Source organism: Oncorhynchus mykiss, chromosome 27, assembly GCF_057628025.1.
Source record: "Oncorhynchus mykiss isolate SJ-2025 chromosome 27, ASM5762802v1, whole genome shotgun sequence".
NCBI classification, from domain to species: domain Eukaryota; kingdom Metazoa; phylum Chordata; class Actinopteri; order Salmoniformes; family Salmonidae; genus Oncorhynchus; species Oncorhynchus mykiss.
The window spans coordinates 22,022,012-22,129,785 of NC_143048.1; the positions used below are offsets into that span (position 1 = coordinate 22,022,012).

General features: G+C 42.9%; 5 protein-coding genes, 1 long non-coding RNA gene and 1 pseudogene across 16 annotated transcripts; 3 read left to right on the forward strand and 4 right to left on the reverse strand.

Annotated features, from left to right (window-relative positions):
- Positions 1 to 7,092: 7,092 nt before the first annotated feature.
- zgc:174895 lies at positions 7,093 to 10,359 on the forward strand. The gene is given in 7 exon segments (XM_090223462.1): positions 7,093 to 7,113; positions 7,403 to 7,542; positions 7,978 to 8,032; positions 9,128 to 9,212; positions 9,797 to 9,895; positions 10,053 to 10,113; positions 10,115 to 10,359. Coding segments are annotated over 7 exon segments (579 nt in total). The 3' UTR covers positions 10,233 to 10,359.
- Positions 10,360 to 11,173: 814 nt separating this feature from the next.
- rab34a (ras-related protein Rab-34) lies at positions 11,174 to 19,712 on the reverse strand. Of its 9 annotated transcripts, none has more exons than XM_090223587.1 (13): positions 19,341 to 19,395; positions 19,199 to 19,246; positions 15,861 to 15,937; positions 14,482 to 14,585; positions 14,246 to 14,337; positions 14,034 to 14,102; positions 13,751 to 13,852; positions 13,596 to 13,660; positions 13,411 to 13,462; positions 13,220 to 13,301; positions 12,929 to 13,019; positions 12,657 to 12,764; positions 11,174 to 12,487 (listed from the first exon to the last, which is right to left on the reverse strand). In XM_090223587.1, exons 4-13 carry the CDS (start codon positions 14,554 to 14,556, stop codon positions 12,420 to 12,422), a joined length of 804 nt encoding a protein of 267 aa, XP_090079713.1. In that variant the 5' UTR covers positions 14,557 to 14,585; positions 15,861 to 15,937; positions 19,199 to 19,246; positions 19,341 to 19,395; the 3' UTR covers positions 11,174 to 12,419. The 9 variants fall into 9 exon arrangements, with proteins under 9 accessions (XP_090079713.1, XP_090079712.1, XP_036821302.2 ...); XM_090223586.1 differs by lacking the exon at positions 15,861 to 15,937 and adding an exon at positions 16,088 to 16,194; XM_036965407.2 differs by lacking the exon at positions 15,861 to 15,937 and having other exon boundaries at positions 14,034 to 14,099; positions 19,341 to 19,450.
- A 5,298-nt stretch (positions 19,713 to 25,010) lies between these two features.
- On the reverse strand, positions 25,011 to 33,978 carry LOC110507754 (TLC domain-containing protein 1). Its single transcript, XM_021587966.3, has 5 exons — positions 33,883 to 33,978; positions 32,250 to 32,854; positions 29,469 to 29,551; positions 28,114 to 28,196; positions 25,011 to 26,028 (listed from the first exon to the last, which is right to left on the reverse strand). The coding sequence occupies exons 2-5, from the start codon at positions 32,453 to 32,455 to the stop codon at positions 25,627 to 25,629; spliced, it is 774 nt and encodes a 257-aa protein (XP_021443641.1). The 5' UTR covers positions 32,456 to 32,854; positions 33,883 to 33,978; the 3' UTR covers positions 25,011 to 25,626.
- Positions 33,979 to 35,067: 1,089 nt separating this feature from the next.
- Positions 35,068 to 60,005, forward strand: nek8 (NIMA-related kinase 8). Of its 3 annotated transcripts, none has more exons than XM_090223582.1 (15): positions 35,068 to 36,351; positions 40,813 to 41,018; positions 41,274 to 41,506; positions 41,645 to 41,776; positions 42,074 to 42,282; positions 44,099 to 44,181; positions 44,266 to 44,444; positions 44,712 to 44,859; positions 47,386 to 47,462; positions 47,560 to 47,677; positions 47,801 to 47,951; positions 55,349 to 55,512; positions 55,766 to 55,918; positions 56,435 to 56,593; positions 58,106 to 60,005. In XM_090223582.1, exons 2-15 carry the CDS (start codon positions 40,883 to 40,885, stop codon positions 58,132 to 58,134), a joined length of 1,971 nt encoding a protein of 656 aa, XP_090079708.1. In that variant the 5' UTR covers positions 35,068 to 36,351; positions 40,813 to 40,882; the 3' UTR covers positions 58,135 to 60,005. The 3 variants fall into 3 exon arrangements, with proteins under 3 accessions (XP_090079708.1, XP_090079707.1, XP_021443643.1); XM_090223581.1 differs by having other exon boundaries at positions 35,354 to 35,537; XM_021587968.3 differs by lacking the exon at positions 35,068 to 36,351 and adding an exon at positions 40,119 to 40,245.
- Positions 44,633 to 47,659, reverse strand: LOC149971274 (uncharacterized). Its single transcript, XR_016492452.1, has 2 exons — positions 47,582 to 47,659; positions 44,633 to 44,848 (listed from the first exon to the last, which is right to left on the reverse strand). It is a non-coding gene; the product is annotated as an uncharacterized LOC149971274 (long non-coding RNA).
- A 2,780-nt stretch (positions 60,006 to 62,785) lies between the features above and the next one.
- Positions 62,786 to 106,463, forward strand: LOC110507756 (TNF receptor-associated factor 4). The gene is made up of 7 exons (XM_021587969.3): positions 62,786 to 63,629; positions 95,474 to 95,525; positions 98,695 to 98,799; positions 99,049 to 99,210; positions 102,042 to 102,203; positions 102,899 to 103,054; positions 103,838 to 106,463. The coding sequence occupies exons 1-7, from the start codon at positions 63,487 to 63,489 to the stop codon at positions 104,468 to 104,470; spliced, it is 1,413 nt and encodes a 470-aa protein (XP_021443644.1). The 5' UTR covers positions 62,786 to 63,486; the 3' UTR covers positions 104,471 to 106,463.
- LOC149971275 (uncharacterized) lies at positions 66,303 to 67,125 on the reverse strand (annotated as a pseudogene).
- Positions 106,464 to 107,774: the final 1,311 nt, after the last annotated feature.

The window sequence follows — 107,774 nt, forward strand, 5'->3', positions numbered from 1 at the left end:
TGAACACCGTGCGCAGATCGTGATATTCCTCCGGCACCCCTGTCAAATCACCAGGCTCCTCCTGTGAAGAAGAGACAGAGGAAACAGGAGGGATAGCAGACATTAAACATTTCACATGACAAGAGACGTTCCAGGAGAGGATAGAATTACTAGACCAATTAATGGAAGGATTATGACAAACTAGCCAGGGATGGCCCAAAACAACAGGTGTAAAAGGTGAACGAAAAATTAAAAAAGAAATGGTTTCACTATGATTACCAGAAACAGTGAGGGTTAAAGGTAGCGTCTCACGCTGAATCCTGGGGAGAGGACTACCATCCAGGGCGAACAAGGCCGTGGGCTCCTTTAACTGTCTGAGAGGAATGTCATGTTCCCGAGCCCAGGTCTCGTCCATAAAACAGCCCTCCGCCCCAGAGTCTATTAAGGCACTGCAGGAAGCTGACGAACCGGTCCAGCGTAGATGGACCGACAAGGTAGTACAGGATCTTGAAGGAGAGACAGGAGTAGTAGCGCTCACCAGTAGCCCTCCGCTTACTGACGAGCTCTGGCCTTTTACTGGACATGAAGTGACAAAATGACCAGCGGAACCGCAATAGAGACAGAGGCGGTTGGTGATTCTCCGTTCCCTCTCCTTAGTCGAGATGCGGATACCTCCCAGCTGCATGGGCTCAGCACCCGAGCCGGCAGAGGAAGATGGTAGTGATGCGGAGAGGGGGGCAACGGAGAACGCGAGCTCCTTTCCACGAGCTCGGTGACGAAGATCAACCCGTCGCTCAATGCGAATAGCGAGTTCAATCAAGGAATCCACGCTGGAAGGAACCTCCCGGGAGAGAATCTCATCCTTTACTTCTGCGCGGAGACCCTCCAGAAAACGAGCGAGCAAAGCCGGCTCGTTCCAGCCACTGGAGGCAGCAAGAGTGCGAAACTCAATAGAGTAGTCTGTTATGGATCGATTATCTTGACATAGGGAAGACAGGGCCCTGGAAGCCTCCTCCCCAAAAACAGATCGATCAAAAACCCGTATCATCTCCTCCTTAAAGTCCTGATACTGGTTAGTACACTCAGCCCTTGCCTCCCAGATTGCCGTGCCCCACTCACGAGCCCGTCCAATAAGGAGAGATATGACGTAGGCGACACGAGCAGTGCTCCTGGAGTAAGTGTTGGGCTGGAGAGTAAACACAATATCACACTGGGTGAGGAACGAGCGGCATTCAGTGGGCTCCCCAGAGTAACACGGCGGGTTATTGATTCTGGGCTCCGGAGATTCGAAAGCCCTGGAAGTGGCCGGTGGATCGAGGCGGAGATGGTGAACCTGTTCTGTGAGGTTGGAGACTTGGGTGGCCAGGGTCTCAACGGCATGTCGAGCAGCAGACACTTCCTGCTCGTGTCTGCCTAGCATCGCTCCCTGGATCCCGACGGCTGAGTGGAGAGGATCCAAAGTCGCTGGGTCCATTCTTGGTCGGATTCTTCTGTTACGGTGCGTGAATGAGGACCCAAAAGCGAATTAACTTAAACAGAGCTTCTTTAATTACCAAACATAGGTAGGCTCAGACGGACCGGCAGATTCCGACAGGACAAGACAAGGTTACAGCAAACATGACGACAGTCTGGTTCAGGCATGAAACACAACAAACAAGAATCCGACAAAGACAGGAGCAGAAACAGAGAGAGATATAGGGACCTAATCAGAGGGAAAAAGGGAACAGGTGGGAAAAGGGGTGACGAGGTGGTTAGGAGGAGACAAGGCACAGCTGGGGGAAAGAGGGGGAGAAAAGGTAACCTAACAACGACCAGCAGAGGGAGACAGGGTGAAGGGAAAGGACAGAGACAAGACACAACATGACAGTACATGACAGAGTAATCTAACCTAACAATTCCAAAACTACTACTTTATACACACAAGTGTAAAGGGATAAAGAATATGTACATAAATATACGAATGAGTGATGGTACAGAACAGCATAGGCAAGATGCAGTAGATAGTGTCGAGTACAGTATATACATATGAGATGAGTAATGTAGGGTATGTAAACAAAGTGGCATAGTTTAAAGTGGCTAGTGATACATATTTTACATAAAGATGCAGTAGATAATAGAGTACAGTATATACATATGAGATGAGTAATGTAGGGTATGTAAACATTATATTAAGTAGCATTGTTTAAAGTGGCTAGTGATATATTTTACATCAATTTCCATCAATTCCTATTATTAAAGTGGCTGGAGTTGAGTCAGTGTGTTGGCAGCAGCCACTCAATGTTAGTGGTGGCTGTTTAACAGTCTGATGGCCTTGAGATAGAAGCTGTTTTTCAGTCTCTCGGTGCCTGCTTTGATGCACCTGTCTGACCTCGCCTTCTGGATGATAGCGGGATGAACACGCAGTGGCTCGGGTGGTTGTTGTCCTTGATGATCTTTATGGCCTTCCTGTGACATCGGGTGGTGTAGGTGTCCTGGAGGGCAGGTAGTTTGCCCCCGGTGATGCGTTGTGCTGACCTCACTACCCTCTGGCGAGCCTTACGGTTGTGGGCGGAGCAGTTGCCGTACCAGGCGGTGATACAGCCCGACAAGAGGCTCTCGATTGTGCATCTGTAGAAGTTTGTGAGTGCTTTTGGTGACCAGCCGAACATCTTCAGCCTCCTGAGGTTGAAGAGGCGCTGCTGGCCTTCTTCACGACGCTGTCTGTGTGGGAGGACCAATTCAGTTTGTCCGTGATGTGTACGCCGAGGAACTTAAAACTTACTACCCTCTCCACTACTGTCCCATCGATGTGGATAGGGGGGTGCTCCCTCTGCTGTTTCCTGAAGTCCACAATCATCTCCTTTGTTTTGTTGACGTTGAGTGTGAGGTTATTTTCCTGACACCACACTCCGAGGGCCCTCACCTCCTCCCTAATAATCAAGCATACCACTGTAGTGTCGTCCGCAAACTTGATGATTGAGTTGGAGGCGTGCGTGGCCACGCAGTCGTGGGTGAACAGGGAGTACAGGAGAGGGCTCAGAACGCACCCTTGTGGGGCCCCAGTGTTGAGGATCAGCGGGGTGGAGATGTTGTTACCTACCCTCACCACCTGGGGGCGGCCCGTCAGGAAGTCCAGTACCCAGTTGCACAGGGCAGGGTCGAGACCCAGGGTCTCGAGCTTAATGACGAGTTTGGAGGTGGACAATGACCCCAAGCATACTTCCAAAGCTTAAGGACAACAAAGGACAACAAAGTCTAGGTATTGGAGTGGCCATCACAAAGCCCTGACCTCAATCCTATAGAAAATTTGTTGGCAGAACTGAAAAAGTGTGTGCAAGCAATGAGGCCTACAAACCTGACTCAGTTACCCCAGCTCTGTCAAGAGGAATGGGACAAAATTCACCCAACTTATTGTGGGAAGCTTGTGGAAGGCTACCCGAAACATTTGACCCAAGTTAAACAATTTAAAGGCAATCTTAACAAATACTAATTGAGTGTATGTAAACTTCTGACCCACTGGGTAGGTGATGAAAGAAATAAATGCTGAAATAAATAATTCTCTCTACTATTATTCAGACATTTCACATTCTTAAAATAAAGTGGTGATCCTAACTGACCTAAAAACAGGGAATTTTGTGAAAAACTGAGTTTAAATGTATTTGGTTAAGGTGTCTGTAAACTTCCGACTTCAACTATGTGTCCGTAAATACTCCAGCCAGCTGGTCTGCACGTGGTTTGAGGACGCGGCTTGAGATGCCACCTGGTGAGGGTTAACACGCTTAGATTACTTACTCATGTCGGCCACGGAGAACGAGTGCTCGTAAGCGTCGGGGGCCGCGTAGGTGGCCTGATGTTTTCTTTGCTCAATTAGTGTCAAATTTGGTTCACAACAATGTAATGGCTTATTTGCAAGGTGTGGCTTATTTGATCGAATAGAGATTTTGTAATGCTTAAGTTGTTACAAGTGTACTGATATGACAACCCGGCAACTTTGAGAAAAAACACTTTATATCGGATATGTGCCTGTTGTTCACATGCATACAGTGCCTTAAAGTATTCACCCCCCTTGGCATTTTTCCTATTTTGCTGCATTACAACCTGTAATTTAAATGGATTTTTATTTGGATTTCATGTAATAGACATACACAAAATAGTCCAAATTTAAAAAAAGGAAAAGTGGTGCGTGCACATGTATTCACCCGCTTTGCCATGAAGACCCTAAATAAGCTCGGGTGCAACCAATTACCTTCAGCAGTCACATAATTAATTAAATAAAGTCCACCTGTGTGCAATCTAAATGTCACATGATCTCAGTATATATACACACCTGTTTTGAAAGGCCCCAGATTCTGCAACACCACTATGCAAGGGGCACTACCAAGCATGCGGCACCATGAAGACCAAGGAGCTCTCCAAACAGGTCAGGGACAAGGTTGTGGAGAAGTAAAGATCAGGGTTGTGTTATAAAAAAATATCAGAAACTTTGAACATTCCATGGAGCACCATTAAATCCAAAAATGGAAAGACTATTGCACCACAACAAACCTGCCAAGAGAGGGCCGCCCACCAAAACTCATGGACCAGGCAAGGAGGGCATTAATCAGAGAGGCAACAAAGTGACCAAAGATAACCCTGAAGGAGCTGAAAAGCTCCACAGTGGAGATTGGAATATCTGTCCATAGGACCACTTTAAGCTGTACACTCCATAAAGCTGGGCTTTACGGAAGAGTGGCCAGAAAAAGCCATTGCTTAAAGAAAAAAATAAGCAAACATGTTTGGTGTTCGCCAAAAGGCATGTGGGAGACTCCCCAAACATATGGAAGAAGGTACTCTGGTCAGATAAGACAACAATTTTGCTTTATGGCCATCAAGGAAAACACTATGTCTGGCACAAACCCAACACCTCTCAGTACCCCAAGAACACCATCCCCACAGTGAAGCATGGTGGTGGCAGCATCATGCTGTGTGGATGTTTTTCATCAGGAGGGACTGGGAAACTGGTCAGAATTGAAGGAATGATGGATGAAATTCTTGAGGGAAACCTGTTTCAGTCTTCCAGAGATTTGAGACTGGGAAGGAGATTCACCTTCCAGCAGGACAATGACCCTAAGCATACTGCTAAAGCAACACACATTTAAATGTCTTGGAATGGCCTAGTCAAAGCTCAGACCTCAATCCAAATTGAGAATCTGTGGTATGACTTAAAGATTGCTGTACACCAGCAGGAACCCATCCAACTTGAAGGAGCTGGAGCAGTTTTGCCTTGAAGAATGAGCAACAATCCCAGTGGCTAGATGTGCCAAGTTTATAGAGACATATCCCAAGAGACTTGCAGCTGTAATTGCTGCAATAGGTATTGACTTTGGGCAATCAAGTTACATTTTTTTGTCTTATTTCTTGTTTGTTTAACAATAAAACATATTTTGCATCTTCAAAGTGGTAGGCATGTTGTATAAATCAAATGATACAAATCCCCCCAAAATGTATTTTAATTCCAGTTTGTAAAGGCAACAAAATAGTAAAAATGCCAAGGGGGGTGAATACTAGCCGCTGTATCTGCCCTCTCATTGGCGAGAATGGTCTCACCTGATTTTGACACCTCCCGACTGCCTTCGATTTTTGAAGACATTTAGTTCCATTGTTAGAGCGGCCACATGAGTATATGGTCAACATAATCGATAATCTGTGTGCAAGGCAAACGCAGCGTTCCATTGGAAATGAATGTATTTCAGGTGTACCAAAACACAATTACGCGGTCGGTCTGATCGAGGCATCACCCTCGGAGTTTCGACAGCAACACTTGACAACGTTGGGCTCTCCGAGCGAGTTGGTAAAGGAAGGGGCCTGGTTTGGGATCATAGCGATAGATAGAGGACTCATCTTTATATCTGTGCCATTGTAGTGTCTGTGTCCGCATCGGCAGCGCCATTGCGTCTAAAGCCCATTGGAATCCCCACCCAGTTGACTACTTTGATTACTTTAAAATGGAGGAAGCATGGTGGAAGCCCTCAATGGTGCTGCCCATGCCAAAACGGACTTTTGGCCTTTAGAGGCCTCTATCATTCTCTACGTTTGGGATTCACCAGTTATTTGTGTGCAGTACATCTTCACAGACTCCACCACACCACAGCATTGTAAGTATATTTCATTTGTAATGGTTAAAGCTTTTTGTTGTAATTGTTAACTTGTAAAAACATAGCATTAGAATTTAATTTATCAGAAAGTCAACTGAAAATCTATGAAATACAACATTGCATAATTTAGATTTTGTTTTATGATTTAAAACAGCAAACGTTCAAATATTTTGGCCCTATTTAGAGTAATCTTCTGTGCTATTTGAATGGAATGCACTTCCTATTATTGCAATAACGATTCGATTTTCATTTTAACCAATGTTATTAACTTTTGCTCCAATTCTGTGTTTAATTTACATGTGACTTTTGATTCTGAGATCTAAAATGTTTCTTGACATTACTAAAATTATTTGAAATATTGCAATAACAATATCAGGGTCTAGCAGAATGAACACTTTGGCTGTTCCAACAGACAGGTGGAAAGGCTGGTATCTTTCCCTATGGCACCAAACACCAAAGGACCAAAGTTTGCCTGGTTGGACCCATCAAGACTTTACTGTAATTCCTAGGAACTAGTGATACACCTTTAGTTACCATCCTGTTTATTTTTATCCTGATCAGTCTTTGTTCATTTCTAGCATACCCATACCATGATGCAGTCACCACCATGCTTGAAAATAAGGAGGCAGTTACTCAGTGATGTGTTGTGTTTGCCACAAACATAGGTTTTGCATTTAGGCCAAAAAGGGTATTCCTTTTTTTTTTTTCAATATTACTTTAGTGCCTTATTGCATATGCACAGGATGTATGTTTTAGAATTGTTTTATTCTGTATATTTGTATTTAGATCTTTATTGTGGAGTCACTACAATGTTGTTTATCTATCCTCATTTTTCTCCCATCACAGACATTGAACTCTATAACTGTTTTTAAATCACCAATAGCCTCATGGTGACACCCTTGAGCATTTTCCCTTCCTGTCCGGCAGCTTCGTTCAGAAGGACAACTGTATATTTGATGTGGTTTAATACATCATCCAAAGCATATTTATTAACTTCACCATGCTTAAAGAGATATTCAATGTCTGATTTATTATTGTTACCCGTCTACCAAGCAGGTAGGGATGGTGTACCTAATAAACTGACCCGTGAGTGGATTTTATTATTCATTTGTAAAGATCAAGATCAAGTATTTTGTGAAGATCAATGACAAATCACAATAAAATATATTTCAATCCCACTTTGTAACAGAAACAAAATGAAGAAATAAAAAGGCGGTGAATACTAACTATAACTAATTTCCCATGCAGTGTGTAAAATTTGTATTTTTCCCAGTGCATATACTGTAAAGATACAGTAAGGAAACCAATAGCAGTCCGGGTGGTCAATCTGGTTCATTCTGTATCTAATCCAGGCACTGTCAGATTGTGTGAAGGACCTTCTCTGTCCATTGCAGAATGAGGCCATTGACCTGGTCGCGGGTATAGATGCAATGGGATTCATCCACGGTAAACAACTACATAGGAAAACATACAATCTCAACCAATATGCTCATGTGTTGTTGCTGAAGTGTGGCTGCATGTGATTTACTGCATACTAATTTTATTTCACATCCAGCAAGCTCCACTGAAAGGGCAGTAAACCTAACCACTCTGAATTATACTTAATTTAGGGGTAGTTCACATTTAGGTCCTGCCACAATGACACGCTTTAAGAGTAAAATATCACACCATGCAACACAAAACAAAAGCCTTGCAAAATCAATCATACTATGTGTGAAAGGGATCTGTATGGCTTGATCTACGTGGAATGCTGCTGTCTCTTCAATCAGGTTTATAAGTCTTCTGAGAGAAAATATTGATTGGTGAAATAAACGCACAATCTCATCAATACAACAACAGTCTATCTGTGCTGTTTCTAAGATGTCATTTTTGTCTTGGTGGTTTTCAGGATCGTCACAACCCTTGGAAAGGGCTTTCTGGCTATCTGCAAAGCAGGACACGTACAGTGCCTTGCGAAAGTATTCGGCCCCCTTGAACTTTGCGACCTTTTGCCACATTTCAGGCTTCAAACATAAAGATATAAAACTGTATTTTTTTGTGAAGAATCAACAAGTGGGACACAATCATGAAGTGGAACGACATTTATTGGATATTTCAAACTTTTTTAACAAATCAAAAACTGAAAAATTGGGCGTGCAAAATTATTCAGCCCCCTTAAGTTAATACTTTGTAGCGCCACCTTTTGCTGCGATTACAGCTGTAAGTCGCTTGGGGTATGTCTCTATCAGTTTTGCACATCGAGAGACTGACATTTTTTCCCATTCCTCCTTGCAAAACAGCTCGAGCTCAGTGAGGTTGGATGGAGAGCATTTGTGAACAGCAGTTTTCAGTTCTTTCCACAGATTCTCGATTGGATTCAGGTCTGGACTTTGACTTGGCCATTCTAACACCTGGATATGTTTATTTTTGAACCATTCCATTGTAGATTTTGCTTTATGTTTTGGATCATTGTCTTGTTGGAAGACAAATCTCCGTCCCAGTCTCAGGTCTTTTGCAGACTCCGTCAGGTTTTCTTCCAGAATGGTCCTGTATTTGGCTCCATCCATCTTCCCATCAATTTTAACCATCTTCCCTGTCCCTGCTGAAGAAAAGCAGGCCCAAACCATGATGCTGCCACCACCATGTTTGACAGTGGGGATGGTGTGTTCAGCTGTGTTGCTTTTACGCCAAACATAGCGTTTTGCATTGTTGCCAAAAAGTTCAATTTTGGTTTCATCTGACCAGAGCACCTTCTTCCACATGTTTGGTGTGTCTCCCAGGTGGCTTGTGGCAAACTTTAAACAACACTTTTTATGGATATCTTTAAGAAATGGCTTTCTTCTTGCCAGGGGCGGAATAATTTTGCACGCCCAATTTTTCAGTTTTTGATTTGTTAAAAAAGTTTGAAATATCCAATAAATGTCGTTCCACTTCATGATTGTGTCCCACTTGTTGTTGATTCTTCACAAAAAAAATACAGTTTTATATCTTTATGTTTGAAGCCTGAAATGTGGCAAAAGGTCGCAAAGTTCAAGGGGGCCAAATACTTTCGCAAGGCACTGTACATACAAATCCAGAGCCAAGAGTACAGGGACTACTCAGGCAGAGAGAAGATGGAGGTTCACCTGTATGTGTTAAGGCCATCACACTGACACAATTGCTTTCCTTGGTGAATAAGTCACCAGAGTCTATGGCCAATGAAGGGACATCACTCATCTAAGGTTTCAAGAGTCCTGCCTTGTTTGTAGAATCCAGAGGTGAAGGATAAAGAGACAGACTCATTAACATGAATGTAGCAAGACAACATACAGTGTGATAGACAAGCTCAATGAACCCACAAGCTAAGAGGCAGTATGGCCTGTTTTGGCTCTCACTGTTTGTATTTGTTTCAATGAATGCAAGCATGGCCTCATTTCCTCTGACATAATCTAGTGTTGGTGCAGGAATCAAGGACCCTAGTCTGTAGCAAAGAACACCTTTTGTATTTAAGTAAACATTTCCCCTTCAAGGAGATTCTCTGAATGTGTTTTGTCCTGTAACTCAGTAGGACTGCTGGTGTGCATCACATTGAGTTAAGAGTTTGAATATAAATACAGTGGACATCCCAAATAGCACCCTATTCTGTTATTTTGACCAGTGCCCATAGAGCAAGTAATGCACTATGTAGGGAATAGGGTACCATTTGAGAAACAACCACAGCCACTAGTTGGTCTCTCTCTGTGCTGCAGGGCTCCAGGTGCTGATAGTGGACCAGTGGATAGAGACCGGAGGAACCATGAAGGCTGCTATCAAACTGGTGGAGCGGCAGGGAGCGACTGTTGTAGGTCACATGCCAGACAATGTCTCATTGTAGGTAGGCTAGATTTGATTTAATCTGTTGTATCACTGAAAAGTGCTAAAAATATATACTTTAATCACAACTGTATACTGTAAAGTTTTCTATCTGAATTATTATCAAGTAAAAGTAATGCATATTTGCAGGTGTTGATGCTGTGCCAATTGAGAACAGCGAGGGAGGGAAGTGGATCAAGGAGAAATACAAGCTCTCACTGCATCCCGGAGGAACTACAGATTCAAATTGACCAACAATATTTTGACTCCTTCCAAGAGCTTCGCCAGTTAAATGCTCAAACTCAATGTCATGCAGTTCCGAGCGGGTAGGCAATCTAACTGTGCTGACAAGAACTCTGTTACTCTAGTATGGTGCTTTATCCAAAAAGTCACTAAGATCATGAATTGCCTTGGAGTGGTGAATGCATTCCATTATTTTGGCTTATATACAAGCACATTGTATATATAGTACCTAGTGAAAGTGTAAACAAATTCAATATAAAAATAGATTAGCTTTTTTTCCCTGTAGATCCACATATTCAAATTGAAAGAAATTACAGCTGTGTATCATTTTGAATAATATTCGACCAACTTTGTACAACTCTTAGGCATGGGCACAACGAGTGACCTAAGCGACTGAGCGTAGCATGATTGTTGGTGCCAGGCGGGCCGGTTCCAGTATCTCAGAAACGACTGCCTCTTGGGCTTTTTGTGCACAACAGTGTCTAGACTTTACCGATAATGGCGCGAAAAAATTTATTAAAAAAACTCCAGTCGATAGCGACAGTCCTGTGTGCGAAAACAGCTTGTTGATGAGAGAGGCCGAAGAAGAAACTACAGGTTTGTGGTGGCAGCATCATATTATGGGTATGCTTGTCACCAGCAGGGACTGGGGATAGGATGAAAAAAAAAAATTATGGAGCACAGCCCAGGTAAAAAGTTATAGGAAATCCCACCTCTTCTGAAAACCTAAATTCAAAAACAATGACCCAAATTGTAATTCCAAAGATGCATGGCTTTCCAATGAGGTGTTGAGTGTTCCTAAATAGTCCAGTCTCTATCCTGACTTAAATCTGCTTAAAAAAAAACAAGACAATGTTTGAATATTGCTGTCTATCAATGATTCCCAACCACATTTACTGAGCTTGAGCAATTTTAACAAAAACAATGGATATACAGTATGATGCCCTAAGAGTTGTGCAAGGTTGATAGAATTATTAAAAATGATTCGTAGCTGCCGAAGGTGCTTCCATCAAGAATTAACTCTGGGGTGTGAAGACATACAGCATGCAATCAATGCATCCTCTTGTTTTATTTCTTAGTAATTTAATATATATATATTTTCAAAGTGAATATATATATATATTTTCATATATATATATTCAAAGTTTGAAGACTGTACAAGGGGTGTGTAGACTTTCACTATTGACTGTATGTATAATTGTTTTATATTAAGAGGCCCTGGCTAATATGACAAACAGTTATTAAACATAATTTAATAACAGATTAGTGATTCATCCTATATAGAACTTTCAATAATAACTTAGAATGATTTGTTTTATAATTATAAAGTCTAATTACCAGTAAACAGTTGTTTGATTTGATGCAGAGCAGAGCAGTGATTGTGAAGCTTACATGTATTTTGAGCTAAGTGTAGTAATTTTTGATATACAGTATCTTTATAGAGCTAAAACTTGCACCTGCAATTAAACATTAGAAAAATTACTTAAATAATCTTTGTCTAAAAGGAAAACTAGACAAATGTATGCACTTTTCACTCTGATTATGGTATTCAACTAGAGGGATAATATAAGATCAGTCATTCAAATATCGCACACCATTAAAAATCAATCATTCTCAGTTACATTATTGTATCTATCTAGCGTAGACGTGGTACATCTGAATAATACACATCTCTCATACTGTATGAATGCAGTTGTGCTGTTAAAAATAGGACTATGTAATCATACTCCTTAGCTAGCATAAAGTAACATCCCAGGAAGGAGTCATAAGTTTTAATCTATGCAATGGTTACAAATTGTGCAAAAAACATGTCGCATGGAAACAACACTAAACAAAACAACGCTGTAAAAAATCTAACAGGCCTAATGGCGGAGTGTCTTAAAAATATCCATATTGGGTATTTGAAGACATCCATGATTGTCCATACTCCATGGCTATTAAAGCAGTACCTCGATCACAATTTCTGTCAGAACTCAAGAACTGGAATAGTACAGTGAATAGTACAGGAGTACAATGAACCAGAGGAAATTCTATCCGAAACTCTGGATAGGCATAAATGAGCCAAACACCACAGGAATCCACATCCAACCAAGAAGCTGTTCTTTCCGGGCCAGCAGAAATTAAAATCAAATGTCTGTGAAGGCAAAAGTCTCTGTCCTGCCTCACTGCAAATTCCATGTCTCTGGGAGTGGTCATGGGTTCTCAGTTTCTCTTCTGAGGAAATTATGCTTTTTGCTTTGGTACCTTTTTACTGTAGTAGTCATGTGTTTGTCTTCATTGACAACAGGTTGACTGTTTCTTCTTTGTTGTTGCATACAGGCTGTTTGAATTACTGTTAATTTCTGAAACAAACAAGAAACTTGCATGAAAAAAGGCTTGTGTGTTTCTTATGTTACTCATACAAGGGTCTGTCTGTAACCTAGTTAGGGTTAACGTGGCAAGAGAAATTATGTTATTCGTATCACATAATGCATGGTGCCATATTTTAACAGTGCACAGCTGTGCACTCACTGATAACGTCCCCAATGTGTCTTGATCCACTCTTCTCTATCTCTGCCAGAACGTTGACCTCAAATGCCAATGGTGCAACACGGAAGAAAAACGCTCTCACATTTTCCCCTACAACAAGAACAGGAGGGGAAAAAACATGAAGTCACCTTTCTTCCTCAGATGTTTAGACAATTAGTTAACACAAATTATAATACTGTCTTACAAACAAGTAGGCTGCATCCTGTCTTATTGCTACCAGTCTCAACATTGATCTGATGTATTAGCCCACCAACCAGTCAATGATGACAAGGCCCAGTACTCTGCTTTGATTTCCTCAGCCAATTTGATGGCTTCCTGTTCAATCTGAGAGTACTGAGCAGGAGACTGAGAAAATAACAGAGAGAAGAGGGAAACACAATGGATATACAAAACATTATTATTATTATTATAATAATATACAGTATTCCATTAATTTTTTGTATCCAGTATATAGTCTGAACTTCGACTTCTGGAAGTTGACATGAGCGGAGAAAACGGATCAATTGTGCCTCTGCAGATTGTATATAAAAAGAGTGAACACATACACTCAGGTCTTTCTTTGTGCCCACCAGGAAAAGCTGGACATTGGTAGGATCATTCTCCTTCAAGGCATCTTCAAGCCACTGCCTGTGGATAAACATAGCGACATTCAAATATGTTAAATGGAATTTACAGAGCACACGTGCAGCCGAAATGTGTATTCATACTCATGTCAGTTGAATCTAATGTATTTTACCTTGCATGGCCCAAAGATGCCACATCATTTACATCAAACACAATAATAATTGCTGGAAAACAGAATTCACTTCATTAGTAAACTCAAACCTCATCAAATCTGTCCCTAAGAACATGGCAACACGTTTTAGGTCGTAATGAATTATATGGAAACATAAAAACTGTTCAAAGAGAACGTTTCCTTACTCTGAGCTCCCCTGTAGTATGTGGAGGCAATACACTTGAACCTCTCCTGCCCCGCAGTGTCCCATCTGTAGAGGAGAGAGATATTGGTGAGTGAAGGGAAACAGATTAGCTCTGGGGATTATTACTGTAGAATACACCAGTAGATTGAGACTCACAACTGTAAACTGAAAGGTACCCCCAACACTTCAAACCGCTCCATCTCAAAGTCAACACCAATGGTTGCCTTGTAGTTCTTGTCAAATGCATCCTTGCAAAATCTAAAAAGCGTAAATGATTAGAAAAATCCGATAATCTGTACTTGCAAACAACCTATAAAAAAACACATTCCAGTTTGGTGTATGCACTGCATTCCATCTGGTTATTAATTCACCAAAACGGCCCAGTTGACTGATACTGCAATCAAGTACTACGCATGAGGAATATCCAAACTTTGCTTACCTATTAATCAGACAGGTTTTTCCCACAGCCAGGTCACCAACCACTATGACCTTAGCTATTTTAAACCTACTGGTTTAAAATCAGAGGTGCCACAGATAGAGAGACAATCAAAGATCACAATGAGACAACATACCACCCTCATCCCCATAATGCCATAAGGGAACTAACTATCTGTATATCTTGAACATGAAAAGGCTTTGTGGCCTACCCACCCTACTGTGCCAGTGCGTTGCTCCTGGCAGGCAGTCTTCACTTTGAAGTTGAACTCATCTTTAGTTTGCACAGCAGCCTTCTTACTGTAACACTAGATTACAACATAATGAACACAGCTTTATGAGATTGGTGGCCTAAGCAGCCTAGAGGGCAAAGGAACTAGGTTTGCAAGCCCAGACAGGGTAACACATTCAAATGACTGTTTGACTGCTAGCATGTACTGCATGATGCTTACCTGAGGAAGCTGGGCAATGACGTGGTCTCTTCGAACAGGAGGCAGCACACTCATTGATGGCACTCGGACAGACATTAGGCCAAGATAACAATCATCAAAGGGACCTACAGGGTACAGAATGAATAAGTGGAGGGGGGAGAGAGAGAGAAACTTAGGTTTTGTCGGTGCCTAATTTGTCAATCGGGAGGTGCCGGAACAAAAAAGTGAAAGTGAGAGCGGGTGACTTCGGGAGCTCCAGAAAATCATCTTTATAATAAAGCATTGCATGCATATCATCGCATTTGCATAGTGGTCTAGACTAGAGCAGTAGAGTAGAGGTGTTTGCAGATGTGTGTCCGGGAAAAATGTGGCCTTTTATAAACGCATTTCATGCAATTTTATGTCATTTTACATGACAGGAGCTGAATATTTTTTAATACCACACAAATGATTGAAATTTCAGGCTACTTTGACACTGACAAACTGAGAATGTAAGATCCTTAAACTTGACCTCATCTTGAATCCACCAATAGACTAGACCTAGGTGTGTGGAGGAGACACACATATTGTACAATATGAGGGGGAAATTATAGTCCTAAAAAAGCTTTCCAGTTTCACTGACTCACCCAACAATGCGCAGCTCACTCACCGGCGATGGCCGATGCGCTCATGCCAAAAGCCTCTCTCTCTCGTTTTAGTTTGGAAAAACAATGCTGTTTGCTGTTAGGCCTATTTAGAAGTTGATCAAATATTTTCTTAGCCTACAGATATGTAATTTTGTTTCAGCAGGAGCTATTTGCTTTCCAACCTGTTGTCATGTCTTTGGCTATGCCGGATTAAGTGATTTGATATGCTATTCTATAAAATCCTCTCTCTGTAATTAAAATTACCTGATTGAGCTAATCATGTCAATGTAAGTAACTAGAAAGTTGGGGCACCACGAAATAATATTTATAGAGCAGTTATCTTCCGAATAAACTCTTAAAGACCTAGTAATATTTTACATCAATAGCAGTCAATATTAATCGTCACCTTATTTCAGTCTCATCTGAAAGTTGTAAATTCTTGGTTATCTTCACGAACCCTGGCTAACAAGTTGAATCAGCAATACAAAATTGGGTTTAATTATTTATTTACTAAATACCTAACTAATCACACAGAATTACATATACACAGAATTAATCATACCTTGATTACAAATTACGTCATAAAGGAAAACGTCCCTAGCGGGCGGAACAGATATGACAGCTGGTTACACAAAGAAAAGGGGGCTGGATTTGAGTGAAAGAGCAGGAAGACTGAGGAACAACGGGAGAAGTGATGTCTCTATCGTAAATACAGTATCTTATGCATTCTAAATTATTGCCCATTTGGAAAAGGAAAATGCAATAAATATTTACTCTGAGCTGCGCTTCGGTAGGTTGGTGGTAGATGGAAGGCCGTGTTGCCCAACAGAGTCCTTTGAAGAATGTTTCTGCTGGTAAATTGGATATGTTGTAGTAATGTCGTTGTGTGGTAGACGGGCTACTCTGTCTGTTCTTTCCTAGCCCACGTTTGCAGCTGCTGTTGCTAACTCAACGGCTAGGAGGTATCACTTCTGTAGTGAATAAGAGTTCAACATTCATACCATTTGCAAACAAAAGCTCACGCTGAGGTTGGGTTCGTTCTGAACCATTCTGACATCGGACCGTCGTCCTCACATTCTCGGAACAGGAGGTTACATTTCCGTCAAGGCTTTATATAGTGGAGGGAGAAGGGTGTGTTTGAAAAGTTTTATAACTCATGTCTCTTCACAGGGGCGGGCCACTGATTAAGCAGAGCCCTAACCTTATGAAAACCCAAATCTCTCATTTGGAAGCTAAAATTACATTTAATCTTTTCACCAATAATTTTATATTCAAACATTTAAATTGAACAACAATTCCATGTGAATCCGATAACTACAATATGCAGACTTTCCACTGTAGAGTTTATGTCATCCTATCATTGATGAGAATGTCTCAGATGACAACCGAACTGACATCATATTCATTAATAAGTACCAGTGCATATGTTCAACTGGTCGGATTACCAGAATATGGTTCATTTCCCCCCCACCTTCTAATTTTCCCAGAATCTCTATGTTAACCAAAGGATTTTCAAATGTCACATCAGTAGGGTAGAGAGGAAAGAGGGGGAGAGGCATTTATGACTGTCATAAACCTACCCCCAGGCCAACGTCATGACAATGCGCTATCCAACAATTCTATACTGAACAGAAATATAAATGCAACATGCAACAATTTCACAGATTTTACTGAATTACAGGTCATATAAGGAAATTAGTAAATTTAAATATAATCATTAGGCCCTAATCTATGGATTTTATATGACTGGGCAGGGGTGCAGCCATGGGTGGACATAGGCTGGGCCTGGCTCCCAAGTGGATGGACCTATCAGAATTAGTTTCCCCCAACAAACAGGATTTATTACAGACAGAAATACTCCTCCGTTTCCTCAGCTGTCTGGGTGGGTGGTCTCAGACGATCCCGCAGGTGGAGAAGCCGGATGTGGAGGTCCTGGGCTGGTGTGGTTATTTTAATTGTATTGTACCTTTACTTAACTAGGCAAATCAGTTAATAAGAACAAATTCTTATTTACAATGATGGCCTATCCCGGTCAAACCCTAACCCAGAAGACACTGGGCCAATTGTGCGCCGCCCTATGGGACTCCTAATCACGGCCGGTTGTGATAAATCCTGGAATCGAACCAGGGTCTGCATCTCAGGCACTGAGATGCAGTGCCTTAGACCGCTGCGCCACTCGGAAGCCCCGAGTATACGTGGTCTGCGGTTGTGAGGCCAGTTGGATGTACTGCAAAATTCCCTATAATGACATTATGGTAGAGAAGTTAACATTCAATTCTCTGGTAACAGCTCTGGTGGACATTCCTGCTGTTAGCAGGACAATTGCATGCTCCCTCAAAACTTGAGACTTCTGTGGCATGGTGCTGTATGACAAAACTGCACATTTTAGAGTGGCCTTTTATTGTCCCCAGCACCTGGGTAATGAGCATGCTGTTTTATCCACTTCTTGATATGCCACACATGTCAGGTGGCTGGATTATCTTGGCAAAGGAGAAATGTTCACTAACAGGGATGAAAAACAAATGTGTGCACAACATTTGAGATAAATAATATTTTTGGCATATGGAAAATGTCTGGGATCTTTTATTTCAGCTCATGAAACATGGGACCAACACCTTACATGTTGCGTTTATATTTTTGCTCAGTATTTTAAATATTGCAAATGCATGCTGTTCACTGACAGATTTGCCACGCATTCCCGACTGTAGGCAATGTCTTGTGATTGGACTACACACAATCCACAGCTAGGCTATAAAAAATAAAAAAAGCTATTGATCCTCTTGGCTATTATAGACCTACTCCTGGTGTAGTATTCTGAATTATTTAAAGTATTTCTCAACATACGGCAGTAATTCTATAATGTTGGCAAATGTATTTCAATTTATCTGGTGTGCTGCAGCACCACCAGCGCCCTTCCTTCCCATAGATATGATTCTTCAAGGAAATAAATGATGAAGCACCCTTCCCATAGCTATGATTCTATAAGGAAATAAATGATGAAGTACAACTCTGGAGAGATGGTTGCAGGCTCATGTCTATCAGAGTGCCTGTAGCCTCTCTCACAACACAGCAACTGCAAAGAGTTGGTCTCTGGGCTACAATGTTGAGCAAATCATAAACCCGGAATGGCCCAACCCAAATAAAATGTTAGAATATCAGGCGTGGGGTGAAAACCTACGTTTTCACATTAGGCTACGTTTTTTAGGGCGCTATGATAATTACAGAGGCGGCAACACGAATTAACTCTAATCGCTTTTATTCGAATTTAAACATTGCAAACAGTGAAAATTACGTTTCATGCCACGAGATTACCGGATCATGGCAAATAGGTTCCGGAACGAAACAGTCAAAAACTGAGAGGTTCCGGCTCATGTTATGGCTCAAATGAAGCACTGGGTTTTGTTAACATGACAATTATGAGCAAGAGTAGCCTATGCAACCTGTGGGATTACGCACCACTACACGATTACAATTGACTGATTACAATTTTACGCTACTGCTACTCTCTGTTCATTATATATGCATAGTCACTTTAACCATATCTACATGTACATACTACCTCAATCAGCCTGACTAACCGGTGTCTGTATGTAGCCTCGCTACTGTTATTATTATTTTACTTACCTATTGTTCACCTAATACCTTTTTTGCACTATGGGTTAGAGCCTGTAAATAAGCATTTCACTGTAAAGTCTACCTACACCTGTTGTCTCCGGCGCACGTGACAAATAAACGTTGATTTGATTAGCCTATGAGTCAGTAGCCAGTAACTCGTCTGTTCTGGAGATGATCCACTAATCTCTATTTTAATCATATTGTTCTGTGCACAAAGAAAATGAATTACTGCAAACTGTTTACAATTATATAGCTAATTCATACTAAACCGATAATAGATTGTAAAAAAGTATTGTTGCTCTTTATAATTGTAATCATGCTTAATCATAATTCACATGATAAGAAGCAACTCTAGTCTCTTCAAGAACCAAAACATGTGGACACATTGAAACATGATCTCCCAAAATGGTTTAATAAAAACCGAAGTTGTCTACAAAGGAAAAATAAAAGCTACTAGAGAACAGAGTCCATGCTGGGATGTCACTAGAGCTACATACCTTGGAACGGGACAGGATAGCGTTTTTTCGTCACGCGTAACGTTAAACCTTCAGTCAATAAAGAAAAGCTTAGACTTTTAGTTTGGTTTCAAGATTTGAGGTTTTACATAAATTAATCCGAATCTTTCCAAAAAAAGCTCACCGTATTCGTTCACACCAAATAAACCAGACCTTCGGAAGTGAGTGGGAAATAACGTAGTCTGCAAATTATTTAGGTGTTTAGGCGGACCTCTTACTCAGCTCCAGGTTCCCATTGGAATTTGGGAAATAAAGTCTTTGCGAGTCGACTCCCCCTGGCGGCAGATATCATTGGACACAAAGTAGCCCAAACACACATTTAATTTCTAATTTGTTGTCATTATACAAAATCTTGTAGGCTACAATGCAACATTATAGTAATCGGCGTCATATTCTGGTGATAGAACGCTGGGTTTTCTGTCCTTTGATATTTACTACAGGCCCATGTTGCCTTGCCACTTTTTCTATTTCTTTGATAATCGACACTTCCTGTCTCATGGATACATGGTGTCGGGTGTCTTACCAGTAGTAGCCAATGGAAAATTACAATTAGGCAGGGTTTTGACTCCACATCTGGCAAAATACAGAATGTTTTGTTGCTTCTTTCCTGGAGGTGGTATAATCGTTTTGCATATGCACCAGCATCAATAATCTCTTTAGTTTACACAAAACAGCTCTAGAGGGCGGCATAGATCCATTAAATATTTTATCTTTACGCAATTGGACGATGATTTAAAACAGTTTAACAATGTTTTCCTTCCTTAACTAAGGGTCTTTATTTGTTCAACAGATCATGAGGATGCGTTCAACAAACAACAGGCTTTTAAAGAGCTTTAATGAGGCACATCAAATCAAATTATTAAAATCCGAGATGTCATCTTCGAGTCAAGCAATTGCTTTATAATTTATATGTTAAGGTATATTTTACTTTTTACAGTAATATGTATTTTTTTACTATACAGAACAAAAATATAAAACGCAACATGCAACAATTTCAATTATTTTACTGAGTTACAGTTAATAAGGAAATCAGTCAATTGAAATTAATTTGGCCCTAATCTATGGATTTCACATGACTGGGCAGGGGCACAGCCATGGGTGGGCCTGACCTTGGCTGGAGCCAGGTCCAGCCAATCAGAATGAGTTTTTCCCCACAAAAGGGCTTTATTACAGACAACTCCATCAAAACTTGAGACATCTGTGGCAGTACTGTGATACAAAACTGCACATTTTAGTGGCCTTTTATTGCCAGCACAAGGTGCACCTTTGTAATGATCATGCGGTTTAATCTGCTTATTGACAATCCATCCACCTGACAGGTGTGGCATATTTTGGCACAAATGTGCACACAAAATTGGAGGGAAGTAAGCTTTTTGTGCTTATGGACCATTTCTGGGATCTCTTATTTCAGCTCATGGAACCAAAACATAACAAAAATAAACAAAAATAAATGCAAAATGCTAAGTATATTTGGCAAGTATGTATAGCTCTTCAAAACTGACCGTTTATTGTACACAGTTGTTCTACAGAGATTTCTGTCCACATCATTCAGTCCAGCGCCACATTTAAACAGTGTTGGGGAGTAGTGAACTATCTATGTAGTTCAACTAGTAATTTTACTATATTTTGCAGTAGCTTGGTGGGAGTTGAACTAAATTAAAATCTTTGTAGTGTTTTCAGTAGTTTGTTACTTTTTTTTGCCATGTAGTGGTGTAGCTAACTCCTGGAACTGCACACCACTTTTATTTGAACAAATAAAAGATGGGTGAAGTAGGCAATCATTTCCCGTCTTTTTTGGCATCAGACCTGCCTCATTCAAATCAAATTGATTTATATAGCCCTTCTTACATCAGCTGATATCTCAAAGTGCTGTACAGAACACAGCCTAAAACCCCAAACAGCAAGCAATGCAGGTGTAGAAGCACGGTGGCTAGGAGTAACTCCATAGAAAAGTCTGAAACCTAGAGGAACCAGGCTGTGAGGGGTGGCCAGTCCTCTTCTGACGGAAAACCAGGTGGAGATTATAACAGAACATGACCAAGATGTTCAAATGTTCATAAATGACCAGCATGGTCAAATAATAATAATCACAGTAGTTGTCGAGGGTGCAAGAGGTCAGCACCTCTACCGCTCCTGCTGTCTCTAGAGAGTTGACACAGCAGGTCTGGGACAGGTAGCCCGTCCGGTGAACAGGTCAGGGTTCCATAGCTCTCAGGCAGAACAGTTGAAACTGGAGCAGCAGCACGGCCATTCACACTTGAAACGTGTTTAATAAGCTAAATTACACATCGTTACCATATAACCCCAAAGTGATTGATTCTTGCAATTTGTAGTCTACGTCATATCCGATTTACAATGTTTCTACAAAGTAGTTTAGATTACATTTGTGTTAACTTTGAAAAAGTAACTTTAGTTACATAAGAAAAATATAGTTTAAGGGTGGCTTTAGTGCACCTTACCAATTTCTTCACACTGGAAGAAGTTCGCTTGGTAAACTAAACTCAGCAAAATAAGAAAATGTCCCTTTTTCGGGACCCTGTCTTTCAAAGATAATTCATAAAAATCCAAATAACTTCACAGATCTTCATTGTAAAGGGTTTAAACACGGTTTTCCATGCTTGTTCAATGAATCATAAACAATTAATGAACATGCACCTGTGGAACGGTCGGTAAGACACTAACAGCTTACAGACAGTAGGCAATTAAGGTCACAGTTATGAAAACTTAGGACACTAAAGAGGCCTTTCTACTGACTCTGAAAAACACCAAAAGAAAAATGCCCAGGGTCCCTGCTCATCTGCGTGAACGTGCCTTAGGCATGCTGCAAGGAGGCATGAGGACTGCAGATGTGACCAAGGCAATAAATTGCAATGTCCTTACTGTGAGACGCCTAAAACAGCGTTACAGGATGGACAGCTGATCGTCCTCGCAGTGGCAGACCACGTGTAACAACACCTGCACAGGACAATGTATCACACCTGCGGGACAAGTACAGGATGGCAACAACTGCCCGAGTTACACTAGGAACACACAATCAGTGCTCAGACTGTCCGCAATAGGCTGAGAAAGGCTGGACTGAGGGCTTGTAGGCCTGTTGTAAGGCAGGTCCTCACCAGACATCACCGGCAACAATGTTGCTATGGGCACAAACCCACCGTCGCTGGACCAGACAAAACTGGCAAAAAGTGCTCTTCACTGACGAGTCATGGTTGTGTCTCACCAGGGGTGAAGGTCGGATTCGCATTTATCGTCGAAGGATACCTGGCCCGGGTATACTGGAAGGATATTGACCTCATTCCGTCAGTAGAGGATGCCTGGTTATTCTTTAAAAGTGCTTTCCTCACCATCTTAAATAAGCATGTGCCATTCAAAAAAAATGAGAACCAGGAACAGATATAGCCCTTGGTTCACTCCAGACCTGACTGCCCTTGACCAGCACAAAAACATCCTGTGGCGTACTGCATTAGCATCGAACAGCTGCCGCGATATGTAACTTTTCTGGGAAGTTAGGAAAGCAAAGGCTAGCTTTTTTCAAGCAGAAATTTGCATCATGTAGCACAAACTCCAAAAAGTTCTGGTACACTGTAAAGTCCATGGAGAAAAAGAGCACCTCCTCCCAGCTGCCCGCTACACTGAGGCTAGGAAACACTGTCACCACCAATAAATCCACAAGAATTGAGAATTTCAATTTAAAAAAAAATTCTACAGCTGGCCATGCTTTCCACCTAGCTACCCCTACCCGGTCAACAGCCCTGCACCCCCCACAGCAACTTGCCCAAGCCTCCCCCATTTCTCCTTCTCCCAAATTCAGATTGCCAATGTTCTGAATGAGCTGCTAAATCTGGACCCCTACAAATCAGCAGGGCGAGACAATCTGGACCCTCTCTTTCTAAAAATATCCCCTGAAATTGTTGCAACCCCTATTACTAGCCTGTTTAACCTCTCGCATCGTCTGAGATCCCCAAAGATTGGAAAGCTGCCGCGGTCATCCCCCTCTTCAAACGGGTAGTCACTCTAGACCCAAACTGCTACAGACCTATATCTATCCTACCCTGCCTTTCTAAGGTCTTCGTAAGCCAACTACTTCTCAGATCGATTTGACACACTGAACTCTGAGAGCCTGTTATCCGGACCTCCGGCAGTCTCTATGGGGGTGCCACAGGGTTCAATTCTCGGGCCGACTATTCTCTGTATACATCAATGATGTCGCTCTTGCTGCTGATGATTCTCTCAGCCACCTCTACGCAGACGACACTATTCTGTATACTTCTGGCCCTTATTTGGACACTGTGTTAACTAACCTCCAGATGAGCTTCAATGCCATACAGCTCTCTTTCCATGGCCTCCAACTGCTCTTACATGCAAGTAAAACTAAATGCATGCTCTTCAACCGATCGCTGCCCACAACTGCCCACCTGTCCAGCATCACTACTCTGGACAGCTCGGACTTAGACTATGTGGAGAACTACAAATACCTATGTGTCTGGTTAGACTGAAAACTCTCCTTCCAGACTAACATTAAGCATCTCCAATCCAAAATGAAATCTAGAATTGGCTTCATATTTCGCAACGAAGCATCCTTCACTCATGCTGCCAAACAAACATACCCACGTTAAACTGACTATCCTACCAATCCTTGACTTCGGCGATGTCATTTACAAAATAGCCTCCAACACTCTACTCAGCAAATTGGATGCAGTCTATCACAGTGCCATCCGTTTTGTCACCAAAGCCCAATATACTACCCACCACTGCGACCTGTATGCTTTCGTTGGCTGGCCCTCGCTTCATATTCGTTTCCAAACCCACTGGTTCCAGGTCATCTATAAGTCTTTGCTAGGTAAAGCCCCGCCTTAGCTCACTGGTCACCATAGCAACACCCACACACGCTCCAGCAGGTATATTTCACTGGTCATCCCCAAAGCCAACACCTCAGCAGCTTAGCAATCACTGTACACAGCTCATCTGTAAATAGCACACCCAACTACCTCATCCCCATATTGTTTTATTTTGAGCTCTTTTGCACTCCAGTATTTCTACCTGCACATCTCTCACTCCAGTGTTAATGCTAAATTGTAATTATTTCACCACTATGACCTATTTATTTCTTTACCTCCCTAATTTTACTACATTTGCACACACTGTACATATATTTTTCTATTGTGTTATTGACTGCACATTTCTTTATCCCATGTGTAACTGTGTTGTTTTTGTTCGCACTGCTTTGCCTGATCTTGGCCAGGTCGAAGTTGTAAGTGAGAACTTGTTCTTAACTGGCCTTCCTGGTTAAATAAAAATGTAAAATAAAATATATTTTTTAAACAGCAAGATCTGGCGAAGTCCATGAGGAGATGCACTCCAGTACTTAATGCAGCTGGTGGCCACACCAGATACTGACTGTTACTTTTGACCCCCCCCCTTTGTTCAGGGACACATTATTCAATTTCTGTGGAACTTGTTCAGTTTGTCTCTCAGTTGTTGAATCTTATATCCGTACAAATATTTACACGTTACGTTTCCTGAAAATAAACGCAGTCGACAGTGAGAAGAAGCTTTTTTTTTTCGCTGAGTAGCTTCCCCAACACCATCTATAGACATACTATGGGGGCTATCCAGGGAAAATTGTTGAAGGAACTGCGGTATAGGCACTACTATGGCTTACCAAGACTCGTTAGATTTATGGAATGAAAAGAATGGTCGCTGTTGTAAGAATGCCATTCACCTATGTATTGGTGTTGACCTTTTGAGACCAAACAGGGAAGAATGAAAGTGAAACAGATGTATTGTCGGACAATTTGTTAGTGTCAGATATTGATTGTATTATAGTACATTTACAAAATCCTATTAGTGGAAATTTCAATAAAACTATGTTGCTAAGCCAAACCTGACAGAATTTGTGGGGTGGGATGTACAGCAACCAAGGTGGTCCCTGTTATCCTTGGCAGTTTGTTTCTCTACTGTATGCATGTATGATTGTTAGCATTTTTTCTGTAAAAGAGCATTCCACATGAATCATGTAAATTCCTATATTGTTAACAATTGTAATAGCTATGATCAGAAGCAAAAGTGGCACAGTATCCTGGAAGTAATTTAGTAGGATTCTCCCAGTCAGTGTGAACAGACCAGTCAGTCTCTCACTGTATGCTGCCCAGTTAGTGTGAGTGAGGGATCTTCAGTCACAGTGGGCATAATCATCACTATAGGGCATGTACCACTGTCCACATCCTTTCCTGGCCGCCTCTCACGACAACACGAGCCTTTGAGAGAGCTTTTTTGTTGTTGTTATAATAATAATAATAATAATAATAATAATAATAATAAAGTCACAGCTTGACACAATGCGATGAGATGTGTAACCGAACAAACACACCAAACACAACATCAGGTATACGGTCATGTCACTATCGGTGTCATTCAGCGAGGAACTTTTTGACGTTGTTGTGGGTGCCATTTTGCTCCATGTGAGCCCTGCTCCGGGGGAAGAAGTCGGCGCGGAGAAGACGATAAAAGTAGATCAGGATCATGGTGTTCATGAGAGTCATGGTAACCAGGAAGTAGCCTCCTTTGTCCATCCAGGAGTAGTTCTGTACAATGTAATATGTGAGGTAGAACTGTGCGCTGAGGCGGAAGACGATGTAGGTGAAGAGGTTGAGGAACTTATTGATTTGGTACAGAGGGGACGACTGCTGTGATGCTAGCTTCAGCATTAGCCTCAAATGCAGGGTGACACTGTTAACCTCCACAAAGAGAGCCACCACAGCACCGGCCACGTAGAGGTGTGAGTACAGAGAATACAGGAAGCACCAGAGCACCTGAGGAAGGGAAGGACAGAGAGAAAGTAGTTAATACATACCAATGGCACTCTGCCGCCTTACTGCTGTAAGGCAATTGGGATACTGTAATCTTTGCAATAGTAAAACTGGGGAAAAATTTACAATTTATATTGAATATACTGTATGATTAATGGCTCACCAAAAAAACACTAATCAACCAACTAGTGGTCAGAATATTGGGACAAATACTACATGACCAAAAGTATGTGGACAACTGCTTGTCGAACATCTCATTCCAAAATCATGAGCATTAATATGGAGTTGATCCCTTTGCTGCTATAACAGCCTACAGGTGGCTCTTCTGGGAAGGCTTTCCACTAGATGCTGGAACATTGCTGCAGGGACTTGCTTCCATTCAGTCACAAGAGCATTAGTGAAGTCCGGTACTGATGTTGGGCGATTAGGCCTGGCTCGCAGTCGGCATTCGAATTCATCCCAAAGGGGTTTGATAGGGGTTGAGGTCAGGGCTCTGCAGGCCAGTCAAGTTCTTCCACACCGATCGACAAACCATTCTGTATGGACCTTGCTATGTGCACGGGAGCATTGTCATGCTGAAACAGGAAAGGGCCTTCCCCAAACGGTTGCCACAAAGTTTGAAGCACAGAATCAGCTGGCAGTGGTGGGCAATTCCAGCCCTCGGGGGCCTGATTGGGGTCACAGTTTTGCCCCAGCTAATACACCAGACTCCAATAATCACCTAATCACGACCTTCAGTTTAGAATGCAATTTGATTAAATCAGCTGTGTTTGCTAAGGATGGAGAAAAAAAGTGTGACAATCAGGCCCCTGAGGACTTGAGTTGCCCACCCCTGAAAATCATTGTATGCTGTAGCATTAAGGTTTCCCTTCACTGGAAATCAGGGGCAAGCCCGAACCATGAAAAACCGCCCAGACCATTATTCCTCCACCAAACTTGACAGTTGGCACTATGCATTTGGGCAGGTAGCCTTCTCCTGGCATCCACCAAACCCAGATTTATCCGTCGGACTGCCAGACGAAGCGTGATTCATCACTCCAGAGAACGTGCTTCCACTGCTCCAGAGTCCAAAGGTGGCGAGCTTTACACCACTCCAGCCAACGCTTGGCATTGCGCATGGTGATCTTAGGCCATGAAATCCCATTTAATGAAGCTCCCGATGAACAGTTTGTGTGCTGACGTTGCTTACAGAGGTAGTTTGGAACTCAGTAAGGAGTGTTGCAACCGAGGACAGACAACTTTTACACGCTACGAGTTTCAGCACTTGGCGGTCCCGTTCTGTGAGCCGTTGTTGCTCCTAGACGTTTCCACTTCACAATAACAGTACTTACAGTTGACTGGGGCAGCTCTAGCAGGGCAGACATTTGACGAACTGACTTGATGGAAAGGTGGCATCCTATGACGGTGCCACGTTGAAAGTCACTGAGCTCTTCAGTAAGACTATTCTACTGTCAATGTTTGTTTATGGAGAGTGCATGGCTGTGTGCTCGATTTTATACACCTGTCAGCAATGTGTGGCTTAAATAGCAGAATCCACTAATTTGAAGGGGTGTCCACATACATTTGTATATATAGTGTACACTGACTAATCGGAGACACAGGGAAGCTCAGCTCAATGTGTGCCTCAGATCAGTGTTCAACACAACACACATCCCCCCACACAATGGTGGGTGTTGTTCGCCTGCAGTCAGGGATAGGCACACAGGAGCGTTCATTTAGATGACAGAATAGGCCCGCACTGTGTCACCTTTAAAATGTCACTACTGACACAGTAAATCCCCCTAGGAGTGTGATTCCTCTTAGCACCATACAATATTAAGATGTCATCTGCAAAATTCCTTCACAGCTCACATTGTTTCAATTCACTTCACTTAGCTTGAATTGAAACAAAGCGTGAGCGCAGCGATCAGTCTGTTTTCACAAGGTCATAAAACAAAACCAGTGAATTAAAATACTGCATCTAACCTTCAGACACAATCTAGCAGTAGCTGCTGTAACAAACAAAACCAAAAATATATAATTAAAAAAAAAGGCCATATGTAAATTCTTACCAGGTACAAACTGAAACAAAAAGGTAAATTATCTTACCAGAACATGATGAATTAAGAACTCCCAGGATCCTCTTGCATGTCCAGTTAGAATGATGTCACCTGCATCTTGTACAAAGTATCCTGTCAAAGGAGAGTAAAGAGCAATGCCTCAGTCGAGGCCTTTTGAGCATTCTAAATAAAATGGTATTCATCACAAACAGGTGTAGACTTAGTGAAATGCTTACTTATGGGCCCTTCCCAACAATGCCAAGAAAAAAATTCCATTGTTTTACTTTTCGATGTGTGTATTGTTAGACACTATTGCACTGTTGGAGCTAGGAACACAAGCATTTCGCTACACCCACAAACATCTGCTAAATGTGTGTATGTGACCAATAAAATGTGATTTGAAAAGTAAAACGCGTAATAATAAATACACAATGAGTAATGATAACTTTGCTATATACACGGGATACCAGTACAGAGTTGATCTAAGAGCTATCTAATCTTAGGCCACGTTCCAACGTGCATTCCAGCATACCCCTTTGAATGCATGCCCAATACGTTGCTTCATTCATATTCTATGCTAGTGTGGATATTGGAACAGAGATTCTATTTCTATGGAGATTCTATTTCTATGGATTACTTATCAAGGTCCAAACAACAGAGGAGGCCATCTAAATGGTTGATAACAGTAGTACCATAAACAAAATAGTCAGGACTTCCCTGTCCTACATATATCAGCGGAGAGAAATATATTGGACCGCACTGGCATAGTCCATCCTAATTATCAGCACCATGGACATGTGTTACACTTGAAAGAAAAACACAGGGAAACCGCTTTGGACTGCATTTCAAAAATTAGTGTTGTGTGAACCTCTATAAATGGCAATCTGTCTCAATGGAATGGAAGGTTTGCGGCTGTCAGGCTGGCTCTCCTCAGACCTGCAGCTTCAGTTACATGCATGCGAGACACACAAAATAATAACATCAACACTAGTCACATCTCGTCATCACATCTTTCAGCAGGGCTGTTGACTGCTGGGTCTTTAGGGGATTCGTTTTGGTGCCCATAGCAAGCTGGTGAGATGGGCGGATCTGCATTAATCATTCTCTCAATCTGGCTGCCACTGAAAGGTGGGAGAGTATTTATTTCCCCAGGATATCCCAGCTATTATTAGGAACAAAAGTAGCTGTCAAGCTCAGGATCCACTCCATGCCTTTTAACTTAAATGGATCAAGCCAGACTGAAGCCATTACAACAAAAAGTTGAAGTGTTTACAGACTCCCCACAATGAACCCCACTCTCCCACACCATTTGTGGTCAATGTAAATGAATTCCCAGTTTACCTTTTAATTAACCCTTTCACACACAGGTCTTTTAGCAGCCATCTTAAAGGGGTAGTGACTGACCTGATGAGATGCAGATGAGCATGTAGGCCGGGGCCGTGTAGAAGGAGTGAATGTTGGTTGCCAACTCAGGGGAAATGATCACACTGGAGAGGACAGGGATACATGGTTATGGACAGTGAAGTCGGAGTTCCTCTCATTCAGACACAGGGCTCAATGTGGAGACAGGGTTTCCCAAACGTGGTCCTGTTGGCCCGTTTTGGTTTTCGCCCTAGCACTACACAGCTGATTCAAATGACCAAATCATCGTCAAGCTTTGATTATTTGAAAATCAGCTGTGTAGTGCTAGGGCAAAAAACTAAAGCGTACAACCAGGGGAGGCCCCAGGAGCAAGTTTGGTAAACCCTGCTGTAGAGAATAGCCTGACTAAGCACAGACTTAATATAATGATCTGGTAACAGCAATTCTCCTGCTTCTTTACAAGATGCTTTGTGCCTTCACAAGGTCAATAGCAAAGTTTACGGTGAGACAGTTCATTCCCTTGATAATGCATGACCTGATGATTTCTAGCAGGTCAGGGTGAGCACGTATGGCAATAATCAGTGAACTACATGAACAGCAGCTTGTCGAATATAACTGCTTTATAAAACATCTATTACTAGCCTAAATTGTATAGCCTGCCCATGTATGTATGTGTTGTCAGCTATCCAAGTAGTGTAGGTACTGTGTGTATATATATATATATATATATATATATATATAAATTGTATAGCCTGCCCATGTACGCATGTGTTGTCAGCTATCCAAGTAGTGTAGGTACTGTGTAATATATATATATATATATATATATATATATATATATATATATATATATATATATATATATATATATATATATATATATATATATATATATATATATATATATATATATAGATACATACACACACACACACACACACACACACATACATATATATATATATATATATATATACATACACACACACACTACTAGTCAAACGTCTGGACACCTACTCATTCAAGGGTCCTTTATTTTTTTAACTATTTTCTACATTGTAGAATAATAGCGAAGACATCAAAACTATGAAATAACAAACAAAAAAAAGAGTGTTAAATCAATATTTGAGATTTTTCAAAGTGGCCACCCTTTGCCTTGGTGACAGCTTTGCACACTCTTGGCATTTGCTCAACCAGCTTCATGAGGTAGTCACCTGGAATGCATTTCAATTAATAGGTGTGCCTTCTTAAAAGTTCATTTGTGGAATTTCTTTCCTTCTCAATGCATTTGAGCCAATCAGTTGTGTTGTGACAAGATAGGGGTGGTACACAGAATATATTATGGCAAGAACAGCTCAAATAAGCAAAGAGAAACAACAATGCATCATTACTTTAAGACATGAAGGTCAGTCAATACCGAAAATCAAGAACTTTGAATGTTTGTTCAAGTTCAGTCGCTATGATGAAACTGGCACTCATGAGGACCGCCACAGGAAACGAACACGCAGAGTTACATCTGCTGCAGAGGATACGTTCATTGGAATTAACTGCACCTCAGATTGCAGCCTAAATTAATGCTTCACAGAGTTCAAGTAATAGACATCTCAACATCAACTGTTCGGAGGAGACTGCATGAATCAGGCCTTTATGGTCGAATTGCTGCAAAGAAAGCACTACTAAATGACACCAATAAGAATAAGAGACTTGCTTGGGCCAAGAAACACGAGCAATGGACATTAGACCAGTGGAAATCTGTCCTTTGGTCTGGTTAGTCCAAATTTGAGATGTTTGGTTGCAACTGCTGTGTCTTTGTGAAACACAGAGTAGGTGAACAGATGATTGCCGCATGTGTTGTTCCCACCATGAAGCATGGAGGTGGTGGTGTGATGGTGCTTTGCTGGTGACACTGTCGGATTTATTTAGATCAGCAAAGGGTGGCTACTTTGAAGAATCACAAATGTAAAATATATTTTGATTTGTTCACCACTTTTTTACTACATGACATGTTATTTCATAGTTTGTCTTCACTATTATTCTACAATGTAGAAAATAGTCAACATTAAGAAGAACCCTTGAATGAGTAGGTGTGTCCTAACTTGACTGGTACTGTATATCTATTTGTACTACAAAAACAGTGTGTGTAACATCATGTGTCATGGCTCCGATCTGGCACTAAATGGAGGATCGATTTGTAATCCTTCAGAAGTCCCCACCTCACATAACAGCTTTTACAACAGTCATCTAGCCAGCAGGTTTTTCCCGTTTACCTACTTGCTCTCTTCGAAAATGGGCTACATCACCATTCTCATGAGTGGATTTAAAAAAAAAAATCTTTGGCATGACACTAATTTAGTTAGGCTAATTGACTTGAGTGGATTCAAGAATTTTTTTATCTTTTGTTATGTCAAAACAGATGTGCTTTCTAAACTTCCACAATCTGATTAAGGCTCTGTCTTTGCGGACTCAATATCTGCCTCATTTGCAATAATCTGACACAGATAGTTATTAACTACACAGGGGAACATTTATTGCCCTAATCAGCTACTCTAAACTACAAGCATAAAATGAACATCTTGCTGCCTAGTGTCGCAGAGCTCAATAAGTATTTGTTTCCTGAGAAGGCCATTGGGTAGGCTGTACTGTGGCATTTCCCTCCCAACTTGAGAATTCCTTAGTCTCCTCACATCTTCCCGTCTGAACATGCTCATCACTCTCCTCCTCTCCCCTGTCAGTGACTGTTACAGCTCCACACACCCCTACATAACACATCATGTGGATCCACTGTGAATGAACAATGGTGTCCCAGTGCAGAGAGTGACTCACCAGGTCATAGCCCAAGTCCCTGTCAGGAGGGAGTGGACCATAGAGACCGAGAGGTTCCTCCACTTCCAGGAGCGGAAGTCATCCACTGCTACCGCTTTGGGCACAGGCAGATTCTGTAGTAGTCGGTGGGCCACCCGGAACATCAGAGCGCACACCAACACAGACATTCCAGGGTGTCGCTGCAACACAGGAAGCAAGGCCTCCATCTTCTCCTCCCCCTCTCCTTTTTACTTTCTTCCTTGTTGTGCTTCGTCTGCTGCTCCTCTCCACGGCTCTTCTCACGCCTCCACGGTCAGTTGGGGCGTGTGTGAGGGGAGTGTTCTCCTCAGGACAGTCACAGTTCCAGGGGTTTGAAGGAAGTCGTTTTTAGAGATGCGGTCTTTACCCCTCGTGCTCGTTTCAGAACTACTCAGAGAATAGAAGCAGCGTTTCTCACGTTTTCCTCTACTTCCCGGCCTCAGAGGGGGAGACTAGCTAAAACAGCTCATTCAATTCTACAGATCTTTTCCCCCCTCTCGTAGTGTGTTGCCACTCAACCAGTCTGCTTGTCTCTGTCTATGACTAGAGAGAAGGGGGAGTGGTGGAGAGGGAGTGGTGTGGGTGGCCTGCTTCCAGAAAACCAGAGAATCAAGGAGGGGCCACATCTTACTTAACACAAACAAGAAAGTTGAACTATATGACAGGGCTAAAAACATTATTAGGGTATAGAGTGTAACGTTGTAACTTAAATCATTACTAGGAAACAATGTTCTTTGTTGTTTCTCTGGATAAATAGTCACCGTCACAGAGCAGGCTGTATAAAATGTGAAGGGGTCAGGCTGGAGAAATAGTCACAGTCACAGAGCAGGCGGTATAAAATGTGAATTTGAGGTTTGATACACAAACATTTGTCAACTTTGACAGAGTTTGGTGGTAGCCACAGAGACCACAGCTCTGAAACTCTCATTAAAATGGAAAAGCAAATCAACTAATTAATTTAGCCTAACAGCCAACTAACACTCCCTCACTTACTGAGAAACTGTGCTGCTCCATAAACCACTGTCTTGTTCTCCCCCTTGCTCCCCCCTACACTTTTTCCATAAACAGAGCACACACACTCCCCACAGCTGGCCTCTCTGGCCCAGTTGGGGAAGTGAGGGGGGAACAGTGGCAACATACCAGGGCCTGAACACTACTACATGGGGTGTATTCATTAGGGCAAACCGTAGCAAAACATGTAAGGGGGGGGGGGGGGGGGGATCTGCATTTGTTATTGGACAAGTTCAGGTTAGTCCCTCCTTTTTGCCTATTCGGTTCCCAGTGAGCCCATGTCCACATGCCTTTTACATTCACCCCTGTGTGTACAACATGTCACACATGTGTCAATTACAAGCCCCCACATACAGTACAAAGCAAATACTAAGTGGTTAAATGTATTAGTTCAATGTCTCAACATGCCTTCAAAACAACAGTGGCTTTCCCTGTCGTTTTATGAAGACTATATGTAATTAGGGATTTGGAGGAATGCATAAAAGTTATGAAGATGCATATGCAGGATATAAAGCATGATGTTGTTGCAGACCCTGTGTAATGTGGGGGATTTGACAGATAAATAGTTCAAGGGTATGGGCACTCAAACCTGAAACATACTTACAGCTCTTAATCCATAGAATTTGAACTAAAGCACAACACCCCCACTCTTGTCCTCCTCTCATACAATAACCTTCACAAGGTCAAGGGGAAATTCCTGAATGGTACAAAATGCCATGATTGTTTACACAAGGCAGGCCTACTTGGAAGCCCCAACCTTAATTACAATTGCACACACCTGCTGCTGACAGGGCAACAGGGGTGCGTTCAAGAACTAACCTGTTGCACTTGTATTGATAATGCTATTGTAGTTAAAACAGCCATTCGCTCAGTGCCATTCTCTCTTAGACCCATTATGTTATCATTAGCCCTTACAATCTTGGTATTCAAGACCTTAGTACACTGGCACCCTAATTAAGCCAAAATGTGGTTGTGTCTAGTCTCCATGTTATTTTGGTATGTTGCTCATTCCCAGAGATTCAAAGTTCAACATGGACACATGAAAACTAAGTCTAGGGTTAAGTGGAGAGAATGGGACAATGAGTCCCTTAAACTAGGGTTGAAACTAGGGTTGAATATTGACAGAAATAAATCTGCCACATATCAGTTTGCAAACAATTACTTTTTAAAAAATGAGTTAATAAAGCTGAAAACAATCATGGTTTATTTTTGCTTTCCTGAGTAAGGCAGCTCCAAAATGCAGGTGTTTCAGCCTAGCTCAGTGCTTGTTTGTGGTGGTGGGGCAGCCAGCGGAAAATACGAAGCGTAGGGGTTGGTAATGTTCTCTAGTTGTGCCGTGATTGGGTCAGTGTTCTGTCATTCACGAGGACACTACGTCACTGCAAAATCTATAGGTAAAGCTTGAAAATTCAAGCACCTTGGGGGTTGCCATAGAGTTACATTAGAAGCGCCCATCCAAGAAGGCTCAAGGTCATTGGCCACAGATAAAATTATGTCAAATCCTGTTATATCTACCGTAACTTTGATTGGACTGATCATGCTCATTATACTTTCAAAATCTTAGCTAGCAAGCTAGCAGTCATTATCATGAATCAAATTGACAATCTACTTGCAAATCCTTTTCAAGCTTTTTCAATATGAAGTGAAATTAAATAAAAATGTATCGCTGCTCATCGGCCATTGGACATAAACATTACACAACAAGTTGGAAATCGCAAATTCAACCATGAGTGGTTTGGAAGGAATCAGCGGCTAACTGCAAGCATTGCAAATCAATCATTAACCTGCTAATCAATGGAGTTGGTGTGTGGTCCAAGTCTGGGTTTAAGGGTCTCTTTTTCAAGCTTAAACGGATAAACATTCAACACGATGGGCCAGAAAAGGTTGAATACATTGGCCATGTTGTCAATCCAGCATGACTTCTGCCATGTTCAAAACAACTGGGAAATCTCAGACTTCAGTGAGTTCAAGACAACTGGGAACTCGGGGAAAAAACGAGCTCCGACTGGGAAAATACGTTTTGAACGGTCATCAAACTCAGAATTCCAAGTCGGGAACTCTGGCCTTTTTCTAGAGCTCCTACCTGAAGATCACTGACATCATGATTCAACATTGTTATTTTTTTTCAAGTTCCCAGTTGCCTTGAAAGCACCATAAATCCAGAGAATGCTAGACTTTGATGACAGAGTTAGATGACAAAATTTGCCCACGAAGGACTGAGGCGCCACCTTCCTGTTCAAGTGAGCACAGCACAACAAAGTGAGTCCAAGAATGTCTTGTATGCTGCTGCATAAATGATATACAGTGCATTCAGAAAGTAGATACGGTACATTCGGAAAGTATTCAGACCCCTTGACTTTTTCCACATTATGTGACGTTACAGCATTATTCTAAAATGGATTAAATAAATACAAATCCTCATCAAGCTACACACAATACTCCATTATGACAAAGTGAAAACAGGTTTTTAGAAATACCTTATTTGCGTAAGTATTCAGACCCTGTGCTATGAAACTCGAAATTGAGCTCAGGTGCATCCCGTTTCCATTGATCATCCTTGAGATGTTTCTACAACTTGATTGGAGTCCACCTGTGGTAAATTCAATTGATTGGACATGATTTGGAACACACCTGTCCACCTGGAGCACACACCTGTCTATATAAGGTCCCACAGTTAACAGTGTTTGTCAGAGAAAAAACCAAGCCATGAGGTCGAAATAATTGTTTTGTAGAGCGCCGAGACATGATTGTGTCGAGACACAGATCTGGGGAAGGGTACCAAAAAAATGTCTGTAGTATTGAAGGTCCCCAAGAACACAGTGGCCTCCACCATTCTTAAATGGAAGAAGTTTGGAACCACCAAGAGTAACCACCTTTTCCTAGAGCTAGTCGCCCGGCCAAACTGAGCAATCGGGGGAGAAGGACCTTGGTCAGGGAGGTGACCAAGAACCCGATGGTCACTCTGACAGAGCTCCAGAGTTCCTCTGTGGAGATGGGAGAACCTCCCAGAAGGACTAACATCTCTGCAGCACTCAACCAATAAGGCCAGACGGAAGCCACTCCTGAGTAAAAGGTACATGACAGCCCACATGGAGTTTGCCAAAATGAACCTAAAGGCTCTCAGATCATGAGAAACAAGATTCTCTGGTCTGATGAAACCAAGATTGAATGCCAAGTGTCACATCTGAAGGAAACATGGCACCATCCCTACGGTTGATGCATGGTGAACAGATACAAAGTTAACTTCCCACAAAACAGGTGGGGGAAAGGGGACCTAAGTATGGTTCTCAATCAGAGACAACGATAGACAGCTGTCCCTGATTGAGAACCATACCAGGCCAAGACATAGAAATACAAAACATAGAAAAAAGGACATAGAATGCCCACCCTAGTCACACCCTGGCCTAACCAAAATAGAGAATAAAAAGCCTCTCTCTGGCCAGGGCGTGACATTATTGCTGTCCTTTTAGTAGTGGTTTCTTTGCAGCAATTCAACCATGAAGGCTTGACTCACACAAACTCATCTGAACAGTTGATGTTGAGATGTGTCTTGAACTTTGTGAAGCATTTATCTGGGCTGCAATCCGAGGTGCAGTTAACTCTAATGAAATTATCCTCTGCAGCAGAGGTAACTCTGGGTCTTCAGTTCCTGTGGCGGTCCTCATGAGTGCCAGTTTCATCATAGCGCTTGAAGTTTTTTTGCGAAAGCACTTGAAGAAATGTTCAAAGTTCTTGAAATGACTGACCTTCATGTCTTAAAGTAATGATGCACTGTTGTTTCTCTTTGCTTATTTTAGCTGTTCTTGCCATAATATGGACTTTGGTCTTTTTACCAAATAGGGCTATCTTCTGTATACCACCCCTACCTTGTCACAAAACAACTGATTGGCTCAAATGCAGTGGAGCCTGGCGCCTTCGAGCACCAAGTGGGGGGGGGGGGGGGGGGACGACAGATATGGGCGTGACAAATGGTATCTGTTGCTTTTAAACATGTCTTACTACTCGAAGGTCGTCTTAATTCTGGCTCAAAAACTCCTGTGGCTTATTTTTCTAATTAGTATGTTTTGTTTCTAAATGTCTGCACAAAAGTGAAGGTTTCATCGAGTTGTGAGATATTACTTTTGCACATATAACACACCGTGGCTGAGGAAAGGCACTACTCCCAATATAAGTGAACCCCAAATCAATGTAGTTCTCATCATATTTTGTTGTCCTCTTTGATGGTGCAACGTCCCTTTCTGTTGTTTTTGTGCTTTCCCAGGTAAGGGGGCAGTAGCTCTTCGGCCACATCAGATTCACAACTGCCAGTATCCATGCTAGCTGGGCTAACAACAAATGTAGAATTACTGATGCTACCTTTGGATGTGCTCGTGGAAGCAGAACAACTTGTGTCGTCGACAGGTGCAGGTGTAGTACTGCTGGTAGTAGCAGTACTACCAGTAGAGCTGGTATGTGTCTCTATGGACACGGACCTGACTTTTTTAAACCATTTCATAAATTTTCACGCAAACGGAATGAGCAGCAGCTATGTTTGGCTGCATACGGACCATTAGTGGAATTCCCGCGAGAGAGTAACGGTTAATGTGATTCGATGTTAATTATTTGACTAGGCTACCTGTATTTGACATTGTGTTGTTATTTCACTGAACTCTAGATGGTTTAATTTTATTTTTGACATTGAAACGAGGCTACTCCGGGCAATAAAAACACCTCACCCAAATGTATAGCCCTGTTGGAAAATATAAATGGACTGTTTGAAAATGTGAATATTTTTTTTATTTTTTAAAGCAGTTATTTATACTTTAAAAAAATGTGAATCACATGTTTATTTGGTCTAACCCCAAAGGCATTGCGTGTACCCCTGGGGGTACGCATACCCCAGTTTGGGAAAAACTGATGTAGACTATCCTAACTGCACAGCACACACCTTCCCAAAATTGATGGATGTCCTTTGGGTGGTGGACACTTGTTGATACACACAGGAAACTGTTGAGCATGAAAAACCCAGCAGCGTTGGAGTTCTAGACACAAACCGGTGTGCCTGGCACCGTACCCCGTTCAAAGGCACTTTAATCTTTTGTCTTGCCCATTCACCCTCCGAATGGCAAGCATACACATTACACAATCCATGTCTCAAGGTTTAAAAATCCTTCTTTAACCTGCCCCCCCCCCCCCCCCCCTTCATCGGCACTGATTGCAGTGTATTTAACAAGTGACATCCATAAGGGACAGTGGTGGAAAAAGTACTCAATTGTCATACTGAGTAAAAGTAACGATACCTTAATAGAAAATTACTCAAGTAAAAGTGAAAGTCACCCAGTAAAATACTACTTGAGTAAAAGTAAAAAAATATTTGGTTTTAAATATACTTCAGTATCAAAAGTAAATGTAATTGCTTAAGTGTACTTAAGTATCAAAAGTAAAAATATAAATCATTAAAAACTCCTTATATTAAGCAAAGCAGCTGGCAACATTTTCTAGTTTTTTAAATGTATTTACGGAGAGCATGGGGCACACTCCAACTCTGCATCATTTACAAATGAAGCATGTGTTTAGTGAGTCTGACAGATCAGAGGCAGTAGGGATGAACAGGAATGTTCTCTAGATAAGTGTGGGAATTAGTCCATTTTCCTGTCTTGCTAAGTATTCCAAATCTAACTAGTACTTTTGGGTGTCAGGGAAAATGTATGGAGTAAAAAGTGCATTATTGTCTTAAAGAATGTAGTGAAGTAAAAGTTTACAAAAATATTAATGGTAAAGTACAGATACCCCAAAAAACGACTTAAGTAGTACTTGAAAGTATTTTTACTTAAGTACTTTACACCACTGATAAGGGATCATAGCTTTCACCTGGATTCACCTGGTCTGTCTATGTCATGGAAAGAGCAGGTATTCTTAATGATTTGTATGCTCAGTGTACAAGCCTGCTGCCTGGTGAGAGATGAATAAAATGCTGATTCTTCCCAAATGTTCAACATCCTCATGTCACTGGAGCGCAAGATAGGAGGAAGAACATCCTCTGAGATAGGCCAGTCCTGGAGGAACACATTTACAAACATCAAAGTCTTACTCTGTGTGTGCGTCAGGTCTGTGTGTGCACATGCACGTGCCTATAAGGGAGAAAGTTAAACACACCAGGCAGAAGGCTACAGAGGTTAAAGGGCAATCTATTGTACAGGGACAGAGCAAACACCTCACCATTGTTTATGAAATGTTTCCATGTACACTCAGTACACCCAATTTATTAGGTACATCCATCAAGTAATGGGTTGGATCCCCCTTTGCCTCCATAACAGCCTGAATTATTTGGGGCATGGAAACATTGCTCAATTGGTATCAAAGGACCTAACATGTGCCAGAAAAACATTGTGCATGCGGATATATCTTCCCCATCCTCCACTGAAACAGGCTTATTTTAGGGAATAGGGTGCCATTTAGAACTTAACCCCTCTCTAGTTTCCACATCTAGTAACATATTTTTGATGTGATGTGATTCTGACTTCCACCCATTGATTCCTGGTACTTTTTGGAGGTGTTTCATCTCATGAGATTTCTTAAATGTGATGATCTGTACAGATCGGTTTACAACCAGTCAAGCAGTTTCAGCTACACACACACACACACACACACACACACACACACACACACACACACACACACACACACACACACACACACACACACACACACACACACACACACTGATGACAAAATCTAATTTAGTAAAATTATATGAATGAGCATTCAATAATACCCTACAACAAAAAAGCCTTTGAGTAACCATTAAATTGCCCAAGGAAAACAATAAGTTTGCTTTCAGATCCGCGTGCTTTTTGTCCCAAGTTATTCCCTGTAGGAGCAGGGGAAGTGTTGCCTGGAGACGACTTTCGATTTTTTTTTTACGGTCTTGAGCAGAGGAGATGGAGAAGTATGAGAAAATCAAAGTGGTCGGAAGAGGAGCTTTTGGGTAAACCAAAAGTTATTAACTTTGAACTTCTTGATGAAACTACATCGCTAAGGCACAGTAGCCTTATTTTTTTTTTTGTGACGTTTTATTTATCTTACTGTCAAACTTAAAGTTAAAGTTAAAAACTTCGCAGCTTGTCTATTTGCCAAAATACAGAACGCATGTAAATCGGTTCAGTCGAGTACCGGAACGGCGCGCGCATCTTTTATTAAAAGGCCCGCCTTCATACAATTAGAATTAAGCGCTCATTCTATTTCTATGGTCGCCCTAATCAATATAGTATAATACTAGTTAGTACATCATGAGTGCAAAGCTACTGTGTTGACTTCTTAGTCATAAATGTAATGTGTTATGTTATTTGCCCATTATATAAATTGTAAAACTCTAGTTCTTAAGATGTTTTTCTAATGCCCACATGCGTTACATAGCACCAATATCAGTGGCAATAATGTTCAAAAGTGTACAAGCAAATAGGCCCACTGTAAGGGGATAGCCTACACCAGAACACACTTTTCCAACTCTTCCCCACGCTACTCATTCTCCACCTTCCCATGTCATGTGTGACAGGATAGTGCACCTGTGTCGCCGGCGCAGTGATGGGGCTTTTGTGATCCTGAAGGAGATCCCAGTAGAGCAGATGTCCCGTGATGAACGCCTTGCTGCCCAGAACGAGTGCCAGGTGCTGAAGCTGCTCAACCACCCCAACATCATAGAGTACTATGAGAACTTCCTGGAGGACAAGGCTCTGATGATCGCTATGGAATATGCACCAGGTACTATCACATTACCCCCCATATCACATAAGGTACATAGAAAGTCTGACACTGTAACATAGGGTGTCAAATATGTTTTGCTTGTCAGACGTTCCCCATGAGATCTTATTCAGTCTCATCAGATGTCAGTCCCTGTTGTAGCGCTTCAGGAGATATATTATAAAGGGCACTGCATTATGTTACAAAACTCTGGGTGGCCTGAGAGCATGATCTATTCTACTGTAACTGTATTATTTTCCTGCTTTCTTACTGTAGGTGGAACCCTAGCCGACTACATTCAGAAGCGCTGTAACTCCCTGCTGGATGAGGACACCATCCTGCACTTCTTTGTCCAGATTCTGCTGGCCCTGTACCACGTGCACAACAAGCTCATCCTACACCGCGACCTGAAGACCCAGAACATTCTGCTTGACAAGCATCAAATGATTGTCAAAATAGGCGACTTTGGAATCTCCAAAATCCTAGTCAGCAAGAGCAAAGCCTACACTGTGAGTGGACATGACGTAGCATTGGTCACCTGACTACATAGTAATGGCCAAATGCGTACTCTGATGAAATGCATAGTCATTGGCAGTCATCAGCACTGGCAGTAGAGTTTCTTTTGTTTTTGTTTTATTTCCATTCAGGTGGTGGGGACCCCATGCTACATCTCCCCGGAGCTGTGTGAGGGGAAGCCCTACAACCAGAAGAGTGATATCTGGGCCCTGGGCTGTGTTCTATATGAGCTAGCCAGCCTAAAGAGAGCTTTCGAGGCTGCTGTACACATTCTTTTCAAATACACTTCATACATTGTCATTCCAATTTCATAACCTGTCCTTGCACTTTGGAATTATGTGTCAATAGATCCAGAAATAGCATTTAATCAAAGTTAATCATATCTCACATTACTTTGAATGTTTTATCTTTCTATCTCCATGCAAAATGTATTCAAATTTGTGGGATGATGCCTAAAGCTTACTGGTCCAAAAGTAAACCCATAAAAAAATCAGCACATTAGCATAGTTTGAAAATGTAACTCCTCTCCTTGGGCTTACTCACTCTTCATTCTTTTACAGAACCTACCTGCCCTAGTGTTGAAGATCATGAGCGGTACCTTTGCCCCAATCTCAGACCGGTACAGTACAGAACTCAGGCAGCTCATCATGAACATGCTCAATCTGGACCCGTCCAAACGCCCACAGCTCAATGAGATCATGGCCCACCCTGTTTGCATCAGACCCCTGCTAAACCTCTACACTGATATAGGCAACGTCAAAATGCGCAGGTAATGAATGCCACAAAAGGCTGTATCCCAAATGAACACTATTCCCTATACATTTCACTATATAGAGAATAGGGTGCCATTTTGGACATAGCCAAAGCTTGAAGCTTCTAGTCAACAGACTCATCAAAAGAAAACAACATTTATCTGATGTGAACATACAGTTGAAGTGTACATACACCTTAGCCAAATACATTTAAACTCAGTTTTCCACAATTCCTGACATTTAATCCCAGTAAAAATTCCCTGTTTTAGGTCAGTTACTTTATTAAAAAAATGTGAAATGTCAGAATAATATTAGAGAGAATGATTTATTTCAGCTTGTATTTATTTCATCACATTCCCAGTGGGTCAGAAGTTTACATACACTCAATTAGTATTTGGTAGCATTGCCTTTAAATTGTTTAACTTGGGTCAAACGTTTCAGGTAGCCTTCCACATTCACCCACAATAAGTTGGGTGAATTTTGTCCCATTCCTCCTGACAGAGCTGGTGTAACTGAGTCAGATTTGTAGGCCTCCTTGCTCGCACACGCTTTTTCAGTTCTGCCCACACATTTTCTATAGGATTGAGGTCAGGGCTTTGTGATGGCCACTCCAATACCTTGACTTTGTTGTCCTTAAGCCATTTTTCCACAACTTTGGAAGTATTCTTGGGGTCATTGTCCATTTGGAAGACCCATTTGCGATCAAGCTTTAACTTCTTGACTGATGTCTTAAGATGTTGCTTCAATATATCCATATAATTTTCCTTCCTCATGATGCCATCTATTTTGTGAAGTGTACCAGACCCTCCTGCAGCAAAGCACCCCCACAACATGATGCTGCCACCCCTGTGCTTCATGGTTGGGATGATGTTCTTTGGCTTGCAAGCCTCCCCCTTTTTCCTCCAAACAGAAGGATGGTCATTATGGCCAAACATTTCTATTTTTGTTTCATCAGACCAGAGGACATTTCTCCAAAATGTATGATATTTTTCCCCATGTGCAATTGCAAACCATAGTCTGGATTTTTTATGGCGGTTTTGGAGCACTGGCTTCTTCCTTGCTGAGCGGCCTTTCAGGTTATATCAATATTGGACTCGTTTACTATGGATATAGATACTTTTGTACCTGTTTCCTCCAGCATCTTCACAAGGTCCTTTGCTGTTGTTCTGGGATTGACTCGCACTTTTCGCACCAAAGTACGTTCATCTCTAGGAGACAGAACGCGTTCCTTCCTAAGCGGTATGGCGGCTGCGTGGTCCCATGGTGTTTATACTTGCGCAGTATTGTTTGGAAATTGCTCCCAAAATGAACCAGACTTGTGGAGGTCTACACATTTTTTTCTGAGGTCTTGGCTGATTTCTTTTGATTTTCCCATGATTTCTAGCAAAAAGGCACTGAGTTTGAAGGTTGGCCTTGAAATACATCCACAGCTACTCCTCCAATTGACTCAAATGGTGTCAATTAGCCTATCAGAAGCTTCTAAAGCCATGACATCATTATATGGAATTCTCCAAGCTGTTTAAAGGCACAGTCAACTTAGTGTATGTGAACTTCTGACCCACTGGAATTGTGATACAGTGAATTATAAGTGAAATAATCTGTCTGTAAACAATTGTTGGAAAAATTACTTGTGTCATGCACAAAGTAGATGTCCTCTCCGACTTGCCAAAACTATAGTTTGTTAACAATACATTTGTGGAGTGGTTTAAAAACAAGTTTTATTGACTCCAAACTAAGTGTATGTAAACTTCCGACTTCAACTGTACATGTACATTACCATTGATGGAAATGTATGTATACAATATTCAAAAGACATTTTGATTTCTGGTCCAGAATTGAGAAACCACTGTCCACCGTACAGTCAGGAGGTCATGGTAGACAAGGAGGGCGAATGACCGGCACAAGGTCCTTCAGAGGTCAGTGACATTCCACCCACATCCATGATTGAACCAGTTCTGTAATAATTAACACCTTTGGTATAATTTTCTGTCCTGTACTAGATGGACGGATGGGAACAGGAAAGTTGCACTCCTTCCCCCTGTCATCAGTGTACACATGGGGCAGTGGCATCTCTGTGCCTCTGCGTCTACCCATGCTCAACACAGAGGTGCTGCAGGTGGCCCTGGGACGCACACAGAAGATGGGCGTCACCAAGTCAGGCCGACTCATCACCTGGGAGGTCAGATTGGGTTTCTTGATCCCCATATCCCTTCTCTGTCTGAATGAGGCTTGTCAACCTCAGTTATGGCTTCATATATCAATATTTACCTTAACCAACAAGCTACTAGCTGCCTCTTTAATATCTTCAGATGAACCATTTTAATACATAAAGGGTGATAAGATAAAGGATTTGTTTTCAAAATAATCTGAGAGTCTTATCTGGATAGTCTTTAATATCACCAGTATTCACACATTTCCTAACCACGTCCTAATGGTGCTGTGCCAGGCTCCGTCAGTAGGATCTGGTGAGCCCACTCTGCCTGGTGCAGTAGAACAGATGCAGCCGCAGTTCATCTCTCGCTTCCTGGAGGGCCAGTCTGGAGTCACCATCAAGTCTGTGTCCTGTGGGGATCTCTTCACCACCTGTATGACAGGTACAGGCCATAATAACGTCACAATTGGCACCCTATTCGATATACAGTGGGGCAAAAAAGTATTTAGTCTGCCACCAATTGTGCAAGTTCTCCCACTTAAAAAGATGAGAGAGGCCTGTAATTTTCATCATAGGTACACTTCAACTATGACAGACAAAATGAGAAGAAAACAATCCAGAAAATCACACTGTAGGATTTTTTTATGAATTTATTTGCAAAGTATGGTGGAAAATAAGTATTTGGTCAATAACAAAAGTTTATCTCAATACTTTGTGATATACCCTTTGTTGGCAATGACAGAGGTAAAACGTTTTCTGTAAGTCTTCACAAGGTTTTCACACACTGTTGCTGGTATTTTGGCCCATTCCTCCATGCAGATCTCCTCTAGAGCAGTGATGTTTTGGGGCTGTTGCTGGGCAACACGGACTTTCAACTCCCTCCAAAGATTTTCTATGGGGTTGAGATCTGGAGACTGGCTAGGCCACTCCAGGACCTTGAAATGCTTCTTACGAAGCCACTCCTTCGTTGCCCGGGCGGTGTGTTTGGGATCATTGTCATGCTGAAAGACGTAGCCACATTTCATCTTCAATGCCCTTGCTGATGGAAGGAGGTTTTCACTCAAAATCTCACGATACATGGCCCCATTCATTCTTTCCTTTACACGGATCAGTCGTCCTGGTCCCTTTGCAGAAAAACAGCCCCAAAGCATGATATTTCCACCCCCATGCTTTACAGTATGATGTTCTTTGGATGCAACTCAGCATTCTTTGTCCTCCAAACACGACGAGTGTTTTTACCAAAAAGTTATATTTTGGTTTCATCTGACCATGTGACATTCTCCCAATCTTCTTCTGGATCATCCAAATGCTCTCTTGCAAACTTCAGACGGGCCTGGACATGTACTGGCACTGCAGGATTTGAGTCCCTGGCGGCGTAGTGTGTTACTGATGTTAGGCTTTGTTACTTTGGTCCCAGCTCTCTGCAGGTCATTCACTAGGTCCCCCCGTGTGGTTCTGGGATTTTTGCTCACCGTTCTTGTGATCATTTTGACCCCACAGGGTGAGATCTTGCATGGAGCCCCAGATCAAGGGAGATTATCAGTGGTCTTGTCTGTCTTCCATTTCCTAATAATTGCTCCCACAGTTGATTTCTTCAAACCAAGCTGCTTACCTATTGCAGATTCAGCCTTCCCAGCCTGGTGCAGGTCTACAATTTTGTTTCTGGTGTCCTTTGACAGCTCTTTGGTCTTGGCCATAGTGGAGTTTGGAGTGTGACTGTTTGAGGTTGTGGAGAGGTGTCTTTTATACTGATAACAAGTTCAAACAGGTGCCATTAATACAGGTAACGAGTGGAGGACAGAGGAGCCTCTTAAAGAAGAAGTTACAGGTCTGTGAGAGACAGAAATATTGCTTGTTTGTAGGTGACCAAATACTTATTTTCCACCATAATTTTCAAATAAATTCATTAAAAAAATGTGTCTGTCATAGTTGAAGTGTACATATGATGAAAATTACAGGCCTCTCTCATCATTTTAAGTGGGAGAACTTGCACAATTGGTGGCTGACTAAATACTTTTTGGCCCCACTGTATATAGTGCCCACATTTGGAGGGCTCTGGTCAAAAGTGATGCACTATTTAAGCAATAAGGCACGAGGGGGTGTGGTATACGGCCAATATACCACGGCTAAGGGCTGTTCTTAGGCACAAAGCATCGCGGAGCCCTTAGCTGTGGTATATTGGCCATATACCACAAACCCCAGAGGTGCCTTATTGCTATTATAAACTGGTTCATTCAACGTAATCAACGTAATTAGAGCAGTAAAAATACATGTATTTTGTCATACCCTTGGTATATACCACGGCTGTCAGCCAATCAGCAGTCAAAGCTCTAACCACCCAGTTTATAAATACGGAATATGGTGCCATTTGGGATGCACACCATCTCTCATTGTGTTTCCTGCTGGGGACAACAGCATTTGTGTCAGGTCAGCCTCAGTAGGGGAGCTTCACTATAGGAAATCAATCTTTTTTCACTCTGTGTTTTTGCTGCTAAGCACACACTCTGACACACACACACACTGCAGTATAGTACTATCATAAAGCACTGGAGCAGCATTGGAATGGAAGATGCATTTGAACGTGTGGATGTAATCACCTCTTTCACTGCATTTCTGACAAGAGAACATTCATCAGTGTTTGTCCTCCCCTACAGAATGCAATCACCACACTGCTGGCTTGGCGTTTAGGAGGTACACTTTCTCCAACCCGGGATACACCATTAGTCACAGTCATAGTCTTAAGGGAGCTGTCATTAGTCAAATATCAAAAGCAGATGACACAGGATTAAAGAACCTCTGAGCCCAAGCTCGATTTCCTGCTCCCTCGTCACCATTTATCACCGTGGTGGAGCAAGTTAGCATTCCCTTGTTAGGGATTAAAACTCACATGGTTGGCCCGCACTGTGATATAACCACACCCATCAACTCATCGTACCTATAATCTCCTCTATTTATTTTCAATTTGCAGACCGAGGTATTATTATGACATTTGGAAGTGGAAGCAATGGCTGTCTCGGACATGGAAATTTTAATGACGTAACACAGGTAAATGTCAATGATTTTGTGGTTTGTTATAAACATTATTGTGGTCAGTCATTCCAGTGAAAAAACATATTATTTCTCTGTATGTATTAATGCCCAGCCCAAGATTGTAGAGGCCTTACTCGGATACGAGCTGGTCCAGGTGTCATGTGGTGCGTCCCATGTACTTGCTGTGACCAATGACAGAGAAGTATTCTCCTGGGGAAGAGGAGACAATGGTAAATGAGCAAGTTTATTTTTGGGGTCGTCAGTCTCTCTCTGTTTCTTGGTTTATGTCAGCAGTGTCTGCGGGAGAGCTTGGCATTCTAACAGAATGTTCTGCTTTCTTCCCCCTCTGGCAGGTCGCCTGGGGCTGGGCACCCAGGACTCCCACAACTCTCCCCAGCAGGTGTGTGTGCCAGGGAAGTTTGAGGCCCACAGGGTGCTGTGTGGAGTGGATTGCTCCATGGTTATCAGCACCCAGAACAGCATTCTGGCCTGTGGCAGCAACAGGTAAAGTTACCTTATTTTATAGACTACTAGCAACATAATCAGTAATTTGCATGAAAGTGCTGTGAAATTGCACAGGCATTCCACAAAGGTTACTATTAATGTGAGTGATCCTTTTCATTAACAACTCACTAAAAAGAAGAGCTCACATTAAAGGTGAAACATGCCCTTGATTTCCACTGCACCAACACCCTGCTTGCTTAAGCACTGACATACTGTAGCTCTTCATGGACATGCTTTGTTGTGTTAAACTCCATGTTAAACTATGGATTTATAGAGGTGGTGTATGACATTACTATGACATCATGAGTGTATTTGTATTTATTATGGATCCACATTAGCTGCTGCCTTGGCAGCAAAAAACTTTTCTTTTCTTAGTAACCTTGTGTTCTTTTTCTTTGTATTCTTGAACGTAGCCCTGTTTCTTTGTGTTCTGGAACTTAGCCCTGTCTTTCATTTTTGTTCATTGTTTTCACCTGTGTTCGTTTCTCACCTGGTCTCATCAACTCCCTATTTACTTCAGTTCTTTCTGTTTGTATGGTTGTGAGGTATTGTTTGTTTTTGACCATTGCCTGTGACCACGATTCCTGCCTTCTGCGAAGGCTTAATAAAAATATTTTGTGCTCTGCTCGTGAATCTACACCTTTTTCTCCCTGAGTATTCATTACAGAATACCTCACCTAAATACGGAATGGATTCAGCAGAGCTACAGCGGCGCCTAACCCAGCAAGTGGAGCTTATGGAGGAAATTTTCCATTTTCTCTTCCAGCCTATCCCTACACCTCCGATGCCAGGTATCATAACCCATAGCCCTCCTTCGTTCATACCCATGCCTGGAAAATATGACGGTTCACCTGGGAAATGTCAGGGATTTCTGATGCAATGCAGAAAATACATTGAGCACAACCACACTAACTTCGCCACCGACAAGAGCAGGGTGGATTTTGTTGTGTCTCTACTCACAGGCAAAGCCCTGGATTGGGCCACCACCATATGGACTGCCAACAGCACAGAACTCTGATCCGAGACCCATTTCCACACCTTCAAAGAGGTATTCAATCACTCTCCCTCCGGTCGTCCTATAGGAGACCTCCTCATAGAACTTCAACAAGGACACAATTCAGCTGCCGAGTATGCCCTCGCGGTCCGCACCATGGCTGCAGGGAGTGGATGTAATGAGGCTGCTTTACTTACCGTCTACCGAAGAGAACAGAGAATTTCAGGCAGAGCTGGCCTGTAGAGGTGACCTTCAGGATTTAAATCAATACATTCGTATCTCCATCGACCGCCTCATCGCCGACCGCCGAAGAACTCTGCCACCCAGGAACCCGAAACCTTCTCTTTCCATGATTCCGTCAATCCCGTCCGAGTCTTCCAGAGCCCATGCAGTTGGGCCATGCTCCTCTCCCATGTATCGAACGTCAAAAGCGGATCCAAGAAGGGCTCTGCCTATACTGTAGAGGGAAAGATCATCTACTCAGCCATTGCCCTGTTCGCCCCCCCACGGAGAGATGAGAAGGGTCCCCCCGCTGCCATGCAGGTAGGCATGTCCTTATTTCTAAATATCTCCCAGAAGCAATTCTCAGTCCCAGTATTGATAACCGTGAAGTGGGTTACCAAGTACGTAGAAGGCTTGATAGATTCGGGAGCAGCAGGTAATTCTATCGATCACCAGCTAGTACAAGAGCTTGACATTGATCTAACACCTGTCACCACTCCCTTAAGGATTAACACCCTGGACCGGGAGCCATTGGGCACGGGCTTCATCTCACACCTGACACAGAGCTTCACCCTCCAGATTGGAGTCTTCCACACCGAAACCATTCAACTCATGGAACTCTCATCCCCCAAACAGCCACTCATCCTCGGACATCCCTGGCTTTGTAGTCACGACCCTGCCATCTCGTGGCAACAAGGTGAACTACTGTCCTGGTCTTCTACCTGCTTCTCCAGTTGTCTCAGCCTACCCTGCAGAGCCACCACCATTGAGGACTCTGCCTTGGCAGTGCCATCCACCATACCATCTGAAAACGCCCAGTACAGCAATGTCTTCAGAAAAATCAAGGCTTCCACTCTGCCACCACATCACCCAGGTGACTGTGCTATTGACTTACTCCCTGGAGTGTCCCCACCGAAGGGCCGTGTTTACCCCCTATCTATCCCGGAAACTGAGGCAACGGAGAACTACATTGATGAATCACTCAAACGGTTTAATTCGTCCTTCTTCCCCGGCTACGTCCAGCTCCTTCTTCGTTGGAAAAAAGGATGGTGGTCTCCATCCGTGTATTGATTATTGTTCCCTGAATGACGTCACGGTCAATAACTGTTTCCCTCTTCCTCTGATCCCAGCGACCCTTGAACAAGTAGACCTGCGAAGTGCATATAACCTTGTCCGTATACGTGAAGGCGAAGACTGGAAGACTACCTTTATCACCACTCGAGGGCACTACGAATACCTGGTCGTGCCCTATGGCCTTACGAACGCCCCCGCCATTTTCCAATCCTTTATGAACAAGGTTTTCCAGGATATGATCAACCGCTTTCTCATCGTCTACATTGATGACATCCTGATTTACTACCTGAAGGAACACATACAGCATATGCAAAAGGCTCCTTGACCATAACCTTTATGTGAAGACAAAAGAGTGCCTTCCATGTAACCTCTGAACTTCCTCGGCTTTGTACTGACACCTGGAAGGGTCAGCATGGATGAGAACAAAGTCACCGCCGTTAGTAACTGGCTCAAACCCACCACCGTTAAGGAACTCCAACGTTTCATTGGGTTCTCCAACTTCTATTGCCGGTTCATTCGTAACTTCAGTTCTACGGCTGCTCCCCTCACTGCCCTTACCAGGTAAGGTTCTGCTTTCGTTTTCTTAGTCAACCTTGTGTTTTTTCTTTGTGTTCTGGAACGTAGCCTTGTCTTTAATTTTTGTTCATTATTTTCACCTGTGTTCGTTTCTCACCTGGTCTCATCAGCTCCCTATTTACTTCAGTTCTTTCTGTTTGTATGGTTGTGAGGTTTGTTTTTGACTGCCTACCCGTGTTTGACCATTGCCTGCGACCACGATTCCTGCCTTCTGCGAAGGCTTAATAAACATCTGCCGCTCTCTGTGCGTGAATCTACACCTTTTTCTCCCTGAGTATTCATTACACATACATTCATAACAGATCTCAGATCCCCTCAAGCCTCTACTCTACTAACACATATCTACAACACAAAATCTGTGTGTCTAAAGCGTATGTTATCGTGTGTTTGTATGCATGTGTTTGTTGCTTCACAGTCCCCATTGTTCCATAAGGTGTATTTTAATCTGTTTTTTTGTATCTCATTTTACTACTGGCACAAGTTACTTGATGTGGAATAGAGTTCCATGTAGTACTGTGTGCCTCCCATAGTCTGTTTTGGATTTGGGAGCTGTGAAGAGACCTCTAACATGGTTTGTGGGGTATGCATGGGTGTCCGAGCTGGGGGCTAGTAGTTCAGATCAAAAATGGTATTTGTCACATACACATGGTTAGCAGATGTTAATGCGAGTGTAGCGAAATGCTTGTGCTTCTAGTTCCGACCATGCAGTAATATCTAACAAGTCATCTGAACAATATCACAACTACCTTATACACACAAGTGTAAAGGAATGAATATGTACATAAAAATACATAGATGAGCGATGGCCGAACGGCATAGGCAAGATGCAGTAGAAGGTATCGAGTACAGTATATACATATGAGATGAGTAATGTAGGGTATGTAAACATTATATAAAGTGGCTAGTGATACATTTATTATATCCAATTATTAAAATGGCTAGAGATGAGTCAGTATGTTTGCAGCAGCCACTCAATGTTAGTGATGGCGGTTTAGCAGTCTGATGGCCTTGAGATAGACGCTGTTTTTCAGTCTCTCGGTCCCAGCTTTGATGCACCTGTACTGACCTCGCCTTCTGGATGATAGTGGGGTGAACAGGCAGTGGCTCGGGTGGTTGTTGTCCTTGATGATCTTTATGGCCTTCCTGTGACATCGGGTGGTGTAGGTGTCCTGGAGGGCAGGTAGTTTGCCCCTGGTGATGCATTGTGTAGACCTCACTACCCTCTGGAGAGCCTTACGGTTGTGGGCGGAGCAGTTGCCGTACCAGGTGGTGATACAGCCCGATAGGATGCTCTCGATTGTGCACCTGTAAGTTTGAGTGTTTTTGGTGACCAGCCGGATTTCTTCAGCCTCCTGAGGTTGAAGAGGCGCTGCTGCGCCTTCTTCACCACGCTGTCTGTGTGGGGGAACCATTTCAGTTTGTCCGTGATGTGTCTTTCCACCTTCTCCACTACTGTCCTGTCGATGTGGATAGGGGGCTGCTCCCTCTGCTGTTTCCTGAAGTCCACGATCATCTCCTTTGGGCTCCTTTGGGCTGCCACCTGGGGGCAGCCCGTCAGGAAGTCCAGGACCCAGCTGCACAGGGCGGGGTCGAGACCCAGGGTCTCGAGCTTAATGACGAGTTTGGAGGGTACTATGGTGTTAAATGCTGAGCTGTAGTCGATGAACAGCATTCTTACATGGGTATTCCTCTTGTCCAGATGGGTTAGGTCAGTGTGCAGTGTGATTGCGATTGCGTCGTCTGTGGACCTATTGGGGCGGTAAGCAAATTGGAGTGGGTCTAGGGCGTCAGGTAGGGTGGGTGGAGGTGATATGGTCCTTGACTAGTCTCTCAAAGCACTTCATGATGACGGAAGTGAGTGCTACAGGGCGGTAGTCGTTTAGCTCAGTTACCTTAGCTTTCTTGGGAACAGGAACAATGGTGGCCCTCTTGAAGCATGTGGGAACAACAGACTGGGATAAGGATTGATTGAATATATCCGTAAACACACCCGCAAACTGGTCTGCGCATGCTCTGAGGACGTGGCTGGTGATGCCGTCTGGGCCTGCTGCCTTGGGAGGGTTAACACGTTTAAATGTTTTACTCACATTGGCTGCAGTTAAGGAGAGCCCGCAGGTTTTGGTAGCGGGCCGTGTCGGTGGCACTGTTTTGTCCTCAAAGCAAGCAAAGAAGTTGTTTAGTTTGTCTGGGAGCAAGCCATCGTGGTCCACGATGGGGCTGGTTTTCTTTTTGTAGTCCGTGATTTACTGTAGACCCTGCCACATACCTCTCGTGTCTGAGCCGTTGAATTGCGACTCTACTTTGTCTCTATACTGACTCTTAGCTTGTTTGATTGCCTTGCGGAGGGAATAGCTACACTGTTTGTATTCGATCATGTGTCCTGTCGCCTTCCCCTGATTTAAAAACCATGATTTGCGCTTTCAGTTTTGCGCGAATGCTGCCATCAATCCACCGTTTCTGGTTGGGGAAGGTTTTAATAGTCGCTGTCGGTACATCACCGATGCACTTGCTAATAAACCCGCTCACCGAATCAGCGTATTCATCAATGTTATTGTTCGACGCAATGCGGAACATATCGCAGTCCACGTGATAAAGCAATATTTTTTAATATTTTTTTACATTTAATTTTACCCCTTTTTCTCCCCAATTTCGTGGTATCCAATTGTTTTAGTAGCTACTATCTTGTCTCATCGCTACAACTCCCGTACGGGCTCGGGAGGGACGAAGGTTGAAAGTCATGCGTCCTCCGATACACAACCCAACCAAGCCGCACTGCTTCTTAACACAGCACCATCCAACCCGGAAGCCAGCCGCACCAATGTGTCGGAGGAACACCGTGCACCTGGCAACCAAGGTAGCCTCCTGGTTGGAGGCACGCTGTGTTAAGAATCAGTGCGGCTTGGTTGGGTTGTGTTTCGGAGGACGCATGGCTTTCGGCCTTCGTCTCTCCCGAGCCCGTACTGGAGTTGTAGCGATGAGACAAGATAGTAATTACTAACAATTGGATACCACGAAATTGGGGAGAAAAGGGGTTAAAAAAAAAAGTCTAACAAAACAGCCAGTCATTTGTATCAGTGTGCTGAAAGTCTGTCTATTTGTTTATTGGAAAATAGCATTGTATCTGGTCAAACACCATTTTCTTGGTTGGTAACAGGCTGGTAACAGACTGATTGGTTGGCTATTTGAGCCAGTTAAGGGGGCTTTACTATTCTTAGGTAGGGGAATAGCTTTTGCTTCCCTCCAGACCTGAGGGCATACACTTTCTAGTAGGCTTAAATTGAAGATATGCCAAATAGGAGTGGCAAAATTGTCCACTATTATCCTCCGTAATTTTCCATACAAGTTGTCAGACCCTGGTGGCTTGTCATTGTTGATAGACAATTTTTTTGTTCCATACTTACTTACAAAATTACAATGCTTGTCTTTCATAATTTGGTCAGATATACTTGGATGTGTAGTGTCAGCGTTTTTCGCTGGCATGTTATGCCTAAGTTTGCTAATCTTGCCAATGAAAAAATCAAGTAGTGGGCAATATCAGTGGGTTTTGTGATGAATGAGCCATCTGATTCAATGAATGATGCGGAGTTTGCCTTTTGCCCATTTAATTGAAAGGGCTTCGCTACTTTTTTACTATTATTCTTTGTCATTTATCTTTGTTTCATAGTGTAGTTTCTTCTTTTTATTGAGTTTAGTCACATAATTCCTCAATTTGCAGTAGGTTTTCCAATCGGTTGTAGAGCCAGACCTATTTGCCATATCTTTTGCCTCATCCCTCTCAACCATACAATTGTTCAATTCCTCATCAATCAATGTGATAGTTTTTACATTCATTTTCTTAATTGGTGCATCCTTATTAATAACTGGGATAAGCAATTTCATGAATGTGTCAAGGGCAGCGTCTGGTTGCTCGTCATTACACACCACAGACCAACAAATATTCTTCACATCAACAACATAGGAATCACTACAAAACTTATTGTATGATCTCTTATACACAATAAGAGATCACATTGCCCAGACACCTGTGGTTTAGCTACTTCCTGCCCTCCTTAACTCTCTCTCTTACTCACTCCACACCATACGGAATATTTATCTGCCTTGAACACAGAACAAGAAACTCCCCTTCAATGAATTCTTACAGAACATGACACAGCATTTCTTAACTTTTCTCCTTACAATTTTGTAGTGTGATATTGTAGAAAACACACATCAGCTGATAAGGTCAACTGGATCTACTTTACTTTTAAGTTATCAATGTTTCCCTTTTGATACGATTCAAACATTCTTTAATTAAATGGCTAGAGTAGTAGATTGGCATTATCTTATCTGGCTGTGTTTACACAGGCATCCCACTTTTGATAGTTTTCCAATAATTGCGTTTGGACCAATCAGATCTTTTGCATGCCAATAATTGGGCAAAAGATCAGAATTAGGCTGCCTGTGTAAATGCAGCACCTTTATCAATTACATTTAAGCCTATACATGTGCTGCCATGAAAACAATTGTGATTCCTCTAAATGTGCTTGGTTAGGTTCAACAAGCTGGGGTTGGATAAGATCAATGCCACAGAGGAGCCAGCCCCCTGTGACCAGATTGAAGAAGTCTACTTGTTCAGTCCTGTCCAATCAGCACCTCTGAATGTGGACAAGGTTGTTTACATTGACATTGGAACAGCCCACTCTGTTGCTGTCACAGGTGAAATTATATTTTATCTTCACCTCATATGCCTGACACGTCACCATGCAGTTCCTGAACCCATCGTAACTAGAAATCCAAAGTTCCTGTAAGCTGCAAGGACGTGACATCCCTTTGTCATGCTTACACAGTAAAACATGTAACTATATTGTAATACCATTATCTACTATAGGATGAATGTGCTTCTATGTGTCCTTTGACAATACACAATAACAATCTTCACACATTTAATCCCCCTGTTCCGTGTGTCCAGAGAAGGGTCAGTGTTTCACATTTGGCAGTAACCAGCATGGTCAGCTGGGCTGTAGCTCCCGCCGGACCAGTCGTGTGCCTTATCCGGTGCCGGGCCTTCAGGGCATCATCATGGCAGCCTGTGGGGATGCATTCACTCTGGCAATTGGATCAGGTGAGTAAGAGGCATTGGCAAGAAGGGAAGATGCTTTAAGCAGACATTTTCAGTTTATATAAAATATTGGAGAAACGTGATGTTCTCAGTAAACTTAGATAACACACTTTATTAGAAGAGTTAATTGAACACTGTACAAATCTGTTTCTGTAATGTCTTTTGTAATTGTGCTTCCAGCGACTGCTTTAAGGTCCTTAAGATGTTGTAACAGAGGTGTGTTAGACATTTTCCAAAGGGTAGAGTTGTGGAGAATGACACAATACATGTCAGAATGTGTCAATGATCAGCTAGACGTCCCATAGGGAGATGGCAGGCACAGTCACCTCATTGTTCAGGGCTGTCTTTGATCAGATCTGCTCTCCCAGGGATAGATAGAGCCATTGTGCAGTCAGGAGAGGAGAGGGATGGGATAGAGGGGAGGAGAAGAAAGGGCTGTCTGTTAAGGATTGTGCAGATTCATGAATCCTGGGGTGCGCTGAAGAATATAACTATTCTGTTCTCTCTATCTTGGTGTAGAAGGGGAGGTGTATACCTGGGGAAAGGGGGCCCGTGGCCGCCTCGGAAGAAAAGAGGAGGATTCTGGGATACCGAAGGCAGTGCAGCTCGACGAGAATCACCCGTTCACGGTGACGTCAGTGGCATGTTGTCATGGCAACACTCTGCTGGCAGTGAAACGTAATATTTTACCTATTACCCTTTTGTTAAAGAAAATGATGTGAAATTGCCAGTAGCACATACTGTATGTGGTGAAATCAAACAGCAATCACTGGGATGAAAGAAAGGTCAAACTTGAAACAAGCTTCTTTAGATGTGGCTGACAGAGATCCGTGTTTTTTCTTGTAGAACAGAAGGTCTGAAAGAGCCTATTTGTTAATAGCTTGATAATTAGCTAACCCCACAATGCAGATTTTCCTGTGGCTTTCTCCCAGTCAGTAAAATCAGAAGTGAACACCAAGCCCCATGTTTGGCTTTTTGTGTCTCCATCGCCTCAGGGTCTGTAGTAACAGAGGCTCATTAACGGTGGATGAGGCAATCAGTTGTACCTTGCTCTCCACAAGCAATAAAATGAACAACAGGGGCCTGCCTCCCTGTCATGCTTAGCTTGTTAGTCATTGGGGAGATGAGCTGGGGTTAGCTCTTTCTATAAACCTGAATGTAACAAACCAGTGTATCTGATAATAGGCTTCCTCTGTGCCATGTCCACAAAACCAGGCAGAGGGTTGATTAGGTTGTGTGTCTCTATTTACACCAGTAATAATTTACTCACATTTCACTATTCCCTTACACTGTACATTCATAATTATTGATTTCAGGTTGTTGCATGCAGTTTATGGATCTTCATGTAATGTGAATAGTTCCCCAACCTCAATAAGATAATGTATTATCCAGTCTGTGATGAATGGTCAGGAATAGCGGACAAGCCAGCAATTCCTCTGCTTTAAAACAACGACAGTTTCCCAAATGGTACCCTATTCCCTTTGTAGTGCACTACTATTGACCAGAACCCAATGGGCTTTGATCAAAAGTACTGCACTATATTGGGAATAGGGTGCCAATCGTGTCACAACCAATATCAATTAAAATCACGCATGGAATAAACTAAAGCAACCCTCCCATTACAAATAGATGCAGATTTAGGAAAGATTAAATTGCACTTAAAAATCTCGTCAGTAAGTAAGAGAGACGTCTCTAATCTTTGGAAGAGACCCAATCCTGTTGCAGTGTAACTCTGACCTAGCTGTGTGTAGTGCGTACCATGTGGTAGTGACCTGAAATGCAAACACAGCAGCCAGAGTGCCCTCACACAGGTCATTTCACCCACATTTGACTTCCATTGGTTTTGTTATTTTATCAATGTATGAGTAGTACATTAATCCAGATACAGTATGACTAAATGCATGGTAGACAATGGTAGTGTGTGGGCATTAGAAACATTATTGTGCCACCACACCTACTGCATTGTGTCTAAGTGCAGTAATCAAGATGAAAATGTGGGTGTATCAATATCTAAAATACAAGAGTGAAATAATTCAATACCTGTCCTGAAACCTTTTACAAGACTCAGGCCCCTTATAGTATGTAACTGTACACAAGCATGCATTGTGTAAGATGGTATATTCTTGCCTGTCTTTAGTACTAATGTAAGTGATACGTTGATGGCGTCTGATTACTCTTTCTCTTTCTCAGCTTTGCTTGAGGAGCCAGTCCCCAGATGATACAGCTCTGAAAACCATCCCACCACTGTCCACCCCTTCAGTAGCTGTCAGGAGAGAAACAGTGGCACAAGGTGAAGGACTGCTAGCCTCCTCTGAATAACCTCTTCCAGTGGCCGGTAGTTTACTAAGCTGTTGGAGGATCCCTGCACATCTTACACAGTTTCAGTTGCCCTGTCTCAAGTCAGTTTATATATTTTTTTAAATATTATGTTTTTCATACAGTATTATGTAAATGGTGGGGCTTTATTAATGGCACAAATTATGGAACAAATGCAAAACAATCCTATTTAGCTTCCTGAGCTTATGTAGCTGGTAGCTAATAGAATGCTTTACCAAAAGTATTGGAGTGAGATTGCAGAAGGAATTGGGGAGCTGTCCTGATGTAAAGTTTTGTCCTCTCTCACCAGTGAGGTTAGCATGATAAAACACACAGTTCCAGGATGTCTAACTGGTTTGGTAGCTTTATTTACCCAGTATTGAGTTAGACAAAACAATGTGTGTGAAGAAGGAAGGCTGCTCGTTTAGGACTGCCACTACCGTGTGAGCCTACTAACTGACTTGTCAGTCAAATGAAGCAAGCAAGTACGGCACTTCAAATCTTAAGCACGTTATCAGTGTGCTTTTAGGATTAGTCCTCATCAATTGGTTTAGAAAGTTTTGTTTTCATTCACAATAACAGATTGTGTGTTTAGTATCAGGTACTTTTAGACAACACATGAACAGCGACATTTTCTTTAAGACGGTTGACTAAAGGAGGCCACTTCTATTGTAAATGCATTTCAAGTCACATAGACCTTTCAACCCTCAAGAGTTCAAAGATTGTTTAAGATTTTGTATGTAGAAGTGCCACTAACAGCATGGCACAGGTGTGAGAGACACATTTAAGAGTCAATATTGACTCTTCAGCTGTGTGTGTGTCGAAGGCATGAGCCAGTTTGATATGATGTGCTTAATTAGAACCCTTAATGCATCCCAAATGGCACCCTATTCTCTACATAGTGCACTATTTATGGGCCCTGATCAAAAATAGTGCAATATATGGGGGAAAGGGTGATATTTGGGACGCATACACTAGCTTGATCCTACTCTGGAAAGCCTCCAAACAGGCTGGGATGGTAAGTGCTCCAGACAGAGGAAATCAATGTTATTGGCCTGCTCCTTACTATCTCTGTCACCCACTCTAGTATCAGTGATGTAGTGGTAAAGAATAGGTGGTTAAACTGATCACCGGTCACAGTGAAAAAAGTAACGCTCCATATACTTTCAATGCATTTTCCACCAAAATGTGGGTAAACTGTAGTGCAAAAAAAGGTGCATCACTGTCTGGTATCCAAGATGATTTCCAAGCAGATGTTTTTGTTTTCCATTTTTGGAAGAAATGTGAACATGATTCATGTTAGTGCTTTGCCTGCAGTGTTGCCAATTTGTCAGAACAATCCTCTTCATTTACCTTCTGTGGTACCACTGACACAATTTTTCTGTGAGAAAAAAACGTATCTTATTTCCCAATCATTGTGTAACAAATAACAATTGATATTTGTGCTGTTATTACATAGTTACTGCCTTTGTTGGTATATGAATATGCCATTTTATAAATTCTGTCAAAGAAGGAATGGTCTATTCTTGTATTGTACATAATGTACCAGATAATTGATCAACACTGTATAGTATGCCTATTGTATGTGATACAATTATCAACTAAATTATAAATTAATAAGGGACAAGAAATTTGAAATGGATTTTCTTTGTTTGGGTCGCTATTTCATGTCAGATTACTTTAGTCAAAACTGAGTTAAATCATTTGTAATGATTGAAAACAGTTTATGAAGAATTGAGGCAGCAATAAATCAGGAGTTAGAAAAAGTTGAAAACATGTATTGTTTTGTTCATGATATCTATAGCTCTACTGTGTGTGTGCGTGTGTGTGTGTACAAACACACACACACACAGTGCCTTCAGAAAGTTTTCAGACCCCTTGACTTTTTCCACATTTTATGTTATAGCCTTATTCTAAAATGGATTAAATAAAATAAAAAGTCCTCATCAATCTACACCCAATACCCCATAATGACAAAGCGAAAACAGGTTGTTATTTACATAAATATTCAGACCCTTTGGTATGAGACTTGAAGTTGAAATCAGGTGCATCTAGTTTCCATTGATCATCCTTGAGATGTTTCTACAACTTGATTGGAGTCCACCTGTGGTAAATTCAATTGATTGGACATCATTTGGAGGTGACCAAGAACCCGATTCTCACTCGGACAGAGCTCTAGAGTCCCTTTTTGGAGATAGGAGAACCTTCAAGAAGGACAACAATCTCTGCACCACTCCACCAATCAGGCCTTTATGGTAGAGTGGCTAGATGGAAGCCACTCTCCAGTAAAAGGCACATGAAAGCCTGCTTGGAGTGGGAAAAAGGCACCTAAAGACTCTCAGACCATGAGAAACAAGAGTCTCTGGTCTGATGAAACCCATATTGAACTCTTTGGCCTGAATGCCAAGCATCACGCCTGGAAGAAACCTGGTACCATCCCTACGGTGAAGCATGGTTGTGGCAGCATCATGTTGTGGGGATGTTTTTCTGGGACTGGGAGACTAGTCAGAATCAAGGGAAGATGAACAGAGCAAAGTACAGAGAGATCCTTGATGAAAAGCTGCTCCAGAGCGCTCAGAACATCAGACTGGGGCAAAGGTTCACCTTCCAACAGGACAACGACCCTAAGCACACAGCCAACACAACGCATGAGTGGCTTCTCTAAATGTCCTTGAGTGGCCCAGTCAGAATCCGGACTTGAACCCGATTGAACATCTCTTGAGGGCCATGAAAATAGCTGTGCAGCGACGCTCCCCATCCAACCTGACAGAGCTTGAGAGGATCTGCAGAGAAGAATGGGAGAAACTCCCAAAATACAGGTGTGCCAAGCTTGTCGCATCATACCCAAGAAAAATTGAGGCTGTAATTACTTCCAAAGGTGCTTCTACAAAGTACTGTGTAAAGGGTCTGAATACTCATATAAATGTGATATTTCTGGGGGTTTAAAAAAAAATGTTTTCTGAAAACCTTTTGTAACGTAACAAAATGTGGAAAAAGTAAAGGGGTCTGAATACTTTCCGAATGCACTGTAGATATATAATTTCTATAGAGTCCCTCAATGGAGGTGTCATAATACCCATAAAACCTAGTGGTCAAAGAAGGAAATGGTTCCAATTGTTTTTCCACCATAAATGTTTCCCATAGAAACACTTAAAATAAGGTCTGTGTTTCATGTAGTCTTACCCTGACGTTATGTTTTGATAACCATGTATATCTCTCTTGGACAAGGTGATTTTAATCAATATATTCGGCTCTATTTACTTTCAGATTCGAAGTAGACATCATGCAAAACTACATATCCCTGCAAACTCCTGTATGTCATCTCTAGCTGACACCTTTGCTAACAGTTCACAGAATTGTCCATTTATAGAAATGTAGCAAATGTATTAATCACTTAATTTAGCTGACATTGGGTAGTTAATTCAGAGATTCTTACATTTGCCTCGAGTCGGCAGTCTTGTCCAGATCATCATGACATTTGTATTTCTTTATGATATCCACATTAGCAGCTAATTAACATTTCATTTTTGGGGGGTAAATACAGGCAAATTATTGATAAAAGTCACCTTGTCCTAGGGCCTCCCAGAGTGGCGCAGCGGTCTAAGGCGTCACTACAGACCCGGGTTCAATGAGTCCCATAGGGTGGCGCACAATTGGCCCAACATCGTCAGGGAGGGTTTGGCTGGGGGGGGCTTTACTTGGCTCATTGCGCTCTAGCGACTCCTTGTGGCGTGCTGGGTGCCTGCAGGCTGAAATCAGTTGTCAGTTGAACAGTGTTTTCTGTGACACATTGGTGAGGCTGGCTTCCGGGTTAAGCGGCGGGTGTTAAGAAGTGCGGTTTGGTGTGTCATGTTTCGGAGGATGCATGATTCGACCTTCGCCTCCCGAGCCCATTGGGGAGTTGCAGCGTTGAGACGAGAAAAGGGGGTAAAATACAAAAAAGTAACTTTGTCCTAGAAAGATTTACAGGTTATCCCAATGTCAGGCCAGAGTAAGCCTACACAAAACACAGCCCTTATTTTAAGTGTTTCTAAAATCCCCTATGGAAAAAATGTATGGTGGAAAACGATTGGAACCATTTCCCTCTTTGACCCTTACGTTTTATGGGTATTATGATTCATACTCTGGTACTCTATTGATGACTCTATTGATGTACTCTATGATTTAGCAATACCACAATGCTGTGGCGGGTTTTCGACACTTATTTGGAGAAAGCGCACGTGACTGTGCCTGTGTAATGATGTAATCCTGAAGCAACAAGGTTGGTGATGACAACCTATAGCTATTGAATAATTGTAAATGGACACAATTGTAAAGATTTTTAAGACAAGATATTGTCCAGCCATTTGAAACCACTTCCGACAATTATCGAAGTCAATGTTTAATATCGATTATCAAATTTTTCTGCAACACCATGAATATCAGGCTCTTCTTTTTCAGTTTCACCACCAGAGGGCAGCTCTTCCTAATTAGTAATTCATGTGTCTGCTTAGGGTCAATTCATTAATACATCTTGTTTTCTGAGCAGGGTTTAGGATATGCAAAACAAATATTTCACTTTTTTATTGAACATTAAACATCTGTACTTTTTCAAAAATGAACATACTCCTTTCAAACTACTTAATTCAAGCCAATTAATTTGCAGGTGAAACCCTACCTTATTTCCATTCATTTTAGATTGATATCATTCAACTCATAAAAAAGAGACTTGAATTACATAGCTGACAAATCAAACAAATCAGAGGAGATATCATTGACCCAGACCAGAGAAAAGCAAATAGGCTATGTTGATTTCACGTTCGACTCCTCCCGCAAGAAAAATAGTAGGCGGGGCTTTGTACCTAAGCAGATGGGATGAGAGCATTGTCTTCAATCTGTCAGTGTTACACCTCTGCTGAGAGACATATGCCGAAGATTTTCCTGCTTTTCTAGACGCAGAAGAAGATTGTCAGAAGAAGACATCGTCAGGTTTTTATGCAAAAACGTTTGTACTGTCGAGGATTCCCTTTGTTTCAATGCACTCGGTCACCCTGTTGCTGGAGAGACGGCGGAACTGAATCGGTCTATACTCTCGTCTCGTAAACCGATTTGTCACTGGCTGGCGAAGGGGACATGAATATCGGAGAATTTCTCTGTTGACGGCCATCAAAAGAGAGACACTGGTGACATCATACCCCAAATCACGCAGTAGGACAGGACACAGAGGCGAAGGGAGAGACATTATTCTGTAGTGTATTTCGACGAATCCTGCAGCAATGCCGGGGTTTGATTACAAGTTTCTGGAGAAACCGAAGAGACGTTTTCAATGTCCATTATGCAGTAAAGCCATGCGCGAGCCTGTTCAAGTTTCTACGTGTGGCCACCGATTTTGTGACACCTGTCTACAAGAATTCTTAAGGTAAGCTGCGCGTGCGTGTGTGTGTTCCAGATCAAACGCTATTAGCCTATTGGATTGCAATAATGATTTAGCATTTTGATGTGTTCTGTATACACAGCCTTAAAGAACACTGAAAAAACTTGTTTTCAAACTTCTCCCTGTATCTCTCTCGCTGTGCGTGTGCGTGCGTGCGTGCGTGCTACATGTGTCTTGTCTATGGGTCACACTATAGGAACTAACCATAAATATCAAATTTCAGTTGGAAAGTATATATGTAAACAAACCCTGTAGGCGTGTCCTTCCTTTGTAAGGCCTTTGCACTCACAGGTGAAGCAAAATTATAGGTAAAGGAAGTGGTGGTGACTTAAATCCTTAACAATAAATTAGGACATATTATTATTATTATTATTATTATTATTATTATTATTATATGGGACAATATACAAACGTTTTTGAGAAAGATAATTTAAATATTTTTTTAATTGTATTTATTGGTTCCTTTTCATTTTGATAAGAGATGAAAAACATTAATTGAAGGTTATTTGTTGATGTAAAAATCGAAATGTACCGATTTTAAGGTTGTCATATTTGGGGTAGGGTAGGGTCACAATAAATTATTTCCCCCAAAAAATATAGTAGAAATTTGGTCCCCTGCTGAAAAAGTTTGAATACCACTGCCTCACCTACCCAGCCTATGGTATTGAAAATGTTTATAACATATTTCACTCATGTCAACTTTATTCCTCTAGATTAGCCAAATTGTTTTATTTTGGTCCAAATATGATTCTATATTTCTGAATGTGATATCCTCCGGGTAGATATGTGTGGTATATTATGATACAGTATGATGATACAACAGCCATTGGGGGTGTTGTTTATACATGCAAATCTTTCATGAAGTCAGTTTCTTTTTATTTTCCATAACTGAATTCAAATTTGCCCAACTGGCAGAAGTCTGGGAGCCACCAATGAGAACTCAAGCTCTAAAAGGCCATAAAACAGAAGAGAAAACAATGTCTTGTTTGCATCATCATTTGGCACACTGCAATTGTAATATTGTGCATATAGGTTTCAGATAATAATAAACAGTCAGATTCAATTCTGTGATGAGGAAGTAATGTTTCAGTAGTTGTTGGTTTTGCAGACTTTGCTGCCATTCTAGCTGTAGTCGCCTACCATGACACATGTAAACAATTATCTAATGTTAAGACCTCAGGACCAGGGACAGACAGAGAGAGGGGAGAGGCACGTTTGAGGTTGTCTGTTTGTGTGTGTGAGCCTGCATGGAAATATATCTGTGTGTGTGCATGTTTGTTAATGTGTGTGTGTTTTCATCCAGGCAGGCATAGGGGACCCTGGCCTATCCTCCCATCCTGTCTGTCTGTCTTTTTGCCCTGAGGCTATGTGCCTGCCTGGCTGGGTTTTGGGTCAGGGGGAGGGGGCAGGGTGGTAGGGGTGCTGGGGTAGTCAGCAGTGGCACTGCCTTGGATGAGGGGGGATTAGACAGATTCCTTTATTGGATTAAGGGCACAAGTGTGCTGAGAGACTGGCGCCCATTCACTCGGAGGTCATCAAATTCAAATCACTTTAGAATCATTTTATTTGTCACATGGTTCATAAACAGCCGGTGTAGACTGACAGTGACATGCTTACAGGCCCTTCTCAACAATGCAGAGAGAAAAATAGAGAAATAATCACACAAGGAATAAATATACAATGAGCCATGTCTGAGCCCGAGAGAGGTTATGTCCCAAATAGAACTCTATCACCTATATAGTGTACTACTTTTGACAAGGGCTCTGGCTCTGTTCAGAAGTAGTGCACTTCAGTATATAGGGGATAGGGTGCCATTTGGGACAGAGCCTCTGTCATGGTCACATACAGTGTAAAATTACTGCCAAAATTAAGATTTAGTTTTGAGCCACTTGAGTTCCTCATACCCCTTCACCACTTCCACATCCCCACACCCCCCATTGAAAGATGACTGAAATACTTGGGGGTCTTACTTTATGTACAGTACCAGTATCAACATTTTGGACACCTACTCATTCAAGGGTTTTTTTTTTTTTTTTTTTACTTTGTAGAATAATATGGAAGACATCAACACTATGCAATTACACATATGGAATCATGTAGTAACCCAAAAAAGTGTTAAACAAATCAAAATGTATTTGATTTCTTCAGTGTCCACCCTTTGCCTTGATGACAGCTTTGCACACTCTTGGCATTCTCTCAACCAGCTTCACCTGGAATGCTTTTCAACAGTCTTGAAGGAGTCAACTGTTGGACCAAATAAATCATCCTCTCACTGTCAACTGTGTTTATTTTCAACAAACTTAACATGTGTAAATAGTTGTGTGGACATAACAAGATTCAACAACCTGAGACATAAACTGAACAAGTTCCACATTCATGTGACTTAACAGAAATTTAATAATGTGTCCCTGAACAAAGGGGGGGGGGGGTCAAAATCAAAAGTAACAGTCAGTATCTGGTGTTGCCGCCAATTGCATTAAGTGCTTCAGTGCATCTCCTCCTCATGGACTGCACCAGATTTGCCATTTCTTGCTGTGAGATGTTACCCCACTCTTCCACCAAGGCACCTGCAAGTTCCTGGAAATTTCTGGGGGAATGACCCTAGCCCTCACCCTGTTGGATCAGGTCCAACAGGTCCCAGACATGCTCAATGTGATTGAGATCCAGGCTCTTTGCTGGCCATGGCAGAACACTGACATTCCTGTCTTGCAGGAAATCACGCACAGAATGAGCAGTATGGCTGGTGGCATTGTCATGCTGGTGGGTCATGTCAGGATGAGCCTGCAGGAGCAGTACCACTTGAGGGAGAAGGATGTCTTGCTTGTAACACACAGCGTTGAGATTGCCTTAATGACAACAAGCTAAGTCCGATGATTCTGTGATACACCTCCCCGGACCATGACGGACCCTCCACTTCAAATTGATCCCGCTCCAGAATACAGGCCTTGGTGTAACGCTCATTCCTTCAACGATAATCGTGAATCCAACCATCACCCCTGGTGAGACAAAACTGTGACTCGTCAGTGAAGAACACTTTGTGCCAGTTCTGTCTGGTCCAGCAACGGTGGGTTTGTGCCCATAGGCGATGTTGTTGCCGGTGATGTCTGGTGAGGACCTGCCTTACAACAGGCCTACAAGCCCTCAGTCCAGCCTTTCTCAGCCTATTGCGGACAGTCTGAGCACTGATGGAGGGACTGTGCGTTCCTGGTGTAACTCTGGTAGTAGTTGTTGCCATCCTGTACCTGTCCCGCAGGTGTGATGTTCAGATGTACTGATCCTGTGCAGGTGTTGTTACACATGGTCTGCCACTGCGAGGACGATCAGCTGCCCGTCCTGTCTCCCTGTAGCGCTGTCTTAGGCGTCTCACAGTACGAACATTGCGATTTATTGCCCTGGCCGCATCTGCAGTCCTCATGCCTCCTTGCAGCATGCTTAAGGCACGTTCACGCAGGGACCCTGGGCATCTTTCTTTTGGTGTTTTTCAGAGTCAGTAGAAAGGCCTCTTTTTAGTCTCTAATTTTTCATAACTGTGACCTTTAATTGCTTACCGTCTGTAAGCTGTTAGTGTCTTAACGACTGTTCCACAGGTGAATGTTCATTAATTGTTTATGGTTCATTGAACAAGTATGGAAAAACAGTGTTTAAACCCTTTACAATGAAGATTTTGAAAGTCTTTGAAAGACACAGTCCTGAAAAAGGGACGTTTCTTATTTTGCTGAGTTTAGATAGGTGTGTGCCTTTCCAAATCATGTCCAATCAGTTGCATTTACTACAGGTGGACTCCAATAAAGTTGTAGAAACATATCAAGGATGATTCATGGAAACAGGATGCACCTGAACTCAATTTTGAGTTTCCTAGCCAGGAGTCTGAACACTTACAGTTGAAGTCGGAAGTTTACATACACCTTAGCCAAATACATTTAAACTCCGTTTTTCACTATTCCTGACATTTGATCCCTGTAAAAAAGGCCTGTTTTATGTCTGTCAGGATCATCACTTTATTTTAAGAATGTGAAACGTCAGAATAATAGTAGAGATTTATTTCAGCTTTTATTTCTTTCATCACATTCCCAATGGGTCAGAAGTTAAAATACACTCAATTAGTATTTGGTAGCATTGCCTTTAAATTGTTTAACTTGGGTCAAACGTTTCGAGTAACCTTCCACAAGCTTCCCACAATAAGTTGGGTGAATTTTGGCCCATTCCTCCTGACAGAGCTGGTGTAACTGAGTCAGGTTTGTAGGCCTCCTTGCTCACACGCACTTTTTCAGTTCTGCCCACACATTTTCTATAGGATTGAGGTCAGGGCTTTGTGATGACCACTCCAATACCCTGACTTTGTTGTCCTTAAGCCATTTTGCCACAACTTTGGAAGTTTGCTTGGGGTCATTGTCCATTTGGAAGACCCATTTGCAACCAAGCTTTAACTTCCTAACTGATGTCTTGAGATGTTGCTTCAATATATCCACATAATTGTTCTTCCTCATGATGCCATCTATTTTGTGAAGTGCACCACTCCCTCCTGCAGCAAAGCACCCCCACAACATGATGCTGCCACCCCTGTGCTTCATGGTTGGGACGGTGTTCTTCGGCTTGCAAGCCTCCCCCTTTTTCCTCCAAACATAACGATGGTCATTATGGCCAAACAGTTCTATTTTTGTTTCATCAGACTAGAGGACGTTTCTACAAAAAGTACGATCTTTGTCCCCATGTGAAGTTGCAAACCATAGTTTGTCTTTTTTATGGCGGTTTTAGAGCAGTGGCTTCTTCCTTGCTGAGCGGCCTTTCAGGTTATGTCGATATAGGACTTGTTTTACTGTGGATATAGATACTTTTGTACCGGTTTCCTCCAGCATCTTCACAAGGTCCTCTGCTGTTGTTCTGGGATTGATTTGCACTTTTCGCACCAAAGCACGTTCATATCTAGGAGACAGAACGCGTCTCCTTCCTCAGCGGTATGATGGCTGTGTGGTCCCATGGTGTTTATACTTGCGTACTATTGTTTGTACAGGTGAACGTGGTACCTTCAGGCGTTTGGGAATTGCTCCCAAAGATGAACCAGACTTGTGGAGGTCTACAATTTCTTTTCTGAGGTCTTGGCTGATTTCTTTAGATTTTCCGATGATGTCTAGGCACTGAGTTTGAAGGTAGGCCTTGAAATACATCCACAGGTACACCTCCAATTGACTCAAATTATGTCAATTAGCCTATCGGAAGCTTCTAAAGCCATGAAATCATTTTCTGGAATTGTCCAAGCTGTTTAAAGGCACAGTCAACTTGGTGTATGTAAACTTCTGACCCACTGGAATTGTGATACAGTGAACTATAAGTGAAATAATCTGTCTGTAAACAATTGTTGGAAAAATGACTTGTGTCATGCACAAAGTAGATGTCCTAACTGACTTGCCAAAACTATTGTTAACAATACATTTGTGGAGTGGTTGGAAAACAAGTTTTAATGACTCCAACCTAAGTGTATGTAAACTTCTGACTTCAACTGTATGTAGACAAGGTTTTTCAGATTTTTTATCTCAAGGATGATCAATGGAAACTAGATGCACCTGATTTCAACTTCAAGTCTCATACCAAAGGGTCTGAATACTTATGTAAATAAAAACTTGTTTTCGCTTTGTCATTATGGGGTATTGTGTGTAGATTGATGGAAAAGGGCAATTTTAATCAATTTTAAAATAAAACTGGAATGGAACTAAATGTGGAAAAACTGTAAGTGGTCTGAACACTTTACGAATGCAATGTATAGGGAATAGGGTGGCATTTGGGACGCATGCAATGTCAGTGACTTACAATGTGAGTGACATTATTGACTTGGTAAGCTTGTTAAACTGTAGTGCCAAACATAGCCAAGAGATTGGGGCCTCTGTTTTCATAACGCATTGTTTTCTCAGCCTAGAAAACATCACACTTTTTCTGACTGGTATTTTATCCTCTAAAACATTTTGATGCCTCATGAGGTCTGTCCACTCCTACTTTACTTATTTCTTCATCTGCCAGGATCCTATTGGTCCAGCTGACATGGGGTTTAGGCTATTTGACAGCCACTTCACCTCTCCATCGATCCCACTCTTTAATCTAGTCAATTGATTAACCCAGTAAAAATCAGTTCACTGAGTGTGTTTCCATTGGCTTAGTTAGCACACTGTGCAAACCGAGGACACAGACCATTGCACAAGAAGGGATTGCACAAGGTACAGGTGAGATCATTGCTTCAGGTTTTACACTTTTTCATATGCTATCGTACAATAACATTTCCCTTTTCTCTGACAGACCCACTACTTTTGACTAACACAATAATAGCTTTATTTGCTGAATCATGTCTTTGTGATGAAAAGGTTTCGCTTGCCTGTCAGTCTGTCAGCATGTGATGCTAATGGGCTGTGTTTCCACCCAGGGAGAGAGAGGGAGGGAGGAATGTTTAAATACAACAGGCCAACAGGCAGAAGCCCTGGAGGCTGCCCGGCCCAGCTCTGATGTAGAGTCATGGGGTAGTAGAGCAAGCACAGACCTGAGGCTTATCACTTCTGCAATCAACTGTGAATCACATGACTGTACCACCGTGTATGCTGGTCTTGAACTGTGTCCCAAATGGCACCCTATTCCCTACTTTTGGCCAGGGCCCATAAGGCTCTGGTGAAAAGTAGTGTACTGTATAGGGAATAGGGTGCCATTTGGGACGCAACCCTGGTTGGCGACGGCAAAACGCTTATCATAGGCCTTGGCAATTAGCTCAATACCTCATGAGCAAAGGAGAATAAACACTCAAACGATACAAAAACAACTATTATCCCCATGATATAGGGCAAGAGCAGCCTTACGTGCCTAACCCATCCCATACATGGAGTCATCTATCTTGCGTTAGTGTTTGTGAACCAAGGCAGAGTCACACGCACGCTACTGTGCCGTCTCTGTGGGAATGATACAGTGCTCCGGCCTGGTCTTGACAGGGACAGCTATTGGTTTGTTCTGCCCCATAACTTATTCCAGGATATGTTTCCCCAACACTATGGTAGCCTACTGTAAATTCTTCCTGGATGGGCCTCCCCAACACTATGGTAGCCTACTGTAACTTCTTCCTGGATATGTTTCCCAATCACTATGGTAGCCTACTGTAACTTCTTCCTGGATGGGCCTCCCCAACACTATGGTAGCCTACTGTAACTTCTTCCTGGATGGGCCTCCCCAACACTATGGTAGCCTACTGTAACTTCTTCCTGGATGGGCCTCCCCAACACTATGGTAGCCTACTGTAACTTCTTCCTGGATGGGCCTGCCCAACACTATGGTAGCCTACTGTAACTTCTTCCTGGATATGTTTCCCAATCACTATGGTAGCCTACTGTAACTTCTTCCTGGATGGGCCTCCCCAACGCTATGGTCACCTACTGTAACTTCTTCCTGGATGGGCCTCTCAAACACTATGGTAGCCTACTGTAACTTCTTGCTGGATGGGCCTCCCCAACACTATGGTAGCCTACTGTAACTTCTGATTTCCTCTGCTGTCCCGTGGAGCTTACAATCTAATTGGTATGTCTCCCAAATGACACCTTTTTCCCTGTTAAAGTGCACTACTTTTAACCAGGGCCAATAGGGATCTCATCAACAGTAGCATACTATGTAGGGAAGAGGCTGCCATTTGGGACGTGGTGAATGCTTTGTGCTGTTTTGCTGATGCAGGCTATAGGCCTACTCATCTCTTCTGAAACATAATCTTCAGTGCGCTGTAGAATTGACACCTTTCCCTATGTTGCTATGTGCATAATAGCAAAGTTAACCAGCATATTGCGATTGAAAACAATGCGGGGGAGGCAGATGCAGCAGAGACGAGGACACAGGACATTTCATTTGGTTTATAATCAATAGCCGAACTGTTAAATGTGCCTGGCTTTATCAATTATCCATATATATCTACAGAAATAAGACCGATCTTGCTTATTTGCCTGTTTCAGTTTTGTTTATTAGCCTGCTGATTCCGTGAGCACCAAGCCTCATGCAAAGTCAAAATGTCGGATAAAGCAATTTCACAGATTTGGCTGTTTTTAGTCTTTGCTATGCTGTAATAAAGGCTATAATTTTTTTTCTCGTTAGAACAGCCTGGTATTGCTTATAATTTATTTAGTGATGTTTACACTGTTTCAAACAGGCAGAAAAATTGCACATAAAATGCATGCAGCTCTCACTCACTCCTATGCCCCCCTTTTTCTTGATCTCCTTATTTGTATTTTTACAATTATTATTAAGATCATCATTATAATAATCAGTAATGTCGTTATCATTAGTGGTCTTTGTATACTAGCCTTGTATAACCACCATCGAGCTCTAGGCCTAAGAGTCCTGTTTACTCTTAATACCGTAACTTACTTTCAATATATAGGCTACTGTATCAATCAATAGATCATTCATTCATTCATTCATGCCATTACACAGCATACGAGACATTCATGCTTTGTAATGAAATCAAGCATTTTAGTTTTTAAATTAAATAACAAAGGGCGCTTTGAATAATTAGCCTAAACAATAAATAAATCGCAATTCACAAATGCATGCAACTGTTTCTAGTCTGCTGTAATAAAGGCTTTATCTTATTTTTTTGTTAGAACAGACTCTCTGGTACACTTATTGAGTGTTTACACTGTTCCAAATGGACAAAAAAAAGAATAATATTGTAATCAAACTGCTACTCTTTGTCACACATAATACTCAGGCAACGCTTGCTCCTATACCCTCCTTTTTCTTGATATCCAGTAGTCAAATGTCTTCCACAGATCGGACTTCCCCTATCCCTCCTGAGCAACCAGGAAACATTTGCCCGTTTCTAATTTATTTTTCACGTCCTCCCCATCCATTTAGCTGTCGACATTATTGTGTTGGGAGTTTGTTATAACCAATTTATTTATGTGATTATCATAGGCTATAGGTCAGGCCCTATTGGTCACATGCATGCGACACTTACATGTTCCCCGTAAAGAGAGCAAGGGTTGAGGGAATATGGAATGTTTTTCGTAAACAAATGATGGATTTCCGTAACAGAACTTTTCAGTCAGAAACATGGAAGAAACTAAATGGCTGAAATGATGTAGCATCTTCAGCACGGACAGCGCAATAAACACTTGCTGTTGTGCCTTTTCGCTGCAGTAGGGAGGAGAGCGAAACAACGTGCGCAAATCACACAGGCACTCGCCGTCATTTCTTTTAACTGTGTGAACATCGGACTCTTTCTTGAGTCATTTGTCTTAATTATTTAATCAAACAGTGTGCTTAAAGTATCAGACAAGCTCTGTGCATATGTAGTTGATTTATTCAAACACATATGGTATGTCAATATATGGACAAATAAGTCTAAACATTTCGATCAACTTATTGGTCAAAAGAACAGGATGCCAATTTTTTTTTAGTCTGGGACAACCCTAATCACCAGCATTATCAGTGCCTCCGCTACCTCCTACTTCCTCTCTCCTTCCTCATCCTGCTTCTTCCTTCCATCTCTTTTGCAGTCTGGGAAAGAGAGTTTGCAGCAAGTAAACAAAAAGCTTATTGCAGTGAGGAAAGAGTTTGGAGGGAAGAAAAAGGGTATGATTGATGTGGTCTGAGACAGCGGAGAGAGGGAGGGAATCTGGGTGAGTAACATTGGTCTCCATTAAAGCCAGATGAACTGACTTCTGTCCATTGTGTGTGCAGATTGATAGGGGAACGCAGAATAGAGGCACTTTTGGCCAGGGAGTTATCTAGTGTTTCTTAAAGGACTAAATGGGGTTGGGGAGTACTGGTGCCCAGTTCTGTGTGTGAGCCAGGCCTGCTCTGGCAGCTGGGCCTTTGAAAAAGCGTGTGTGTTTGTTTGTGTGTGGGTTCAGCTGGACTAGTAATGAATGGCTCAGTGAATGAGGATCTCCAGTCCCCAGCCCCACACGCATCCTATAGTCGCTTCACAGAGGCCTTCATAGACCCTCAAAGTTGTCCAATGGCATTTATGTATGTATGGCACACGAGGATACAGAAGGGGATGCGGAGTGAAAGGGATTTTTGCTTCGTCTATTGCTGAGCACAACGTAGTTCACTGTGCTTCGCTGAAGGGGGTTTAGTTAGCGGAGTGAAATCCCCCAGGCCTCTGCTCTGTTCTACTCTGCTCTACTCTGTTCTCTGGGTGGGTGGCGAAGACCTCTCAAAGCTGAATATTGCTGTTCCAGCTGATAAACTGGGAATGGTGGAGTCTAGAATCTGGCTATAAACACTGAGGCAGTAGTAGCCCATACAAAGGAGTGACTCCTAGACACTGATCTTGGGTCAGTTTTGTATTTTCCTCCCACTAATGGTTCAGGTTAGGATTGATGGAGGGGAAGCTGATTTATTAGATCTGTACCTAGGGGAAACTAGAGAAACTACCCCAGAGCTAGTACCTGATATACAGTAAAAGAGAGGCAGGGTGGACACACCCTGACATGGAAATATCCCAATGTAGGCTATCCCTATTGAGAGAAACTAAACCAGTACTTCCTCACACGTGCATGGACTTTGAAGCGATCCATTGTGTGAAAGTCCACTGATCTTTTCAAGTTTAACATGTCAGTTACACATACCGTATGAATTATAGCTCTGCCCTTCAGAATGACTCCATGACCTATATGGTGCTCATTCACCCAAATCAACTGGTACAGTAGTCGTTACTGTACATGGACACACTGATTTGATGGCCTTCACAGATATGGTCAATAAAAAAATACTCATTCTGTATTCCATTAGGTTTTTCAGAATTAGGCAAACTCAGGTAACCTGGGGAATGCATTAATCCTTTGTTGTTTGTAATGGATGACCTCACTGAAACAACAAAACAACAAGGTTGTATTTTGTCAACCTGTATGGAACTTACACCACCAGGATGTTTCTATTGCCCTGATAAGAGGTTTCTGTTGTGGGTGTGACTGTAAAACAACGTCTACACTTGCAAAGGTGATGATGTGTGCTTGTGTTTACGTGTGAGTGTGGCTGGGCGTGAGTGTATGTGGTTGAGAGAGTATTGTATACTCACTGAACATTTTGTGTGTCACTCACATGGCGTGATATACAGTGCATGCTGAAACCTGAAGTCACCCATCCATTTATCTTTAGGGCACCATCTTTTTCATTCAGCTCCTTGGCAGAACATAAGCCTTACTGTTCTCCAAGCATTTTCCCATAAGACCCCCTGTACCATGAGAGGAGTGATATGGATGTGAGCCAGGACATTGCAGGATGATGTCATTGTATGGGGTCTCATGGGAGGAAGCTGAGGGGCTTTAGACGTCCAGCTGTGATGACATCACTGAGAGAACGTTATTGGTCTGTTTCGCACAGCTGCAGAGTTCCTTCACACAGACTCTCTCCACATGGACTGGACGGCCCAGTTGCTATTGTCAAACTCCCTTAGTGGGAACTAGGGGTCATTTGGTTGAATTTTCTGCAATAGTAATTTTCTATGCCTTGGTCACTGGCGTAAGGGCTTCGTGATGCTAATTGTTGGTCTAAGCTAGGAAAATGTGAGTAAGTCTATGTACTTTTTTCAGGACAAAATTTCACACCTCTCAAAGAGGGAAAGCACTTAAAATTCTTGTCTAGCCTCTCCAAATGCGCTGACACATTCCTGCATCAAGGCTCTTATCTTCCCAGTTCTCTTTATCAACATTGTTGGTCTTATACAAAGTGTGCATGAAGCATCCCTAGAGCAGGTTTGGGACTTGCCGAGACTCGTCCATGGCTATAGGAGGTCTTATTCAAACAGCTCGGAATCTGGCAGCTCTTCAGGCTAACAAAGGTGGTAGGCATTCCAGTTATGCAGCGGAGCACCTTGCCCCTCACACAGAGAGCATGCTGGGGCCAAGCTGCCAGTCCCAGCCCTGTCACTGGAGCCTGAGCAGTTGGCAGCCCTCCCAGCATGGCCAGTGCCTACACGTGCATGTAATGTGAAAGGGCTAATGTAGGGTGTTTATTGTGAAACATACTAGCCCTCACGTCAGACTACATCAGGATTAATGGACAATGTACAGCGGAGAGAGTCTGGGTTAAGATTGTGGGAACTGGGAAGTGATGAGGGCTGTTAGGAGGTGGATGGATAGGCAGATTACCCTAATGACCAATTCAAGGTTACACAGCGGACATGGGAGGGTCTGCTTGGCCATGGCACAGCTTGTGCTTAGCTGTTCGAACCCCATTCCACTGCTCGGCTACATCACCGCACTGCTCCCTGTTGAGCTAATTGACTTCCCCCAAACTGTCTGTGTTGTGCAGAAACTTCTGCACTGGCTGTAAAGCTGACAGCCCCTCTGCAAATGAACACATGGACACACATGCTCAGACACCCACATATATTAAGCTAGTATAATGCATTAATTAATGTATACAATTTCTTCCCCAAGAGAGGCTACTGACTACTTTCTATTAAACCCAGTAGTCATGAGAGCTATTGGAAGCGTGTCTGTGAGGGGTAGTTGATTTGTGAGAGGCTCATTAGCGGCAGGCAGGCAGCTGACTGACTGACTGACCTGACTGACTGACTGACTGACCATTGGTTCTGGTTGCTGAGTGGAGGCCCAGGCATGTGAAGAATCTGTGTCTGGGCTCTGAAAGGAGAGCAGCTGGCCAGTGGGACTGGAACGTGGGGAAGGCACCTGTCTTAGTGAAAGGGTCCACTGTAGACCAGAACAGGTGTTGGCATAGCAGTTAAGCTTTTCACTAAAAGCATACACACACATCCTGAATTATAGTAATTTATTCGGGAGAGGCTCCTTCAATGTTAAGGTCATTGCCATTCAACCCTAAGCCTTTCCGTTCAGCCCGCTCCCCCTGGCCAGTGAAAGGGCCGTTGTGATGATGGCTCCCTTCCTTCCTTCCTGCCCTACCTTAACATCAGCTAGCTGTACTTACTGTGTTGGACAACTAACTAAAACCCCAATGACCATCCACCACCACCACTCTCTGTCTGTGTGGCATCCTCCCTTCTCTCTCACAGCTCATTTCAGATATGTCAACAAGGCACAATGCACAGCCTCCTCCAATCATCCCTTCTCCTCCCCCTGCACAGATGGGCTATTGATCCTATGAAAGAGCCGAGCGGAGTAAGGAACTAGCTCACGTTCGTGGCCAGATGCATCATTCACTACCGCTCTGTTTAGGATGAGAGAGCATTTGTCTCATTGCAGCCTCTCGTCTCATTCATTTCTTAATTAATTTCCCATTTCAATTTGGCTTTTGTTCAGTGGCGCTCCTTTCAGTCATCATCCGGACCTGTAAATCAATATTGTTGAACAAGAGAAACCTGCTGAATTTTCTCTCTCTCTTGCTACCTTTAGCTCTCTCCCTCTCTACAGTCATAGAAAGCAGGGCCAGACTTATGTACACAAATAGTGTAACACTAAACTGGGCCATTGTGCTTTGTTTATGTTTAGTGAAATTCACATGGCTAATCGTTCTCCCTCGTCGCACTCTCTCTGTCTCTGATTCCAAAAGCAAAATGCCTCAATGTTGTCACTCCTGGCAACATGAGCAGTTTAAAGAATGCATACAACAGGAGCACTGCCTTCTAGGTGTTTCGACACAAAGGAGTATTTTTGACGTCACTGCCTCGCCTGGCTAAACAAAGAAAATACATCCTCAAAAAGAGGAATGGACAGCAGCTTGAGCTGCAGCTGAATGCTGGTTTCAAACATGTATGGCTCAAGGAGAAGGGGACGGAGGGAAAGAGATGACTAGATTTCTCTGGCAGGTTATTTTATGTCTCTGTCTGAATGTTTGTGGGCTTCAGATTCAGGCTGATAAGGGAAACAGGAGCCACAGCATGTCCGGAGACGAGCTTTCTGGCCTTATCGCGTGTGTGTGCACACGTTTACGTCACCGGCTAGACCACAGACGGCAGCCCCCTGTCTGCTTACTGAGCTCTCTCTCACACAAAGAGCCTCACCTTCCCTCACTGTTACCATGGCCACAGCCAGCACAGGGCCCTCTCAAACTGTCACCAGCAGTGACACATCTCAGACACACTGACTTGAAATGAATTGGCTTACTGACAAAACAAGAAAAATTGCTTTTTCCTAAATGTCAGATAAATGGAAATGCAGGTAGAGCAGAAATATAAATGATTATTATGTAAGGCTGTTTTTGCTCTGAAGTGTCACCATAGAAAAGTGCCAGGGTAAGGCGTCCTTTTGATCACCTTTTGAAAGCAAGCAGCATTTAGTGAGGGAGTTTGAAGAAGGCGAGGTAGACATTTTGGACAGTTTTGTGGCTGTGAGCAAGGAGGAAGCCTGTGATGAGTGACTCATGACAGACAAGGGAAGAGAAGACGCGTGGTTCTGTTCTGTGCCATCCGCCGCAATGATGAATGTGTCCATCCCAAATGGCACCTTATGCCCTTCATAGGCCACTACTTTTGACAGGGAGCTATGGGCTCTGGTCAAAAGTAGTGCGCTATGTAGGGAATCAGGTGCCATTTGGGACTCAGACTATTACTCATGCAGAGGCAGGTCACACTGCCAGGCAGGCAGGCACAGGGTGAATCCACAATCATTAACTTCTCCACCTTGCACTCCTCCTCAGATGACCACGCCCTCACACAAGTTCCTCACAGCTTTACTTCTATGGAGGAGTTGAACAGAACTGATAACATGGTGATTACTTATCTACAAGTTATACCTTGAAAGCATGTTAGGACATAAGGTTCATCAATTGGTGTTTATAGTTTTGTTTATTTGTTTCTCATGGGGAATCTTTGTTGTTTTCCTGATTGAAACATCTCTCCTTCTCTTACTCAACCTGCTAATGAAGGGTTCAACAACACTAAAGGCGTGGCAGAATTTTTCCACAGATGTTCCGTTGGGATTGAGCTAAATTAAGCCTCCCACACGGCACAGATGAAAGTAGTGTACACACAAATCCTGGTATCTCACTCACCCACATAGGCTTACTGTACATTCAGAAAGTGAGATCAAGGGACAGAGAACAAACCCTCTGACCTCACTGTTGGTAAATCCATAAATAATAGACCAATCTTTATGGATAAAGCACTAAGCACAGTAGATCACCTATATTCTATGTAAACCCTATCATGGTGAAGAAAGGAGAGCAACTTGGAACTTGAACTTGGTGCTGTTCCTTTTTGCATCAGCAGCTCCTAAAAGGTGACAAGAAGGGCATTCCTTTCCTCCATTGTTCCCTCCAGACATAAATACAGCCTGCAATGAACCACGCTGGTCTTAACAAGCAACAAAAGGCTTTATGGTTGTTGTGGGCATTGAGTATGAAACAAGAGCACAGTGGTGAATCACAGGTCATGTAGGTTAGACACAAAAAAAGTATTGCTTTCATCAGTCCTCAATTTGATCTTGTTTGTCTAACTTACTCCTCATCTATTGATGTGCCATAGAAGCAAGGTATGAATAGCTTGATGTTAATTAATTCACTGCAAGCCTTGTCACCAAAGGGGCAGCAGGTAGCCTAGTGGTTAGAGAATTGGGCCAGTAACCGAAAGGTTGCTAGATTGAATCTCAGAGCCGACAAGGTACAAATCTGTCGTTCTGCCCCTGAACAAGGCAGTTAACCCACGTAGGCTGTCATTGTAAATAAGAATTTGTTCTGAACTGACTTGCCTAGTTAAATAAAGGTTAAAACTTTTTTAAAGCATTTTATTGCATTCTGCTGATATATATCACACAGTGAATGTTTTGAAGGCACTGAGTAGTGATGAAAGGTTATTATACAAAAATAAGTCTCACCAGTGCCATCTTTAGCCAACGCTAGCATTTTGCTACATGTTACATGTCTCTGTGCAGGCTTGAGAGCAGATGCAGACTAATCAAAAGATCTGTAGTCCATAAGATATTATTAGTAGCAGGGAGGGATTATGTGTTCAACCCACCTGCTGTCCCTGTGGCAGTGTGCTGGGGAGAAGCAGTATGGAGTTGGTGAGGTAATCCGCCTTTAGCCACCAGCTCCATGGATTAGCACAGTGCTAATGTTGGCCTGCCACCATGTGATCCTGTATGCAGGCCATTGTTGTTCTCCATAATTTGTGTCTGACAAAAAACATCGCCTAAACCTTTCAATGGACCAGTGTGACAAAAGAAGTTGACACATTGTTAGAGGGTCAGGACACTTCAGATCATGTTGTCTGCTTTCCTCGGTGGAGTCTCTCTTTCTGTAGGACCTCCTTACATTGACATTTTAGTCATTTAGCAGACTCTCTTATCCAGAGTGACTCACAGTCAGTGTGTTCATCTTAAGATAGCTAGGGGGAGACAACCACATATCACAGTCGGTGTAAGTAAAGTTTTCCTCAAAGTAGCTATCAGCAAAGTCTGTGCTAGTAGGAAAAGAGAAGTGCAATTTTTATTTTTCATTTGTTTATGACTCATCCTTGCTCTGTGCGAGGAGTAGGAACAACAGTCACTGTTATGAGTGCATTATTTCAGTGATGGATGAAGCACTGGTTTCTACTACACCATGGAGTAGATGGCTTGGCTGTCCAGGCAATCAAAGGGGCTCTGCCTGACTCACCTTATGCCTCAGTGAGCACAGAATAATGGTCACTAAGGAGTGTGCTCTACCAACAGAATGACTAGATGATAGTATAATGTGCTCTGTCATGTCAGGGAGCAGGTAAATCAAGATGAACTTGGCTGGAAGGTCAATGAACTGTCACTTGTCACAAGTGGCACTGACTGTAGTGTAGCGCCTTGGACTAAGAACATTTTCAAGGATGCCTAATTTAGAAACTAAACCGCTAAGTGGCTTGTGATAGATATATTACCTGTAGTTGGCCAGCCGCCAGTAATACTTTATGGAGAGAACCTTTTGTCTCGGCTCGGGAGTAACCGATCTCAGTGTGGTTTTAAAACTCTTTACAAGCGCTCAGGGGGAAGATTACTCTGGGGATACATGCGGATGGAGGAAACTAACTAGCCATGGGCTTATTCATCACTCTCAGTACTCTGTGTCCCTGGTGTATTATCTCTGGGCCTGGTTTATAGCTATGGACTCGAAGGTTTGGTATTTCGCCAAACATTCATTTCTAGAGGTTGATAGATGCTCTACTCACAGTACTCTTGCTGTGTTGTTTGGTGGTGGGATGCCTTCTGGGGGAAACCTCTACGGTATACTGTGTGTCTGCTTATTACATCATACTTCAGTTTTGGTCATAAGTATCAAGGCAACTTTTGTGGTAAGTAGTGAAAAGTTCAATTGTAATCTTGGGCAGTCTTAAAGCTTTTTGCCTTCGTTAGAATGTGCAGTGGATTGACTTACTCTCTCAGGGATGCTGCAGTCTTTATCCCTAAAGTAGGCTGTCCCATGAGGTCTCAAATATACTTCATTTCCCAACGAGGAACCATCTCACCTCTGCATTAAGGAGCTGATACCTCCAGCTAATCACAGGCAGTGCTTTAAGAAGCAGTCCTTTATCCTCCAGGGATGGAATAGTAGTCTTCTGTTTCTCTCATCCCTCAGGATTAAGACCAAACCTGCACTCTTCTCATCTGCCGGATATCCTGACGGTGAATACCTGAGATTAGTGAAGCGTTTGTAAGAGGAGTCTGAATACCTCCTGTGAGTTTGAGAGGGGGGCAGGGTGTTACCTTTACCTCTCAGATTTACTGTGTTGCTGTATGCTTTACTTTCTGGCTCCAGTAGCTGACTCGGGTTGGGCCCTGGTCAAAAGTAGTGCACTACATAAGGAATAGATTGTCAATTGGAACAAATCCTCAGTGTTTGAGGAGTGATGGCAGGACAGTCTCTCAGTCCTATGCTATGTGTGTGTGATAAGACGAAGTGCCTCTTTTAATAAGCCAGTCAGCACCCGGGCTAGTCATAAACCAGTCTCTGAGCCCCTCTGCCCAGCGTTGGTTAGCATTCTTCAGGATTACTGTGGCGGCACCACAACTTTTCAAAGGCAGCAGGCCTCGCGCATTGCAGATCACCCCCACAGCAGACATCTGCCCCCTGAAGCAAAGCTACAATAAGATCTGTCATCAAAACGGCTCAAATTTGCGTGTGTGAGGAAATTAATTTACTGTGTGTGTACACTAATTTGAGTCCAATATGTGTAAACTGAAAATTCCACTCTTTCTTCTAGTGCCCCAGTTTACCAGAGTTGCGATGGTAGTAAAGAGAGCAGGAACAAACAGTACTGACAAGAGTGTGGTGTTTCACACATCTAATACCTTGACAGGAGCTCTTAACACTTCTTCAGAGGATAGTGGCTCCTTCTCACATGTGTGCCATATCAAACCCAGGACCTTCATTGGCCCCTGGTGGTAGCCAAGCCCTGTGAGAAGCTCAGCCCACCCCACTCCACTATCTCTACACCCTGGGTGCATCTCAAATGTTACCCTATTCCCTATATAGGGCCCATAGGGCTCTGGTAAAATGTAGCGTACTATATTGGGAATAGGGTGCCATTTGGGATGCAACTCAAACTAAAGATCAAAGACAAGCTTCTAATTTGTATGCTCTCATCAAGCCCCCATTCTTAGATGGGTTCTCATGGATTCAACTGAACTGCTCAGAGCAGTGATACTGCTGGTCCTGCATGGTGGTGTGTGTACAGTGTGTGTCTCTAAGGGGTTTCTTGGCTGTGTATACTTTGTCTAAGCTGTGAGTGTGTTGAGTATGAGGGCGGCTGCAGTCATGCGTGGTATGCAGCCAGAGCCCAGCTAGCTCTCAGTAGGATTGATGGAACCGTTCTCCATCTCAACCCCCACCCTGGACCCAGATCAGCAGGAGTTAATGAAATTGAATTGATTTTTGTACCTCTTTCATGCAGGCAGAATATAATCCTGGGAAGAATTTGGTTGGGAAAATGATCTGGGAACGCATTCAGGGCTCTAAAGTTTGACCAATTTGGCCGAAATATCCAACCAAATATTTTCCTGTGCGACCAGGAGTTTTATTTTGGGACAACTGTGAGACTATGAAAAAAATTTCTCAGATAGTAATTGTTGTAATGACAAGGCTTCGCTGCACCATTGTTTGAGTGCCCTAGAGAAACAAACGAGTGCAGATTCGTTAGCGTCGTGGTTGCACCCTTACTACAGAGAAAACAGCATGCTTCTAACCCAACCATGTCAAAAGATCTGACCCATATTACCGGCACAATGTTTATCTTCCTATAGTGCAGAGTTTCCCAAACTCGTTCCTGGGGACCCCCTGGGTGCATGTTTTTACATAGCTGATTCAGATGAGTTGGTTATGAATGAGGTGTGTAGTGCTAGGGCAAAAAACTAAACAAAGATAAACCAAGATAGACCACAGCTTGTTGTTTCCAATTGGAACAAATTAGTCATAGTGGTCAGAACAAGCAAGGAGGTGGGAAGAGCCAAGCACACGTTAGCAATATCCTATTGGCGCGTTCTGGTATACATCTGCATATTTCCGTTAGGAAATGCCTACTCTGTTGTGTGCAATAACTAAATTCGCCATTGCACTCCTAAACAGCGTGATTTAAAACAAACTTTTGCAAAGGGTAAAGTCTACAAAACTTAGTCCACTCTGTTCACAACATATTTTTCGTTTTGGGAACCAAAAACTGTATAGAGATCAAATGTTTAATCAATGACAAAATTTGCAGAATGTCTGCCAAAATCCACCTCGTTCCATCTACCATATTTGGTAGTGAGAGGACATGCCAACCAGATGCTTCACGTTTATACATCCAGAAATATCTGTCTCCTTGTTCTATCTGTGACTAAAATGTGCACCCAGGGAGATGGCCCCAGGACCGAGTTTGGGAAACCCTGCTATAGCGGATCTCTGGGACAAAACTTTCCATTCATAAACCATGTCGTGGGTCATCCTACAACTACTTGCATTAACCATTTGTTTACACTTTGTTTAGTCATTTTACCTCATTGGCTGGCTAACTATCTCATAACTTTACCACTATATCCAAACATTTGGGGCCTCAGAAGGAATGGAAAAGGGATTGCTTCTTCAGGAAATCAATAGAGAGAAATAGTAATGGTGTTTTTTTTTTTTGGCACTAACTCCGCCATGGTTCGTTGGACAAAGCCTATGGGGGACATGACTGGAGTTTTTGTATGGTTTTTGGATAGACGCTGAATATGAGGTCTGTGGTAAACACAGGCTTGGGAGATCTTATACGTTTTGTTCTATGAGATAATCTTCATCAGCTAATGTCACTTATTTTGAAGAATTGATGTAATAAAAAAAACCATATAAAACACAAAGGCTTCATAATTCATAAAGGTCATGTTACCTGACTGATATTATCTCATAGAACACATAATATCTCCTAAGTCTGTGTTGACCTCCGACCTTATTTTGGCATTTATTCCAAAACCCTATTCTTTCCCTATCCATTTTTTCCGCAGGGATGACTGAACGATCCAGAGGTCATTTTTTTTGTTGTTGCCCGATTTGGCAAAAAATCTGTCTCCCGCCAGCATGTGCTGTTTTTCTTCTTCATTGTTTTGCCCACCAAGCAAGTGTTTTGCTAGATGAGGTTTATTTGATCTAATAGAAGTTTCGTAATGCTTAAGTTGTTACGAGTGTACTGATATAAGTAGGACACGTGACATCCCGGTATCTTTGAGAGAAAAAACACTTTATATCGGAGTTGCCTCAAGATAGTAGTGCTGAGCGATTTAATTTCGGTTATTTTTTGTTGACCGACGTCGGTTCAATTATTAGAATTTCATTTCCTTCGTTTTTTTTCTTCTGTGAGCTCATCTCTAGAGATATGTCAGATCCAGCCTGAACTGTGCAATGTAGTAGGGAGTTGTAGTTTCCAACAGGCCAATATTCTACATAGTTTATCTCATAGAACGTGGTAATTAACTACAATGACCATAATCCATTGCGCATCTACTTATCAGGTCTCTTTCTTTTACGCCTACTACAGAAGACACAGAACAATGCAAGTTCATGAGGGGATATAGTGAGCAGCTATTAGTTTGTGTGGTATCTCTACCAGAAAATACATGATCTAAGTGATTTGATAGTTGGAATTCAGCTGTCATTAAAGTATGCCTTATTTACTTTACCATTCCAGTGTTTTACTTGCTATATTGTATTTACTTTGCCACCATGGCCTTTTTTTTTGCCTTTACCTCCCTTATCTCACCTCATTTGCTCATATCGTATATAGACTTATTTTAACTCTGTTTGTTTTACTCCATGTGTAACTCTGTCGTTGTTTGTGTCGAACTGCTTTGCTTTATCTTGGCCAGGTCGCAATTGTAAATGAGAACTTGTTCTCAACTTACCTACCTGGTTAAATAAAGGTGAAAAAATAATAAATAAAACTTTGAAGAACTACTAAAATAGAGATTTTGTCTGACAGCATAGGCAGCAGCTCTATAGAGATGATGATTTGGAATTAAATAATAAAGTCATCAAATAAAACAAATGTAATATACACAACTGAAATATTTTATTAAAGTTATGTTAAGTGAAAAGCAGTAATGGGCAGTCACTACCATCATGGGACTTTTATTCATTGTTTTATTCTGTGTTACCATGATTATTTTTTAAATAATTGAACCGACCTCAATAAGCACTAACCGCTCAGCATTAGATGGCTATGCATATTCATGGCATGAGGCTAGTAGCATAGCATCTCTCCATTGAATACAGGTGGTTCACGTCAAAAAACCCTCATCGAATATTCAAAAAATGATTACAATAATGAGATGTATCCACCAATCAAAAGAAAGGATAGGCAGGAGCTAGACAGACCGCCATGCCGCTTTGTGGACAACGACTCCCATTGTTAGGGCGGAGAGACATGTATCTTGTCAGTATATCCATCATCTTTGATCATGGCAATAAATGAATGACAGTTCTCTTGCATGTCATCATCAAAAACCTGACGTTTTTAAAGAGACGGTGTACAATTTTCAATGTAATGCATCTCAATAGGAAAATAGTGCTTTTACACAATGTAGAAATATAATATTCCACAAATGACTTTGTAATTTCAATGACAGGTATTTGTATCAACATTTTAGCTTTTATAATAAACTGTGTTTGCGGTGTTACATATTAGTTTCCTGGGCACAACATGTGCTTCAAAAGTAGCTAGAATTCATATAGGCCCAATATATCCTGTATCTCAATCAATGTAAAAAAAAATATATATATGTTTTTCTGTTGCTCCTAAATTTCATGTGGCGCTCCTTTATTTAGAGCCATGAATACATTACATTTGCTAATGTATTTATCTAATTCAAGTACCATCCATGTACATGTAGGCTAAACAGTAAAGTTAAATCCACCCTTGTATGCAGTCCTTCCCATTGGAAGAGGATTCATTACAAACCCAATGAAGCACATAACCCTGCCAGCTGAGCTATAGATCCCCAGTCAAGGTTAGCCAGTTCAAGCGAGAACAAGGAAACCATAAAACAAATCAGTTGACAGTATTTTCAAACGATTGACTATTACAAAAATACAAAGTCGACAAGAAAGGGTTTCATATCGCGAGGTCTGCTGGGTTGGCAGTTGTGGCTACGTGAAGATTCTAAGGCCCTGGTTCCCCTGATGAAGACTCCATGTCTATAGCACAGTCACATTGATGGAATGAGATGGCAACAGGGATTGTGAGGGAGTGTAAACTTAGTCTCCCCTCCTCTCACACACTTAAGCATGGATTATGGTGTCTCAGAGACTTGAGCTCAATTTGCAGATGGCTGCATCCTTCCCTCTCACCCTCCCTCCTTCCGTTCCCCCTCTCATTTGTACCCTGGCAGGTGGCTGCATCCTTCCCTCTCACCCTCCCTCCTTCCGTTCCCCCTCTCATTTGTGCCCTGGCAGGTGGCTGCATCCTTCCCTCTCACCCTCCCTCCTTCCGTTCCCCCTCTCATTTGTGCCCTGGCAGGTGGCTGCATCCTTCCCTCTCACCCTCCCTCCTTCCGTTCCCCCTCTCATTTGTACCCTGGCAGGTGGCTGCATCCTTCCCTCTCACCCTCCCTCCTTCTGTTCCCCCTCTCATCTGTGCCCTGGCAGGTGGCTGGATCCTTCCCTCTCACCCTCCCTCCTTCCGTTCCCCCTCTCCTCTGTGCCCTGGCAGGTGGCTGCATCCTTCCCTCCATCCTTCCGTTCCCCCTCTCCTTCTGTGCTCTGGCAGGTGGCTGCATCCTTCCCTCTCACCCTCCCTCCTTCCGTTCCCCCTCTCCTCTGTGCCCTGGCAGGTGGCTGGATCCTTCCCTCTCACCCTCCCTCCTTCTGTTCCCCCTCTCCTCTGTGCCCTGGCAGGTGGCTGCATCCTTCCCTCCCTCCTTCCGTTCCCCCTCTCCTCTGTGCCCTGGCAGGTGGCTGCATCCTTCCCTCTCACCCTCCCTCCTTCCGTTCCCCCTCTCCTCTGTGCCCTGGCAGGTGGCTGCATCCTTCCCTCTCACCCTCCCTCCTTCCGTTCCCCCTCTCATCTGTGCCCTGGGAGGTGGCTGCATCCTTCCCTCCCTCCTTCCGTTCCCCCTCTCCTCTGTGCTCTGGCAGGTGGCTGCATCCTTCCCTCTCACCCTCCCTCCTTCCGTTCCCCCTCTCCTCTGTGCCCTGGCAGGTGGCTGCATCCTTCCCTCTCACCCTCCCTCCTTCCGTTCCCCCTCTCATCTGTGCCCTGGCAGGTGGCTGCATCCTTCCATCCCTCCTTCAGTTCCCCCTCTCATCTGTGCCCTGGCAGGTGGCTGGATGCTTCCCTCTCACCCTCCCTCCCTCTGGATGCTTTTGGGAGTCAGTGTTTTCTGTTACGCCGGAACACAGTGGACTTGCATCAGAGCTGTGCCACTATGAGTCACAGTGTATCCTAACGGTGTAGAGCAGACGCTCCTGGATTCAAACCGATCAACCACCTCAAATCCCCCCTGAACAGTGTGCAGATCCTATTCCATTATGTATTCTCGGGGAACTGCCTGTGGCTCAGAACAGACGTCTGATATCATAAAAGTCAAAGAACTAGCCGTCTGTTCCTTTTCTTACAAGGATGTCAGCGAACATAGCTTTGCCCATTTTTTTTGTCAGTTTTGACGTGCTAGCTTGTTCCCCTAAGCTCTACTCTGGGAAAAGAGCTACTGCCATGCATGCAATTCACAGCAGGATCCAAAAGCTTCATTTTGACACTATTGCAATTCTAAAACCCTTGGAAAATATACTTTAACACAGTATTACCCTTGAACAACTGCCTGCGTTAGTGCTGTTAAACAAAGATGGCATTTGAAAAACAAATTGATATTTCACTAACCTTTGAACGTGCCAGGACTGTGTGAATTAGCTGACAGATGTGTTTGAGTGTTTGGAGAACTGCAAAGAAAAATGAATGTCGTTACGTAAGTGGCGTGAAATCGTGCCGTCCCCTGCATCTAAACAACTTCCATCTTTGGGCATCTTTCTACAGAGCTGTCCCATGATCAATACCTGCGTCTGTAATGGCACCCTTTCCCATATATAGTGGTATACTTTTGACCAGGGCCTGTATGGCTCTATATAGGGAAAAGGGTGCCAGTTGGGAATAGGGTGTCATTTGGGACACATACAGTATGTTGAAGAGAGAGCAGGAGGAGCAAGAGAGCCATGGAAACGCTACCAGACAACTACCCACACATTTGTCGTTGTAGTATGAGGCCTAGTCGGCTTTCCTCCACTTGCATCATTTGTGCTATTGTTGCTAAGAACAACAGTAGAAAGACTCATGAAAAGTCTTAAGAGTGTTTTTAGAGTAGATACAGAAAACGTACATTGTAGATCCAAACTGGATCTTGAGGAACTAGGCCTAATACCTATAAGGCTGAATCAACTCTTGCTGATGTCTGTGACCTTCAGATATACAGACATGGTCAGTTCACATTAAGCTGTCACTGACTGGACATGGACATTGCAAACACCAATGATGTGAGTCAAATATGATTTTACAAATTACATTTGCTGTACAAGCATGTCCTCTATGCATCAGTCAATCAAACCCTGATTAAAAAAGTCCAAACATAACAAGATGTATGTACTCAACTAAATGAAACTAAAATAAACTTCACAGCATGTTGATTCAAACATGCTTCCTTGCTGCACGTGAAGTACTGTAGCCAACTGTGTTTGGATTTATCCCAAAAACCCTAAGGATATGATTGGCCTATCAAAGGTCATGGGTTTCTGCACAACATAATCCTGTTGAACTCTTTAACTCATCTCTGATTCATTTTCAGAAGTGTGAAATTTCCCACAAGTCGTCATGCTACAGTAGACTAAACTCCAGAATTCTCTGAACCAGTCAGGTAGTGAGGAGTTAACCGGTGATGTCATTCATGCATAGAGAAAGTGGAGCTAGTTCCTTCTCCTCCCAGGGACAAAGAAGAAGGCTGATGTAAGCCTCACTGTGTCCCAAGTGGCACCCTATTCCCATATGGGTCCAGGTCAAAAGTAGTATTCCCTATGTAGGGAATAGGCAGCCATTTGGGATGCAAACCCTGCCTTTGTCCAGGCTGTAAACTGAGTCAGCATTTAGCTGGAGTAGGGAACATTACCCTCCCATCGTATCGGGTTCCATAGACAGAAACACCTGTTTCACCCCGTGTCCTCCACCTCATTCCTCATCCAGGAGATCCCTCTGATTGCGTCAAAACAAATTGCACACTTTGCCCTATATCGTGCACTTATTTTGACCAGGGTTTATAGGCCTCTAGCCAAAAATAGGACACTATAGGGAATAGCTAGCCAAAAATCGTGCACTATAGGGAATAGGGTGCCATTTGGGAAGCACATTCTGACTGTTCTTTGGCTAGGGGGCATTCTTTCACCCGGTCACTGCCTAATGACTCTCCCTCCATCTCTCCCTCCACTGTCCTACAAACCTCTTCACTCATGTGGATATGGCCTGTACTTCGGATCACTTCTCTAATCTCATTTGCCTCTTCTATAAATAAAAATATATTTAGTCAAATGTGTTAGAGGCTCTTTATCTTTGCATGAGAGTCCTTTAATTATCTCTAAATGCTACTACTGGGAATCGTATAAACAACAGAACATGTAGTTGACGACCGGTCATTTCATTTAACTGGCAAGTGTTAAAATGTTCTCCCCTTCAGCATTGCATAGGATAGGTTTATTGTGTATATATTATATTGTCCAATACAGAATGGCCTTTAGGGTTGTGTTTCTGTAGCGTGAGGCAGCTCGATGTACAAGTACACCTCCTGGACAGGAGGCGAGTCTGTCAACAGGCAGACTTGTAAAGGGCAGTTATAATGACAGTCTCATTACTGTTGGAAACTACAGGCTGATAATTTGATGTGAGTTGTAACACACACATACACATTCATATACACACACATTCATATACACATACAAAAAACTGTTGGATTTGGGAGATTAAGGGAACTCCTGCTGAGATGAAACAAGGTTCCTGTTTTCTCCCAACATTCTGGCAGCAGAAGCATGGAATTGGGATCAGCTGGGAGACTGAAAGCCACGAAGCCTGAATAAAGGGAACTGGTGGCATTTAAGATCTTGTTTGTGTAGCATAGTTAATCCACTTCTTTACTTGAAAAGAAAATGATTTGGCATGAAGATGAACATAAAACCTCAGAGTAAGCTTCCAGAGAAGACCAGCAAGCCAGCCTGATACAGTTACTAGCCAGACGACCCAGTCCATTTTCTTGATGAGATCTCTGAGTTTGAAAAGACCTCTTCTGAGTCCCAAATGACCTATGGGTCCTGGTCAAACATAGTGCACTATTTAGTTAATAATGTACCATTTTGTGTCGCATTCAACCTCTCACAGTAATAGTAAAACTCTCTTTTGGGTGTTAATGTGTCGTAGACGTCCTGCTTTCCAGAACTCTCAAACTCCTCTGAGAGGCGTTTGTTTAGCTCTCCACAGCCATTCCCTCTATTATTGGAAACAGGGTCAGGGGTCTCCCTGGTAGTCAAGAGATCAGGCTTCAGGGTCATTCTTAGGCCTCAGTCGGTGAGGTAGCAGCCATCAGGAGCCATCTCCTCTTTCTCTGTGTGTGATGGCTGTACTGTACTGTCCCTGACAGGCCGTTTGCAGTCTTCTGCAGGCAAACTAAACCTGGGGGCTTTGTCTTGTTTTTCTCAGTGGCCGTCTGCCTATCAGGAGGCATATGGAGGGTGACCTTCAGTCCTCATCACTATCACTGGGCTCAATGGATGGCTGTTTAATCTGCTCTGAGGGCAAGAGAGGGGGTGCAATTAGGGTCTGGGGAGTGGGGGATGGTCCAGGGAAATACTAGGGTGATGCTGGGGGGGGGGGGACTTTCACTCACGGAAGGGAATTGGGAAATGCCCCTAATTAGAGCTGGGGAGAAGGCTGTTGTCTAACCAGATAAGTGGGGTGATTTTGAACATGTAATTAGCTGTGGGGCATACTCATCTGGCCTTCTGCTGTTTTGGTCCAGGGGCCTGCTGGATCTGATGTTGGCCTCCCTGTGCTGCAGCACAACAGCTGTGGAGCCTAGGCTACTCTCACAATATGAGAGACAGGGAAAGGATGGGAACCCATTGACATTTTAATGTGCTGATTATATTAAACACGCTATTTGTATTTTATTATGGATCCCCATTCTACATGGGTTCCAGCCAAATGAAGGCAGTTATACAATTCTAAAAGCATTAGAACACTAAGTGTGTGCCCTCAGGCTCCTACTTCACTACCACATATCTACAACACAAAATCCATGTGTACAAGTGTGTATTATATCACGTGTGTTTGTATGCATGTGTCTGTGCCTATATTTGTGCTGCTTCACAGTTCCCAGATCACAGATTTTTACCTTGTCAGCTCGGGGATTCGTTTTTGCAACCTTCCGGTTACTAGTCCAACGCTCTAACCACCTGCCTTACATTGCACTCCACGAGGAGCCTGCGTGGCAGGCTGACTACCTGTTAAGCGAGGGCAGCAAGAAGCCAAATAAGTTGCTAGCTAGCATTAAACTTATAAAAAACAATCAATCTTCACATAATCACTAGTTAACTACACATGGTTGATGACATTACTAGTTTATCTAGCGTGTCCTGCGTTGCATATAATTGATGCGGTGCCTGTTAATTTCTCATCAAATCCCAGCAGCATACTCGTAAGCATTCATTCAAACAGCACTTTTGTGCGTTTGCCAGCAGCTCTTCGCAATGCTTCAAGCATTGTGCTGTTTTTGACTTCAAGCCTATCAACTCCCGAGATTAGGCTGGTGTAACCGATGTGAAATGGCTAGCTAGTTAGCGGGGTGCGCGCTAATAGCGTTTCAATCGTTGACGTCACTCGCTCTGAGACTTGGAGTAGTTGTTCCCCTTGCTCTGATAGGGCCACAGTTTTTGTGGCTTCAAGGATAGCTGTTGTCGATGTGTTCCTGGTTCGAGCCCAGGTAGGTGCGAGGAGAGGGACGGAAGCTATACTGTTACACTGGCAATACTAAAGTGCCTATAAGAACATCCATTAGTCAAAGGTATATGAAATACAAATGGTATAGAGAGAAATAGTCCTATAATTCCTATAATAACCTCAACCTAAAACTTCTTAACTGGGAATATTGAAGACTCATGTTAAAAGGAACCACCAGCTTTCATATCTTCTCATGTTCTGAGCAAGGAACTAAAACGTTAGCTTTTTACATGACACATATTGCACTTTTACTTTCTTCTCCAACACTTTGTTTTTGCATTATTTAAACCAAATTGAACATGTTTCATTATTTATTTGAGGCTAAATTGATTTTTATTGATGTATTATATTAAGTGAAAATAAGTGTTTATCCGGTATTGTTGTATTTGTCATTATTGGTTAGTTTGTTGTTTATCAGCCTCTCACCCTGTATAATCATTGACTTGTACAAATCAGGCACTGTTATCTCTGCCCTGTGTATCCTAGTAGGCACGTATTTTTCTCCCATGAAACTGTGTCCTAGTTGTAGTGAAGCTGTTGGTATCAGTAGTGTTGTTGGTTTGTGAGTCAAGTGGACAGGGTGCAAGGACCCTGCAGGTGACCAGGCTGTACTGTATGTATGCAAAGGACTTTTCTCTTTTTTCAGTGTTACAATATTGTTCATCCTCTCACAGCTGCACAGTGCTGAGTGATTAGAGGTGGGCATTGAAGTAGTCAAGGGCATTGAACGGTAATTAGTGCAATCTTACTCCACTGTAAGGAGGCCTTCAAGTAGTCATAGAAATGGTTTGTCAAGAGAAGGGGAAGACTTGTATAGAAGCTATTATTATTCCAATGCCCCCACCTCTCTCTGCTAATGTGCATTCACAAAGTGGCAGTGTGCTCCACAAACAAGCTGGCTGGAGAGTCGGGTAGCATTATGAACAGCGGGCCAAGCAGATGAATGTGTGGCTGCAGGTCTTTCTCTGCGAAGCAGGGAGGGAATCATCCTGACAGCCTGTGACGATGCTCTTTTCGGCTGTCTGCCTCTGTGTCAGGTAGAGCAGAGGAGCCGCCTGGGTAGGTCTTTAGCTGTAAACCCTGCTTTCCTGCACTGCTTACATCTCCCCTGTCTAGTCCAGCAAGGAGCACCTTTCTCTCTGTTCTTATTTCCTTCCTCTATATGGGGAAACAGTCACTACACATCCCCATGTCCCAAATGGCCGCCTATTCCCTATACAGTGCACTACTTTTGTGGGCCCTGGTAAAAAAAAAATAGTGCAGTATGTAGGGTGTTGTTTGGGGTGTAGCCCACAGCTCTGCGTCATGCAGTCCGGCCCTGTGGCTCTAAAACTTATCATCAACATCAAATAGATGAGGCTCGAATGACGGAGATGAGTAAATTATTTCACAGTACATAGATGTTCTGCTGACTGGGCTCTCTCCCCTGGGGATCAATAATGTTTTTTTAAAAGCTGCATTGTTGTTTATTAATTGCTCTCCAGCTCCCTGCTGACAGAGTGACCCTAATGGACTGGAATTACTGCTGTCTCGTAATGCATTAAACTCACCTCCCTCACCTCTATCTCCCCGTCACCCCTCTGGTCTGTTGTTCTGTGTGCAGCTGATTCCACAGCAGCTGGAGAGACATGCCAGGCATTCCAGCCAGGGCAAAGTGCAGGGTGATCATTGATCATGTGTCCCAACATCACATGGCCCTGGGTCTCTGGTCCACTCCCATTGGCCTCAGGCTCTGTCAGGTGACATTGAGGCCAACTAGACTACAGGGTAACAAGGGCCCTGGTCAATAGGCACATTGTGTGCATCCCAAATGGCAACCTATTCCCTAAATAGTGCAAAAGTAGTGCACTACATAGGGGATAGGGTGCAATTTGGGAAGAACCCATTGTAGGACCCTGGGAGCAGAGACCACTGCCCTCCCTGCCCCCTTCGGGCTGTTTGTTTTCCCATTAATCTATTAATGTACTTTGGAGAATGGAGAGGTCAGAAGAAGTTTGTTCATTAAAAGATGCCTTTCTGTTGTTTACCTAGTACATGGTAGTAGGACAGATGGAGCTTCAGGGCCTTGTTGCTTTAACCCAAAACACTGAGGTTATTTTAGTCTCTCTCACACCCGTGGGCAATGAAAATGTATGCAAAGCAAAGGAGCATTTCACCATTTGTGTTACAGTACCTCTATCAATATGGCCATTGTTGCAACAAGATGCCTGTCTGGCTGCGGCCTATGATAATGACATTGCGATCTCATGTATGTGCACTGGGCCACGAGGAAAGGGATGTACATCCTCATCTCATGTCACTGACTGACTGACCCTCTTGATCCCCCTGACCCTGACCCAGCCACCCCTATGGCTCAGCAGGGGGCCTGCAGCCAAGCAGCCCACCACTACACTACCGACACATCTCTTTTAAAGGGTGCACACATCGCACCGAATGTGGATTTCCCGTTCGTCTATCGATCGTTCAGCGCGCTGTTGACATCTGACTGGCGACATTGTCATGCGATTCTATATGTAAAATCAGTTTGCAGTCAGTTTGCGAGTACTCTCGGCAGGCAAACGCTATTGGTATGTTCGATCCCTAATGCATCTCAGGGGATCAGCCACTGATTACCTTTTTAAAGTTGCTCTTTGTGTCACTAATTGACTGGCTTTGCTGTACAGTAGATCTATGGGCTCAGCACGCAGTGAGCCCACTGCCTGGCTGACTGCCTATAGTACTGCAGTGACGTCATCTCCGTTATTTACCAGAGTGAATATTTCATGGTGACATCAGGACTGGGGACGTGCTGCGTTGTTACCTGAGGGCCACCGCCACCCAGCTCATCTGGCCCCTTGATAAAAGGCCTCTAAATCAGGGCAGGGAATGAGTTTTTTTGTGGCGCTGCCTGTGTGATAAACCCAGAGATCTCAGAGATCTTATTTTGGGTTTTATTGCTGCTGGAGGGAGGGAGGAAGGGAGGAACAAAGAGAGGCAGCAGCTAGTCGCCCAGCCAAGCCACCAGCCTCACTGGCAAATCAGCAATCAATATTTACTGAGGGAGGGTATAAAGACCAGGCTTACCGCCCTCTTCAGCCGCTTCACACACGCTCAGTTTGTCATCCCCCTGCCTTCAAAAATAGGGGTAAAAATGAACACCTTTGACATGAGAGAGAGAAAGAGAGGGGCGGGGGTGGGGGCGAGCGAGCGAGAGAAGCCCTTAATGTATTATGGATAGACAGTTCAGGTTCTAATGTGTTCTCTTTTCCTGTCCAGTAATAAAACTGTGAATTTGTGGAAATAAATCCCTAGAGGGAGGGAAGATGAAAGGGCAACTACATAAAAGCCAGTGGCTCAGAAACTCATCTGGCTTTATTGTACAGTGCAGTGTGGTTGGGACGGGTGTGTGAGAGCAGAGATGTGGTGGTGATGCTTTTGAAGGCAACTAACATGTCTTCCTTCTTGTGTCTTACAGTGAGGGGGTCTTCAAGTGCCCAGAGGACCAGCTGCCCCTGGACTATGCCAAGGTACGGTTAAAACCCTCTTACCCACTTTCTCACATGTCCCTGACAGTCCCACCCATTCAAGTTTGAACATGATCTGTGTGCCAGTTAAGCAATACTTTAGCCTACAACCATAGTTAAGCCTACAACCATGCCCCAATCAACATAATTCACCCTCACTTTCTGATGTCTCTGGGCTATCCAGTAACTTACCCATACAACACACTAATTATGAATGTCCTGGTCAGGCTGAGATGAGGCCTTATTTTAAATGTGAATCTGAAGGGACCCAAATGGTACTATATTCCCTATATAGTGTACTATTTAGACCAAACGTAGTGGACTATATAGGGAATAGGGTCCCATTTGAGACACAGCATGGACCCGTGAATCACCATGTCCCTTGCCCCAGACCCTTAGACCAACAGACAGACAGAGGGCTCAGGCAGCTAGCTAGCCATCCTAGTATATTCCCACTAATTGTGCTAATGAAGGACCACAGGCTACTCATTCCCCTTGGAATGTCAGGTTTGATGGCGGTCCATTTCTCAATGCACAAAACTCTCGCACACTACGGTTGACATGAACGTTTTAGAGTTTAATACGGTACCCATGAAAAACAAATGAGCAGACATTATTACACAACCGGAGAGCGGCTGGGGAGTGGTAATAACACTCTCCAGCCTAGCAGCCAAAGTCAAAGGTTGTGTTTAAATGTTTTAAGTATTGCATTGCTGGAGAAAAGCAGGGTATTGGGTTGATCTGTTAGAAAAGGGAGGCAAAAACCTTCAAATCACTAAAATAGTAGCTCTCCTAAACCTCTTCATCCGGGTTCCACTGAAAGAATACCACATTTAAATCTCTTTAATTCAACTTTTGGCTTCTTACTCCATCTTTTCTTTTAAGCATTTAATCAGATTGTACTGGGGGGAAAGATGGTTGGCAGTCTTTATTCGTAATGAAAGAATCACTCTCTTACAAACTTGATTTCTCCATTGTGCCACAGTGTGCAGCGAAAGGATAAGGACTTAATTCTGCTCTGTGCATGAGCGTACCCCAAGCTTAACACTTAACAAAGCAATAAAAATACCATTGGTCACTAATTCATCATCTCAGTTACTATACACTGGCTAGTTTTTCCATCAATAAAATAATTTCCCATACAGTAGGCCCATCATGCTCTATACTAGAACATTAGCATGCTAAAGTGTGCACTTCTGTTGACCAGAACCCTGTGAGCCCTGATCAAAACTAGTGCAGTATATAGGGAATAGGGTGCCATTTGGGACACAGTCCAGCTCCCTGGGTACAGCTCATTACGCTATGTCCCTGTCCTTGCCCTCCCCTGAACACAGCTCAATTCTAATAATGCTCTCATTTCACCCAGGCAGTGCAACATGTCATTCAAATATGTCCCTGTTGTCAGAGAGGAAGCAGAATGTCAGTAATGTAAAGGGATGGGTTCTGCTGTGAGACTGCAGCTGACTGACTCTTCCAAAACGCAGACAGACAGAGTCGAAGTTAGCACTCCAAAGAGCTTTAGTTCCCTGATCCGCCAGGGCCTATGTTATTAAAAGGTCTTTATTGCAGTCCCCCGCAGACTCCCAGGCAGGAACAATGAGGGAACGTTAAGGTTTACTTTAGAGGATTTGGTTTCTTTGTCATCTTGGCTCAGCGCATGTGATTTCCAGTAGGAAATAGTATTGCGGTTATCTGCTTCAATCACTCACCATGCATTATTATGCTGCGGTACATGCTGCAGTAGATTGTAAGAGACAGTGCTGTTCTGTAGCACAATAGTTGCTTTATTGGTCCATTTGCACAGATAGCCTATTCTTTATTTGTTGCTGTCATAGTACCCAACCTGAAACACAACACACACATCACAGGCTGCTCACACACCAACACACACACCAATGATCTGCCATAGTACTGTGCTCCTTTCAGATGGCAAGACTCTTCTCTGCTATGTATTTTGGGGATTTGAAGGCAGTGTTCATTACAGCATGGTTAATGTAATATATAAATCATCCTCACTAGTTAAACTACTGTAGCACACAGCTTTTATTTGCGATGACATAACAGTTCATGTAAGTTAATGGACCAATAAAGGCTGCCAAGTCAGGAGAGGGAAAAGTTTTACCTCAGATCTACTTTTGGTTCGAATGCATTATTCACTGGACCCTTTTTAATTTACCTTTTACAATTCTGACTTTTACCGTTCTAATAGGGTACCAAGACCATGACATTTACAGTGTACTTATTTATGTATAAATAGTATTTAGGCTATGGTAAAACCATAGTATCTCAATGTTTTGATTCCTAGCCTATAGAGAAAGAGACTTCCTCTTGTATGACGGCGTGTGACGACAGTTGAGCTGTTATTTGTTTTAGGGACAGCTTTGACATTTTGAGGAAGTTCCTTTTCTCCTCATGTGACAAAGGCAGCCTGGGCACCATAGGGACGGAGATGCATGCAGTGCTGCCTCACATGGGTTGTGTGTGGCCTCACATGGGTTGTGTGTGGCCTCACATGGGTTGTGTGTGTGGCCTAAATCTGTAAATCCATAGGATACTGTCCTGTAGGGAGTGGATTTGGCTTGATTGGATAGAGAAGGACCTCATCCTTCTTGATCAGTGACTATGGGGTTTTCTCCCTCACTCTAATTCTCTCTCTGATGTTTTCAACATTTCATGAACTAATTCCATAAACATTGCCGTATATATTCTTGTGTTCACAGAAGTTTCATTGTTATTCCTAATATTCCTGTGGGACTGATTCATTCGTCATTCATGTCACATGACTAGTACTTTGAACTCTGTTGTTTGGCTGCTGGTCACTCAGACCCTCTTTGTCAAGGCTTCATTGTATTAGTAATACACTTAGTTGGGCATCAACATGATAATCATTACTAGACTGCTGCAAACACCCTTTGTCTAACTCGGTCACACACTATATTAGTTTGGGTGTTGCCATTGGTGTGGCCACTATACCCCCACTCTGTCCCCATAGCATAATCAGCATTAAGGAGATGTATTGGGGCCCAGCGACAGACTAGCTTCCTGTCCAGGGGGTGTACTTGTACATCAACCTGCCTCATGCTACAGAAACAGGAGATGGGCTGGACAAGACGTATCTATCCCAGTGTGATGCAGTGCTGATCATGTCCTCATGGTTGTGTCATGGCTACAGATCTACCCTGACCCAGAGCTAGAGCAGCAGATCCTGGCTCTACCCATCCGCTGCATCCACAGTGAGGAGGGCTGTCGCTGGACCGGACAGATGATGCAGCTCCAGGTCAGTAGCTGCCTGCCTGGCTTTCTTATCTTTTTTTTCTTTGTTTTACCTTTCTATCTCTCTACAGTATCTCATCCTCTCCCTTGCTCCTCCTGTCTAAGCCACCTCCTTTGTGACCAGAGCCCTGTGTCTCCTGCCTCCAGTGTGTCGTGTTGTGTTATCTGCTAGCTGAAGCCTGGCTAAATGCTAAATACTGCGTGTCTGGCTGCTGACACATTCCTCTCTCCCCCCTCCCTCTGTCACCCTCAGGGCCACTTTTCCACCTGTGCCTTCAATGTGATCCCCTGCCCCAACCGCTGCTCCATCAAGCTGACGCGCCGTGACCTGCCCGACCACCTGCAGCACGACTGCCCCAAGCGCAAGGTCAAGTGCGAGTTCTGCGGCAACGAGTTCACCGGGGAGGCCTATGAGGTAAACAACAACAATAAACAGAGACCTACTTTTTAATTTTGTTTGTATATTTTTACAGGGTAGCACTTACAAGTAAACAACCTGGTGAATAGAAATCTTTGTATTGTCTACCCCAGAATGCCCATTATGTAAATTACTCTCGCTTTCAAAGGTGGCAGTGTATTCAGAAAGAATGTGTGTTGGCGTGAGGGGAGCGAGGTAGAACTGTGCACATTTCATACTGTGTGCTTTTCTCTCAGTCCATGAGAAGTAGTGTCTCACGGTTAAAGTTAGCCTTCCTCCCTCTAACTAACACCTCTGTTACTGTTTACAGGCTGACCCTCCTTTGTTTATACAGGCCCAATGTAGCCTTTCTGTTTTATACAGGCCCAATGTAGCCTTTCTGGTTTATACAGGCCCAATGTGGCCTTTCTGTTTTATACAGGCCCAATGTGGCCTTTCTGTTTTATTCAGGCCCAATGTGGCCTTTCTGTTTTATTCAGGCCCAATGTGGCCTTTCTGTTTTATTCAGGCCCAATGTGGCCTTTCTGTTTTATACAGGCCCAATGTGGCCTTTCTGGTTTATACAGGCCCAATGTGGCCTTTCTGGTTTATACAGGCCCAATATGGCCTTTCTGGTTTATACAGGCCCAATGTGGCCTTTCTGTTTATACAGGCCCAATGTGGCCTTTCTGGTTTATACAGGCCCAATGTGGCCTTTCTGTTTTATTCAGGCCCAATGTGGCCTTTCTGTTTTATACAGGCCCAATGTGGCCTTTCTGTTTTATTCAGGCCCAATGTGGCCTTTCTGTTTTATTCAGGCCCAATGTGGCCTTTCTGGTTTATACAGGCCCAATGTGGCCTTTCTGGTTTATACAGGCCCAATGTGGCCTTTCTGGTTTATACAGGCCCAATGTGGCCTTTCTGTTTTATTCAGGCCCAATGTGGCCTTTCTGTTTTATACAGGCCCAATGTGGCCTTTCTGGTTTATACAGGCCCAATGTGGCCTTTCTGTTTATACAGGCCCAATGTGGCCTTTCTGTTTTATACAGGCCCAATGTGGCCTTTCTGTTTTATTCAGGCCCAATGTGGCCTTTCTGTTTTATTCAGGCCCAATGTGGCCTTTCTGTTTTATTCAGGCCCAATGTGGCCTTTCTGTTTTATACAGGCCCAATGTGGCCTTTCTGTTTTATTCAGGCCCAATGTGGCCTTTCTGTTTTATTCAGGCCCAATGTGGCCTTTCTGGTTTATACAGGCCCAATGTGGCCTTTCTGGTTTATACAGGCCCAATGTGGCCTTTCTGGTTTATACAGGCCCAATGTGGCCTTTCTGTTTATACAGGCCCAATGTGGCCTTTCTGTTTATACAGGCCCAATGTGGCCTTTCTGTTTTATACAGGCCCAATGTGGCCTTTCTGTTTTATTCAGGCCCAATGCGGCCTTTCTGGTTTATACAGGCCCAATGTAGCCTTTCTGTTTTATACAGGCCCAATGCGGCCTTTCTGTTTTATACAGGCCCAATGTGGCCTTTCTGTTTTATTCAGGCCCAATGTGGCCTTTCTGTTTTATTCAGGCCCAATGTGGCCTTTCCACCATGGCTCAAGCTTTTTATAGGATAATTATTTGTTCATTTTCAGTGGCAATGGGATCATACATTTGATGCATACCAATTACATTTTTTTATCTGACCATTTGTGACCCACCACCTCGATTCGGTCTTATGTAGCAAAATTTGAAATTGTGTTTTTTACATTGTATAAAAGTAGACACTGCGAACTAGTAAATGGTATATCATACACTGCAGTTGAGGAACAATGGGAAAGTAATTCTGCTTTGAAAGTTGATAAACTTGTAACACCACTTTTTTAGAAAATGGCCCTTGAATGTCTTGGTACACCTACTGGAGAGCTCTTTTTTGTCTACACCCATTCAGCATCGTTCACACCCTCTTAAGCCTTAGCCCCACTCATAGATGGCCACCATATATGAATCTGCAGGTAGCTAAAGCTAACCAACTAGGTTCAATGTTAGCTAGCTTGCAATCATACAGTACTCTGCTTCCATCGTGCATTCCACTGATTTCAAAACTTGGTCAATTTCTTTCGTGACAACAACACTGTTGATCACCGTTTCTTCTCCATCACTGTCATCAGAAGACTCTGTAATGTCTGGTTTAATGAAAAATGTTGTTAACTAAATCAGGGATTTCCTCATCGTCAGAGAGATTCAGCATGGCATGATCGTCCTCCAGAAAGTAGTCCGTCACAACTTCTTCCCACTGATCTTTGTCGATAGCTCCTGTTAAATTCAGGGAAGCAATGTTGAGAGCAGTAGCAACACTTTTGCAGTTCTCCATGATATCTTAAAAAAAATCCACAGTAGCAAGGATTATCTGCACACACTGAGCAGCTCATGTTATAGACAGAAGCATGCTACATGGCAGACCAATACAAACTAATCTCTCGGCATGTCCAGACCATCCATTATCTCAGCTAATCATGGCTAGCCGGTAGGTTCATGACTTTTTCTGTGGCTAAACCAATTAGGCTCGTTATTTAACAATTTTATTCGTTATTTACAGATGGCATACAAGTTTGTTATTAAGGCACATGAAAGTTCACATGTTCCAGAAGGCATTTCTGCCAATAAAACACATTTTCATAAGAATGTTTCAAAATACATTAAAATGCCTCTCCTGTGAAGTAGGGACGTGTGACATACACCTAGCTTTTTGAAAAGAGTCACAATTATGATGAACTGCGCTGAAAGCTTGGTAGTTTTGCTGGTATTTTTGCAGGTTATGATGTCACTGCTGTGTTGTGACCTGTTTGAATGTCCTGTCTTTTCTCCCAGAACCACCAGGGTATTTGTCCCCAGGAGAGTGTGTACTGTGAGAATAAGTGTGGTGCGCGGATGATGCGTCGGCTCCTGTCCCAGCACAGTCTGGCTGAGTGTCCCAAACGCACGCAGCCCTGCAAGTACTGTGGCAAGGAGTTTGTCTTCGACACCATCCAGGTTAGTCAACAACACCAACACACCTCCTCTGACCGAACAAGCTCTAGGACTTCTCCTCCTGCGTGTCTTGTTTTACAATCACATTTGTCATCACGTGATTAATGGGTACATTTTCTTTCCCATCAATGTAGTATTTGTATTGGAAGGCTGGGCACCAATTTAGGTCTAAACTCAGACCTGTGAGAATTAAGTGTTTTGAAGGTTTATTCTGGAGGGTTGTTATGAGTCCTTCCCCTATTTGACTGTGTGTGATTAAAGAACAGTGCAGTCTGTCGTGGATGAAGGAGGGTTCTCAGTCTCTGTAGAGCAGGATGGCACTGGGCCCATGAACACTGGCTTCCATGGTGCTCACTTCTCTGTGCCAGCCGTAGTTTGTGCTGGCTGCGTCCACCCCCGGCAGCACCTGTCTCTGCACACATCCTGTCCTCAGGCCCAGTGGCCGGCCAACCTCTCCCACTCTCCTCTTCTCTCATACCCACAGTTTATTCATCATGTCTCCCTCTCAGAGCACATGCTTTATGATGCAGACATCAGCTCCATAATCAACTTGTTTATCCCATTCATACATTTTAATAGACAGTCATTTGTTCAATATGATACACAACATTTTTTAATCACTCACAGTGATTCTGCTGTGTAAAGTACATAATGTAATAAATTAAATAATAAATGTATCTTTTTTTTCTGCCCTACAGAACCATCAGTACCACTGCCCTCGGTTTCCAGTTGCATGCCCAAACCAGTGTGGGACCCCCAACATTGCCCGGGAGGACTTGGCCAATCACGTGAAGGAGAACTGTGGCAGTGCCCTCATCCTCTGCCCCTTCAAAGATGCTGGCTGCAAACACAGGGTAAGGCTGACCTGCTGCGATCTAGCTGCTTTTTATTATTTCAGACCCTCATTGAGAATAACTTTGATTCTAGCTTCTTGCAAGAGGTGTAGTTAGATTTTTCATTACTGCCCACTGCTTTATTGACGTCAGGTTTGATCATTTTTCCACTCTCTGGTTGTTTTTTGTGCATGTTTCCAAAATGATATTTGGATTATTATGCTTCATGGTCCAGTGGAGTTGAAACCCAGTAACTTATGTCCAAAGCTATGATTGTCTCCAACATACATCACTGTCTGCCCGTCTGTGCCTCTAGGCTCTATTTTAATGAGAGTCACACTTCTCCTCCGCTCTGACAGCGTATTTAGGTCTATTTTTGAAACTGACGTCAATCTGAGAAAATGTGGAGAGCTCCCAGAGTCAGAGAAAACAGGCTTCATGCTTTGTGTTGTCAGCTTCTGTCCTTCAGTTTGAAATGGGAGCAAGTTTGGAAAGCTCAGTGCAAAGCAATGCACATGGTCTGACAAATGCATAAATGACTCTCTCCCTGACCACGAAGGCATCAGGCGAGAGAGTACAACCAAGAGTGCAGATGTTCAGTACACCAAACACAAATGTGTATGGCAGGGCTCCCAAAAGAGCAGCTGATCAGCAGACAGACAAAACAATTTAGTGTGATGTGCATACTGTACCACATTATTAAACACAACACATTTCTATACAGAGTTTGTACTATACAGAGTTTCACCCTCCTTGCTACACACAGTGACCTCTCCCTAACCAGTCTCTCCTCTCTCCTTGCAGTGCCCAAAACTAGCGATCGGTCGTCACCTGGAGGACACGACCAAGTCCCACCTGACCATGATGTGCAGCCTGGTGGGGCGCCAGCGGCAGGAGATCCTGGAGCTGCGGAGGGAGATGGAGGAGCTGTCAGTCAGCAACGATGGAGTGCTCATCTGGAAGCTCAGCGACTACTCCCGGAAACTCCAGGAGGCCAAGCTCCGGAACAACCATGAGTTCTTCAGCCCGCCCTTCTATACCCATCGCTATGGCTACAAGTTGCAGGTGTCTGCGTTTCTCAATGGTAATGGCAGTGGGGAGGGCTCGCACCTGTCCATCTACATCCGGGTACTGCCAGGGGAGTACGACAACCTGCTTGAGTGGCCCTTCTCCTACAAGGTGACCTTCTCCATCATGGACCAGAGCGACCCGTCGCTGTCCAAGCCCCAACACATTACAGAGACCTTCAATCCTGACCCCAACTGGAAGAACTTCCAGAAGCCGTGCAGCACCCGCAACTCGCTGGACGAGAGCACCCTGGGCTTTGGCTACCCCAAGTTCATCTCCCACGAAGAGATCAAGAAGAGGAACTATGTCAGAGACAACTCCATCTTCCTCAAGGCTTCCATAGAGATCCCCCAGAAAATTATGGCCTGAGGGAGAGCTGGTTTTCGGTTTATCGGAAGGGAAAGGAGGGTGAAAGACAGGCTTGAGACTGATATGACACTTACCTTGAGAACTTCACCACACTTATCCTTTAGACACTGAATAACTGTCCAAATCCATACAGCCACTCCACTGCAGGACTTAGAGCTGCTAGTCTGTTGGGTTGTGTTGGAGGACCCCACTATATTTAAATGGAGGAGAATTCTAAGTGTTTGGTATGCAGAAACCATCACTTTCTGATTCTTATTTTTAAGTGTTTGTTTTCTAAAAATGTTCTTCTCTATCTGCAACAGAAAGCCTTGGAAATCAACAGTGCCTAGAGTTTATTTTAAGTTGTATTTTGTTGTTTTTCTGCAGCACAGGTAAATATTAAGGGATAGAGCGATGTTCTGGAGGTGGAAGGCGTCCTTAAGCCTAGTGTTTTCAGCTCTGGTTTGAACCATCGTTTCTGGTCACGAGCGGTCTATAGAATAGAGCAAACCTCAGGCTATTGGAAGGAGCTCATCACACTCTCAAACCCAACTGCATTCTGTTTACATGCTCTAACAGTATCTCCCACTGATCCCTTAACAAATGCAAAGCTCTTGGTTAGCGAATTTGAGATTGCTGTTAAGCTTATTGTCAGCAAACAATATTACAGCTGTGAATTAAGTTTGTTTCTTCTTGTCATTGTTCCATCACTCGCTGTCTACAGTTGGTCATTTGGCCATTGCTTATAAATGAGAGGATCATGATCTTTAGACAAAAAACAACAATCATTTGTCACAGGCAGATTTATAGGCCTCTGAAAGACATCTCCTGTGGGGTCCTGAGAGGATAGATACAGTAGATGGGTTCCTGTGCGTTGTTGGTCAAAGGTGCTAATTAATGTATGACGGTCTTTGAATGTGTAGAACTGAATCGAATCCACTCAGTCTTGTCAAGAGGCAATATGGTACATGTGTACTTAAGTGTGAAGGGAAAGCCATGAGGGCTGGGTCTTAGTTGGTAGGCAGGTAGGCACGTAGGTAGGGGAGAGATGAGCTCGAAGACATCAACAGAAAAACATGTATGTTTCAATGATATTCAACGTGGACCACATTTTTGTACTGTAACCTGTATTCTTGAAATCTTCTCCCCCGATACTGAGGGCTTTTTTGCAGTGGAGGACCTGTTAAATGGAACCAAATTCTTTTCATATTTGCAAAATGTGAGCAACATTTGTTGATAATATGTCATAGACCGAAAGACATTGGAGTGAATTAGCTTAACGGAGGTCTGTGAACTAAAGTGCATTGTTTTTACGTCAGCCCAGGCGGGAATGGGGGCTGTTTAAAATATGGTTTATGCCTTGGTTCCCACCTGAGAATGACGTGTGGGTGCCTCAGGACAGACTGCATCTCAATGGTGTGGCGCTGCTGGTTACCATGGCCACCAGTGTGCATCTTCATCTCAGCACATAAGCTGGTCACGAGGAGAGGTTGAAGAGGAGCAGCCATGTGCAATACACCAGTCAGAGGCTCCATCAGACCAGTAACACCCGCAGTGGAGAACTTGATCAAACATTCATGACATAATGTGAATAATACTGATGTAAAAAATGCAGAAGCCCATTCTGTCATTTTTTTTCTACATTAAAATTCCTGGTTTCTTGCTATAATACCAGCCAATATTTTACAGTGATTTTAAAGAACTAAAAAAAAGAACATTTTGTAAGGTTATGTATTTTGCGAAGTACTTAAATGTTTTATACAACTTTTTGTTGGCGAGTCGGGGTTGAGCTTAGGAATTTTATGGACACTTTTTAAAAAGTTGAATCTCTTCTGAATCTAAATAATTGTTTTGTTTGGTTTGAATCTCATATTCTGTCTGTATTACTTTGTCTTTAAAATGTATTATTTTAAAGAGCATCACTTAAGCTTGATTGACTAGATGGCAAAGATGTTTTAATATGTTGAGTGCTTCTCAATTTCTCTTTTAAAATAAAATACCCTCTTACATCTTGCTTCACTATGCTGCTAATTTACTCTTTATGTCGTTGTACAGTATGTCTGAGTGTTTGCATCACCTACTGACTTCTCAGCTTTCATCCACATGAATATTGTCAGGCAGTTTGGCCTCTCAGCTGAACCCTTCTCCACCAGAAAATGTTTTACTGATCACATTGATGATTCTGCTCCTCTTGTAATACAGTAAACCACGCTAGATACAGTGCTTGGCTCAGCTGTCTCGTAGGCTGACAACTTGTCTTAAACTACAGCAAATGTTACCTTAACTCTTGCTTCCTTGATGAAAAGGTGCAATTTCTGTCTGAAATTCCTGCCTTTTTCAGCACTTCAAGTGTATCAATAAAATCTCTTGTCCCACCGTGTTTCACTTGTTTTAGTTAGTCCCATACTGAGCACCCACTCATGGCATCTAGTCTGAATTGAATTATCACAGTAGTGTTGTCTAAGGAGCAGGCCCCATCTGATTACAACACAAAGCCCTCCTCCTGGTCGCTTCCCCCCCTCCCTTCCTCCCTCTCTGGTCCAACACATCCAGAGATGGAGGGAACGGAGGAAAGGGGGCAGAGAGAGAGGAAGCGAGGCAGACGCTTTCCCTGCTTTGATGTGATGCCAGGAGTTTGCTGTAGCTCTCAGCTTGAATGATGTTGAATGTGGAGTTTAGGGAAGGGGAAAATTAGCTTTTACCTCCGTTAACTCAAATATCCCTCAGGAAGGAAACTCTTTCTTCACTTGTTTTGGAATAGTTTGGGGAACTCTTTTCTCAAAAGTAAAACTTATGAAGTTACACAAAGGGTGATGTGTAATGGCACATACACTCCACTGTCAATTCTCCAGGATATTTGGTCATAGTCCAATTTACATTTCTCTTTAAATGGCTACTTATTTATCATTATGGGAAAATTGTTCCCATGACAAAATAGGTTTCCCTGCTGTGGGCAATGTTTTCAGTGGTATGAATTTCACCACAAGGGGTTCTCTGGGTAGGACAATCCCCCCCGTCTGTCCCCAGACTAATGGCTTTCCACAGAGAGAATGGCTTCATTTTGAGCTGCCTTATACAAAGTTAAGCATAATAACCAAACGCCATACTGACAGCCTCAACATTTCCTGGCGCTGGGGGTTCAAACAACAGCCTAGCTCGTGCTGCTCTGGGGCTGTGCAGCAGCACTCAAATAGAAAAGGATAATTACATGTCGACAGTAGAGGAGCAGAGTAGTCACGTGTTATGGAGCCACTGCTCAATGTACTATACAGTACTGTCCTTTGGCTTCTCTCTCTCATGTGACTTTTCGCCTGGTAAATGAGCC

Bases quoted from the DNA above. Each gene is read 5' to 3' on its own strand.
- nek8 (XM_090223581.1), top strand. From the start codon at position 35,458: ATGACAGAGTTAGATGACAAAATTTGCCCACGAAGGACTGAGGCGCCA. The intron at 41,019-41,273 runs GTACTATCACAT...TTCTTACTGTAG, and splicing joins CGCTATGGAATATGCACCAG to GTGGAACCCTAGCCGACTAC. The intron at 44,860-47,385 runs GTACAGGCCATA...TTCAATTTGCAG, and splicing joins CTTCACCACCTGTATGACAG to ACCGAGGTATTATTATGACA.
- rab34a (XM_036965397.2), bottom strand. From the start codon at position 14,556: ATGTCTGTCCGAGTGCCATCAATGAGTGTGCTGCCTCCTGTTCGAAGA. The intron at 14,338-14,481 runs GTAAGCATCATG...GTTGTAATCTAG, and splicing joins TCATTGCCCAGCTTCCTCAG to TGTTACAGTAAGAAGGCTGC. The intron at 12,765-12,928 runs GTTGGTGGGCTA...TTCTTGTTGTAG, and splicing joins GGCCTTGTCATCATTGACTG to GGGAAAATGTGAGAGCGTTT.
- LOC110507756 (XM_021587969.3), top strand. From the start codon at position 63,487: ATGCCGGGGTTTGATTACAAGTTTCTGGAGAAACCGAAGAGACGTTTT. The intron at 63,630-95,473 runs GTAAGCTGCGCG...TGTGTCTTACAG, and splicing joins TGTCTACAAGAATTCTTAAG to TGAGGGGGTCTTCAAGTGCC. The intron at 95,526-98,694 runs GTACGGTTAAAA...TCATGGCTACAG, and splicing joins TGCCCCTGGACTATGCCAAG to ATCTACCCTGACCCAGAGCT.
- LOC110507754 (XM_021587966.3), bottom strand. From the start codon at position 32,455: ATGGAGGCCTTGCTTCCTGTGTTGCAGCGACACCCTGGAATGTCTGTG. The intron at 29,552-32,249 runs GTGAGTCACTCT...TGTCCTCTCCAG, and splicing joins GGGACTTGGGCTATGACCTG to TGTGATCATTTCCCCTGAGT. The intron at 26,029-28,113 runs GTAAGATAATTT...TCCCTTCCTCAG, and splicing joins TCTTAATTCATCATGTTCTG to GTGCTCTGGTGCTTCCTGTA.